The 144,179-nt window shown below is 41.2% G+C and overlaps 2 protein-coding genes and 1 long non-coding RNA gene across 5 annotated transcripts; 1 reads left to right on the top strand and 2 right to left on the bottom strand.

The window, feature by feature from the left end:
- Positions 1-44,650: 44,650 nt before the first annotated feature.
- On the bottom strand, positions 44,651-82,358 carry MYBL1 (MYB proto-oncogene like 1). 3 transcript variants are annotated; one of them, XM_040995784.1, is made up of 16 exons: positions 82,270-82,289; positions 73,493-73,598; positions 73,109-73,180; positions 68,219-68,311; positions 66,719-66,939; positions 64,808-64,979; positions 61,868-61,942; positions 61,364-61,468; positions 57,781-58,014; positions 54,918-55,286; positions 53,010-53,152; positions 52,468-52,582; positions 48,401-48,517; positions 48,209-48,313; positions 47,630-47,809; positions 44,651-45,833 (listed from the first exon to the last, which is right to left on the bottom strand). In XM_040995784.1, the coding sequence occupies exons 1-16, from the start codon at positions 82,287-82,289 to the stop codon at positions 45,705-45,707; spliced, it is 2,256 nt and encodes a 751-aa protein (XP_040851718.1). In that variant the 3' UTR covers positions 44,651-45,704. The 3 variants fall into 3 exon arrangements, with proteins under 3 accessions (XP_040851718.1, XP_040851727.1, XP_040851736.1); XM_040995793.1 differs by lacking the exon at positions 47,630-47,809 and having other exon boundaries at positions 45,644-45,833; positions 82,270-82,358; XM_040995802.1 differs by lacking the exon at positions 47,630-47,809 and having other exon boundaries at positions 45,644-45,833; positions 57,781-58,011; positions 82,270-82,358.
- Positions 82,359-99,283: 16,925 nt separating this feature from the next.
- On the bottom strand, positions 99,284-129,639 carry VCPIP1 (valosin containing protein interacting protein 1). The gene is made up of 3 exons (XM_040994845.1): positions 126,667-129,639; positions 113,141-113,227; positions 99,284-102,362 (listed from the first exon to the last, which is right to left on the bottom strand). Exons 1-3 carry the CDS (start codon positions 129,374-129,376, stop codon positions 101,521-101,523), a joined length of 3,639 nt encoding a protein of 1,212 aa, XP_040850779.1. The 5' UTR covers positions 129,377-129,639; the 3' UTR covers positions 99,284-101,520.
- A 183-nt stretch (positions 129,640-129,822) lies between these two features.
- Positions 129,823-142,161, top strand: LOC121165852. Its single transcript, XR_005885329.1, has 2 exons — positions 129,823-130,132; positions 141,941-142,161. It is a non-coding gene; the product is annotated as an uncharacterized LOC121165852 (long non-coding RNA).
- Positions 142,162-144,179: the final 2,018 nt, after the last annotated feature.

Raw genomic sequence — 144,179 nt, 5'->3', positions numbered from 1 at the left:
AAATAATAATGAAACAGTGCTAAGACACAACTGGCTTACGTCAGGATGGCTGTACCAGAGTCGAAATGTCCCAGTATCTCCACACTGCTAATAATGGCCAGTGCCAGGAGCTCCTGAAGTACTCTGCACAACACTGGCCCTGGGACTCAGCTCCTCTATCGGGATTCTGCCTAAGCTCTCTGTGGGCCAGTGACCATGGGCAATGCTTGGCACAGCGGTGGAGGTGTGGGGGCAGGAGGGCCCTGCATCAAGGCTAGCACTTGTCCTTGATGATCACTTGCCCATGCTCTGTCAGTTGTGAACATTGAAACTGTGCCCCCGGGACAATGCTTTGGATGTGTGTGTCTAGTGAGTTCAAAACTGAACTGCATAAATGTAGGCAAAGGTGGAGTTACTGATGTGGCCTAGTAGGTAAAATTACCACCTACAATGCCAGCATACCATATGGGTACCAGTTCAAGCCCCAGTTGCTCTACTTCAGTGGGCCCAATGTGCCTGGGAGAAGCAGCAGCAGATGGCCCAAGCATTTGGGCCCCTGTAACCACATGGGAGACCTGATGAAACTCCTGGCTCCTGGCTTTGACCTGATGCATCCCTAACCATGGCAGCCTTCTGGAGAGTGAACCAGCAGATGGAAGAGTTCTCTGTCACTCCCTTACTCTCTGTGACTCTGACTTTCAAATAAATCAATAAACCTTAAAACAAAAAGGTGGGCTAAGATATAAGAGAATAATACTTTCAACCATCAACAGCCATTTGTATGTTAGAGTAAGTGAACACAGTTTTTCTCAGGGAACATGAAAAGAGCCCATGGTGGCACAGTAATGCTGGAGGGATGCTGAGGGAAGGAGGTGTTAGGAGCCCAGGTGGGGACAACTTCAGGTCACCTCGTCCTATACTCGCTGCAGCCCTACTGATCTGCTGCTGGCATTTTAATGACTTCATTTCAAAGTGCAGTCCTCCCTAAATGCAAAAATAACTCCTTGAAGAAGCAAGAAAATGTCACTGTCCCACTCCCCACCACCCAAGGTGGTTCCACAGGTTTCCATTCAGCAACCTAGTAACCGTGGATATACCCTGGATGGTGCAGGTGGCAAGGATGGCAGGACACCTGCTAACCTTGAGCCCCACACTTGGGGGTAGCGTTTCCTTAGTTGAGCTGCTTGAGTTATTTTCAGCCTCTAATTTCCCTCATCTGTGAAACAAGAATTCAATTACCTGCCCGGTCAACCTCACAGTGTAATGAAAGATCAGAAGCAAGCTAGTGCCAACAAGGCCTTGTAACTTGTGAATGGCTCTTTGAACATATGGTGGGATGATAATCTGCTCTATTCAGAAAGGGGTAGAGCTGGGCGTGGGGAGAAGTGACTCAGGCAGCTCAGGATGGGCGTGAGGGCTGCAGAGCCAGGCAAAGACTGAAAATAGAACCCTTTGCAGAATCCCAGGACCACACCCCAGAGCAGCAGGCAGGCAGGGGCTGCAGGCTGGCAGAGTCCCCTGCTACCTGCTCCCCGATATGTGTGGCATGTGGGGCCAGTACATGCAGCCCGAGGTGGCCACATGTCCTGCCAGGTCAGAGCTGGCCCATGACTCATAGCTCATCAGAACTTCAGGGTGTTGACCATTCTTTTGAATTCAACCAACTTTTTCCACAGTTCTGCCTGCTTGCTGCCAACTGCTGCCTTTGGCCTGTTGCCTGCATTTCTACCAGCAAAATTAGTCCTCAAATAAAACCTACAGAGCACATTGGTTCTAGGGACCACAGGCCCTGGTTGCTGGTGGAGCTGACACCCAGCCCTTCCATTCCGAGGCAGGTGACAAGGCCTAGTACCCACAGGATGGAAGCCCTTCCAAGGGCCAGGGGCCTGGCGGCAAGCTGACCTGTCAGCAAGCTGGCCTGTCTGGATGTAGCTAGGCAAAGAGTCGATGTTTCACAAACAAACGCTCTTCCAGAGCATTCTTGTTGCTGGCTCGTGCCAAGGAAAGCAAGGTCATCGCTCCAGGAACAATGACCTCACTGGGAAAGCAGGCTCCCCAGGCTCACACACACAAACCCCACAGCCCCACATACCCTGGGAGACCCAGTGTGTCATGAAAAATCCCCACTGGGCACTGCCCTGCAGGAGCAGGTGGTCAATGTGGCAGAGACTGGGGACTGGGACAGAGCTGTCTCCAAAAACCCCCACCTCCAGGGTGAGGAGTGAGTGGAGGGACTTTTCAGTCTTAGGGTCCTGCCCTCTTGCCACCACATAAAGAAACCAAAACAAAGCCAAAGCAGTATGTGTTCTTTCCCACCGTCCCAGGTCCCCCTGCCAAGGCTCTTGTGTGAGTAAGGCTGCCTCACAGCTACTAGGATCTGGGTGCTGTTGCAAAAATGTTCAGCTGGCTCCTGTTTCATTGCCCCATCTGCTACTTGTTCCTCTGCGGGATGTGGTAAGGACAGGGGAGAAGGAGACAGGAAGTTGGCAGCAGGGATAGGCATTCCTGTTGATATTCTGGCTCTTTATTCCCTGCTCTTCCGGTTTCATGGGGATCAGTGCAGAAAGCCACCCCAGTGTCTGAAAATGGGGAGACACACCACAGGTACCCTGGCTTCTGGACTGGGGGCAGGCGCACCTGCAGCAACCCAGGTTTATGCGAGGGTTCCTTGAGCCCTCAAGCTGATCCCTCACTTCTGCTAGACCCTCCAGTGAGGAGGTGGCAGACTCCCTCATGTAAAAACAAATGCAGCCACATTCACCAGAGCAGGTCTTTATTGTTTACACGAGCCCAACATTGCTAAAAGTGTATTCAATGCTGAAACTGCCTTGCAGTCCTGCAAACAAGGCCAGGAGATGACGCTTCCATTTGCCCTTGTGCTTTGCGGAATCTTAGAGAGCTAACAAGCTTGCCCAGTGGTTCCAGGCCAGCACAGGACTCAGACATTTGGGCTGTGGAGCCCACAGAACATACATGTCCAATTTGCACACTGCCATGAGGGACCCCCCTGGCAACAAATGCGACGTGTCCTGGCACACAAAGACAACACTATCTGCTTATCCCTAGGGGCAGCTCCTCAGAGGAGCAACACTGACTCAAAAGTTTCAAAGGCTGTGCTCTCACCAGTGACTATATACAATTACATAAAACTATGCACAAGGTACTTTAAGTGCTAATGGAAAATGGAATTAAAAGATGAGTTTTTGTTAGTGCAAAAAACTTTTTTGAAGTCTACACATCATGTTTTCACACTATGTATCTTCTCTAAACTCTTCGAAGTCCCCTCTCTTTTCAAGATTTGTTTATTTATTTGAAATTCAGAGTTGCAGAGGGAGAGATAATCCATGTGCTAGTTTACTTCCTGGTTGGACACAATGGCCAGGGTGGACCAAGCCAAAGCCAGGAGCCATGAGCTTCATCCAGTTCTCCCACATGGGTGACAGCGGTGCAACTACGGGGATGGAAGAGGAATGGGAAATGTAGCAGCCAGGACTCAAACCAGTGCCCATATAGGCTGTCTGCTTTGCAGGAGGAGGCTTAAGTCACTACATCATGATGTAGGCCCCTGAAGACCTCTTACACCTACTCACAGATTCCTCTTTCTTTTTCCTTTTACTTTCTGAACTGGGTCCTAAATTCCAGCCTTGGCCACAGCCAAATAAAGAATAGAGCTGGGATAATTGGAGCAACTCAAGTGTGTATGCCAGGTGGATAAGGAGTCATGGGGCATCCGTGCTGGTTTCGTGATGGACCAGGCCTGCTGGAGTCACAAGGTGGATATCCTTGTAGGTGAGGCACCAGGGATACTCCTAGGCTTTGTACAAATGTTGGCATTATTCCTTTTGACCCATTCCACTTACTATTGAAACAGGTGAGTGAGGTATGCATTGTCTCTCAGTAAAAAATATCAAGTAACATCTGGAAAAAAAAAATAAGCAGTCTCTTGCCTTGCTCTTTGATTCCAGACCCTCCCCCACTTCCGTCATTAAGGTAGAATGATCATGGACTACACATAAGTAAGCAATTCGACTTTTTAAAAGATTTTTCTTTTATCTGAAAAGTAGTATTATAGAAAGAGAAGGAGAGACTCACAGAAAGAGATCTTCTATCCACTGGTTCACTCCCCCAAAGGCCTGCAGCTGGGGCTGCCTGAAGCCAGGAACCAGGAGCCTCTGGGTCTCTCCATGTAGGTGCAGGAACCCAAGCACTTGAGCCATCATTTGTTGCTTTCCCAGGCCTTTTGAAAGAAATTGGAGCAGCCACAATTCAAACCAGCAGTGGCCCCTGCAATTAACTTTTTTTTTTATTGGAAAATCAGATATATAGAGAGGAGGAAGATCTTCCACCCAACGACTCACTCCCCAAGTGGGCACAATGGCCGGTGCTGCCAAGATCCAAAACCAGGAGCCAGGAGCCTCTTCCAGGTCTCCCACACGGGTGCAGGGTCCCAAGGCTTTGGGTCATCCTCGAATGCTTTCCCAGGCCACAAGCAGGGAGCTGGATGGAAAGCAGAGCTGCCAGGATTAGAACCAGCACCCATGTGGGATCCCAGCACGTGCAAGGTGAAGACTTTAGCCACTAGGCTATTGTGCCAAGCCCTGGCAATTAACTTCTAAGTGGTGTGGTAGTGGCAGCGGGAAGTTCTTGGCACTGTATTTTCAATTTCTCTGAAAATCTGGGATTACCTCAATGTTGTTCTCTGCTTTAAATTGACAAAAAATGGACTTTCAAACACAAGCCTTCCAAGGAACATTCCTCTTAGGTTGTAGACCACCAGGACACATCTCCTGCCCTGTGTTCTCACAAGCACTAAAGCGAATGTTTTTGAAAAATTTGGTCACATCCCAACCAGAGGACCTGCAAAGACAGGCCCCCTGAGCTCCCAGGAGTGTTGAACTCCCCAGATCCATCCTCAGCTTCACCTTGGAGAAGGTGACATGGGGCACAGAGCCAAGGACTGCTGGGTCCCTTAACCTAAACCCTCATTGCCCAGCATCGGTCCATCACCCCCAGACAAGCAATTGGCTGCAGCCTTTATGGATTCTGATGGAAAACTTGCTCTAAAGGGGAAATAATCCTGTGCCCTGGGTTCCCGCTCCACAAGACAAGGGCTTTTCTGGTGTACTTAATATGGAGAAACAGGGGACAGGGTGCTGAGAGAGGGGCGAGAAAGCTGTGTCCCCAGCCTGGAAATGTCCAGGCTCCCAGAGTGGTTCCCTCCACAGTCTGCAGCATGAAGAAAACGCCTACCTGCTCTTGAGTCTGTTTTCCTTGGTGGGTGGGTGGGTGGTGGTTACTGGATTCAAGACAAAGGGAACCGACACGATCCTCATTTCTAATGACCTGACAACCACAGGTCACTGTCCCTGGCCACATCAGATTCCCATCCAGAGGGAGGAAATGCTGCTTATGGCTCTAGGGAGGAGGAGAAGACAGGCTTCCTGCCAACCCATTACTCACCAGGTGAGTTTGTTGCATAATACAAGTAGTTCAGTTGTCATTCCAGTGGCCAGGGCAACAGCACAAACAGTGTGCAGCCATCCAGGTCAATGCCCCTGGCTCCCTCTCACAAAATTCCCCAGGGCATGTGTCCTGGAAGGGGGCAGGACCCAGGTGGCATCTGGACATGAGGACTTTCTCCAGCCTGGGCACTCACTTAACTCTGCCTAGAACCGCAGAGTACAGCACTAATTCCCACCCCTGTGAGTCCCTCAGTGTTGGTACATGGCAAAAGAAGAGACCTGGGATGGATTGACAAGGATCACAGGAACACACCCTCCTCTTCAATGTGACTCTGTTTTAAAAGGCAAACCCTGACTTCTCTACAAGAAAACAAAAAACAAAAGCAGCGCTAGGAGACACAGAATTTAACAGCGTGTACACAACTGAACTTGGGACAAGAGAAAGAGGAGGTTGAGACATGCATGAAAAGACATGAGCTGGGAATTATGGGGTAGGAATTTGAGATAGAATTTGGAAAGAAAAGGAGAGAACAGAAGGAGATTAATGGAGCTTGTAGTCAAAAAGCAGAAGAATTTCAGACAGGATAAATTCACTCTTCAGCAAGCAGTGTTGGACACCGAGAAACCAGAAGAGAAATATTCTTGGTTCTGGACACTAAAACAGTCTACTGGAAGATACCAACATAAACAAATGGGGAAACCATGTGACTTGCATTGGGCATTATCCTTCTCTAAGGGAAAAAAAAAAAAAAGGAGAGAATACCTGCCTGGGAGCATCAGGAATATTTTAGTTGGGTATTATAAGACGAATAAAAATTTTGCCAAGAAAACAAAGAGCCAGGACTCCAAGCATTCTAAGAATAAGTAAGTTAGAAAGGAAGCAGCAGCACTGTGCTATAGCAGATTAAGCTGCCTCTTGGTTCACCTGCATCCAATCCAAGTGCCTGAGATGAAGTCCCATCTCCACTTCTGATCCAGCTTCCTAGCAACGTGTTGTCTTGGTGGCGGAAAGTGATAACTCAAGAACTGAGGTCCTTGCCACCCGTATGAGAAGTCTGGTTTCAGCTTGGCCCAGCCCCAGCTACAATGAGCATTTGATGAGTGAATTAGTAGATGGAATCTCTCTGGGGTGTGTGTATATGTGTGTGTGTGCTGCTTTCTCTCTCCCCTCCCTTCTCCTTTGCTTTTCAAATAAATTAAATAAATAAATAAACTTTAAAAGAAACAGAAAGGGCTTGAGAAAAAGTACCAAGCAACCATTTCAGAGAGATTTCTCTTACTGTATGAACAGGCAGAAGTCCTGTGCAAGATGTCTGACCCTTTGACAAATGGATAAGAGAACAGAAAACCAAAGGGCTTTAACTCAAGGAGAGGCGAAAGAGAGCGAGAGAGCAGAATGGTTTTGGTTGTACTTTGCCTACAGGCTCCCATCTCAAATTACTCGTCTATAAAAGGGGGATAATCTCTTCTCTGTAGAGTACAAATGTACATCTGGTTGCTGTATCTTCCATGGTCTGGGGAGAAGGAAAACTGGAAAGTTATTGATTCAGGAACATAAACTTTTCATGCTACAAGATAAACAGGCTCTAAAGATTTGTTGTACAACCGTAAGAAAACACTTAATACTTAAAACTCTTAATACTTGAGTCTTAAAAATAATTCAGGGAGCAGACATTCATCCTAGTGGTTAAGCCTCTGGTTAGGATGGCTAGATACCATATTGGAATGCCTGAGTTTAATTCCTGGCTCCAGCACCTGACTCCACTTCTAGTCATGCAGCTGGGAGACGTGGCTTTTGTTCCTGGTTTTGGCTTTGACCCTGTCTTCACACACAGCTGACGTCTCCCCAGGTCCAGTTCCCACTGCTGATTCTTTGCTCATGACCCGGATGGACATGCAGAATTCGGCAATGTTGGAAGACATACTGGCTGCCTCAGCAGGTGTTGAAATCCAGGGTTAGGCAGTTGTGGGAATGCTTTGTCTCCCCTACCAAACTGTCATTCATTAGAGGCCAAGTGTGTGTCAGGTTCTGCTGTGAGCAAGTACCCCTGGGGATCTCCCAATAAGTGTTTTCAGGGAATATAGAAACATAGAAAGAAGGATCACTATTGTGTAGCATTTTAGTTGCCCTTGCAATGCCAGCATCCAATATCAGAGCATCTGTTCTAACCCAGGCTGCTCCCAGCTAGTGTGCCTGGGGAGTAGTAGATGATGATTCAGGTGCTTGGGCCCCTACATCCATGTGGGAGAACTGGATAGAATTCCAGACTCCTGGTTTCACCCTGAGCCATCCCTGGTAATTGTGGCCATTTAGGATGTGAACTAACAGCAGATGGAAGATTCTCTCTCTCACTGTCTTACCATTTGTTCTTCTCTTGGCTCCAACTCATCATTATACATCAAGCCCTCCTCTTTCTTTGCATTGTAGCCAAAGACAATTACAGAAGTTCCTATCTCCCTTACACTTATGCTATTGTAAGGCTATGTCCATGAGGAAGCTTTGTAAGTCATGGTCCTCCCATCTCCTAGAGCAGGTGGGGAGTGAACCAAGAAACAGAAGATCTCTCATTCTTAAATTTAAAAAAAATTTTTAAAGCACGATAGCTAACATTTATATACACTGTAGCTCACTCTTGGACAAATTCGGCATCTGTTGTAAATTGGGGCCTGAGCCTCTCCAGCCAAAGTGACCTCTTATTTTACCCAATAAAGGGCTCAAATCCCTGCTGGCAGGAGGACCAGGCCTTGTCTAATAGGAGGAACCGGGTAACAGTCTGTCAATCCATTAGTGTGTTGTCACTCAGGATCCAGGAACTTCTTCCGGGTATCCCACACGGGTGCAGGGTCCCAAGGCTTTGGGCCATCTTCAACTGCTTTCCCAGGCCACAAACAGAGAGCTGGATGGGAAGTGCAGCTACCAGGATTAGAATCGGCGCCCATATGGGATCCCAGCACATTCAAGGCAAGGACTTTAGACACTAGGCTATTGTGCCGCCGGGCCCGAGACAGACCCCTTTTAAAGGAAAAACAAAATACTTGTTTCTCTGGAATTGAATCGTTTAATTTAATATATATATATAGATATAAAGTTAAGTTAGAAATAAGCTTTTGAAAAGAAAATATGGACAACACTTAAAGACCAACAAAACCCTGGGTCCAGCACAATGGCTCAATTGGATAATCCTCCTTCAAGTTCTGTCATCTCATACAGGTCCCAGTTCATGGCCCAAGTGCTGTACTTTCCATCCAGCTTCCGGCTTATGGCTTAGGACAGCAGTAAGGGATGGCCCAAAGCCTTGGGACCCTGAGCCCACATGAGAGACCCAGAAGAATCTACTGGCACCTGGCTTTGGATCAGCTCAGCTCTACCCATTACAGCCATTTGAGGAATGAACAAGCAGACGGAAAATCTTTCTCTCTGTCTCTCTGTCTCTCCCCCTCTCTGTAGATCTGCCTTTCCAATTAAAATAAATGAGGATTTTTTTTAAAAAAGACCAACAAAACTTAAATTACACCATGTATCACTTATTAAGAACTGCTATTTATCCCCAGCTGCAAGCAACTGCCTTGGTTGCTTTGTACCTAGGCAAGTGTACTGCTGGGAGAAAAGCAGTCAATAGTTGGTAGGCATTCTCAGACTAGTTAATGCCAAATCTGTGTCAGCTATACCAGTGTGCCAGCAGAGTTGCATCTTCTTTTTTTGCATATGGTTTTTACTACTATTTTTTTAAGTTATATGGAGAAGAATCCGGGGCCCATGCCAGGGTGGGATGGGAGTAGGGAGGAGGGTTGCTGTAGATTGTCCAAAGGGGCTTTGGAGGGCAGTGGGAGTACTTTACAAGTATGAAATGATTTCTTGGGGCTCCCAAGGACTTGATGCACTTGCAGATATACAAGGGAGTTGAGATGAGTAGTTTAGAGAGGGGATATTGGAGGGCATGTCTGGATCAGACCAGTGTACCCACCCATATGGGAGACCTAGGCTGGGCTGGTAGCATCACCTGCCATCTGCTAATGCACACAAAACTAGGGCTAGGGGACCTTCCTGGCAGGGCTAGCCCACAGTACCCACCAGTTAATGTTTGGACAGGAAGGGGCCATGCAAGGCTGGGCCATGGTACCAACCAGTACACAAGAGAATCCAGTCTGGGGGCAGATTCTGTAGGACATTTTTGGGCTCACCCTGTGAAGCTGCAGTACCCACTGATTTGCACAAGACCTGGAGGTAATGACAGGTGGAGCTAGGAGTGACCACAGAACTCTCTGACACTCACAGGACCTGGGATTGCATACAGGCTGGGCTGGCACAGGCATAGGTGGACTATGCCCTGGCAGGAGCTTAGTACTCACCTGCATGAGTAAGATCCAAGTTTGGGAGTGAGCCTCATGGGGGAACTCGGAAACTCCCCTACTAGGCCTCAGCTCTCACTGTGAGCATGAGAGCTAGGTCTGGGGTGGGACAGGCAGAGGTAGTGAGGGGCTGGGCTGGGCTGGGCTGGGCCAAACCTTAACACTCACAGGCACACACAGAAGGCAGAAAGGGGTGTGGACCTTGCTGGATTAGGTTACTTAACTGGTCAGTTCACATGAGAGCCAAGGATGAAAGCTGAACAGGGCTAGGCCACAGCACTCACCAGCAGTAAAAAATGAGTCTGAGGCTTGGTGGGGGCTGTAACACCTGCTGGTAAGAGCCAGAATGGATACAGGCCAATTGGGCAGGTTCACAGTTCCTACCAGTGAATGCCAGGATTGGAGGCCGGACTACACCTGTCGGCATACGTGTGGGCCAGTTCTAGGGACAGGCTGGTCTGGGCCACAGCATTTGTTGACAAGTGAGAGAGCCAGGATGGGGTGCAGGCCATGCCAGGTTGGGCCACAACACCCACTAATTCACATAAGGGCAGGGAGCTGACCAAACTGGATGAAGCTGCAGCACCTCCCAGCATAAGCTGGGGTTGGGGAAAGGCCAGGTGGTGCCAGGCTGCAGCAACCACTGGTGAATGCTGAGGTGGATTAGCCATGCCAGACTGGGATGAAACCCCCACCAGCACACACAAAATTTGTGGCTTGGGGTTAGCCTGGTAGGGAAACTTCAGAGACTCCCCTGCTAAGCCACTATTCCCATTGGTGAGTGTGAGAGTTGCAACTTGGAGCCAACTGGGCTGGACAGGGCAATTATATCAGACAGTCTGCATATGAGCTAAGTTTATGAGAAGACTGGGTTAGACTAGACCACTGCATCTTCTGGCAAGAGCCAGAATAAGTGCAGATCATCTGGGGTTTGCTGCAGCATCCACTAGCAAATGCCGGGACTGGGTGCAAGTCATGTAGCCTGGACTACAATACCTATTCACAAGTGCAATATCCAGGGCTGGGAGTGGGCCTAGTATGAGAACTGTGGGTGCTCCTCTACTGGACTTCAGCCCCTTTTGATGAACACGAGAGTCAAGGCTGGACAAGCACCCATCAGCATATCTGTATGTTCAGTCTAGGGAGTGGACCTAGTATGAGAACTGTGAGCACACCTCTGCTGGACTTCAGCTCCTATTGATGAACATGAAAGCCAAGGCTGGATAAGGCAACAATACCCATCAGCATATCTGTATGCTCGGTCTAGGGATAGATCAGGCTGAGCTAAACCACAGCACCCATGGGTGTCACAAGAACCAGATGGGATGCAGGACACACTAGACCATACTGCTACACATTCTGGCACATGCAGAAACAGGGGCTGGTGGTGAACCTCCCTGTCCCTAACAGCTGTTAGGGTCCATTCTTCTAGGGGAAGGAATGTGAGGAGTCAGACAGGATGATAGGCAGTTAGGGTCTTAATTGTCTTTGTAAAATACAAATCCTGCTTTTCCCCATTTCTTGCCCTTCTAACTTCCCCCTAACTTCATCTCTCAGTCCTACTTTAGAAAACAGAGAAGGGGGATTTGTAGGACAATTTATTGGATATCTGTTTGAGGACAATTGATTGCATATACAAAACAAAGAGAGATACTCCCAGGCAAGGGTAAGGAAATAATGGATGGGTTCTATAGACAAGTTTATGGGAACTCCCATAATCTCAAGTCAACTCCCTGTTGAAATGTAAACTCCTCAAAGCCTCCTGCCTTGTCCTGTGATCCTCAGTCTGAAAAAGCTGGATGCCACTAATAAACATTGGCTATTGACCATAGTGCACCCATATAATTATCAGCTCTGTGCACCAAGTTTATCACTGCCAGACAGCGAACAATGACTCATACCCACACACTGTGTTGTGGGATGTAGACATTTCAAGTAATGTCTTGACCGCTGAATCAAGTGTTGACCCCACAGGTCACTTTTTTTTAAAAGATTTATTTTTATTATTATTTTTTTATTGGAAAGGCAAATACACAGAGAGGAGAGACAGAGAGGAAGATCTTCCGTCCGATGATTCACTCCCCAAGTGAGCGCAATGGGCCGATACTATGCCAATCCGAAGCCAGGAGCCTCTTCCGGGTCTCCCACGTGGGTGCAGGGTCCCAAAGCTTTGGGCCGTCCTCGACTGCTTTCCCGGGCCACAGGCAGGGAGCTGGAAGGGAAGCGGGGCTGCCGGGACTAGAACCGGCGCCCACATGGGATCCCGGGCGTGCAAGATGAGGACCTCAACCACTGCGCCACCACGCCGGGCCCACATGTCACTTTCATGTGCCAAGTTGACCTATGTTGCAGAATCTAACTCACTTCACATGTGCTTTCTGAACTGCACATGCCTTCTGAACATGTGCAGGACACATGCACACATGCAATCCTCCCATTGAGTTCTCGCCAAGTACCAGCAACTCTCCATTAACCCAGCCATGGTCTTATCATCTGTTCTTCTCTTGACTCCAACTCATCATCTACACATCAAGCCCTCCTCCTTCTTTCCATTGTAGCCAAGGACAATTACAGAAGTTCTTATCCTTCTGGCACTTTTGCCATTGTAAATACCAAAAACATCTTGACACTGAAAAGACTACAGCTTCAGGTAAAAAGTGATTTATGCAAACAATCCAGAAGATATTAGATTATCACAGGTTAAAGAAAGGTTCTCACTGCTGCCTCTACAGATCTCCAGTCTGAGAAACGTTAGTTTGCAAGGTCGGCTAATATCCAGAGAAAATAAACTCAGGTGGAGAACCAAGTTTAAGAAACCTCAATGTTCAATTGTTCAATTTCTCCCTTGCTTTTGTTGGCATGTGGCAATATGTTCCTGTGTGCAATTCGGGTTCCAGTTACTGCAATTTGTTAAAAAGCTACAGCCACTAAAACTCTCTGGCCCTTCATTCATTGAATACTTTGATTATTTATATATGATTTTAATCTAAATGCAGCCAGAGAGCTGGTTTACCACAAATGCTTCTTGTGCTACTAATGAAACCACCACATTGACATCAGTTGCTTGGAATTGAAAATGAGCAAAATTAATTTAGAAGAAAAAACATTTGATCAAAATGAATAGCCCAGCTTTACTGACTGACATGTAAGCTCACCCCTTGCAACTTGTTCGTATTTCTGCCTAGCTCCCCTTGAATCGCAATGAAGTTTTGAAGGAGGCGCCCATCTTCTGCATTTCCTGGTCAGCATTGTCCCTATGGCCCTCTCACTGCAGACAATAAATGTTTGTAAATATGAAGTTATGTTCTGTTATCAACTTTTTGAAATCCCAGTAATCTGACCTCCAATTTGGCATTAAACATGGAATTTTCTCTTATCTAATATTTATTTTCATTATAATGAAACTATGCCATTACCAGTTCATTATCATGACACTTCTGAGATTCCAACAAAGGATAAGCCACACCCCTTATGAATATTCAATGAACCCCCACCCCCAATACCACTCTATACCTCCAGTTCATATAAAGGGATGACCCTAAACCTTGCTAGGTGCAAGGCTCTCTTCTCTCTCAGGCAGACCTATCACTCTTTGGGTACCTGCTTTCATTTTGCATGCCTATGAATCTTGCTTCTCTGTTGATTTCATCCTCAAATCCCTTATTTTGTCAGAGACAAGAATATGTACTCAGCCACCCCACAACAAAACCACACTGAATTGTTTTCTTGCAGTTCAAAGCAAAAAAAATCAGGCTCACTGAGCCAAAGCCAAGGTATTGGCCACAGTGGTTGCCTTAGGAGGCTCAGGGGGGAGAATCTGGCTCCTTGTGTTATGGAGCTTTTGCAGTTCCCTTGTATTACATGGCATATTACAGGAGCTGAGCTGAGGCCAAAGCCAGGAGTCAGGAACTCAATCCAGGTCACCCACAGGGGTGGCAACAGCCCATGCCCCTGACCATGATCTGTTGTCTTTCCAGGCATGTCAGTAACAAGCCACGTGGGAGGCAGAACTGCTGGGACTCCCATGTGGGATACAAGCATCATAGACAATGACCTAAGGCACTGTAACACAGCACTGGACCCAAGTTCTTCAAGTTAGTCACAACTGCAGATTTTTGTCATGTAATGTAACACATGACAAATGAACAAAGACCCTGATGTTAATATAAAATATGTTAAGAAAATTATTAAAAATATACTTCAGTATTTTCTAGGTAGCCTGTTGCTAAGAAAAAGGACTATGTTGGGTCTCCAAAACTCCTCCCCTTCATCTCTCTGCCTCTTGTAAAGAGTGAGAAATAATTTGGCAGAGATACAATCAGAAGAAACTTAGAAAAAGCTGAAGTATTTGCACACCTGTCATTCACTGAAAATTGCAGCACTTGGATGCTGCCTCTCCACGAGCAAAACCTGAGGTCTCGGGATGCAGACTGGCATGATTCAAGTGTGTGCCCACAAAAGCAGACTGCCACCAGGACAGCAGGATCCCTCCTAAGGCACACAGTCAGCCCTCAGCCACCGTGCTCTTGTTGGGCTTTCCTCTGGCCTGCAACCTGGCCTGGTCTTGGTTTCTCACCTTACTGGTGTTCAGGGGAAATAGCAGGGAGGTGAGATTCAAGGACTTCATAAAATCAGCTGAAAAAAATTAGAGTTGTGTGTTTTTCTCCCATGTGTTTTTAAGACTTCTTTGTAAAGGTTGTATCACATATACTTGCAGCAAAACCATAGTAACGTCAACAAGCCATTCTCCCCACCTGCCCCTCGCCTTAATGAGATGCCAGTACGTCCTTGCTCCAAGAAGAAGACAGAGGCAGCCACAGTGAGAAGGACCCCTGGAACCACAGAGCACCGCAGAGGTCAGCAGAACAGGCAGGGGTGATGCAATCCCTACCGTATGTGCTAGCTCTTCTTGCTCCTTTCTTTCCTTCCTTGCTTCCATTCCTTTATTATTATTATTATTATTATTATTATTATTATTATTATTATTTTCCTTTTTAAGAAGTAGAACCCACCCACTGGTTCACTCCCCAAATGTTCATAACAGTCGGGGAGGAGGGAGAGCAGGGATAAGGACTGAAGCTAACAGCCAGGAACTTAGTCCAGGTCTCCCATATAGGTGGCAAAGGCCCAGTTGCTTCAGCCATTGCCTGCTGTCTTCCAAGAGTTATAGTAGCAGAAGCTAGAGTCAGGAGCCTGAGTTGGGTCTCCAACCCAGATCCTCCACTAGAGAATACAGGAGTCCTAACTACTCTCTTAACTCCGAGTATATAACTATGTATCACATTTTACACAGGTCAGAGGTTCTCTGATGCAACAGAGCAAACTCAAGCATTCCCATGCCCTGAAGAAACTCAAAATTTCTGAATTACCAAAATTGATGTCTGAAATTAGCATAGGTTAGAGTGGGATAGGAAAAGGGGAAAAAAAGCCTAAGAGATTCATAAGCTAGTGATCCAGCTGGCCTCAAATCCACAGTGAGTTTTGCTCAATATCATTTCACCCTCACTTTTATTTACTTGCTTGTTTCATCCATTTGAAAGGCAGAGAGATAGAAAGCAGAACTCTTCTTTCCGCTACTTAACTCCCCACAGGCCCGTAATGGCTGAGCCAAGCCAGAGCCAGGAACCAGGGACTCACTCCAGGTCCCCCAGGTGGCTGGCATGGATATGGCTACTAGAGCCATCACCTGCTTCCCAGAAGTTACACGAAGATGCTGGACACTTTTTTACCACCCTAATGTCACATTGATGCCTTTGTTACATGTTCGTTAACCTCATGTGGATGAAGGTTCACTATCCTTTTTTTCTCTTCTCCCCATGGTGGACTGTACTCAAGGGAATACATCATGGAAATGTAGCAGAAATTAATGCGTTCAAAGGTGGAAACAGAGAGAAGTCAGTCCTCATGCATGCACTACAAGGATGGACTCACAACGAAATGACTGACAATCTCCTACATTGAAGGGAGACACCGCAGCGGCAGCATGATGTATCAGAATACAGCCAGTGGGGTAGCTGGGACAGCAGAGGCCCATGGGATCCTGTTGAAAAGAGGCTCCAGGAAAGAAAAGGTGGAGGGCCTCTCACCCGGAGTGTGCTCTTACCCCCAGTGAGTCCTTGGATGTGCTTTTGTGCTTCCCTGATATATGGCAAACATCTGTGCTTAGTTAGCCGATTATCCTAGATAAAATGTGCTGCTTATCAATATCTCACACCAATGGTGCTTTGACCCTGGAGCCCTGTTAGCACTCCTGGAACGCCTTGCTTACACACATGTGATGCAAATTATATATCAAACCTGATCATTGTAACCTATGTGTGAGCTGAACTATATTTGAAGTGTTGCTTTGAGGAATGTAAATAAACTGGAACCCTGGAAATAAACTTGTCAGTTGCCTAAGAGAACACTGCTCCCCCCCACATTTGTTTTCAGTCATATCTCTTCCCCAGAAACCCACAAGATGGACTTGTAAAAACTCACAAACAATACCCATTGTAAGACTAAGGGGAGAACAGAAGGGGAGGGAACTTAGAGAGGGAAAAGAGAGACCCCAGTGCCAAATAAACTGTATCAAAAAACAATGAATAATAATAATAACAATAATACAAATATAGGTGGAATCAAGATGGCAGAATAGGATAAGGACCCATTTAAACAGATTGAGAAATATTAGCCAGTGTGAAGCAGAGAGGGCACATTCCAGGAAATAAAAAAGGACAGAATAACAGCAGAGGGGAACCTGAGACTGACAGACACAGGAAAGTAGCGGACACAGTGGTGTGGTGTTAACAGTGACTGATACCCCAGGGGCATTCAGTGAGTGGTAGTCTGAACTGCACCAGCAACAAGGTGAGAAGGGAAGTTTACCAGGAGCTCAGGAGGTGAACCCAGACAAAGAATTATCCATCTGGTGGTCTGTTTGATTTAACCAGGAGCAGAGACAGAGAGGCAGGACCAAGACAAGCAGTGCAGGAACAGGGTGGATTTTATAGTCTAGTCTGCCTGCTAGAGCCATATCAGGCATTTGTTTAAGGAGGCAAGGGCTATGGGACAGGACTGAGCATGCACTGAACTGGGAATGAACTCATTTCTGGCTCAGCAAACTGCAACAACATGGCATCCTACAAGTTCCACCCAAAACAGGTCTGGGTAGCCCTCAGACCTGACGGCCAGCAGATCAAAACTCTAGTAGTGGCACATCAGGTGCCATTTTGTACAGCGTGGTAAAGGTGTTACAGCTACAGGAGACAACAGTGAGCTGTGCATGTGCTGAGCTGTGAGCGAACTCACTGAGCTCAGTGCATTGCATTGGTCCCACATGGAAAATAATACCTACTTTGGCATCAAGCAGGTCAAAATATGTCCATGTGTGTGGGGAGCGGTGCACCAGGAGCTGACCCTACACGTATGAGGGGCCGCAAGATGGCAGCTGGCTGAGAGCAAGGAGGCGGGATTTGTCCCGCCAGTAGGTAAACAAGAAGTCACAGGAATAGGCTAGTGCCCCCACTATGATTATGCCATTGCTACCGGCCTATCAGGTAGCACCCAGTGGACCCACAGGGAGAAGTGATTGGTGGAGAACTGTATATAAGCAGCCCGCTTTTGGCAATAAACTTTTTCGTTCGCCTGCTTTCCGGTTGTCTCTCGCTTTTTGTTCGCTCGTTCGTTTGTGTGTGTGTTCGTGTTTCGTTCGGTGTGTGTGCCGGTTGCGGTGGCGGTCCCTGTTTTTCCAGGCCCTAGAGAGTTCCTCGTCATTTTAGTGTTGCTGCAGGATGGCAGCACGTGTGACCCCCAGACCTAACAGCAGACAGGTTCCAACAAGATCAGCACCAGGGCCCGGCGCAGTGGCGCAAGTGGTTAAAGGTCCTCACCTTGCACGCCCGGGATCCCATATGGGCGCCGGTTCTAATCCCGGCAGCCCCGCTTCCCTTCCACCTCCCTGCCTGTGGCCCGGGAAAGCAGTCGGACGGCCCAAAGCTTTGGGAACCTGCACCCGCGTGGGAGACCCGGAAGAGGCTCCTGGCTCCTGGCTTCGGATCAGCATAGGATCGGCCGTTGCGCTCACTTGGGGAGTGAATCATCGGATGGAAGATCTTCCTCTCTGTCTCTCCTCTCTGTATATCCGCCTTTCCAATAAAAAATAATAAAAATAAATCTTTAAATAAAAAAAAAAAAAGATCAGCACCACCAACAACCTAGCTATAGAGGACACCTGGTGTCTCATAATCCTGGGACCTGCTCCAACCGGAAGTCGGAGAAACGTTGTATAAACAACAGTGCAGCCTCAGCACAGGCTTATAGGAGGTGGAGACTGGTGAGCCAGGAGCTGGGGCTACAAAGATCATGGTGGAAATCTAACATAAGAACCCAGACCTGGAACTCACTAGAGGGAGTGGCACAAGTGACTGCAAACAAAGAGCCATGTACCAACTACAATAAGTAAAATCGGATTGTAGACCTGTGGGTGACACAGTTTAGAAACCTGCCCCAAGGAGAAGAATCTGCTAATCAGAAGTATAATGACCGAGAGCAAAAGGAGAGATAAAGGCACAATGAATATTACTGAAGACTCCCCTGCAAAGGAGCAAAAGCCTTTGCCAACTTCAGAGTTAACTGAGGAAAACATCTAGAAAATGGGGGATACAGAATTCAAAACACTTGTTATGAATCTTCTTATCAACAATGAAAAGCACCTAATACAGGAGTTCAAGAAATTAAGGAATATGTCACACAGGAAATGAATCAAATGAAAGCTGATATGTTAGAAATGAAGAATACAGTGGAGCAAATTAAAAGTACAGTCGGGAGTCTCCAAAATAGAATGAAGGAGGCAAAAAAAAGAATATCAAAATAGAAAATATTTCTTGTCATCAAGAGGAAACAAACAAAAAGGTGGAAGCAGAGCTGGGTCAAGCTAAAAAAGTATTCAAGAATTGAAAGACACCATTAAAAGGCTAAATATAAGAGTTATTGGAGTCCCTGATGTTGCAGAAAGAGAAGGTAGGTATAATATTGTGTTTAATGAAAAAAAAAGGGGAATTTTTCCTAATCTTGAAAAATAATTGGGAAACAAGATCCAGGAGGGGCACATAACTCCCAACAGGCTTGGCCAAAAGCGATCTTCACCAAGACACATGATAATAATCAAGCTCTTTTCAGTCGAACATAAGGAAAAGATCCTTAAGTGGGCACAAGAGAAAAAATCAACTGAAATATAAAAAATGCCAATTAAACTCACAGGAGATTTCTCACAAGAAGCTCTATAGGCAAGAAGAGAATGCAGCAATATATTTCAGATTCTAAAAGCAAAAATTGTTGGCCCAGGATAACATACCCAGCAAAAATTTTCTTTGTCTTTGAAAAGGAAATAAAATCTTCCACAGTCAAGAAAATTTAAAAGAATATGCCTCTTCCAAACCTGCCCTACAAATGATACTTAAGATGTTCTCTTGACAGCGAAAAGGAATAGCACCTACCAAAACCAAAAGCAAATGCAAAGAACATCCCAGTAAAATAACAGAAGACTACTAAATCAATGAACAACACATTGATTAAATGACAGAACAAAATTACCACCTATTTGCATTAACCCTGAACGTAAACAGCTTAAACTCATCAATCAAGTGTCATAGACTAGTTGACTAAATTAAAAAACAAAACCCATCTATTTGTTGCCTACAGGAGACACATTTCACCAACAAAGATCAGTGGAAATTGTATCTCATGGATTTTGATTTTTTTTTTTGTTAGTTTCATCTCTTCAAAACACTTTCTTCTGATTAAACTCTTCCATGACTCATAGATCATGTAGCAGCATCATTTTCTTCAAGAAGCTTCTTGATATTTTTTTTCCATTTCCTCAGCGACACATTAGTCATTCAGTAGCATGTTATTTAACTTCCTGGTTTGGCTAATTTTTTTTTCTTCCTGTTTTTGATTTTGCTTTTGGATTTTCATAAGGAGATGTATAGCAATTGTGTAATGGAGACTATTATATCTAGCAGCATGTAACTTAGCTTCATGACATTGTAAATTTCTATTTTTCTTCCTATTCTTGATTTTGTATTATAGCTTTTCACTTAAGGAGATGTACAGTAACTGTGTAATGGAGACTATCATATCCAGATGTGAGAATACAATGCAGTATGCATCTCTCCTTCCAGACAAAGATGGACTCCCCATGAAACTGTTTACCATATCTTGACACTAGAATGCTGGACTTTGCCATTGTCAATGCCCACAATGATGGACATATGACTGTGTATGGGGAACTGTACTATGGTAATGATATAGGGGAACTCAGTGAGAAGGGAGTGAATTGGGGAGGAGATAAGGTAAATCCCAGGGTCTATTGAACTGTATCATAAAATGATAATAAAAAGAAGTAAAAAAGAAGTAAAATATGAAAAAAATACAAAGCTACATGGTCAGATATGAGACGTGAGCCTCCCAGTAGGCTTTGCCACCTTGCAATGGCAACCCCCGCATTTACTTCTTTTTCCCCAAGGTTGATTTTTTTTCTGGAGGAAGAAATAAAATGCAAAAGGATGCATCATTTAACTATTTAGGCCCATCATTGAATATTTGCTTACAGTTTATGTTCATCTATTTCTAGAATTGCATAAAAACTTCAATGCTTGTCAAGGACTCAAGGGGAGATGAATGCTGTTGCCTCCTGCAAATATGTGTGAGCAGTTGCCATAGGCTCAACTTTTGTTGCCACAAACACATACTCTCATGTAGTTCTCCCAGCAAACTCATTTCCTAAAAGAAATCAGAGCTCAGAGTGGCTCATTGGTTTGCTCACATACACACGGATTCGAAATACTTCCATGTCTGCTTTGATACTGGATTAATGCACTAACCCCAGCTAACCTGGAGCACATGACAAGCAGCTGTAAAATTACTTTTCTTTAAAATTTCTATTACAGGTAACAGGTCATAGAAAACTTAAAGAAAAGTACTTTAGATAAAAATATTTACACGTAATGGCTACATGAGTAATAATGCTTCTTGAATGAGGAAATAATTTGGCTACTTGTGGTTTGGAATGATTGGCCTCACCCTCAGTGACATACCTACCATGTCAGTGAGCTCACTGGGCCTTCCACTTGAATCAAATGAGTATAGCAGGGACTGAAAAAAGGGGAAATTCCATGAATCATCTGAAATCTTGCTTCAGGAATGAATGACTCAGCTCCTAAGCACAGTCTCCCTGCTCAACTTGTCATGCTGTGTGAGAAGGCCCAGGCATCAGTGCACACTTTACAGGACTTAGCTTCCAGAGCATCCACTTCTAACAAATGCATATATTTTCAGCACAAAATCTGCAGACCAGAACAAAACTTTAGAATACTCTGTAGCACATAGACTAGCTTCTCTGATCACCAGCATCCTTGCCTGTAATATGAATATAATGACACCTACTGAATAGGGAAGTTCTGTGACAGGGGCACATCATGGGTGGTAAATGAATGGGAATTCCTTTCAGATGGCTAAGAGAGAGAAGCACTGTAATGAACAGTTGCCACAAAGGGGCTTTCCTGTTCACTTCCTTTCTTCAACAGCCATGGCTTGAGTGCCACTGGGTCCTGAAGACACGGAGAAAACAGGTGGGATGGACAGGTGATGCTCTGCAAGAGAGCTGACTCATTCTACTTGGGCAGCAGGAGGACCCAGGGGAAACTTGGACTGGATAAGAGCAATTTCTACATGGACTAGAAATGAGGTATTGTAGGTAAAGAAGCTAGCAAATACAAAACACAGGCCTGAGAATGTGTTCGTTATCCAGAAAATGGTTCACTCAACAGAGGCAGAGTATATGGTGGAAAGAAGAATGGAAAACAAAGCTGGGAAAGAAGATAGGTCGGTCCTGGAATGTCATCCTGTGGGAGATCGCCCCTGGATCTCTGCCTGCCCAACCCATGTGGGAGGCTGCAGGCACATGACACACTGTGTCTTCAAAGGTGACCCCTGACGGGAGTCTCGGCTAAACCAAAACCCCAAGATGGCCTGTTCATTGGGCATGCAGCAAGAGTACTGGGCTGTACCCAAGTCTCTCTTTTCTGCCTCTTTAACTGGCTGTACTGGCACTTCCTTGGTAAACTCTAGGAAGTCAAATGTTACACATTCATCCTGCTTTTCAATAAGTGACAAGTTTGGCATGAAACACAGCTTCCTGCGCTTCCTGACCTTTAACTTCATGGAAGGGTCCAGAGAGATAGACATATCTGTTAGCCAGTCACAATGTTGTTGTTGAGTGGAAGCACTGTTGAGACCACAATCTGCCTGCCCCCTTCTCCTACCCTATTTAAGCTTGTGACTCCCCTCAAATGAATGGACATTTTTTCACTACCACTTTGTCTCCAGAGTTTCTACTGCAGAAGAGCACTGTCACCTCGCTCCTCGGTGGTCTTGTGGTCTGCTAGACAGAAGACCCCCGAGATATGCCAATCATCTGGTTTTTACCTCTTTGGCCATGGGGAGTCACAGGATGCTCACCAAAAGCATGGGGAGGGGGAGCACAGGAAGGAGGGACGACTTTGAAAAGACGTCCTGCAGCAACTCTGTGAATTACTTGACTAATGGTGAAAAACAGAGACATTTTTCAGAAAGACTCACAGCTAAGTAGTCCATGGATTCTATAATTAGCACCTGAGAAATTGCAAGGATTACGGTAATACGGTAATACATTCCCAGCAGTACATAAGCCTAAATCCTTGTATGCAGTGACTGCATATGCTAAGGGTATACTCCTCCAGTGACACATACCAAAGGGTGACTAAGAGTTGGGCATCTGATAAAAGGCCGTTGGATCCAGTTCAAAGAGGCCCTTCCCCCAGGTCAGGAGGCTAGCTCTTGAGGGAAGAAAAGAAACTTCCATGCTTTCTTTCCCAAGACTCAGTTCCAGAGCTTAAGGGAACAGCCACATGCTGAGATAAAGACTTGTGATTTTACTTTATCCATTAATTCACTCATTTATTCACCATTTAACAATCATTTGTGAGGACCTACTCTCTCTTAGAAGGATGAATGTTGCAACAGAAAATACAGTGATATAAGATTCGGTGACCTAGAAGAATATAGTTACTGCATACAACTTCAAAATGATCTATGCATCTTGACTTCTCAAGGAGTACCCCATAGAACCAGAGTGAAAGTACATATGGGAGTCAGAAATGCACACTTGAGGGTATAGACAATGGCAGACAGTTCAGCATTCTAGTGTCAAGATATATTTAACAGTTTCATTGGGAGTCCATCTTTTATTCAGGAGTAGAGATACATACTGCAATGTATCTTCACTTCTCGGTATGCTGTCTCCATTACACAGTTCCTCTAGGTGACTATATGTATATACATCTTTATCTATATGTCTGTCGATCTTATCTTTAGCATGAAGGTTGCCTTATACCTACAATGTCATGATACACTTAACAAAATGGACTTATAACTATTGTTGAAGCACTATACTATTGCAATAATATAGGGGAAAACAGTGGGGAGGGGGTTTGATGGGGTGGAAAGGGAAACCTATGGAACTGTATCATGAAAAATAAAAAGAAAAAAGAAATGTACACTTGCTGTACTGGCATTGCATGTTAATCCTCCACCTGCAGTATCAGCATCCCCCATGTGCAGCAGTTAGAGTCCTGGCTGCTCCACTTCTGATCCAGCTCCTTGTTTATAGCCTGGAAAAGCAGTGGAGAATGCCCCAAAAATTTGGGCCACTGCTTCCACATGGAAGGCCCAGAAGAAGTTCCTGGCTCCTGGCTTCGAATTAGCCCAGCCCAGCCCTGGCTGTCATGACCTTTTGGAAAGTGATTCAGCAGAAGGAAGATCTCTCCCTATGCCTGTCTCTGCCCTCTGTAACTCTGACTTTTAAGTTAAAAAATCAATCGGTCAATTTTAAAAAGAAAATAAAATAATGCACACTTGCAGACTACAAATGCAGACTTGCATTTTCATAAAATTCTCTGGTATTATGTATGCAAATTCAAGTTTGAGAAGTTTAGAGCCCACCGGGCCCTCAGGTTTGCTTTAAATATAGTCTTCAAAAAACAAGTAAACAATAGACAGAAAATGATCAAGTTAAATCTCTCATTTATGAGATTAGTCTAACCACAACATAATCTTTCAAAATGAGTGCTTTTTTTTTTTAATGCATCTTGTATTTCCAACTCTTCCATTATTCCATCTGAGGTAGATGCAGGTGTGGGGCTCAGAGGAGAAAAGAGAAGGGAGTGGGAGGTTGACAGGGCTGGCAAGTTACCAGCAGGTTCCATTCTAGAAAATAAAGCCTGAGGGCTTTGAGGTGGCCATGAGTCCTCACCCCTGAATCTCTATCTCCTCCCAGCCTTGCAGCTGTTCTCTTAAACACTGTTCTCTCAGCTCCCATGCCTGTATCTTTGTACCAGCTTGATTTTTTCCCCTGTTGTTTAAGAAACACTTGCTAAGTAACTCCTAAGTGCACTGCATTAACTAAAAGATCCCAAGCATAAGGTGTGGTCTGTGATGTATAGAAATCATCAAGAGAATAAGTAAAAAGAAAACAGTATCAAAAAATAAAAACCAGGCCTGATGTGGTAGCATAACAGCTAGGGTCTTCACCTTGCACATGCTGGGATCCCATATGAGAGCCGATTCTAATCCTTGCAGCCCGCTTCCCATCCAGCTCCCTGCTTGTGACTTGGGAAAGCAGTCAAGGATGGCCCAAGGCTTTGGGACCCTGTACCCACGTGGGAGACCCAGAAGCTCCTGGCTCCTGGCTTAGGATCAGCTCAGCTCTTGCCATTGTGGCTGCTTGGGGAGTGAATCATGGGATGGAGGATCTTTTCTCTCTTTCTCTCCTCCTCTCTGTATATCTGACTTTCCAAAAAAATTAAAAAATAAATAATAAATCTTAAAAAGAAAGATAAAATTCTGAGATATTGCAAAAATCCTGACTCAAGAGGTTCAGGAAGGTTTCATGAAGGTAGCAAAACAGCTGAGCCCTAAATGGTCATAAGACTGTGAAGCAGTTGATATGGACTTTGGGCACTTTAAAAAAGGATGTCCTAGCCCACAAGAAGGATGGAGATGAGAGGCAGACAGTTAATGTAGTGGTCAGCATGCCAGTAAAGACACTGCCTCGGCTACTGGTTGATGCACATCTTGGGAAACTGGCAGTGATGGCTCACGTAGCTGGGCTCCTGGGTTGCATTTCCCTTTTCTTTCTTTCTTTTTTTTTTTTCAAATGTACTTTTAGTTTATTTATTTGAAAGGCAGAATTACTGAGAGACAGAGAGAAATCTTCCATCCTCTGGTTCACACAGACAGATGGCCATAGTAGCCAGTGCTGAACCACACAGAAGCCAGGAATTTCATCTGGGTTTCCCCTATGGATGCAGAGGCAGAAACACTTGCGTCATCTGCTGCTGCTTTCCCAAGCACATTGGCACGAAGCTGGATTGAAAGAGGAGTAGCCAAGCCAGGACTTGAACCGGTATTTAAATCGGAAGCTTCTCAGGTCTTCTGGGACCAGACTAGTACATGTGAAATCTCTGCCACTCTCTCTCAAATAAATATTTCCTTTTTAGTTTTTTGTAAAAATGGAGGTAGGAAGGTTACAGTAGAACATAAGAAGGTAGGAAGGTTTCTCTGAGATAAAAGAATCTGAAGAATGTAAGAAAACAAACTAGTTTAGAAGGATCGGGGTTGGAGCAAGGATGACCCAAAATGTCCCAGAGTTTACCAAAGATTTCTTATAATGAACACGTAATCCTTGTACATTTTATGGAGTACAGTGCAATATTTCACACTTGCATGCAGTATAATTCAATCAAATCAATTAGCTTTTCTGTTTCTTTATCTTGCGTTATGTTTGGAGTCTACCAGCTCCTCCTACGCTGTATTGTTTTTTTCTTTTTAATGATATAGTTCTGTAGGCTCTGGGATTTCCCTTATATGCTCCTCAGATTCCCTCCTCCACCACGAAGTTCCCTTATATTATTACAATAGTATAGTCCTTCATAAGCAGTTATAAACCCATCATTCTGCTACTTAAATGTATCCTGGCAGTGCAGGTACGGACAATGGCAGACAGTGCAGCATCCTATTGTCAATATATATTTAGCAGTTTCATTGAGAGTCCATCTTTGATTTGGAAGTAGGGATACATGTGGAACACATATTGTTGTATACCGTAGTCACCCCATTGAGCTTTTATTCCTCCTGTGTAACTTTACTTACCTTGGTAACTATAACCAAGCCCTCCTCCACCCTTCTCTCCTTATCTTTCTTGATCTCTAGTGATCACAAGTTTGGAACAAAGATTTGTGAGCTGGGAAGTGGAATGACTTCTGGGCTGTGACATTTTTGTAGAGCAGGTGCTATTTGCAGGAGAAAGATCGGATAGGAGTGGCCAAAAATGACCAGACTCTTCAATGACATAAGACAGGTATGATCCTCTTCTTTCATGTACATACAGGCCCTACCCTCATACTCCCACCTATAGATGCTCAATATCTCAAGTTGTGCCAGAACTGAGGTTGAGTCCAGTCCAGCTGAGACCCTTTCTGAGGGTGCAGAAGTGTCCAGGTTCTAAAGAAGACAGCCATAGACCACAGGGTGTGTTTTGATGGTAAGTAGTAAAGTCACTGAGTTGTATCAAAGCCCAACGTTGTTGTCCCTCTTCCTGGGCACGCTCATCATTGGAAGGAAACCTCACTTAGCAGGAATCTCCCTTCACAAGTTCTGTTTCTGAGTACCTGCTGTTCTCAGAAACATTCAGTTCCCTTTTTCTGTGACTCTGACTCTCCTGATCAATTTGCTGCTGCTTCTCCTTCTTCTTTTCTTCTTTTTCATGTTAGAGTCATGTAACATGGGAACTGGATGAAAGCATTGAGCCATTTTGCCAGCTCCTTTAAGGGGGAGGCGGAACTCGTCAAGCTGCAGTTGACCAAACCAAGAGTTGAGACTTGCATAGTGTATGAACACTGGAGGAGGGTCTGTGGCATCATCCCCCCTTGGAAGTCACCCTCCACCTCAGCCAGCACCCCAAGACTGCTGTACTCCCAGGAAAGGCTGACTCCAACCTCGGGTCACCTGGGGAGAGACTTCATAAGAGATGCCACAGTAGCAGACTCCCCACCAGCAAACCCCAGCCTGGACATCCCCTGTCTGTCCTACCTACCATCCAGTACTCTGAGAACCTAGGCAGAACCTTAATGCAACAGAATTCTGCACTATCTAGAAGGGAATTCTAAGTTAAGAAAATGCAACTTATTCTGCTTGGCCTAGACCACAGTACCAAGAGATTGATGTGAGATCGCTTCCCTGCTGGGAGCTAAGTGAGACACGCTCAGTGTTTTCCTGTGGAGATGAGAAGCTCTTCTCTTCTGCAACCCCCACGGAGAACCACGCAGTGTGGGATGCAAAGCCCTTTCTGGTGCATAATTCATTCAGCCTCATCGCTATTCACCAAGGCAGTTAGGACTCCTCCTTACCATGTCAACTAGTCCTAAACTGTCTTCATCATCACACCTCTAGGAGAAAAGTGAATGCAGGCTCCTTGAGGCTTCAGAGCACGTGTACACACTAGAAGTCTGGTAGAGCTCTCCTTTTGATTTGGGTTTCCTATAAACACCTGTACTTTAGGTATAGCTTCAGGACTTCCATTTCCAGAACAGAGTTGGCCAACCTGAAGGCAGAGCCTTACTTTTTTTTTTAAGAGCCTTACTTTTTAAAAATATATTTACTTTTAAGTACATCTTGAGAAAGAGACGAGAGAGAGAGAGATCTTCCATCTGCTGCCTCACTCCCCAGATGGCTGCAACAGCCAGAGCTGAGCTGATCTGAAGTCAGGAGCCAACAGATTCTTTCTGGTCTTCCATGTGGGTGTAGGGCCCAAGGCCTTGATCCATCCTCAGTTGCTTTCCCAAGTCATAAACAGGAAGCTAGAACAGAGGTGGAACAGCTGGGATACAAACCAGTGCCGGTATGGGATGTCTGGGCCACAACATTAGCCTATCATATCACCTTGCTGGCCCCTGAGCCATGCTTTTTTGTCTGAAATGACACCATTGCCCCGTGCTATTGTTGTCACCTTCACTGATGCTGGCACAGTCTACACAGATTGTCCCCCTTCACCCTGACCCTGTTTATGTGTATACCTCTCTCTGAACTACAATAAACAGAGAAGAAATAGGCAAATGGCCCAGAGGTTAGGATGCTGATTAAGACACCTTTGTCCTATACAGGTACTAGTTCAAATTCTAGCTGCTTTGCTTCCAATCTAACTTCCTATTATAGAGCCTGGGAAAGCAATAGAAAATGGTCAAAGTGCTTGGACCCCAGCACCCATTTGGGACACCTGGAAGAAGCTCCTGGCTCCCAGCTTAGGACTGGCCCGACTGTGGTTGTAGTGGCCATTTGCGGACTGAACCAGCAGATGGAAGATATCTCTCGTTCTCTGCACCTCCTCTCACTTTTTGAAATAAAAATAATAATAATAATAAATCTTTTTTTTCTTTTTTTTTAAAGATTTATTTTTATTATTTTTTTTTTATTGGAAAGGCGGATATACAGAGAGGAGAGACAGAGAGGAAGATCTTCTGTCCGATGATTCACTCCCCAAGTGAGCGCAACGGTCGATGCTATGCCAATCCGAAGCCAGGAGCCTCTTCTGGGTCTCCCACGCGGGTGCAGGGTCCCAAAGCTTTGGGCCATCTTCGACTGCTTTCCCAGGCCACAGGCAGGGAGCTGGAAGGGAAGCGGGGCTGCCGGGATTAGAACCGGCACCCATATGGGATCCCGGGGCGTGCAAGGTGAGGACCTCAACCACTGCGCCACCGCGCCGGGCCCAATAATAATAAATCTTAAAAAAAAAAAAAAAAAAAAAAAAAACAACTTTGTCCCACACAAGATTGTCTGGATTCAAGTCTTGGCTCCACTTCCTATTCCTACATTCTTGCTGGACACACCCTGAGAGGCAGCAGATCAAGTACTTGAGTCCCTGCCGCCCACTTGGAGACCCGAACTGACTTACCAACTCCCAGCTTTGGCCTAGCCCAGCCCTGATTATTGGGGGTGTTTGTGAACTTAATACATATGGGATTTCTCTATCTCCTTCTCTGACCCTCAAATAATAACAACAAACCACCAGACACAGATCGCCACTATATTATACAGTATGGGATTCTTACAAGTGTAGCACTAGGTGGGAAGGCAGGATCCCAGTAGGTAGCTGGGGGCAATGTCAGTGTCCTTCATGTCCCCTGAAGATGTCTGTCCTGGACACACCCTACAGTACTAAATACAGACCCTTCCCAGCTCTCAAGGACCCAAGACAGTCCACACCTGAAGGTCATAGCCGGCAGCCACCCATTCTTGGGGAAGCAGTAAGGTGTGTTGATGATTCCCACTGGGTTACCATAGCAGATACCCTGAGGCCTTCTGGAAAGAACTCCCAGAGTTCAGTGGAGCAGAAGTTCAGACACTAGATGGGGCTTGCACTCACTCTGCTCTCATGCCCACAGGGTAGTCAACAGAATACTGTAGAAACAAGGTTGAAGCTACTACCTTGCCAGATCTGGAGAGAGGACCACCCCAGGAGGCCGAAGTCATCGGGCTTGTGACTCCAAATAGACCTCTGTCCCTCCATGCATATAGCCCCGAGATTGACCCCTGACCCTAGCTCCCACTTGGCCAGGAGCAGGTGTCCTCAGGAGAGGACCAGGCGGATTGCTGCCCATCTGCATGTGGCCGCAACCTGGCGCCTCTGCATTCCGAGTTCTCCCAGCAGCGGCCCCGGGGCCAGCCGCGCTCACTGGAGCGCAAACATCGCTCTGGTCGCGGCCCCCAAAGACCAGATGGAAACTCCTCCTCGTTTGTTGGCCCAGATCCCACAGCCCAGCCCTGGGACGCCTTCTCCCAGGAGGGCAGAGCCCAGTTCGGAGCCGCAACCCCGCCCCCGCTCACACACAAAACCGGGAAAGACATCATTTGTCCCATGGGTTGTCACAGAAAAAAAAAGTTCTTTCTCTCTTTCTCTCTCTCTCTCTCTCTCTCTCTCTCTCAAAAATTTGTTTTCTCTTCCCGCCAAAACGTCCCCAGCTGCAGCGGCGGCGGCTGCAGGTCCCGGGGGAGCAGCCATCTGACCCGCGGGGCCGTCCCTAATTGCGCCCCATCTGGCGTCTGGCGCGCACAAAGGGCCGCCCGCTGCGCGTTTGTGCCCCGGAGCCTACGCCACGCGTCCGGAGCAGGCGCCATGCCTGGTCACTCAGACCCCGCGCGACCTGCCGGGCAGACCCAGCGGCTCTTGGAGCTGGGGAGTCCCCTGCCCTGCGCGGGGCTGGCACCATCACGTCCTACCAGCCCGACGAGTGAGGTTGTGGGTGTAGGAGCCCTGGAGCCCCACCTGGCACACGCACCCTTAAGGGGATCAGAGGACAAAGTTGCCAGCGAAATATAGGCAGTGCTCACGTTCTGTGTGATAGCGAAAGTTTGGAAACAATTCCAACGATTAAAAAAAGTTTGGGTCCCATTAATTTCACACTGCAAAATGTCCTGTGTGCCATTAATACTGGAGTCCTATGCATGTTAACATCCCAGAATAGCCTCAGACTGCCCAAAATGTAAACAAACAAATAAACAAAAAACAGATTGGGAAAGTCTATGTATATAGCACGGGTCTATTTTATTTTCTGTGTTGTGTGAATGGATGCAAATGAAGCCAACACACCAAGATGTTAGTGATGATTTCTGGGTAGTGAACAGATCCCCCTTTAAAAATATTTCTTTTCAAACTTTTGTTTTGTGGGCTTGTTTCGTTTTGTTGTGTTCTGTTTTGTTTTGAGAGGGTGATAGAAACAGAGACCTGGTATCCACAGAGCTGGCCAGGAATGGGGTAAGGCCATTCCTTAGCCTAGACACTCAGTGCAAATTCCAGCCCCACCTAAGCCATCACCTCTGCCCCCCAGGGCACACTTGAGTGGGAAGGTGAAGTCCAGAGAGAAGGAAGGCATTGACCCCAAGCATTCATTTGAAACAGGACTCACGTTGTAGTCCCAACTGACATCTTAACCATCAGGCCAAATTCCCACCCCTATTTGCCTACTAATGTATTTTCTGATTTCACGTATTTTCTATCATCGAATAATACTTGTATAATAAAATGGAAGACATTTAAAAAGTGAATGCTGGGGACAGGTGTCTTCATTTACACGTAGCTGTTGCTTAAAGCCGTGAACCAGATGAAGTCTCTAGAGGGGACATGTAGGTGAGATCCTGTTGGCACGTTGCTCATTTACTTCTCTCTACAGAGAAAGGGGTTCAGGCAGAGGCTAGGGACTTTACTGTTTAGAAACTGGGCACTGAAGGCAAAGGAGGTAGGGAAGGAAGCTGAAACCAGAAGGTTGATAGGGAAGGAAAGGCCACAGCAGACAGTGGATCAGGGCGAGAGGCGTCAGCTCTGGCACACACCCCCAAGGAGTCAGAGAAAAAGGAAAGACCACAAACGGGCACTGGTTTGGTAATCAGAGGGAAGTGGAGGAAGTGGAGTTTGGCCATGCAGGGTCACAGAGAGGGGGAAGGTTTGGAAGGGGTTTATTCAACGTGCTGACAGATATCTTCCTCTCTGTATCTCCTTCTCTCTGTATATCTGTCTTTCCAATAAAAATAAAATATGTGTTGCATCTGCTACTTCAAGTCAGTTAAATGCACTTGAATACCAACCACTAGTGTGAACTGCCCACCCTGGTCCTGGTCACTGATTAAGACCAGAGGATACAAGGGAAGTCCGAGGGCACAGGGCGTAGCTCTCCAGGAGGAGGGGAGCAGGGCCAGGCCCAAGGCATAACGCTCACATGGGACGAGAGCCTTGTTCCCTCTCTTCCATGACCCCAGCCTCTTTTTTGCTTCTTCAAATTTCTTCTTTGTTCAACTTTTCATTTTGACCTGATTTCACTGTCAGAGCAAAGTCACAAGAATAATGCCAGAAAAATTCTGAGGCGTCTCACACCGAGCGGGTTCACTGATGACTACTGTGTTAGGCATGTTTGCTGCTGTTCTCTCTCCTGCTCATCTGCAGATTCACATACAAACACACGCATGTGTGTACACACACACACACACAAAAGGTCCTGGGAGGACACAGCAAGAACGTGGCTGCTCCTTGCAAGCTGAGAAGAAGGCCCTCACCAGAAACCGAATCTGCACAATTTAATCTTGAACTTCTTGCCCTCCAGCACTATATGAAAATCAAATGTCGGTTGTATATCCCCCAAGCCCACTGTATTTCGCTAAAGTAGCCCAAGCAGATTTATACATTAACGGTCCCAGTAATGTCTGTCGTAGCAAATTTTTTCTGCCCCAGCATTTGCTCTTCCCCAGAGAAACTGTCATATGTTTTTGATAGACATTAAACATATATCTGTCCATCACCCTGAAGATGATTTAAGAATTCTACATCTTCGCTTTCTCCTTACACTGCTGTGATTGCTAGAGCACACAGGGTTTGGCTCAGGGAGGTACTGATTGAATAGGAATATGTCTTAGCTGTTCATCTTATTATGTCTTGGAACCAGCAGTCACCCAGCAAACCATCAGTGAACCATGTCTCACCTATTATCAAGATAAACTTTCCATTTCTTTGATAGTAATAAGACACATGCACATCATAGTCACACATACACTCTAGTTTTTTTTAAAGTAATTATTTGATTACACTCAGGGACATAATAGTTCCCAATCTGCTTTAGGATAAAAGTTCAACTTCTCAGTAAGATTTGTACAGCTCTGTCAGATCTGGCCCCCATGTGGATTTTTCCAAGACTTGAAGCCAGACACTTCACCCAGATCTCCCACATAGATGTCAGGAACCCAAGTACTTGAGTCATTATCTGGTGTTTCCCAGGGTATACATTAGCAGGAAGCTGGATCAGAAGCAAGGATGGGACTTGATCCCAGGGTACTTGATATGGAATATGTATATTCCAAATATTGGCTTAACATGCTGCACCACAACACATTCCCTTCAAACATTGTTGCATATATTCATGTTTACATTTATTCCAAATATATTTACTGAGCAACAGCTAAAAAGGATATTCATGGCAATGCATATTATGGAAAAACTGTACAAGGAGCGCAAAAAGATTTTTGTACCAAATTAAGCTTATCTTTTAACTTGAGGTATCTCAAGTACCCACATGTACGCCTGGAACCATACTACAGGCTTGAATTGCAGTAGTGAATGAGACGTTTCCTGTTGTTTTCATCAATTCTCGCCTCTGCCACCTAGGCATCTGCTCTGAGGGTCCGAGGCAGATTTCTGTTTACAATGGCTTGTTTCCCAAAGTCATGACCAGTAGTTTGTCACTGGCCACAAAAATGTCTCACTTTTTTAAGCAGTCTCGGAGTTGATAGACTTGTCATGCTGGTTCAGAGGTTGGTAACAGACATGCCAGTTCTCATTTTATAAAAGAGGAGACCAAACTTCAGAGAGGGAGGGCGAGTTCACCAACCTAGGCTGGTGTAAAGCAAGGCTGAGGATCCTGGCCCACTTCCAGGACCCTTTTCTCATCGTATCACCCGTTTACAAACAAACAAAACCAGATGTGGAGAAAGGATAAGTGATATTAGCTCTTTATAAAAGAAAGAAGATAGTTCAGCACAATGAATGTCAAGGATTTGCTATAAAATAATGCAATATTTTTAAGCTTGGAAATAATCCCGACCTTACTCTTCTATTAGAATAATATGTCAGGTGTCATCTCAAGAGGAAATAAGCTGTTTGCCAGAAACTTTTTTGAATTTAAAAATTCAACAGTTGATTACATGCCCATGTTTCATAAACACTTAAAACTTGAACAACTGGCATGATGTGTTCAAACTAGTAAAAATTTTAAATGCAGGAAATTATTTCCAGTTTTTTATCTTACACTACTAAAATAATGTAACATTTCACAAATTTTCAGAGAAAATAAAAACTCATTAATTTGCAAATGTTAGCATAACTCTTAGCTTAAAGATATTTTTCAGTCTTTTAAAACTATGTATTAAATATATTATAGTAATTTAAAAATTACATTATAGCAATTATAATTCTCATACCCTAGCTCTGTGTTTCTCACTTTATGTCCCATTTGCAGTTTTTCTGGGTTTCTACATTATTTGAAAATGGGACAGACCTTGAAATCTAATTAAACCCTAGCTGTACAACTTATTATCTACATGAAAAAGCTGATGATGTGGTTTTTTCCTAATTATTTTTAAAATTTATTTATTTATTTATTTATTTATTTATTAAAAGATCAGAGTTACAGAGAGAGAAGATGGAAAAAGAGACCTCCATCAATTAACTCACTCCCTTAATGACCCCAATAACTGAGGGGGAGCCATCTAAGGCCAGGAACTTGGCCCTCCATATGGGTCTCCTCTGCTTTCCCAGGCACATAAGCATGGAGCTGGATTGGAAGTGGTGCAGCCAGGGCTCGAACTAATGCTCAACATGGGATGCTTATGTCTTACTGTGTCACATGGCCAGCTCAAATTGTGAAAAAATAAAATGGGGGGTGGTCCTATGTTAAGAATTAAAAATTAGGTATGGAATTAACAACTTTTGGAATGAGAAAGGAAATAACCACACATTTCTGGAGATGCAGAAATTTCTGTCTCTTCTTCTGAATCTCTTCAAACAATCTGCCAGAAGTGATTTGATAGAAATGCTTTCTAATGGCAATCCAGTTTCCCCTCCAACCCACCACACCAGCGACTATTTGCACTGAGCTGAGATCCAGGCAAGCAGAGCCCTGGCATTTAAACCTCATTCTCTTTACGATAAACCCACTTCTGATCTTGGGCAAGCCAAAAACACTTATGAGGTCTTCAGTTTGGTCACCTCCAAGAGCTAATCATTTTATCTATCTAGAGAGGGGAACATGTCAATGAAACTGTGCAAAGCAACCAGTGGAAAAAATAGAATGAAAAGATGAATTTACTTTGATGCAAAAATAAATTATATCCAAGCATAATTATTTCCTACAAACTTTTTCAGAGTTTCTTGCATACATTGCCTTTAAAGTTGCTTGCTAGAAAAGGAACTGATCTTTTCATTCCATACTCTCAGCATTTTTTCAACAATCTACACCTTCTCTTAGGCCACTTTTCATGGATATTTGGATTCATTTATTTTGTAAACAGCTTCGTCCAGCAATTTATAACTAAGATAAGAATGAAGAGAAGCAGCACTTCTTGATGTTTTTCTCTTGATTCTTCCTCTGGATTATTTCTTCTGATGACAGTGCTTAATAAAATCTGATTATTTAATTAATGTGTGTGTGAGAGACAGGGAGAGAAAGAGAGATTTGAGTGCATTCAGGCAACTAGAAAAGAGATTAGAGGATCCAAGTACTTCAACGGCTCTGGTTCGAGCAGACGGGCCATTCATAACTCTATGGTTTTTAATTTGCAGCCATCTCCAATGAATTTCCTGCCCAAACTGGTCTGCTTCTGGAACAAAAGCTGGAGATGGAAGGCTTTTCACGCCCCAGTGGAAGTGCACATTGCTCAGGGCTGGCCGATCTGGTGGCCTGCAGTCATCAGAGGCACTCCTTGACCTCCATGATTTGGCTTTTTACAAATCACTGCTTAACGTTTTTTCTTTACTCCACTGGGACCCTGCCTATCTCATAAGAAACCCACAAAAGGTTTCTATTAACTATTTCCTGTTGCTACCTCCTCACCGAGAATGTCATCCTCTCCTGCCATTATCTTTTTTGCAAACACTAGGAGAAGCCTCACAGGGAGTGCTGAAAGTTGTCTCACAGTTATTTTACAGTTGATCACACAGGTGCATCCACCAGCTTTTACTGGACATCCTAAACACCTCTGAGAAGTGAGGTGCTAATAGCTCAACAGGTAAATAGTATCAATGTGTCTCATTGCACTCTGAATAATGCACCTTGCCTTACTCCTGCCTTTGTGAAGAAAGCACTCTTACAACCATAGTTTCTGCAGCTTCGGTATGGAGTTCGTCTGACTTTATAACAAAGAAGGAACCAACGCAGCTGCCACGGAGTGGAGTGTAGAGGAGAACCGGAAATGAGACCTCAGGCTTCTCCCCTAAGCAGGTCTGGGACCAGCAGATAGGACAGTGGGTAACTCATAATCTTGACCTTCTGGAGAGAGGAGACAAGTTACCAAGTTAATGCTAAAGAGTGGGTGAAGTATAGCCTGTGCTTCCAAGATTTCTCTGATTTTTATAGTTCTCTTATATATTCATATATACATACATATATGTATATAAACACATATACATAAATATATGCATGCATAATACATACATACATAGCTCAATTGGCTAATCCTCTTCCTGCAACTGCCAGCATCTTATATTGGCACTGGTTCATTTCCCAGATACTCCACTACCCATTCAGCTTTCTGTTTGTGGCATGGAAAAGCAGTGACGGAAGGCCCAAAACCTTTGGGATTCTGGACTCGTTTGGGAGACCTAGAAGAAGCTCCTGGATCCTGATTCTGGATCGACTCAACTCTGGCCATTGAGGCCCTTTGGGCAGGGACCCAGCAGATGGAAGATCTCTGTCTCTCCTCTCTGTAAATCTGCCTTTCCAATAAAAACAAATAATTCTTTTTAAATAAAGGAAATATAAAAAGAGTATGTTTAAAACATCTTGATAACATTGAATATGTATATACACATGTATAAATACATTTCCTTAAATCCTAAAAGTGAATGATGAGTAGTAACCATATATCTTGTCACAGATGGAATTGAGCTCAACTTTTAAATCAAATGTATAAACGTAGGGGTGGGCATTTGATGCAGTAGTTAAGCCACTGCTTGCAACCCATATTCCATGATGAGAGGGCCTGGGTTAGACCCTGGGTCTGCTTTCAGCTCTAGTTTTCTGGTAGAGCTGAGCTCAGGAAGGCAGCAGGTCAGTGGTTCAAGCACTTGTGTCTCTGTCACCGAGATGTGAGACCTGGCTGAAGGTCTGGGTCCTGATTTTAGCCAGGCCTAACAGACATTGCAGGCATTAGGGAAGTGAACCAACAGATTTATGTCTTTCTGGCCTTGCAAAATGAATAATACATACATTTTTTAAATTTACAAAAGTAAAAAGATGTATACCTGCTACGGCTTATGATTCCACCTCCCTTAAGATAACGTGGCCCGGGCCCGGCGCGGTGGCCCAAGTGGTTAAGGTCCTCGCCTTGCACGCCCGGGATCCCATATGGGCGCCGGTTCTATCCCGGCAGCCCCGCTTCCCTTCCAGCTCCCTGCCTGTGGCCCAGGAAAGCAGTGGAGGACAGCCCAAAGCCTTGGGACCCTGCACCCGCGTGGAAGACCCAGAAGAGGCTCCTGGCTTCAGATTGGCATAGTATCAGCCGTTGCGCTCACTTGGGGAGTGAATCATCGGACGGAAGATCTTCCTCTCTGTCTCTCCTCTCTGTGTATCTGCCTTTCCAATAAAAAAATAATAAAATTAAATCTTTAAAAAAAAAAAAGATAACGTGGCCCATCTATTTACCTTGGCCCATGGCATGAGGGCTTGGGCCATCCTTCACTGCCTTCCCAGGGCATAAGCAGAGTGCCGAATTGGAACTGGAACAGCCCGGATATGAATCAGTGCCCGTATAGGATGCCAGCACTACCAGGTAAAGGACTGACCTCCTATCCACCAAAAGAGCCCCTCCAGATCTTAAAATTTGGCTTTTATCGTTTTCAAACACTAGGCTGAAGTGATGAGATCATTTTCCCTTTGCTAACATCAAGGTAGCTTTATGAATAGCGATTCCTATTTAAGAGAAAGTGTCCATTCCAGAGTCTGGGGAGAATGCTACCCCTATAACACACATGGATGTACATTTACTAGAAAAAAAAAAATAAATGGCAAATAAATCTTTTCCCAGGGTTGGCGCTGTGGCATAGCAGGTAAAGCCGCCACCTGTAATGCCATCATCACATGTGGGCACCAGTTTGAGTTCTAGCTATCCAGTTCCCTACTTATGGCCTGGAAAAGCAATGGGAAATGGCCTAGTATTTGAGCCCCTAGACCCATGTGGAAGACCTGGATTAAACTCCAGTTCCTGACTTGCATCTATCTGTGGAGTGAACCAGGGAATAGAAGTGCGCGTGTGCTCTCTCCCTCCATTCTTCCTGTCTTCTCCCCAGCTCAACCTGTCTTTCCCTCTCTGTAACTCTGATTTCCAGAATAAATGAATAAATGTTTAAAAACCAGAAAGAAGCCTTTTTCCATGCTTAAAAAGGTCAGAAATAAATAAAAGGCATTTGATATGAAACCATCTTATACAGGGCTATTTGGTTAGCATTTTCAATTAACTGATTTCTGAATACTATCTAATATGTTGTATTTACTTCATTTTTTACCAATTTATCCTGCCAAAATTGCAGCAATGCATAATGCTAGCATGACTAAACAATGTAAACAATGACTAAGCAATGTTAATGACTAAACATGGCTAAATGACAACTCTGTTAACGATGAGTCTGAACCCCCAGAACCTATGAACCTATCACCTTACACAGGAAACTGCTTCACAGGGGCTGGTGTGGTGCAGCACATAAGCCACTGCTTACGGTGCTGGCATCCCTTTTTGCTTGAATTCTGACTGCTCTGCTCCCAATCTAGCTGCTTGCTAATGTGTCTGCGGAGGCAGTGAATGATGGTTCAAGTACTTGGGATCCTGCCACTTACAAGGGAAACCAAGATGGAATTTCCAGGTCCTGGTTTCAGCTTGGCCCAGACTGGCAATTGCAATCATTAGGGAAGTGAATCAGCAGATGGAAAATTCTCTCTCTCTCTCTCTCTCTCTCTCTCTCTCTCTATGCCTTTCAAATAACGCATTGTGTTCACTCTTACCATGATGTCTTACAGTACAATAGTCCAAAAAGTCAAAAACAAACAACAACAACAAAACCCACCAAACAAAACTTGAAATGGCCAAAGGTATGTAATTTCAGTTACTGGGTAAATTCTTTAAAAATAATGTGATAGGGGCTGGCAAGCTGGTGTAGCAGGCTAATACTGCACCTGCAGCACCAGCATCCCATATGGGCACTGACTTTTTTGTTCTGGTTGTTCCATTTCCAATCCAGCTCCCTGCTAATGGCCTGGAATAGCAGTGGAGGACAGTCCAAAGCCTTGGGTCTCTCCACCCATGTGAGAGACCTGGAAGCAGCTCCTGCTTCTGACTTCAGATGGGTTCAGCTCCCACCACTGCAGCCATGTGGGGAGTGAACCAGCAGATGGAAGGTCTTCCTCTTTCCCTGTCTCTCCTTCTTTCTGCAACTCTGCCTTTCAAATAAAAAACACATAAAGAATGTCAGTCTCCTTTACAGCAAGTCTATAGATTTTTCCCTAGATAATTTCACTTCTAGACTGGTTGAATTCTTGTCATCCACTTGGTTCTGACTCGGTATTCTATCATTTCTGTTCAAGGGATATCAGTTTATTTTATTCAAGCCACTGTGACATGTTATTTTTGATCACAGAAATTTGAAGAAAGATACTAGCTTTCTATAAAATGAGAAATTACTGCACTACACTAGACTGTATTAATTTCCTATTGCTGTTACAACAATGACTATAAACTTAGTGGCTTAATACAACACAAGTTTATTATCTTGCAGCCTGGAACTCAAAAGTTTGAAATGAGTTTCCATGGGCTACAATCAAGGTCAGCAGGCCTGCACACCTTACGGAGGTCTGAGGCAGAATCCATTTTCTGGCATTTTCTAATTTCTAGAGGTCACCCACTTCTCTTGATTTATTTCATCTACTGCCATTTCCAAAGCCAGTAATGTCTGATGAACCTCTCTAATGATACAGCCCTGGGTCATTAATATTTTTTTTTTCTGGAGTCCACTCTCTTATGCCTGTCTTTTAAAGATCTCTGGGATTACATTAGCCCCACTCAGCCAATTCAAAATGAATCAATTCTTGGTTTGGCAATTTAGTATGTGAGCCCAGTTCAGCCCGTAAGCCAGCAGTGATGGTTCAAGTAACCGGGTCTGTCATCAGGCGGTAGACCTTGATTGCTTTCTAGCTCTTGGGACTTCAAGTGGTTGCATATTTGAATCAGGGGAGAGCTCACGTTGATTTACAAAAAAGTAATTTTTGAATTAGTTGTATTACTGTTTACCTTAGATGATTTAATGATGTGAGCATTAAATGAGACAATGAATGTAAAACGTTATCACAGTAGCTGGCAAACGGTTAAGACTTTTAGTCCATGAACTTCCTAGATGGTGCAAGAAACCACTAAACAACCTAACCCAGTCAATTCTGCATACAACCATGAGGGAGAGGAGGAAGTTACACTATTTAGGCAGAGTACTAATACTCCTCTATTCACAATGAACATCCAAGCATTCAACAGGGAATTCGCCTGCTTGATCCATCTCACTTCTGGCCATAGGAGAATAAATACTATTCCTCCACCCTTCTAGAATGTCAACTTTCTTAAGGAGAGGGTTATAGGTTATTCACCTTAGTATTCCCAGTAGCTAGCAAAGGGTTTAAATAAATGCTAACCGCATTAGGGCTTGTGTCAGAATCTCTTAAAACCTTTGAGCTATGGCTGGCAATATTAACAGTAGTTAAAAATGAAACAAGTGAATCCCCCGCCTTCTCTCTCTCTGCTGGCCAGGAAAATTCAATCAAATCTAGTACATTGTGTACTTGGAACCTGAATAAGCACACCAGCTCTGAGAATTTCAGAAACAAGAGAAGTACATTTCACTACTTCAAACACTGTTTACTCAAAGTCAACAGCCTTTAATGTACTTGAGCCAAGATGCTAAAAAAAATTTCAAAACACTCTTCTAGACACATTAGCCACACGTAATTCTTTTTCAAGTGTATTTTCTCTTGGCTTTCTGCTAACAAATTAGACATAGCTTTGACTATATATATATTTATTTTTTAAAAGATAGGAGAAGGAATGTTCCAATGAACTTCACTTGGTTCCATTTATATCTAAATATAATAAATTTTCACCTCTCAGAGTACATCAAGAAGTACATCTTTGCCTACTATCACTTTTTACATTAAAAATTAATGGTCTGCACGGGGAATTGGAGTGCCTTCGGAGGCTGAGAACTTTGAGGTCACCCACCTCCATTTGGATCTCCCACATGGGATGGAAGAGGCCCATACCCTGCCTTGCAGGATCCAAGGTCATTCATCAGAACAACAACCAGGAGCACTGAGCAGTCCACAGAAACAGAACAGTAAACTTCCTTCGGGACTAGGGAGAGGAGCTTTCTCTGGTTCTTGCCTGGTGCCGACTTTGGGTCCCCACCCTCTCTCATAATGACCATCAGGATCGATCCACAAACCCCTCAAAACAAACTAACAAATAAACAACAACAAAAAACTAGAATAGATAGAGAACAGCAAGGAAAGCTTAGAAACAGGAAACGGGCAGTGAGGATGCACTTATAACTCACTGGGTGGGACATGAAGATTGGTTGCTCCTCACTAGGGTATTGGAGATTTCTCTGCACACCCCCCCAAAACAGTTCACCTAAACTGTTGACATATGTCTTGTTAGAGTTATAGAGTTAGACTACCCAAAAAACAGCCAGGTTCTGCAAAATAATGCTTCAACGCTATAAACTGCTAAATACTAAAATTAAAATAGACATGAGACAGCTGAATAGTAATCTATAGCCATGCTAAGGTGTATAGAACCTAGTTGTATATAAACTAATAATTGTAATGTCAATGTATAAGTCATAGGATGTGGTTCACAACTTGCACTTTCTCTCTTTCTCAACATTCTGGTTACACAATACCATGTCAACTAATTCCATTACGTTATAAAATGTTACTGATGTAATGTCGGGGCTTTTAATTGATTGGGATGATACTCTTTCGGCTGTACCTTCAGACCAGAGATGGTCTCCCCAAGAAACCGTTGAACTTATCTGGACAATAAGATGCTGGTCTCTATGTTTTGTAGATGCTTGCAAGGAAAGAATCTCAACTGAATTTGAACTGCAGTAATGCAACAAGAATCCACCAAGGGGGGGCAGGTTTTGGGAAGGGGAGGGGAGGGGGGAATCCCAGAGCCTATAAAACTGTGTCACATAATGCAATGCAATCAATTAAAAAAGAGAGAGAAAGAAAAAAAAATTAATGGTCTGCTTAGCTGGCAGACCTTTCCCTCTATTACTAGTTAAGCAGAGAAATTACATGTTTATAAAATGAGCATATGATTTTTAAGTAACAGGCTTTTTTGCTGTAAAACTAGTTTACATTAAGAATTTCACATTTATATAATTTTCAGTTAATATTCTAGTAGTCATAACTGCTTTTAAAAACTTAGTTTAATGCTTGCTTCAGCAGCACATATCCTAAAATTCAATTTAACATTTAGTGAGATTTTTCTAAATATCATGCTACAGAAATGTCAGTGTTATAACAGTAATTCTTACGTCTCAGAAATACAGAGTCTGGCACAAAGGTTTTATGGAAGCCTAGACAGCCAGGAAGTGGTTTACAGACCTATGCCGAGGACTGAATCAGATTTTGAGAGTTCAGGTAAACAAAGACAAGCAGGCACTCGGAATTTTACAAACCCAGAAAACATGGAAACAGAGGCACACACACATACATGTTCTTGAAAGATCCAAGTCACCAGCATGCTTGACAAGTGTGGAAAGGCTGGGCAGATCCAGAAGAGGAAGTGAAGGAGAATTATTACTTACAGGAGGATTTCCATGAGAAATGTGTTTAGATGTGTTTTACATTTGTTCTCTCCTGTTCACATTAAAGAAAACATGCCTAGTCCTCTTAGTTTTATTTCACACCATTCACTAAGGAGCCGGCAATGCAGTTTCACACATAAATCTTACAAACCTTACAAACCTGAGATAAGCTTTCCATTGAGTGGAAGCTCACTTTTAATGAGTTAACAATTTCAACAAATATCTAAGCCTTGAAGGTTGATGGTAGAATCTGGCTGACAAAGCATTCAAGAAGGTGATGTCAGACTGCAGGGACCACGGGCCTTTCCCACATGAGACTCCAATACCACTGCAGTTTCTTGCTATCTCTATACGGTGGGGATCAGAGCAAAAGTCCAATGATTCAAGAAACAATGGACTTCCACAGGTTGAAAATTTACAATACATTTCAGTGTTGGAGGGGAAAAGGGTTGCTCAGCAGGTTAATGAAGAAAAGGCAATAGTTAGAGGCAAAATCAAAGGAAGCACAGATTCAAGTTGTGAAAAAGGAATCTGCTTTAGAGATGTTACATTCAAGATGTCAACAGAGCAATCGTATGGAAGCATCTAAAAAGCAGTTCAAAATCTGGTTTCAAATGAGGTTCAGTAAACAATTCACACTGTGGTAACAGACCAAGACTCCTACACAAGCAATTTGAAAGGAAAAAAAAAAAAAGCTTAAGAACAGAATGTGTGATCAATTCCTAAGGCTTTAATTCTACAAAACACAAAACAAAAGAGCAATAATCGATACCAAGTCAGCTTGTACACAGATGCTTTATTTTGGATATCAATATATGTCCACATTATATGCAAGATTTTCATACAATGGAGAGTTTTTCATACATGAAAAAGCTCAACTCAGTCATGGTAACTGCTGTATTAATGTGAACACCTTACAACAAAATGCAGTATTATAAATGTGTAGTCAGTTTCCATGCAAGTAAGGCTGCTACATGTCTATCTGGCACCTTTATAACAGACTGAAAGCAATTCAAATGAATACCAACAGAAAAAGATGACTTTAAGATGCCTGATATATTTAAGATTAATATTTTTATGAAAAGCAACAAAACATTTAACTGGAGGATTCAACCAATACCAACTCAAACATGCAATATATTCAGTAAGTATAGTCTTATCTATAATATAATACCATTTGGGATAATTTAATGCTGAAGCAAAATTATGCTTTAAAAAAATATAGCTCTTCCAAGATTTTTGACTTTGGTGGAAAATATGTACATCTAAATAGGTTAAAGTGAATTTTCTGTAAAAGAGAAGTTCATTAATCAGAAAGCAATCAACATACTTAACAAGAACGCTAAGAAGATTCATATTGGGTTTCTCTGTTTGCTGTCAACAAGGCATAATCTTAGTACCATACATTTTCTTCACTTCTCACTACAAATATGTAAAAACCAACGAGTGTATTTATTTAAGTAGTTTAAAATCCTTTTAGGTCTACTTTTGAAGAGCTAGGCAAAGCATTACAATGTTTAAGTATTTCCATTTCTATCAATATAAACATAAATCAGCAAATACTGAGCTGTTTTTGTTTCATCTTTAGGCTTAGTAATATTTTGGTTATTTCTAAGAATTTGTTGGTAATGGTTGACTCCACTCAGTTAACTTGAGAACTTGCCATCATTTGCTTTCTATCTTTTCACACAGTGCAAGTGGTGGTCGCTCTTTCCTTCTCTCATAGCAGCAAGCCGACTCTGCTATTTTCTATAGCAGCATACTTCAGGAGTGGAGAGGGAGAGAGTGCATCAATTATAAATAATTCAAACTACAGTGTACAATTCTATTTACCTGCCAGTGTTTAAATTGACAGCACACCATTATAATGTCTCCAAAAATTACATAAAATCTCTATCACAAAAGCAAATAAAGACATTCTTTCAAGAAGTAAAATAAGTGCAAACACCTAAAACAGGCAACTGAAGCACTGTTGTAACCTGTAGAGAAACACAAAACATTTATAAAAGGACAAAATAGTTTTATAAATAAACAATAATGTTCTCTACTTCTGAAATATTGAGTAAATACAATAAATTTCTAAGTATAGACTGTTTTTAGGGACCAAGGTACCATATTATTTTTAAACAAAATGCAAAAATTCCAAACACATATACAAATCACCAGATTAATTTATATGACCCCCCAATATAATTTAAAAAGAAAATATTAAATTATTATTTAGTACATTTTTAGAACTATTTTATAACCAACATGATTTAAAGGGTATAGTGCAATATTTAGGTAGATGTGACATACAGTATAGATATTGTATTCTTTGCAGCTTTGAACTTATTACTGTTTCACATTTAAAAGTCAAATTTGTTCTTCACCATGTTAGCTGTAATGACAGGAAACAACATTGGCTTCTAGACACCCTGTATACATATAAATATCTACATTTAAGCTTTAAAATGAAAATAAATTATAAAACCAGACCTTTTTTTTCAATTTACAAAGTTCTCCTGCTCCTACAAACTGTACAATACATTCAACAAAACTCTCAGCTCTTCTGAGATTCATGAAGAAAATACTGACTCTTTACTAACAAGGAAAAACCTTTCTCAATGCTTTCTGTTTTAGTACTATGCTCAAATAAATACACTTAATACTGTAGTTAATTTTATTGTTTCTGAAAAATATCAAAAATTAGTAGTGCAACTTTCTATCCTTTGAATTCCATTCCACTGTGTTTCTTTGTTAATGGTGATACAAGTAAATCAGCACATATTCAAAAGTACTTCATAAAACTGTGCTTTCCATACACAGTCTAATTTCAGAGAACCTAGGGACCCATATCTACCTGTAACAAAACTGCAGCATCAAGAATAGCAGTACAGATCTTGTGAAGAAAAGATGTGAGAATTTACTTGGCAAATAACCATGAACATTTATTATTTTCCCATCTTGTTTTTTAAAAACAATTTTTTAAATCCCATCTCTTAAAAATAAACAATGAAATTACCTGTCCCTTACTTAGTGGCAGTAGCTTTTTCCTGCCTAATATGAAAAAAAGATGCAAACCATTTCAGGATGTATTAAAACATTAAAAACAATTGAGGAAATTTCCATTGCAACCTAATTTAGTTTAGAATACAGTAAGGAAGGGGTATTTTGTTCTGTTTCAGTAACAATTACAGTATTAGAGCTCGTGAAGTGCTGCTGGTAGTCATGTAAGTACTCAGATATCTTCTTGCTTGCTCAGTCATGATAAGCTGGTCTTCCGTCTTCCCATACACCACCGTTTCCCATTCACAATTTGACTAGGAAGGAAATATTAATAGTGACATAAAAACTACTAAATTTACCATTCATATTACTTCATGATTAGATTTTTAAGTTATTTTAACTGACTGGGTATTTTATAAGTAACTATATTTAGATGTTTTGATAATGGCACTGTGTTTCTTTTTAAATGCTATATATATTTTAAAGTACATACTAAAATATTTATGATCTCTTCCCTCCCCCCTACTTTATTTGAAAAACAGAAATAAAAAGACACAAAGACAGAATTCTTCCATTTGCTGAGTCACTCCTCAAATGCCTGCAATAGCTTGTGATAGGCCAGGCTGAAACCAAGAGCTTAGAGCTCAATTTGGGACCCCCATGAGTGTCAGGAGCACAAATTCTTAATCCATCATCTGCTGCCTCCTGGGTGCACCCTGGAAGAAAACTAGAATCAGAAATGGATGTGGGACTCAAACCAAGTCCCTCTGATAAGGAGTGCTGGTATAACAAGTGACATCTTAACTTTTATGCCAAATGCCTGCTTTATAACCAACTGCTTTGAACTCAACGTTTAAAGTGGCTTTATGGTTCACAAGCCTATGGAGAGAGCTTAAAAGTTTTGTCTCCAACTCCCCACAAATAATATCAGTCCCACTTCATTTGAACAGAAATGTTTTTATTGCTTCACAAAAGATTTTAAAGGATGTAATGCCAAAAACTGAATCAAGAATGGATGCTTCATGTTCTTACAAATAGGAAAAGACGTTCCTTACACAAGTAAACTTTATATGCTTGCTTTCTTCCCTTATTATATGATGACTATATGACAGTTATGATCTGATAAATAAAGAAACTTTGGCAAAGTGCTGTCAATTAAACACTTGGAACTCAAATAAGTTTAAATGAATTTAAAGACTGTGCCATGTGGCTCTTTGAAAGCAGCGGATCAATACAGGTAACTGACTGCCAATGACATTTTCAAGGATGTTTAAATGTCAGGAATATTAGCCACAAAGAAGCAACTTCGCTCTTCAAGGAGCTCTAAAATTCCCTGGGATGCACTAAAGATAAGGCAGCCAAAGTTTGTCCAGCCTTCACTTGAAACTACATACTACCTACAAAGCAACGAATAAAAGGACTTTGTTTTACAACTTTTCATCCAAAAAGTTTCCTGGAAATTCTCATTTAACAAAATCATTCTCAAACTGTTTCAAGCATTTTTCCTTTTGAAAAGCAATTAGGACTCTATACATCAGTAATAGCAGAAAGAGATGTCAAGAGTACACTTAGGAATCCTCCGTTTAAACAAAAAATAGCAGGGCAGATATTTGGTGTCAAAGTTATTAATCCTGAGATACCCAGAGCCCGTGTCACAGTGCGTGGATTTAAGCCCCAGCTCCAGCTAACATCTCCATGGAAACTAGCAAGTGGTGACTCAAGGACTTGGGTCCCTGCCACCCCTACAGGAGGACTGAGTTCAAGGCTCCTGGCTTTGAGTTGGCCCAACCCTAGCCAGTATTTGGGAGTGAATCAGCGCAAAGAAGATCTCTCTCTGTCATTTTTGTCTGTCTTTCAAATAAATAAAATCATTTAAAAAGAAAATTGTGCTTAAGAAATTACCAAGAGTCTAACTATAATTCAATTATTGTTTATATGTGCCCTTAATGAATGAGTCTCTCAAACCCATGAGTGACAAAACAATGGTGAATGTTAGTTACTGCTATAGTTAATGAATTTAAAAGAAAAAAAGTATAATTTGTGATCAGTAGGTCTGAAATGATCACAGAATAAGCAACAAAAATCACTAAAGAAATTTATAAATCCATACCTGAAGATTCTTTTCCAATTTGACAACTTTGGAAGTGTTAGGGTTGGGTTTCTTTTTATTAAGTGTATATGTTTTGTTGGTTGAATTTATGTCTTGTTTTTCAGGAGTCAAGTTGCACCTATTGTCATGTATTTCCAATAATGGTATCATTAATAAAGATGTTGAAAATATATTTTCTGACTAAGAGAAAAAACAAAGAGGAAAATAAAATAACTAATTCAAAAATGGAGAAAAGCAGAGGTACTACTGAGTAAGTAGTAATGGAAGGCCTATTCATTTCCCTCCAAGGAGCACCTGGATCCTATAAAACCTCTAGCGATATAATAAAATTAAATATTTTGAGAATGAACAAAAGATACATACTGAAATTTAAAGTGCCGTGAACAACATATGTATACCTCTCTGACAACATATGTATACCTCTCAAAACAAAACATAAAAAAAGACAAAGTAAGCCGAAGGATTTCTACAATTAATAAATTTTTTCTGAATTATGTAGAATATCAATGAAAACTTTCCCATGATACAAGCATCACTAAGACTTAAAATGACAATTTTAAAACAGAATTCTTTACAAACCTGCGTGTCTGAAACATCTTCGGTCAGTAGCTGAATGCCTGGTTCTTCTTTTTCCCAATTATCTAAGACGAGGGATTTTCTGACTTTCTTCACAGAAGCAGGAGGCTGGAACGAACAGTTTACACAGAAACATTATGGCAAAGTTGCTTGGACTCAGGAAGACCTTTGTGAACAATAATTCTGTATGATTACCTCCTGCCTGCAGCCCTTGTAAGCAGGCTCGTCTTCCTCTTTGAGGAATATGTCCGTTCCAGTTTCTTCCTTTAAAACTTCCCGAATATCTTCTTCCAAGAAGGCAAGTGGCTGCGACTAAATTGTTTTTAGAAGGATTTAAAAAAATCATTTCTAGTAATTCCTTATTCTCCTTACATATAAAAAAAATACATCTCTTATATTTTCCCTATATTGGCTTACTTTTCTTCTAGTCTGTATGGCTACTAATTGACCCATATTTTTTTAAAGATTTATTTTTATTGGAAAGTCAAATTTACAGAGAAAAGGGGAGACACAGAGAAAGATCTTCCCTCCTCTGGTTCACTCCCCAAGTGGCTGCAACAGTCAAGGCTGAGCTGATCTGAAGCCAGGAGCTTCTTCTGGGTCTCCCACATGAGTGCCTAGGTAAACGACTTAAGTAAGCCATTCTCTGCTGCTTTCCCAGGGTACAAGCAGGAAACTGGATGGGAAGTGGAGCAGCTGGGATACAAACTGGCATCCATATGAGATCCCGGCAGTTGCAAGGTGAGGATTTGGCCACTGAGCTATCATGCTGGGTTCTTAACTCGTGTTTTAAGGCAAAAATAATATTGCACATTTTTAAGCACACAATGAAGTGTGACAACTTCTTTATAATAGGCAAGCAAACAAAAATCTTCATTTTGGGGCCCGGAGCGATAGCCTAACAGCTAAAGTCCTTACCTTGCAAATGCTGGGATGCCATATTGTTGCCGGTTCTAATCCTAGAAGCCTCGCTCCCCATCCAGCTCCCTGCTTGTGGCCGGGAAAGCAGTCAAGGATAGCCCAAAGCCTTGGGACCCTGCACTTACATGGGAGATCTGGAGGAGGCTCTGGGCTCCTGGGTTCAAACTGGCTCAGCTCCAGCTGCTTGGAGAGTGAATTAATGAACAGAAGATCTTCCTACCTCTCCTCCTCTCTGTATATCTGACTTTTCAATAAAAATAAAATATTTTTTAATCTTCATTTTGAAGAACTTATTACACCCCCTTGCTTCAATCAGAACCTTCAGAACTAAAAAGAAGATTATTTTCCAAAAATCTAATATAACAACAGGAAAAATAGGAAGTGTAGAACAAATTGGCAGCACACTAGCACTCATCATTTTGTTATCACATCGTATGTAATTATTAGCCAATATGTTTCTCTTATCACTAAGATTACGAAGTACTTAAGGGCAATGATCATGTCTTTTTCATCTTTGTACATCTACCCTTAAGTACAAATTAAATCTTTGAAACACAGTTTTCAAAAATAAAACATGTGTGTTTGCATTGTGGGAGACCCAGAAGAGGTTCCTGGCTTTGGATTGGCTCAGCTCCAGCCATTGTGGCCCTTTGCAGAGTGAAACAGCAAACAGAAGATCTTCCTCTCTGTCTCTTCTCCTCTCTGTAATATCTGACTTTCCATTAAAAATAAAATAAATCTGTATAAAAGATATTTATTTTTATTAGAAAGGCAGGTCAGACTTTGCGGAGTGACAAAGATCTTCCATCCGCTGACTCATTCCCCAAATGGCCTCAACAACCAGAGCTGAGCTGATCCAAAGCCAGGAGCCAGGAGCTTATGGGTCTCCCACATGGGTGCAGGGTCCCAAGACTTTGGGCCATCTTCTACTGCTTTCCCAGGCCACAAACGAGGAGCTGGAAGGGAAGTGGAGCAGCCAGGACCCAAACTGGTGCCCATATGGCATGCCAGAGTTTGCAAGGTAAGGATTTAGACACTGAGCCTTTGCATCAGGCACTGACTGGATGTTCTTAAAAAGCAATCTAAGGACTGGCACCATGGCTCAACAGGCTAATCCTCTACCTGCAGTGTCAGTATCCCATATGGGTACTGGTTCGAACCGGCTCAGCTTGTGTTGTGCACTTATTGGTCAAATCATGCTTATACACACACACACACACACACACACACACACACACACACACACACACACAGGGAGGGAGGAGAGTAAAGAGGGAAAATAAATGCGTTCCCATCAACTATTTCACTCTCTCAAATCTTCAAATGGCCAGGGGTGTGCCACTGAAGTTGGGAGCTGGGAACTCAATTCACAGCTTCGACACGGGTGCAGGAATCCAAATATCTGAGCCATCACTACTGTCTCCCAGGGCCTGCACTAACAGGAAGCTGAAGTCAGAAGCTAGAGCCACATGCTACACCCAAGAATTCCAACATGAGACACAGGTGTGTTAATAGCTAAACCAAGCACCTGTCCCACTACAGAACTTTTACATGCCTTCAAATCATTGTTAATATGCCTAATTGCAAATTTGCCTCTATGAAGGTAAAACCCATACAAGATAATTTCAACATTACACCCTGAAAGTCTAGCATAGTACCAAGTAGCTGCTAGGCTCACAATTAATACTCTCCAAAATAATGATTAACTTAAAATGAATGTCAAACACTGGGATAGGTCAGTTAAACCAATTAATGTAAGTTCATACAATTGAAACTTATGCAAATGTATTATAGAATACATGCACTATTAACTGTAAAATTTAAAATACAGGTTATAAACAGTACGTAAATTATGATCTTGGGGCTGCCATGGTGATGTAATGGGTTAAGTCACTGCTTGTAAAGCTGGCCTTGCCAACGGGCACCACTCCAAGTTCCAGCTGTTCCACTTCCAATCCAGCTTCCTGTTAATACACCTGGGAAAAGCAGTAAAAGATGGCCCAAGTCCTTGAGACCCGACAGCCACATGGGAGACCCAGAAGGAGATTCTGTCTAGTTTTCGCCTGGCCCAGCCTCATTTGTTTTGTCGCCATTTTAGGAAGTGACCGAGTGGATAAAACATTTGTCTCCCTGGCATACTCTCTCTCTGGTTCTTTTTATAACTGTCTTTCAAATGAATAAAATAAATCCTAAGGAAAAAAACCAGCATAATCTTACATTTATTAAGTATATATGTATAAATTTAAAATCTAGATAGCTCTAGAGGGAACATGAGTGTTTATAAGTAACAAGATTTGTTGAAGCCCATTACACATTTTAAAAAGAATTTCCGGAAAAAAAGAAAACAGTAGACCATCTGAGTGTGTGACATGCTTTTAATGGGAAATTGATTAAGCAAGGTAAGCAAGAATTTAATTTACTAATTAATTTACCCAAAAGCTGTCTTGTCAAAAATCTGTCGTCTAGAATTCCAAGCTTTTTCTGAGGTATTTCAAAGGTAATAATATGCATAATAACACAGATAACCAGACCACTTGCCAGCTCTATTAATTCACGTACTAAACATGTTCTATCTGAAATCCAAGACAAGTCCCTACATTATAATCATCTCTTTCAGCTTCCCATTAATAACAAGGACTGTGCTTTTGTGATCTCTGCATAAAGGAAACAGCCTCAAAGAGATACCCTGATCAATCAGTTTCCTAAATGTTTGTGTGAAATGCTCAGGTATATCAAAATAATTTTATTTGGGCTTGATATGATGGGCCAATTGGCTAATCCTCCCTTTGCATGTGCCAGCATTCCATATGGGTGCCAGTTCATCTCCTGGCTACTCCACTTCCCTTCCAGCTCCTCGTTTGTGGCCTGGGAAAGCAATAGAGGATGGCTCAAAGCCTTAGAACCCCACACCTGTGTGGGAGACCCAGAAGAAACTTCTGGCTCCTGGCTTCGGATCGGTTCAGCTCCAGCCACTGTGGCTATTTTCAGAGTGAACCAGTGGATAAAAGATCTTTCTGTCTTTCCTTCTCTCTGTAAATCTCCTTTTCCAATAAAATATTTAAACTGCTACTAAATCTACTAAAATGTGGGTATTAGTAGTAAGAAAAAGATTCTACTAACACTAGATTTTCTTTCTTTAGATAATCTGTACAAAGTAATAATTCAAAATATGTAAAACAAAGATTTATTTACACATTAGGGAATAAGATTATAACACAAATTAAAACTTATAAATAAGTTTCAGTGCATATATATTTAAATATTAAAATCAAAATGATAAAAAAATCACAATTTGCTCTATTAAAACTAAGAAAATTCTTGAAAACAAACAATATACATACCACAACTTTAAGAGGTCCATATTTTTTCTCCTGAGCAGCAAGCGCATTCTTAAAAGGAGTAGGAGTTCTTGGTGTGGTACCCAATATAGATCTTCTAATAGTAGGTGTTCTAAACCTATCATTTAGATATTTAGAGATTTGCATTATAGCCACAATTTGATTCCATACAAGTAAAGCAAAGCCATGGTAAACACATAATCAAGTTTTCCTGTATATTCACATGCTTTATTTAAACACCGTAGAGACAATTTTAAGTCATTCTTATTCCAGTTGATCATCTTAAATTTTAAAAAAGGACTAATATATAAAAATAAACCTAATGTAAAAACATTGTTTTGCTTGAAATCAAAGTGTTATACTACATTTAGGTGACCTTAAGTACCTTAGGAATAAAATATAATGTTTTGAACATTTTAAAAACAATTCTAAGTGTTACAGATATAGGGATTTTTGACACATGCCATTTATATGGACAAAAATCTAAATTATTACCGACATTATGTTTTTCATCTTGTCATCATCACTATTTAGCATCTACCTACCCAACGTTTTCTTTTTGGTCTTTGGGAGTTGTTTCCTTTTGAAGAGGAGTTGTAATGAGAAATTTTTGTCCACAAATAGGAGTTGATGTAAATGAAGGATTTTCTATATTAAGTTGTTCATTTCCAGGACAAGTGTTGAAAAACTAAAAAAAGAAGAGAGTTTGTTAGTTCTAGAATGTCAAGATCTCTATACAAATTTTAAACTGACAAAAATTTCAAATTGTTCTCTCATTCATCTTAGGAAAATGCTACAAATAATATTACATACACTTCCACTTCATGAAAATTAAGCTCCATGAAGGCAGAAATTCTGTTTTGCTCATTACTACCTCCTCAGCTCTTGGCACAGTATTTAGCACATAATAACACCCAAGAAACAATCAATTAACAGATATTAAAGACCATTTCTATAGATCCATATATTATCAAACAGGAATCTACAGAAACCTTAAAAAGTTCATATGTCAACTGCCACAATTTTGTACAACAGTATAACAGAAAAACACGTGATTTTTAGCTTTACTTCTAATAAATTATTTTAAGTGCCCTTTTTTAAAAGCACCATAAATTCAGAACATAATCCAACTACTTTGCTGATAAGGAACAGTTGCCTCACAAATCTGTCTATCTATAACACATCACAGAACATTTAAGCAGCCAAAATTGATACCATAAGAGTCCATTTTCTAAACCACACAAGTCACTCAGTGGGTCTTAACACAAATCCAATTGTGAAATAAGAATTTACTTGTAGTTGATAAACACAAGCAATGATATCAGAATTTGGGACTGTAAGACTACTTCCAACTGGAACAAATCCTAATTTCATTATTTGTGTCTCTTGATATCTCAACTTTAAGAGTAGTAATCAAACCCCCTTCTACAGGATAAAATTCAAGTTATTTGCTATAGGATACAAGTACCTTAGAATCTAAACTGCAATAAAAGGTGCATGCATGTTACTGTAGTAACAGAACACTGCTCGTGTGCTCAACCCTGCCTCATCTTTTCCAGAATGTTCTCTGAGGGCAGGGAGGGCATGGATGTACTAATCACACTGAAATTTATGTCAACAGTATCCCCTGAAGCCAGGTGACTCGTATGTCTTCCAGGTTCAAAACATACCATCAGTAATAGTCCAGCATTTTCAAGCCTATTTTAGCGTTAGCCTCCTTTCTTCCTTCTATAAAGCTTTTTAAACTTTGTCAAAACACTTTTAGAAAAATCCAGCTCTATCTCTTACTGTGATCTTGGACAAGCTGTCCAACTTCAGAATTTCATTTCACCTAACTGCTAAAGTTTCTTCAAAAAGGATTAACTGAGATGTCATAAGAAGAGCACTTGGTGCATAGCCTGGAACATGGCAAGTGTTCAATAAAAACCTGCCCTAATCTAAACTTCTGCTGCCTAGGGATGTTACCAGAGGAGAAAGCAGGTTGTCGACAGGGCTAGAAAACCTGCTAACTTTCTTCCAAGGAACGTTAAGCAGGTAAAACCAACAGGTAAGCTAAAATCTAAACTACTTTGAACACATAAGGTCTTCCTTATATCCTATCAGGTATATCTTATGAACAGTCAGAAAACTGGACATCAATCTCAACTCATTAGATAACTTTGAGCAAATCATTTTTATCTTTCTGGGCTTGTTTTCTGATAAATTATCAAAACATGACATTATATGATAAAGAAAACATTTTTTGGGTTCTGAAAATGATAGGACACTGTAATGACTCTCTTTGTGAGGCATTTCATAAATACGCTCTCATGTGTGCACATTCCAATATAGATTGAAATATGTTATCTACTGCTATGTGTTAGGAAAACAACCCACTGCTAGCCAGAATACTAAAGACCTAATTTAACCCAGCTTATCAACATTTAGAAATACACATAAAACAACAATACTACCTGTGAAGGTGAAAATGGTAGTGTTTTCACTGGTGTGTGTTTTAGTGCTATATTACCACCATCACTGAACGAGCCATCACCAAGTTCACTGCCTGGGGACTGACCCACTCGCATTCTTTTCTTCTTTCTGAGGATGGTTGGTGGAGTGCTAAACTTGGCCACATTTGGAGATGTCAAAGGAACAGCCTCATTGTCTCCACCATTACAATTGGTTTTTTTCCCTTCAAGTACAAGACTGACATTAAATTGACATTCCATGGCTCCTTCGTTATGTTGAATTCGCATTAGTTTAACTGGAGTGGACTTGACAGGAGAAGCAGCAGCATCGGAAAGATCAAAACTGGTAACATCACTCCATGCTACAGGATCCTGCAATAAATTAAATTCTGAACTAAATCAAATTCTGAACATAGGATGATGATCTGCACAGCTCATAACTCATTTTTAATCAGCAGAAACAGGTTTTTCTTGGACATTCTTTTAAAAGAAAGATCATTTAAGTGATACAGATTATGGTTTCTTCTTTAAGATTTGCTTATTTATTTGAAAGAGAGATGAGACCAAAAAAAAAAGTAGAGACTGATCAATTGATCTTTCATTGGTTGGTTCACTCTCCAAATGGCTGTAACAGCAGGGCTGGAGCAGCTAAAGCCAGGAACCAGAAACTCCATTCAGTCTCCCACATAGGTGACAGGGGCCCAAGGCCCTGGGTCAACTTTCATTGCCTTCCCAGGTACATTAGCAGGAGGTTGGATAGAAGGAAAACAAACCAGCACTCTGCTATGGCATGCCATAGCATCACAGGGCGACCTAGAGTTCAATTTGAACACTCCAGAATATTTCACTTAACTCAGTAGATGAAGTTTAAAGTATTTCATTTTGAAGAAAACATTATTCTAAGTCATAAAAAAACGTAATCCATCAGGGTGTGCTGTTAGTTCAGTGCTTAAGACACTTATATTCACTAGTAGAGTGTGTGGGTTTGAGCCATGGCTGCCTCCAGCTTCCTGCTAATAACTCCCGGGGAGGCAGCATCTCATGGCTAAAGTCCTAGAGTCCCTAACATGCATGCAGGAGACTCTACCTACTCAGATGGCCAAGTAGCTGGGCCACACAGAGAACTCAGGTGGAGTTACTAGGTCCAGTTTCAGGCTGCTCAGCCCATGCTGCTGAAGGCATTTTGGGAGCGAATTAGGGACCAGAAGATCTCTCTGTTCTTTCCCATTGCCATTCTGTCTTTCAAATAAACAAAATATTTTTTAATTGGTGATATATTTTGATCCAGAAATTCAATCCAACCCAAGGACATATCAGGATTTTGTACCAAAAAAAAAAATTTATATAAGTACATTGTTATTGATAATACCAATAAATTAGATATCACCTAAAATGTCCAATAACAGAATAATGGGTATATTTTCTTGCAACGTGTGATAACATATTAAGTCATTATAAAAGTCTAAGACACAGAAACACAGATACATCTCAAAACAGATTTTTAAAAATCTACAAGCGGTAACACAGGGGTGTACCTTTGCGGTTAAGTGTGTGCATATGTATATATGTGTGCATGCCTGTGTTTTCTATGTACAGAAAACAGATTGAAAGGAATATATCAAATTACTAACTCTGGAAACTTAAATTTATTTTCCTATTTCTTATTTATTTGAAAACTTCTGTATGCTTGCCCGCTTTCCAAATGCCCACAGTGACCCAGATCACAGGCAAAAGACAGGAATCAGAAAGATAACCAAGGACTCCAATGCAGGTAGCAAGGAATCAACCACTTGAGCCATCAGTACTGCCTGCCGGAGTCTGTATTAACAGGAATCTACATTCAGCAGCCAGAACCAGGACCAAATCCAGCTACCCCAAGGTGGGGCATGGACATCGCAGTTGGGTGAAATGCCCACCACTATGAGGAACTGTAATTTTCATCTTTATCATTTTCTCTAATCTCCAGCTTTCTCTAATGTACAACTTGTATACCCATAATTAAAAGTGAATTGTTTGATCTTTAGAAATTCTATACAAGGTGCTGGCACCATGGTGTGATCAGCTAAGCCTCCACCTGTTGCACTGCCACACCATTTGTGCACCGGTTCACCAGCCACACCGGTGTGGATGCTCCATTTCCAATCCAGCTCCCTGCTTATAGCCTGGGAGGCAGCAGAGGATGGTTCAAGTACTTGGGCTCCTGATTTCAGATCAGCCCAGATCCAGGCAGTGTAGTCATTTGGGAAATGAATCAATGGATAGAAGATTTCTCTCTGTCTGTCCTTCTCTCTGTAACTCTCTTTTTCAAATAAAAATAAATCTTTAAATAAAATAAAATATTCTATACAAAGTGCATATTCGGGAGACATTTAAACTTTTTTCTTTAATAAGAAGCAATTCCAAATAGAATAAAATTAAGCCTGGCATACAATAACTAATGTTTGACATGAAACTGGTCAATGTCCCTTAAACTCAATTTCAGAGCAGAAAAACACACAATTAAATTAAATCTCGCATGTTACGCCCAGTGTGATAGCATAGCAGCTGAAGTCCTAGCCTTGAATATGCCAGGATCCCATATGAACACGGTTCTAATTTTGGCAGGCCCACTTCCCATCAAGCTCCCTACTTGTGATCCGGGAGGGCAGTCGAGGACAGCCCAAAGCCTTGGGACCCCGCACCCACATGGGAGACCTAGAGGAAGCTCTGGGCTCCTGGCTTCAGATTGGCGCAGCTCCAGCTGTTGTGGTCTCTTGGGCAGTGAACCATCGGATAAAATATCTTCTTCTCTGTCTCTCCCACTGCCTTTCCAATAAAAATACATACATCTTAAAAAAAAAAAGAATCTCACATTTTTCCAACTTACAGATTCAATAAGTTCTAGAGTCTCTGCAAATTCCGGGATGGTCTGTAGAGAGGACAGCACAGCATTCGCCTCTACGGCCAGGAACTTCGTGGGTGAATTCTGCTGAGCAGATACAGTCTGATTTTCATCCATACTATAAAACTCACTAGTGTGATCCTCAAGGCTGTTTAGAGTATTAGACATGCTATCATCCATGAGGAAACTACCAGACCAGTTAGAAAAGTTTCCAGGCTGCTAAAAGTACAAAAGAAATTTGAGTATTATTTCTTTTTCTCAAAGCAGGCATAAATTCAAATTTTAAATGAATTTTCTCTGGACTAGCACATCATTTCAGCTAAAAATGTAGTGGCAAACATTATCTTTCTTCAGAAATTGTATAAATTTTTTCATAACATTTTTTTAATGATTACATTTTCACCCATAAAATTATGGTGAGGTAAAATAAACATTTATGTGTAAAGTCCAAACTCCTAGAATTTAGCCTTTTTTTCTCTCTCTTTTTAAAATTGGTCTCCTGACACTTTCATTCACACTCTTTGCTCCCGGTGAACACGCAGCTGCAGTACCTGTGACTCTTGGTAAAGTCTTCTTAGTTAACCTGCAGTGCCTTTGTATGTCTTATAGTAGAACACTTCCTAACCTATCCAGAAGGGAAACTCCTATTTTTCACTTAAGATGCAGCTGAAATATTCACAAGTTCTCCATTTGCTTATTTAATTGTCTCTAGTCCATTCACAACATTGTCCTAATCACCTATTTTGCTAGTATTTATTCTCACCTGTCTTGCAAGACTGAGCCCTAATAGGATTTCCTCCAGGAACCCTTCCCTGACTACCTGAGTCTGAATTAAGCACCTCTCCTATGTCATCCTATAAAACTTCATGACTTACTTTATCATTTTACACCCTGTTTCTTGTTTGTGTTCCCATTGTAGAACAAATCTTCTGAAATCAGGTACTATGCCATTTTTCTTTATTTTTTAACATCAGACAATTTACCTATTTTGCAAGCCTAGCTTCCTACTGCCTTACAATAAAAAATAAGAGATATGGAAGGGTCATGAATGAGAAACAAAATGTAAACTCTCCAACAGAGTCTCCCAGGATGATTAAATTTTCGATAATTGCAGTTTCTCAAAACGAGAACCACCAGCTATTTAAATAACTGAAACATGGAGGAACCTAAGGAACCAAATTTTAAAATGTATTAAAGATTAAATCTGGTTAATAGCAATATTATACAGAGTACACATTGCCTGGTCCATAGGAAGGTCCAATAATAATATCCATTACTATTAAAAATTAAAATTACTGGAATGTCTTAGAGATACACAGTAACTAATGTCTGGTTTCAAGTTACTTAAGGTGAAAAAACATTGTTGACCAAGTTCCATCTGTTTTAAAGGTTCCTAAAAATAAAATAAGTTGAAATAATTTTGTTTGATTAGCACAGTCATCTCCTGAATTAACAATCATTTCTAGGAAATAGCTTCCAAACCACATGCCTTTCAAATGAGTTTCTAGGTACAAAAAAAAAAGGCAAAACATAAAATTACTAGGTAGGCCAAATGGAAAAACCATCAAATTGTAATTATATTTACAGACCATAATCTGAATTTTTCAACATTCCACCTACTCCAAAAGTTAGTAAGGGGAATACCAAGAACATTTTTTTTTAATAAAACCTCTACAAGAGTGGCACATAATGAACATTCAGAAAAATTGTGGTCATTATTAACATGTAAATGGAGTCTATTCTATTAGTTATAGCAACTTCCTTCTAGAATTCAGAATATTTTACTCAACCAGATCTTTATGAGAATAAAGTTTAGACAGCAGGTTCTAAACTGAAATTAATAACATTTCTTCCTTCTTAATACAATGCTAATTCTTTCAGGTAGCTACATTCTTCCTCTTAAAATTAAAAAATGAGATGATTATTTTAAAAATCCAAAATAAGGACAGACATTTGCTGTTGTGCTTAAGTGCCCACATCCCATATTAGAGTGCCCAGATTCAAGTTTAACTCTGCTCTGAATTCCAGTTTCCCACTAATGTGCCCCTGGGAGACAGCAAGTGATGGCTCAGGTAGGTGGCTTCAGACTGAGTCCCAGGCTATGGATCTGCTGGGGAGTAGCTTGGTAGACTGGAATTAGCAGTCTCTCTGTCTGCCTCTCAAACAAATACACAGTTTTTTTTTAATTTAATTCAAAATGTCTTAAACATTATATAATCACTTACAAATATTGACTCTCTAAATGTTACTATTTGTGGCTTAACAAAGCCAGTATTAACTTCAAGTTCTTCCTCTTTGCCCTTGATTTTTGTAGTTTCAAAACAAGTATTGTTTATCCTATAGCATGCCTCACCCATTAAAAACCAATAAACATCATTTTTACTAATATCCCCTAAAATAATAATCATGTAATAATATTACCTCTTCAGGATCTCAGGTTATTTTATTTCACTAAGTATGTCTGAGCTCCCAGTCACACTCATTTTGTTATCCTCCCATTTAACTCCCCAAACTGAAAAAATCCTTTTCTAAACATTTTTAAAGGCTCAACATATTTTTAATTCATCATTTAAATATAAATTTTCCAAATTACAAAATTATCATTTTTTCTTTTAATCCATTGAACCTGGTTAATTCTTCAAGAATGATTAAAATCTATCCTAATTTAGTTATCCTAGTTAATCTTATCAACCAAATCTCATCCACTAGTTTTCATACCTGAAAACCAAAAGCAATTATCCCATACAAAACATCCTCTTTTGATAGAATTCTAGAGACCAGAAAATGTACATGTTCCCTTTTCATATACTCTTTACACAATTACATTATAATTTACTGAATTCCTATTCTAAACAAGAAAAAAATTTTAGAGAATAGAAATATTTTGGAACTCATAAATTTGTGTATCTATTAAATTCTTTTATTTCTAGCTTTTTAACTTTAGATTTCATTTTATTTATCTGAAAGTCAGACTGACAGGGAAAGACAGAGAGAGAAAGAGCTCTTTCATCCATGACCACACGGCAAGGGGTGAACCAGACCAAAGCCAGGAACCTGGCTCTCCCATGTGGGTGACAGGGACCCAAGCATTGGGCCATTTTCCACTGGTTTCCTGGGAGCATGAGCAGGGAACTGGATCAGAAATGGAGTAGCCAGGTCTAAAATTGGCAGTTGGCTATGGAATACCAGCGTTAGAGATGGTGACTTAATTCACTGTACCACAACGCTAGTCCCCAGCTTGACTTTTTCCATTTAATGCCATGATTACACGGAAGGCCTTAGGCAAACCAAGCTTAATGTAAACCATACAAAATTTTTACAAATATCAAATATTTTACCTTAAATCTGCTTCACATATATAATCTAGAGAACATCCCAATATAGACTATTATAAAGAGAAGCATATAAAAAAAATATAACTTCTAAGTTAAAAAGTTTGAAAACACTGATTATACCTTATAAAAATCTGAAAAATACCACCTATTTGCTTCAAGTTGATGAAAACTATGCAATCATACATATAAAAGATTCTAACAATAAAGACTAAGCACATAAGCTTATTTCTTACTGTTGGAATTCGCTTTCTTCTAACTTCATTCTCAGCTGACATAAGAAGCAACTCAAGTTCCTTTATTTTCTTTTCTTTATCTGGATCTTCATCAACAAATGGCTGCTGAAACAAGTTAAATAAAAGAAAAACAGGGCATTTACCTAATTGTATTAGTGTTATGGTTTTTAACTTACGATACTCATTTTCTCTAATAAATATTAATGCTATTAAATTCTAAATACTCAGTATTACAATCACAGTGGTATCTAAAAAGACGGCAGTGAATATTTTTAATTTAGTAAAAAAAGGTCTGGGAAAATTTGTATACCATTTTAAAAACATATTGTATTACCTATATCACTTAAAAAGTTTACATCTGGAGTATTTTTGCCTATTCAATCTTAGTAGTTACATTTTATTCAATTTAGCAAAAACATACTCATTCAAAGAGGTATTATAAAGCTTTAGAAAACATATTTAGAATCATATTCCTTCTTTTTTTTTATTACAAACAAAAATTACCTGAATAAAGGCAGAAGTTGTCTGAACATGTTCTACACAATTGCCTTCAGGTGACACATACTGATAACTGGGAATCTACAAAGTAAAACACTATACTTTATATGCAATAGTACATAAACTGTAAAATTTGAAGCAAATAACAAATCTTTTGATAAAATATCTACAACAAAAGCCTAGAAGGATCTCCATTAATTTTTAAAATTAATACATATAATGGTTTATCTAATAATTAAACGTTTCTAAAATCCACTAAAAATTGTAAATAAACAAGAGACTTTCAACTTCTAGATGAAATATAAAAATTACCTAGTCTAGGTTATCAGTCTATTATCTACACCTTCTACCAAAAATCTTTTAAAATCTATTACACTGTTTATTCTGTCTCCTGGACAAAATGAAGGAATTGTACACTTTTCAATTAAAGACAAGATGAAATAACTGTATTCCTATCATTAAAGGAAGAAAATAGTCTATACAAAGTACTCACAAGGATGGAAACTAATTTTTTCTGTATTTTTTGTTGTTTTTAAGATTTATTTATTTGAAAGACACTGTTTCAGAGAGGAAAAAACAGAGAGCTCTTCCATCCATGGGTTCACTCCCCAAATGGCTACAATGACTTATCTCCTATTTTTACCTTTGTCAATCTCTAAAAATGAAAGAAACAAAAACAGACATTTTCTATTAATTGGGGTTTTTTAAATAAAAATGAATAGAATCCATTGTGTCCTTATAATAAACACTTTAATAATAGGGTAAATATCAATCTGGGTTTTTTTTAGGACATTTGTAGTAAGAATTTTGAGTCCCGGCACAGTAGCCTACTGGCTAAATTCCTCGTCCTGCATGCACTAGGATCCTATATGGGCATCGATTCTAATCCCAGCAGCCCTGCTTCCCATTCAGCTCCCTATTTGTGATCTGGGAGGGCAGTCAATGATAGCCCAGAGCCTTGGGACTCTGCACCTGCATGGGAGATCCAGAAGAAGCTCCTGGCTCCTGGCTTTGGATTGGCTTAGCTTTGGCCGTTGCAGTCACTTGGGGAGTGAATCATCAGAAGAAAGATCTTCCTCTCTGTATATCTGACTTTGCAGTTAAAAACAAAAGTTTAAAGAAATGAATTTTGAAGCTGCCTGTAAACTGGAATGAAACAAGAATATAAAAGAATACATACATATTTTTTAAAGAGTTATTTATTTGTCTTAGAAAGGCAGGTATAAAGAGAGGAGGAGAAATAAGAGGAAGATCTTTTGTCCACTGATTTGCTCCCCAAGCGACCACAACAACCAGAGCTGCACCGATGTGAAGCCAGGAGCCAGGAGCCTCTTCCTCCAGGTCTCCCATGCAAGTGTAGGGTCCCAAGGCTTTGGGTCGTTCTCGACTGCTTTCCCAGGCCACAAACAGGGAGCTGAATGGGAAGCAGGGCTGCCAGGATTAGAACCTGTGCCCACATGGATCTCAGTACATGCAAGGTGAGGACTTTTGCCGCCAGGTTATTGTGCCAGGCCCAAGAATATATATATTTTTAAAAAAACCTATTAAATGGTGGAAACATTGGAGAAGACATTTAAAATTTTTTGTTTATAATTTTATTTACTTGCGAGTCAAAGAGAAACAGCAGACATCTCCCATACACTAGTTCACTCCTGTTTCAGTGAACCCAAAGCAGCCAGGGCAGGTCCAGGCTGAAGTCAGGTGATGAGAACTCACTCAAGCATCCTCATGTGGGAGGCAGGATCCAACTGCTTGAGCCATCACTTGCTGGCACCTCCTAGGACAGTCACATCCCATCTGAGGTGAGTTTCCTGCTAATGCACATTCGGGGAAGGGACAACAGGTAATGACTTAAGTACCTGAGTCCTTCTCACCTGTGTAAGAGATCCAGACTGAATTCCTGGCATCGGCTTGCCCCAGCCCAGCTGAACCAGTGGGTGGCACTTCTCTGTCTGCCTCTTTCCTTCTTATCTCTCCAATTAGACAAAAAAATTAAATGACATGACAGACAAGTCGTTAGGAAAATGTAAAACAAACTTCATACAAATTGATTAATTCCAGGTAAGTAAGATAATGCACTGTAAGCAGCCACAATATATGCTGCTCCATTTGGAGATTGGATAATCTTCACTTCAATGAATTTGTCCAAATAAAGACTAAAATCATCAAAGTTGAAAATCATTAAGAGTAATCAGTGGGGCTGGTGCGATAGCTCAACAAGCTAAACCTCTACCTGCAAGGGCCAGGGTTCCATGTGGGTGTTGGCTCATGTCCCAACTGCTCCACTGATCCAACTCCCTGCTTGTGGCCCAGGGGCGGGGGCAGTGAAGGATGGCCCAAGTCTTTGGGACCCTGCACCTACATGGGAGTCCCGGGGAGGCTCCTGGCTCCTGGCTTTGGATCAGCTCCAGCCATTGCAGCCACTTGGGGAGTGAACCAGCAGATAGATGTAAGATCTCTGTCTCTCTTTCTCTGTAAAATCTGCCTTTCCAATAAAAATAAATCCTTAAAAAATTATTTACCACTGTCCAAGAAATGACTTGAATGATTTGTAGCTATTATCTCCTTTAAACTATTTTATATATACATACTTCTTACAGGGAAGCAAAATATTATAACTATACCAAAAAATGCTTAATGAAAAATTATAATGGATATTAAAGTACATGACCATCAACTCTGAACCATAAACAAACATTCAAAGAATTAGCTTATTAAGAAATGTACATACTTTCCTAATGTAAAAATTACATCTAAAAAAAGAAACACTTTAATGAACTTGTTCCCAAAACACTCATCTAAGTTAGGACATTTTATTTCAGTTTAGAAACCTAAATGGTTATACTCCCTTAATATTTATTATATTTGTCCTATTAAGAAATCAAACATCTTCCTAAACGTAACTACAGAAAAATTTTAAATAATAAAAGTATTAAAAATATGTGCCTGAACAGGTATGTAAAACTGATTCTGGGTTTGCAAATGGTCCATAGCCGCACAAGGTTTGTGTTGAAGCTTAGCTGATCGTTCTGATTTTATTCCATCTTGTAAGTAGCCCTCCTGTTCCACTTTTCTTCGCATAGTAGAATTCCAATGATTTTTGATAGAATTATCAGTCCTAGGAAATTAAAGCGTATAATTTAGAAAAAGAACAAAATGACTCTATAAATTTTAATACTGTATTGCTTATACAAATGTAAAAGCAAATTGTCATAACTATTAAAATATTATTTTTTAATTCTAAAGATAAGCTGTATGCTCATGTAACAGGAGTTTTTTTTTTTTTTAACAACAAAGATACTGTAGTGAATAGGGCAAATAAACACCACGCTTTCATGGAGGTTACATTTTCATTGGAAATGTGTCAGCATGGAAGAACTGAGAAAAAAATAAATAAAATATCAGCATAATGTAGAAATAAACCAGAGTAAGAAAAGTGGTAACGTATCATTTTATTTGGTTGTCTAGGAAGACTTCTGTGAAGTGACATTGAAGCTATAACCTGAGAGACGAGATGAATCTGTCATGTAAGAATTGAGGGGTAAAGAAACATTCCATCTGAAAACGTTCATCTCACAGAAGCTGAGAGTAGACAGGCTGTTCCCAAACACAGTAATAAAATACAGTTAGGACAAAGAAACTCTGGTGTTCAGTTCCACAGTACTGACTATAGTTACTAAACCGTATTTTGAAAGGATTTTGAAAGATTTAACACAAAAATATAGAAATGTGTGAAAACAGATATTTGAACATTACAGGTATCAGAACATAACATGGTACTCCATAAACAGGTAAAATTATAGATCAATTAGAATTAGAAGTAAAATCAAAAGAAATTCTAGGAGGGAACAGCAAAGGTAAAGATACTAACCTTGAAACCAAGTCATGAAAGCAAACCACAAATTACAGAATCACAGTATCCTTCCTTTTTGCCTAAAGTTTTCTTTATAAAAATGTAAATATTTAATCTAGTACTTTAAAATTCTATCTTCCATAAACTATTCAAAGATTTACTGAAAAGCTACTTTATGTTACAGCACTACAATGTAAGACTGACAACCTCAGAAGTTCCTAGATCAAGGCTTAGTAACTTGGTTAAAAAAACTTAACACTATTCCTTAATTTCCTTATCTGTAAATTAAAGACATCAATAAGTGTCCTGCATACTTCCAAAGTATTTAATAATTAATTAAGAATATATGAAAAGGCACTTTATAGACCGTGAAGTACTATACAGATAGACATGACAGCCCACAAAACTATTACATACCAGCTGAGTGCAGTGAAATTCCCCCAAGGTGGCTGGTCTACTAAAGACTATTAGGTAACATCTGAACCATAATGATGCAGAGCACATGAGGATACTTCAAAAGGTTCGTGGAAAATGAAACTGAAAGATGTCTATTCCGATGTAAAATGAGTTTTTGAGGGGCACATCTCCTGTCACAGTGCCTGGGATTGAATACCACTTCCTATCCTAATCTAGCTTCCTGATAAAGCATTCTGAGTAGTAGGTGATGACTCAAGTGGTTGAGTTCCAGCTATATATAAATGGGAGAAATGAATGGAATTCCAGAATCCTGTCTGTCAGCCCAGCCCAGCCCTGACTGCTGCAGGCATTTGCAGAGTAAACTAGCCCATGGAGGACATTCTGTCTCTGTCTTTTATTAAAGAAATGAAAATAAACATTAATTTTTTAAAAATCCATGCAATGTGTGACAAATGATCCAAAGGAGTTACGCTGTCTAAATTTTTATTAGAAATAAAACTCATGGAGTAGTTGCAGATATATTTAATAGTAACGTAACCAAGGTCATACTTAAGTACAGAAAAATGTATATACATTGTTATAAGCACCTTCCAGGAAGTAGTTTGGCAATTTCTGCCCAACGATTTCCCAACCGCTTATGTGCTTCGTAGATGATCCTGTCCTCCTCCTCTGTCCAGGACGACTTCTTCACCTCAGGATTCAGGTGATTATGCCACCGTTCTCTACACTGCTTGCCTATTCTTCCTTTTAAATGCTTCGCAATTAAGGACCATCTTTTTGGTCCATATTTCTGAACTAATTCAATAACCTAGGAAATTTAAAAATAAAGTTGAAAAAAAACCATTACCTAAAAAGAATTTAAAAACATAACTCAAGAACACCACTTGAAACAAATGCATTAAATCCAAGCCACCCCACAATTTAGGAAACATAATTGTGCTAAGACATAAAAGCCTTCTGCATTTACCAAGCTCAAGAGTTGATTCTGAACCCCTAAGCTAATTACAGTGACTTGTAAATTAAGTCACTTTCATAAACAATTACTTTGAAACGACTGTAAAAATGTTGAGATTTATATATTTTCTAATCTTATACCTTAAAAAAGGTAGGGGGAAAGAAATAATTCAGAAAATTATTTCAACAATTCGGAAGCAGGAAGACACCACAGTTACTAGCTTTTGATTCCTTCCTTTCTCTGAAAAAAAAATTAGAATTTACACATTCCTTTTCCCCCATATTCCAAGTTTGTTTTTTTAATTTAAATGTTTTTAATTAGTTATTACATGTCCACTTTACCTCACTACCCTATCAAATATCATGTCATAAACATTTTATATTGGTGGGAAAATTAAATTTAGGACACATTGAAATTTTCACAATATGCTTTCATTTACTATCCTTAAAGAACAAAATTTCAAATTTTTAAGCAAGATCACATATTTTAACATTTATCAGTGTCCATCAGGGTTGAACCTAGTAAAGTAACTTTTTCATTATCTTTCTGGATACTCTGATTTCCCAACTACATTAGCAACTTTCATTACTCAAGGGTAAGAACTAAAAAGCAATTCCTAGTGGAGGACAGAAATTTTTCTATTTTCTCCAACTTTTATATCACAAATAATTATGTTAATTTATTAATCACAAACCTGTTGGAAACATGAAACATGTCTGTCTAACTGTGGGACTCATCAGAATCAAGAGGAAAAGTTTAAACCTGATTTTATGGATCAACACACTACATGTAAACACAGAATTAAAATCTGTTTATAAAGCATGAGTTCAGTTTTTAATAAAAACCCACCCTAAGTATTCCTAAATTAAGTTCCACACAAATGATTAGGCTTACAGCAAGTGACTGCCCTTTGGCAAACCAAACTCCCAGAAAGAAGCGGTTACATATATTAGACTGCATTTGATTAATTCAAACAACACTATATTCCAACACATTTGTCATTCTATTCTTACATAAGCAACAGAAAACACAATCAAGGTATTTTTGGCATATATTTCATGTGTTACTATAATATATTAGGGAAGAATAAAACTTAGTTCACCTATATAGTTAAAGAATATGAATGTGTTACCCTCTGATCTTCTTCTTTAGTCCAAGGACCCTTTATCAATTCTGGATTTAAAACTTTCTGCCATCGATGTTGGCACTGAAAATCTGAACGATTCTGAAAGAATTTAGATGATTTCATTATTGAAACAACTGCTTTCCAGAAAGCAAGTAAGTCTAAACTTAGGTTATATAATCTCAAGGACAAAGTCTTTAAGAAACATGCAATAGATAATTTCCATGGCTATGTCCCAATTCTATTTTCTTTCATTAAAGTAATAATGGAGGGGAGGAAGGAACAAAGGTGTTTGGTGTAGTAGTTAAGCTGCCATATGGGATGCCCACATCCTGTACGAAGGTTCAAGTCCCAGCTCTGCTTCCAATTCCAGCTTCCCACTATTGCACACCCAGAGAGGCTCTGTGATGACTCGAGTATATAGATAACAGAACTTTTCAGATTATGTTAAGATATAAAAACACAGGTAACATTGTTTCTGAAAGTCAATATTGCAATTAAAATTTGAACATGTTACATAACCATTCAAAGTGTATTAAGGAGCAAGTAAAAATTTATGTGAAAAGTTTTGTAAAATTATAAGACCACACACTAGTAGTATGGTGAACAATAAGCACAATTTCTAAAAATCAAAACACTTTAAAGTACTAGCATTAGATACTAAATTTTTAAACAAAATTGCTTAATACTTTATGGTTATCTACCAAAATATTTCAATATATTTAATTTCCTTCAAAATGTTTACATGTATGGCAACAAATCTACAAAGCCCTATTCGTGCTTCATATTTTTGTTTTAGATTGGTAATTTTAGGTTCTTAAATAAAAACATCACAGGTTGAATATCACTTATCTGAAGCGTTTCAGATCAGAAATGTTTCTGATTTGGGAGTTTAATATTTCTACATAGATAATAAGATATTTTGGGTAAGGGACTCCAATATAACCATAAAGTTCATTTATATTTCATACACAACTTACACATATAGTCTGAAGGTATTTTATACAATACTTTTTACTACACACGTATTTTAACTATGACCTGTGTGTCATATGAGGTCAGAGGTGGAATTTTGTGCTACTCAAAAATTTGCAAAATTTTCAGATTAGAGATGCAATTTCAAGCTTTCAGCAATCAACTACAGCTGAATCAGAAAACCAGAGGTGTTTTGAAGAAGGAAAGCAAAAATCTAAAACATATAGGCATTACTTTGAAAAAATAGATGATTAAATATAATACCCTAAATTATACATTAAAAAAATACAATTTTCTTATTCAGGCAAGTGATGTACTGCTGAGAGAAAAGCAGCCAATAGCTGGTAGGCTCTCTGGGCCTGGTTAATTCCAAGTTTGTGTTGATTATACCAGTGTGCCAGCATAGTTGCCTACTCTTTTGTTTTAAGATATGTGGGGAAAGCAGGAATGTTGGGCTGAGATACATCACCCCAGCTCCTAGGCGGGGAGGCCTACAGGTTGGCTGGAGAAGGGAGTCTGGGGACATACTGGAACAGGACATGTTTGATAGGGGAGGAATGACTTCTGGGGTCTTCCACAGACTGGGCTACTGCACATGCAGGGAGGCAAAAAGAGTTGAAACAGTGGTTTGGAGGGGGGGAGGGCAGGGGAAACAGAGGTCAGACCAAGGTACCCATCCAAAGGGGAGCCATGGGCTGGATTAAATAACACCACCTGCTGCCCCACAAACACGGGGTTGAAAGGCATGTCTGGCCAGGCCAGGCTGCAGTGCCCACCTGAGTGTTGGAGGAGGAGGTGAGTCATGTCAGGCTTGGCTACAGCACACACCAAAACAGGAGAGAACCCGATCTAGGGGCAGATACTACAGCGGACTTGTAGATTCACCTCTGTGGGACTGTAGCACCTGCTGATTTGCACAGAGAGCTCAGATGGCAATGGGCTGACCCAGGCTGAACCACGGAGCTCATCCGACAGGAACCCACCTGGCACTGCTTGTTATTGTCTATCTGATGGCAGACAATACCAAGCAGGGCCACAGCACCTGCCAGTACATGTAGTATCTGGGCCTTGGAGTGAGCCTGATAGGGGAACCTGGAGAACACCCCTGTGGGCTACAGGTCCCAGTAGGGAGCACAATAACTGGGGCTGAGGGCAGGCTAGGCCAGGCAGGGCTGCAGCACATCTCAGCATTTGTGTGGGCCAAGTCTGGGGTCAGGCTGGGCTGGGCCAGGCCACAGCACCTGCTAGCATGCACAAGGGCTAGGATAGGATGTGGACCATGCCACATTGAACTAGCAATATCTGCCAACAAGAGTTGAGACTGTGTTAATCCAGAAGTGGGAGTGGCCTGGGAGGGAAAAAGTGGGCTCCTCCCTCTTGGGTTACCACCCCCCACAGAAGGGCATGAAAACTAGGGCAGGGGCTGGGGTGGCTTGAGAGATACCCAACAACATCTGTGAAGGCTGGATAGTTGAGCTGGTTAGATGGAACAAGCTTTTAATACCCACTGACATGTATGAGCAGAAGGGGATGTGGGACAGACTGGACTAGTCTGCCACATACACTGGCAAACCAGGGTAGGGGGCGGGCCTGGTGGGGTTGTTGTGGGTCGCTCTGACTAGGCTGCAGCCCACATCGATTTGTGTGAGGGCTTTGTATGTGCTGGGCAGAACCAGGCTGGACTGCGACACCCTTTGGTTCCAGTGGAAGACAGGGATGGTAACAGAGCCAACCCAGCAATTACAACCACCAGCTGATTCAGCAATGGACTGTGCAGGGACCTGTGCTTGCTAGTACACACAAGAATCTGGTCTGGGAACACCTCAGACAAAGTTTCTTTGGGGATCCCCCCAATCAAAATGCTGGACTCAGAACCCTAACCATCAAAAGACAGAAGACAGAACAAGTCAACCAACCACCTCAGCTATATGTTGGCAGTGAAATACTGGACAAACGGAGACTCTATGATGGACTATGTCAATCACTGGATTCTTCAATGACCTCATCGTGATTGGAGTGGTGAGAGTGGCAGCAATTCAGAACTGTTGAACTATCAAAACCACTTGAGCAAGAATCTTGGAGCATGACCCACATCTGGGACCTGAGGTGGGTGGGAGACTGGGTGGGGCTTCTCCCTTAAAATCCCCTTTTACATCAGATATATTAACGAAACAAAACAAAAAGAAGAAAAAAAAAGAGTGAACCAGCAAATTCAAGAATCTCTCTCTCTTTCTCTCCCCCAATCTCTGCTTTTTCTCCCTCCCTTTTTCTCTGTAGCCCTGAATTTCAAATAAATAAATAATGTTAAAAAGAATCTTAAACATAAAAAATATTTAAAAAAAAAAAAGAGTTGAGACTGAGTGTGAGCCACGCTAGGCTGGGTTGAAGTGTCCACTAGCACACTCAAGATTCAGGGCTGGGAACAGGCCTGGTAAGAAAACTCTGTGGACTCCCCTGCTAGGCTGCAGCTTCCACTGGTGAGTGTGAGAGTTGGGGGTCAGCCAGGCTGAGCAAGGCTGTAGCACCTGCTGGCATGTTTGTGGGCAGGGTCTGGGGGTAGGGTGGGCTGAGGTAAGCTGCAGCACCCATGGGTATGCATGAGAACCAGAAAGGATGCAGGACACATCACAGCACAAGTGAAAATCAGGGCTATGAGAAGGCCTGGTTGTGATTATTCAGAGTCGCCCCGACTAAGCTGCAGTACCCTGGTGTGCACTGAGGTGGACTGAGGTGGACTAGGCCACAGCACCTATCAGTTCACATGAGAGATGAGGCCTGGGGCAGAACTGACCAGGCAGCAACATCCACTGGTACATATCACTTCCTGGTGCAGGTTACTGACCAAACCTGACCCTGCACCAACTGATGTACACATGAGTCAAGTCTGAAGGCATCCTAGGCAAGGCTTCTTGGGGGACTCCCTAACTAATAGCTGCACTCAAACCCTGACCACAAGGAAAATCATAACAGATGTGGTGCAATCTTAAGAGCCTCCCCAGCTGCTGATGTCTTTGCAGTGGAAAGCATGCCCAGTTGCACATGTTGAACATGACAGCCAGATCATCTAGATCAGCAGAGGACACCAAGTGCCTCATCAGAGGACGGAATGCAGAACAGGTTGGACCATTCTCCTGGTGAAGCTAGCACCATGTTCCTGAGTTTGGTGATGTACCAAAGTGGACTTTGTCAGGCAACAGACCTTGGACAGACTTTCTCAACTCTGATGCAACAGTCTCAGAACTATCAAACCCACAAAATAACACTCTGAGAACATTCTTCCCCACATCATAGTTTCTAAGCCTTCATCAAAGGTGCTGATGTAGTTTGACAGCAAGGGCTTTCCCTTTTCTCCACTGCAGTCACAGGAGGAAAAAAAAATGAAACATTTGTCCCATCCACATTCCTCCATACTTCCACCCTCCCCACCTTAACCAGAGACCCCCTAAAATATGTAGAAAATATTCTAAAATAAAATAAGAGTAAAACAAAGAAATACAATTTTCTGAAACAATGTTTACAGGGGGTCATGACAATAGAGAAATTCATACTGGGAGAAGGGGTGTGTGTGTGTGTGTGTGTGTGTGTGTGTGTGTGTCTGTGTGTGTGTGTGTGTCTGTGTGTCTGGGTGTTCCAAAAAGGCAGTAGCTGTATAAAGAAATTTTCTACCTACTGGTTTACTTTTTAAATGCTCTCAACAGCCAGGGTTGGATCAGGTTAAACTCAGTAGCTAGGAACCGGACCCAGATCTCCCAGGCAGATTACATCACTCGATGCCTCCCAGGGTACATACACTAGCAGGAAGTGAGGATTGGGAGAAGAGCCAGGCTTGAGTGTAGGGACCCCAATACAGGATGTGGATGTCCTAAGCAGTGTCTTGACCAGTATGCCAAACACCTGCCTCTAGAACTGTAGTATTTCACTTACTTGAAGGTGGCTAGCAATTAGAGTCCAATCATCTGTTCCATGCTGTTCAACCAATTTCTTTAACTTATCATCCTATTAAAACAGATATGAAAATTAGAAAACTCGTCCTCACCTTTTCCCTCTACCACTGAATACACAGAATCTTCCAATTCTATCAAGTTTTTCTGGTGACCATTTTTAGAGTGACTGAAGTCACTGTGAATTGCTCAATGCACTATATTGTTTTATCAGTAGCAAAATTAACCCATATTCACATCTCAGTTCGAAGAAATATGTAAGTTATTTGCTGAAAAAAACTTTTCTCCCATTTTTAAGTATATTTCATAACTGCAATAATATTAATAAGTGTAAGTATGGAATTAGTCAATTCTGTCAGGTAATTACCTCATCTCTTGTCCATTTTACTCTGTTCCAGAGTTTCTTCAATCCTTTCTGCTGTGGTACTTCATAATCATGATCAACGTATTGAAGGTCATCATCCTCATCCTCACTATCAAAAAAACCCACAATGCTTAAATGAAAATTTGTGATTTAAATTTGCGAATTCAATCACTGAACCTGTGTGCACTTATGACTGAAGAAGTCATTCAGACTTAAAAAACATACACATTTCAACAAGAATATTCAAATTACAAAAATAAATACATCTAAAACAATAAGGGGAAGCTGCAGTTCTACTAACATCAAAAATATGCCAAAGGGTCCAAATCGTACCTTCATATGTCATGCCAACAAGTTAGACCTTTACATTTTACTTGACCTTTATTCTAAAGACTTAAAACACTTTAAGCAATTCAGCAAATGGCAAATATCTAGTGTTTTAGAAAAACCAATGGCTGGAGTGTGGTGAAACAAAAGAAGGAACACCAATGGATAATCTCAACAGTAATTCTAAAAATCACTAGCATGTAACATAATAGTAAATAAATACATAAATAAAATATAGACTATAATCAGTAAAAAGATAGAACAAGTGAAGTAATCCATTAGTAATACCAAAAACAAAAGCCACTTATCTAAAAATCATGTTGATTTATAAGATCAAAGTATAGTACATGATTCCTATTTTAATATACAGAATAATTAAGTGGAAGAATACTGAAACAATTTTTTTGTTTTTCATTTACTTTCTTATTTGAGAGAGGGAAAGAGAAAACGACAAGCAATGCCTTCAACGGCCAAGACTGGGAACCAGGCACTCAACCCAGGTCTCCCTAGGTGGGAAGGAATCAATTGAATCATCTCTGTCAACTTCCTGAGTCTGCAGTGGCAGGAAGCTGGAAGCGGGTGTGGAGCTGAGTCTCGAGCCTGAGCACTCTGACATGGGATGTGGGCATCCCTCCCATCATCTAGGGGCAGCAGATGATGGCCCAAGTACATGGGCTCATGTCACCATGTGGGACACCCAGATAGCACTCTTGCCCTGGCCAAGTCACAGCTGTTCCACGCATTTGGGGAGTGAAACAACTTAGGGAAAATCCGTTTCTCTACCTTTCAAATAATCTTTTCCTTACAAATAAAAAATCAAAACTAGACACAGAAGGATTTTGCAACTAGTGGATTTGAGGGACACAGAATAAGTAGGAATCAAGAATGACTCCAAAATGTGGGTGCATAAATAGAGCTATTCATTCAGGAAAGAAGTCAAAGAAGAGCTGGAACTCTGGGAAGGAGAATGACGGAGGCAGTAAGCACAGCTTTGGACTGTTTTCAAGGCATCTGAGATACATGCAGGTAAGTATGTCTAGAAGAACACTTTCAATCTTCTAGTAGTCATCTTTTTCAAAAGACAGAAATAGAGCAGGCACTTGGCACAGAGGTTTAAATCACCACTTGAAACACCCACATCCCATTTTACAATGTCTGGCTCTGGTACAGCTTCTTATTAATGTCCATCCCAAGAGGCGACAGAGGATAGCCTAAGCACTTAGATCCTAAAATCCACATGGGAAGCCCAGATGTAGTTCCAGACTTCAAATAACTCATCTCTGGCTACTGTGGGCATCTGGGGACTGAATTAGTAGAGAAATATCTCTGTCTATTCTGAGTCATTCAAATAAAATAAAGATAAAAATTTTAAAACAGAAATGGCTAAGATTAATTTTAATACTACTATCTAATCATCATATAAAGAAATTCATTTCAACATGTACTCAACATAAACCTTTATAAATAAAATATTTTGTTTTTTGCCTACTTCAAAATCTGTGAATTTTATAGTTACTGTACATCACAATTTAGCCATGATTCCAGAGCCCAGCTACCACCTGTGGCTGGCTAGCAGCTCTCGTGCTGAGTGATACACAGCAGATACAGATGGCATCTGGGCATCTTGAGTATCTGCTTAGACATAAGGTCTAGGGCAGAAAAACAGTTGTGACATTCACCACCCTACAAAACTGAAATTGTAACATGACACATGGTGCATGTCTGGTACAGGATGCCAGTACGGCACACAGTAGTTTAACTTGCTGTGCTGCAAAGTTGTTCAAAGTTTGGTGCTTAGGCACCAAAAAGTAACTTCTTGCCCAGTCATACCAAAATGACATAGCTAACCTCCAAAGTCCACTACTTAATCCATAGAGTACAATATACCGGAAAAATAGGGGAGGGCAGCAGAAAGCTACAAGATAACAAAGACAAACCTCAGGTGTATTTTAAGACTAAAGCAAAGTTCCAGTTCTAACTATTCACTTTGTAACCTTACAGTGCAGCTTTGAGGATATAATTAAATGAGAAAATGTAGAACACTTCATACAGCAGTTGGTTAGAAAGATTACACAGAATCAATTTTATGTACACAGGCTGGTCATCTAACAGTAATGAAAGTTACTGCCTTGCCACATTCAACTCTTTCACAATATTCATTATGATTTTCAACAGCAAAAGTTTGAAGATTTAATTTTATTGGAATACAGTTAACACATGAGTAATTTCTTTTTTTAAAAAAAAATTATTTTGTTTTTATTGGAAAGTCAGATATACAGAGAGGAGGACAGAGAGGAAGATCTTCCATCTGACGATTCATTCCCCAAGAGTGCGCAATGGCTGATGCTACGCCGGTCCAAAGCCAGGAGCCTCTCCCACGCGGCTTTGGGCCGTCCTCCACTGCTTTCCCAGGCCACAGGCAGGGAGCTGGATGGGAAGTGGGGCTGCCGGAATTAGAACCGGCTCCCATATGGGATCCTGGACGTGCAAGGTGAGGACCTTAACCACTGCACCATCGTGCCGGGACCCACATGAGTAATTTCTAACACCAATACAACCTATATAATGTAATCAATAATATTGTAAAGTGAAGGCTGAGATTTAGTATATTCTGTCTACATCCTTTGCAGGAACCATGATTTTTTCCTTTTCAATTGAATTTCCAGATAAGTTATACAGAACCATGATATTTGTCTGCTTGTTTAGTTCAATCAACTTCCATATTCCTGTGTTCTCGCTGAAACAAATGTCTATATGTAACAACAATCTGCCGCTCTTACCCCTCCCTCTCCCTACACTTGCTTCATTCAATTATGCTGGGGGAGGGAGGGACAAAGTTAAACAGCTGTGAGCCCAGCGCGACAGCAAAGTGGTTAAAGTCCTCCCCTTGCACGCGCCGGGATCCTGTATGGTCGCTGATTCTAATCCCAGCAGTTCCACTTTCCATCCAGCTCCCTGCTTGTGGCCTGGAAAGCAGTTGAGGATGGCCCAAAGCCTTGAGAACCTGCACCTACATGGGAGACCCGGAAGAGCTCCTGGCTCCTGGCTTCGGATTGGCTCAGCTCCAGCCGTTGTGGTCACTTGGGGAGTGAACCATCATATGGAAGATCTTCCTGTCTCTCCTCCTCTCAGTATATCTGTCTTTTCAATAAAAACAAATAAATCTTTAAAAAAAAAAAAAGAAAAAGAAAATAACTGTTATTTATAGCCATATTCAGCTACCAGAAATGTCACCTGACAGGGTCACTGAGCTGCTTCAGCATCTAATGACTTAACATATTTCTAAGAAAATCCACTAACTCAAGCAAAACACCTTCCTTCTTCTTAATGCATACTGTATTTGCCAATCTTCCCAGCCAGCTAGTGAGCATAGGAACCATGCCTATCATGTACATTTCTTGGGATCAAGCACAGCAATCAACACCCAAATACGTGCAAAATCGACGAACAATTTTTGCTACTCTCCCACATCTTCCAGATGCTCTGTATTTAAAAAATCACCTTACTCCCTCCCAGCCTACTCAGAAATGCCACTTTTCTCAATGCAGGTGGTCTCAAAGCAGCTGAGAGGAGGGGGGAGCCAAAAAAAAAAAAAAGACATCTAAGAGAAAAACATTCCCGTTTTTTAAAAATCCAAATGAACCTAAAGGGGTGAAATTCTGACAAGCAGTACCTATTGGAATAATCATGAAATAATTTTCAATACATAAGTGACCCTCTAAGAATCAATATGATACTGCTAACCTTTTCTAGAAATTCTCCAAGAAACAGTATCGTTTCCTGACACCCCAAATAGTCTTCAGACATGCTGAGCACAAAACAGAATCAAGCACAACACAGGAACACAAATGTCTCACAAGTTTGAACATTGTACGCTCCATATGGCTCTCGGTTTCAGACAGTAACAGAACTCATCCCACGTTGAGGCAGCTGGTTTCTGAAGGCATGCGCGTGAGGCAGTACTACACTAGAATTCTTACAATCATCTACCACTGAGATTTTCCTAGAGTTTACCTATCTATGTACTTCTTAGTTTTGGTATCAAGTTGTTTACATTGTATTTATTATACACACACACACACATATATATGAAGTAACTGCATAAAGGTTATATAATTTTCAAATGTGGTAGAAAAAGATTCTAGAATCGCATCAATAACATTAGCTAAAATAGAAAATGCCTAAGGATGCGTATAATTTGTCAAGAAAAAAAGAGATAGGCTACAATCCCATCACACCCTCAGTAGTACTGTACTTTCTTGTTTTAAAAGATTTATTTTTATCGCGAAGTCAGACATACAGAGAGGAGAAGAGAGAAAGATCTTCCATCCCCAACTGACCACAACAGCCAGTGCTGCATCCATCCAAAGCCAGGAGCCAGGAGCTTCCTCCAGGTCTCCCACACCGGTGCAGGGTCCCAAGGCTTTGGGCCATCCTCTACTCCTTTTCTAGGCCACAAGCAGGGAGCTGAATGGGAAGTGAGGCTGCCGGGATTAGAACCGGCGGCCATACGGGATCCTGGCGCTTTCAAGGGGAGGACTTTAGCTGCTAGGCCACTGCGCCAGGCCCAGTACTGTACTTTCATCACTTAATAACAGGGAAGTACTGCACTCATGAGTGGTTGGACACCATCAAAAGAGGTCATTTTTTTCTCCCCCTTTTCTATCATCTTTCAGCATTGCTGCATCATAGGAATCAACAATGATAATATGTAACAATTCAACAAAAATTATTTTTATGTAGTATAAAAATGAGCCATTTCCAAATAGTGAAATGACTTTCCCAGAAAGGAATTTGGTCTTTGTCCAGTCTGGTACTTGGTTTCCAGAATGACTCTGTTACTTTTCATTGTAAGCCAAAGAACATATTTATTCTACAAATTCTTAATATACAACTAATTCATATAATCAAATAGAAACAGTTTTGTAGACTCCGAATGAAAAACTAGCTGAAGTAATTATGAAGTAGCAAAGGAAGCACAAAAATAAACAAAAAGATTAGACCAGGAAAGCCGTCAAAAGTAACTTTGCATTGGGGTATAAACTAACAGGATGTGATTGTCATGATGCAACCCATGAATTAATAGACAAAACTATTCACACTTGATATTAAAATAAACATTTAGGAGAAATCCCACTTTAAAGGATTTAAACTATATCACCCAAAATCAGTAAAACAAAGGAAGTCAAAGAAAAATTTTATTTTTTTTAATCTGTTTTTATTTGAAAAGAGAAAAAAATACTGTCTTAGAGAAACATCAATGGTTCTATAATATTTACTCTAGCAATATTACTTTAAATTGGTCACATTTTTAAATCACAAACTGCTTCAAGTCCAAATCTCTGTCACAATCAAAAACTACATCTTTATTATGATTACTTAAGAAGTATTACTAATAGTTAAGAAGTGTTTCTATGCTTCTTAAGGACAGGGTAACTGTATACTTAATTTTTTTTAAGAATCATCACATTCAAGGTAGAACAGTTCCCAAGTAGAACTAGTAACGTGAAATCAGGCCACCTAGTGGTCAATACGATGTACTGCATATGTGAATATATTTTCAAATCTGGACTATGAAAACATTATTACAGTAAGACAAAATTGACTTCACATAACCTTTGACCATTGTTAATAGCAACACTGAAATACTAAATTCAATTCTACATAGCCATCCATAAGCAAAAATAATGTGAGTATATTCCTATTTGACTCCAATGATGTATATATATATATTTTTAAATGACAAAAATTATAAAAGATCTTCAAAACAGGATATATATTAAAGATACTAATTACCTTATACTTCATAAAATCCAAATCCTTTATATTAAGAGGTTAAAAAAGGTTGGGACACGGTGTACCTATTTTCCCAAAACATTGCTACTTAATGACAGAGCAGATTAAAAATATTAGTTATTGTTTGTCAGTTTATTTCCACTCCTACTCACTTTTCTGGAAGCACAGTAAAATTGCTTCGTACACACACACACACTCATTTCAGTTTAGTACACTCATACTTCATCTCAAGTATAAATAATCAGTTACAATTTTAAACACTTTCTAGCTTCTAAATGATATTTCTAAAGTTTATTTTGAGGATAGAACTGGACTTTTAAAACCAAAATTATGTATTCATTAATATGCTTAAAAATCAAATACATGTTCATACAGCCCTGTTTTAGTACTGCTTGTAAATCATATTAAAATCCCCAATGGGATCTGAAACTGTTTAAGGTCTCAATACCAAATGAACCTTTTCCTTCATGTAAATCTGGTTGAGACATATTACAACTATCACAAACAAAGATAAAAAAAAAACCAACATCCTTCAGATGTTTTACACTTGAGGTAACACTTAGTGATTTTTTTTCAGATCACAGAAAAAGTATTTTACAGGATTTATGCCTATTCTCTTTATGCAAATCTTTTATAGAGCAAAGTACAGTTTTCACTAAAATATTTAAATCATTGTATAACAGAGATCTCAAAATACAACTTGAAGTGACTGAATTATTGCCTTTCTCTTTTAAAATTCTATTTTAGGTTCACATACATTGATGCCTAGCCAAAATGCAACAGGGACTTTGCCTGATGGATAAATTATATCTGCTTCAAAATATTTCACTTTTTATCGTCTTATACGACACGTTTACATATAAAAGAAATATAACTTATAAGATGAAATTAATTCAAGTATGAAGATCCTAAGAAATAATATTACCAGGTTTAGTAATTTATTCCTATAGCCACTGTATGTACATACCCAGCTTCACCCCACCACCACATTTAATTATTCTAGACTTGACTCTAAACCACTCTGTAATGCACTCCAATTAAACAGCTAACAAGTCAATAGCATAATAAACGTTTAGACCTCAAACTCAATGAAAGAAAATAATTTATCCAGGCAAATTAATCATTAAATCATTTCTCCTTTCTCAGTCTAACGAACAGTCAACAGAGAACAGGTTTCTAACAAACATCAACGTCTAGTCAGAGCTTGAACTAAAAGTTGATGACAGAATTAACCAAGAAACTGTTTCCAATAAGATTATGCTGACTGATAAGGGGTCAATGCTACATTTTATACATGATGGGTTGTCATTAAGTTGACACAGTCACTTGTCATTTTGCCTCATATTCTGCTTTACCGATTTTTTAAAACATATTCTTTCAAAAGTCTGAGCCAGTACATCAGCGACCATAATTACAGGAGCATTAATATGTACTCTGAAGTTGGAGGGTTACTGAGTTCCTTAAGTTCTATGCTGGTGGTTCTCATCCTGTGGACATTGGCCCCCTGCAAAGAAATCTGGTAACATCAGCTCCCTCCCCAAAGATTCTGTCATTAGAGCGCTTCTGTTGAAAACTCTTCTGCAGAAAGCAAATACGCAAGTGTATACATTTGTTCTACTGCAGGTTTTTTTCTACAAGGTAGTTGCTATAAAATAGGAAACTACTTATACTTTACCCTCATTTCTGGAAGAGTCTCTTGCACAACTGATGCTTAATATCTGAAAAGGGTTATAGGATATAATATATCGATGTCGTCACTTTTTAACCTAAGTCCACAATGAATGACTCACTCTTAAATTTCAACTCAAAGAGATCTGCCGCTTTGACACTGCAGGTCTAAGTCAATATTTTTAGAATCTTTTCAGGTTTATTCAAGAATGTTGAATTTTTTTTTTAATCCCAGAGTCTTGACACCTAAGTGCTAAGTGATGACTTCACATAATTGATGAGTAGCTACTGTGGCGACGTATAAGTAAAAAACAAATTGACGCATAAACGCATCTTACACATTTTCCAATAATATGTGCGCCCCAACTGGGTCTTACAGAGTTAAGGACACTTACAGTGTTAAAGCGAAGCAACAACGTTTCTAAGATCAAGCTAGTAACACTGTGATCGCTTCCCAAAGATACTAAACACACGTCCAGAGAGGCGAGAACCCGGGCGTGGTGAATACGGAAAGTATCTCTAAGGTCCTCCCCCCGCTGGATCAGAGGACTTCCCACAACCTTTCAAGGTAGCGAAGTTGGCAGAGGGGTTCCCGCTCGGGTTTCTCAGCGAGTTCCTGTTCGGACAGTACGGTCATTCAGTAAAGAACCTTGAACTGTGTTTTCAAACCCTCCAAGGAGGACACGCTCCCTTTTTTCTGGCGCAGCATCTTCCCTCCCAGCGCGTACGCTTACCTGGGGAGAAGCCTCCCGCCCCCCACAGAGGTGGCGAGGGGCTAAGGGGCCTGGACCTGCGCGCCTCGGCTTGGGGGCTGGAGAACCATCTGCGTCTTCAACCTCCCTGGTCCCTAACTCTCCATGGCGCTCTAACCCCGCGAGGCCCTAGGCACTGGAGAGCTGTCCCCGGGGCTGGGGAGGGCCTGATGGGGGAGGAGAAGACCCTGAGCCGAGCCGGCGCTCTCAGGTCCGAGCGGAAGGGATGTCACCCACCTGCGCGACCTCTTCGCCATCCTTCAGGTACCGCATAGGCGCGGGCTGGGCGGGGACGCAGGTCAGCCTCCTCCAGCCTCCAGCGAATGCTCCTTCTCCCCGCCCCCCCGCCCCCGCGACTCTCTCCCTCGCTCCTTCCCTGAGGCGACCTAGTGCGGAACACAAGTCCCCGGCGAGGGCAGGACGGAGGGACTGAGGGGCGGACCGCGACCCGCCCCCGGCCCGCAACGCTGTGGTCCTAGCCCCGGCCCGGCCCGGTCAGGGATGCCCGGACCATGTCAGGAGGCGCGCCGCCCGGCCTCCGCGCAGCTTCTGGCGCCGCCTGGCTGAGGTGCCGGCGCTGCTCCGCCGCGGGGCGCCGACCCCCGCCCCCTCTCCCCGCAGCGGGCAGCAGCTGCGCAGGGCTCGCAGGCTCCTGCTGCAGGGTTTTGTCCGCACCGCCGAATCTCGCGCGCAGCCTCCCTCCAGAGCCGCCGTTTGAATCTGCGCACGCGGCCCGGCACCTCATTGGCTGAGCAGCCCGCACGCGAGGGGGGCCGGGGCGGGGCGGGGAGAGCGCGCGCGGCCGGGGGGCGGGGCGGCGGGGGCGGGGCCGAAGGATGGGGCGTGGCTCGCGGGAGACGGCGGCCGCGTGTTCGGGGCGTGGCCGGACGCCGGGGAGTGGCTCGCGGGAGACGGCGGCCGCGTGTTCGGGGCGTGGCCGGACACCGGGACGGGGCTCGCGGAGGACGGCAGCTGCGGAGGGCGGGGCCGGGGCGGGGCCGGGCGCCGGGGCGGGGCTCGCGGGAGACAGCGGCCGCGGGTTCGGGGCCGGGGCCGGGGCGGGGCTCGGGGCCGAGCGCGCGCGGGGAGACGCCCGGCCAGGGCCGCGTGGCGCCTACCGGGAGGCCGAGTGCCGGCCCTCAGGCGATTCCCTGGAGCAGGGCGGGCCCGCCGCCCCGGCTGACCCGCCTCCTTCTGGCTCCTAGGGTTTTGTGTATCCCGCCTCGGTCGTTTGGCGCGGCCTTCGGGTGTGACACACCACCGAATCGAATCGTTGACGTTTTCGCAGCGGTAATTTTTATTTTTAGAAGAAAAAAAAATGCGAGCTGATTTGATCCAGGACACCATAGTGAGGGACCATAGTTCCGTGGCAGGAAACTGCATGTCACCTGCTTTCCTCACGAATAAGCACAAGTGTGACTAGTGAAAATAGGAGTGTTTACCTAAAGGGAAATAACGCCTGTGTGCCTATGTCCTCAAAGCGTCGCGCCCTGTCCTTGGGGGAAGAAGATGGGGTGCGGGGCGGGGGGCGCTTGGTCCCCGAGGACAACCCGGGAAGGCACAGGTGGTCTGGGACGGTGGGGCGCGGGAGGCGGTGACCTTCCCCCCGAGAGGCGGGCTTGGGGTGTGCGCCGCGGGAGCTTCAGCTGCTGCAGCCACTAGAGGGTCCGAGCCTGGGAACCAGACGCTGCTCCGTTGTCGTAGCAGTCAAGTAGGTCAACTGCAGTAACGATTAGACACGGTTAAGGATTCGAATTTGCAAGACAGCATGCTCTATTGGATAGAGCCCTGAACCCCATGTCAATGGTGTACCAAACTGACATTTGCTATTTTGAAATTCTCCACATCATCTTTTGCAAATCAGAGATGCAGGTGCAAATCTGAATCAAGAGGAGGTTACCAAAGCGCTACTGTCAAACACGTTTCCATTTTGAGAGTTCCTTTTTTTTTTTAATAGAGCTTGAAAGGTAAAGCAGCTTTTTTCCCTCCAAGTCATACTGGATTGCTAGTCCACTTTAAAAAAAAAAAAATTTAGAAATTAGTTTCCAAGTTTCATTAGATTTCAAAAGTCGTTTGGAATCAGAAGCTTCCTACTTTATTATACTCTCACAAGAAACTGAGCTTCTGTTATATTTTAGGCTACAGTCTTTGTAGGGCTTGTACCATCAGATTGTACGGTAATATTCCGTGTCCCCCAGCCACCTCCCTGGGCTATTTTACATATGGAGCAAAACAGTGCCATAGAAAGATAACATTTCCAAACCATTTAAATCCATTATGAAACAACACACAGGTGAAATTACTGTTTCAGTCCTTTGAACACCCAAGCTTAGATGTAGCAAAATCTAAGATTTTGGACTTTTTAAAAGCAGAACATGGAGATTCTATTTAGAATATATCATGAGCTCTCAAAACTCAAACAGAAGAAAGGCTTTCCAAAATGGTCAAAGGATTTCAAGAGATGTTCCACCAAGGAAGACACAAATGACAGGCGCATGAGCTGGTCCACCTCAATAAATCACTAGAGAAATGCAAATCAAAACCACAGTGACTACTACACGTATCAGAGTGAGAAGGGGAAAGAACCAGCTGTGCAGAAGCTGCTGAAGAAAATGCTGAGCAAAGACAACTTTCACACTTGGCTGACAGGAATGCAAACGGTTCTGTCCGTTTGAAAGATGTTTATAGTGTCTTTTGTAATAAGTAAAGACTGAAAGTATGTAAAGAGACATTCTTTCTCCCTTGTACAGCTCGACCTCAGAGAAGTGATTTTGAGTAGTGTCAGGATTGATGGAACAGACAAACAAGAAGATGCTTAATGGAGAAATGATTTTATTACACTGCACTGTGGCCGTCATCCATGCCTTAGAACATACAGACTTTTATATCCCAGAAAGCCAGGGTGACAAAGCTCTGGTTACAAAGGTCAGGATATGCAAGCTTTTGTTAATAGCTATCTTAGAGGACACTAGCCGTCTGTAGGGTTAGTTTTTTAATGTTAGTTATAGAAATTCAAAATGGAAGAGCAACCTTGCCTTCTTTAATTTACAACTGGAGGGAGATATGAAGGAGAGAGTTGGTTGCTTCAAGATACAAGGTGTTCTTGGCTTGCGACAAACCTCTAGTCCACATACACTCTCAGCTCCTTCAGAATAGTCTGTTAATGTTTATCATTTTTCCACTGAAATGACCATCAAGGTAAAAAAAAGTATTCAGACAAGACCTGGACATTTCTGGGGAAACTCTTTTACCTTTTAAAAAATTCATATGGGGTTTTCTTTCTGCTCCATGATAAATATATTTAAAATTGTATTAAAATAATAAACAGTGCTGTAGTAATTTACCTTTGCTCTAAATCTTTAAGTAAATTGCTTCCTTGGTAAGATACATTATTCAAATGGTGGGACTTACTTCATCCCATCTTCCCACAATGAGAGTCCAAATGCATTCAAAGTGTGGTTATGAAGGTTTTGAGGGCCATATAACACAGACTTTTTTTTTTTCAGTAGAGCTGTAGATACAACCATTTCCTTTTTTTTTTTTTTTAGGAAAAAAAAAAAGCTTATTTTTGTTAAAAAGGCAGATTTATAGAGAGGAGAGACAGAATAATCTTCCTTCCACTGTTTCATTTTCCATATGGCTACAATGGCTTCCTGACCCAAAGCCAGGAGCCAGGAGCTTCTTCCAGGCCTCCCATGTGAGTGCATGGGCCCAAGGCATCAGGTCATCCTCTGTTGCTCTCCCAGGCCACAAGCAGGGAGCTGGATGGGAGTGGGGGCTGTAAGGATACAAACCGGTACCCCTGAAGGATACCTGCACTTGCAGGTGGAAGATTGGACTATTTTTAGTCATCATGCCAACCCTTAATACAACCATTTCCAGAGGGAATTTTTCTAACATATTTACTGCTAGCTCCCCAATCCGCATGTGGTGAGGTAGGCAACTAGTTCAGAGTCAGGAGCTTGGAAGCCATCCCCACCAGCACACAGGTGATCCATCCTGTCACCTGTGATGCTCACCTATCATCACCTGGAATCTCAGAGGAGGTGGTATTGTCTAACCACTCTCCTCACAAGTCCCTAAAAAGGCTCATGACAGGGAAGGGGTAGCTCTTTTGGTCCTGTGCCTGCTTGGCTCTGGCACTCTTGATCCTTGGCCTTCCTAGCACCTGTTTGTTCTCTGGCTTCCCAAGGACAAACTAGGACAGGTAGCCCCTGAGCATGGCCTCTATGCACCTGTATTTCTCACCCTCTGTTTACTGCTTAGGTGGGACAGTAAAGATAGCAATGCTATGATGCTCTGTATTTCTAATTTGTGTTCTATCAAGCATTCCAGGAGAAGTGAGGCCTAGCAGCAGTAGAATGTGGGCAGAGAAGCCAGGGAAAGATGAATGCAGCTTCGTAAGTGTGTCCAGGTTATTCGTTGCATGTCTCTTAGGATAACTTACATTGTTGGGGAAGCTGGGTCTAGGTCTTCAGTGTATCGGATGGACTTCAGGGTAATGACCATTTGTTCAACCTGGGGTTTCGATTGGCAGAATTACTATATGGATTTGTGATTTTCTATTTCTAGTGGGCCCTGTTATCACCAAACTTGGTTGATAAAGACTCCTTAATAAACCCTAGACATGTTTGGCATGATCGTGTTCACACCCTACAACGCCTAGAATAGTGACACACTCAGATGCTCAATAAATACAGTGTTTGTGGAATAAATGAAAGAAAAGGGTGAATAATAAGTAAATGTGCCCACACAAGTAGAGTAAAAGTACATATCAGAATAAATTAGAAATACTTTTTTATGTCTAGTGAAGTGAACATTTTTTTTCTTAATCCTGCCAACAAGATTTTAATAACTCCTTGGTAGTAGTACTGAGAACCGGCATAATCCTTTTGAGAAGCAGTACAGAGCAAAATTCATTAATATATGTATCACCTTTGATGGATGTTATAAAACAGTTCAGCAGATACAAAAAAAAAAAACACTTGAATGTATATTCTACTAGAACTCCAACTAAGAAGCATTTACCTTCTGGTCCCAAATTGTTCACAGGCATAAAGGAATATTTATATAGCTGGAAATAACAATATAAGACTGAGAACATGCTGCTAAACGGTAATTAAATTGTTGGCCTTTCTAGGCATTTTGCATGTGTTTTTATTGGGTCGTACTCACAGCTTCTATTATAACAATTTGAAGAAATAGATAGGTGCTATTGTTTTTGCCCACTTCAAAATGGGAAAATTACAAGCCTGTATTGTGACACGGCAGATGAAGTTGAAGCATTCCATGTCAGAGTTCCTGGTTCAAGTCCCAGCTACTCAATCTTGGACCGAGGTTTCTGCTAATGCTCCTGTGAAACAGCAAATTCTGGCTCAAGCTGCTGAGTCCCACCATGCATCACCCATACCTGGACGGAAGCCGAGTCTCCCGACTGCAGCCTGGCCTAGGCCTGGCTTTGGAGGGCTTTGGGGGAGTAAACCAGCACACAGATTTCTTCTTCTTTGTGCCACTTAGTCACTCAGATCAATTAATTTTTTAAATTTATTTTTATCAGAAAGTCAGATATAAAGAGAGGAGGAGAGACAGACAGGAAAATCATTCATCCAATAGTTCACTCCCCAAGTGACCACAACAGCCAGTGCTGTGCTGATCCGGAGCCAGGAACTTCCTCCAGGTCTCCCACATGGGTGCAGGGTCCCAAAGCTTTGGGCCATCCTTGACTGCTTTCCTAGGCCACAAGCAGGGATCTGGATGGGAAGTGGAGCTGCCGGGATTAGAACTGGCGCCCATATGTGATCCAAGCATGTTCAAGGCAAGGACTTTAGCCACTAGGCCACCACACTGGGCCGAAATGAATTATTTTAATTGATCAAATTGAGCACCAAAATGTTAATTTATCCTAAGGTTTATGGTAACTGAACCAAAATTGGAATGAGAACCCAAGCTGTCAATCACTCCACTACCTGGGCACTCAACTGTAAATAGTGTACATATAGTACAGAAATAGTAAAATATACAAAAAAGAAGCAGCGCGTCCAGCACAGTAACCTACTAGTTAAAGTCCTCACCTTGCACAAGCTGGGAATCCATAAGGGCATTGGTTCTAATCCCAACAACCTAGTTTCCCATCCAACTCCCTGCTGTGGCCCGGGAAAGCAACAGAGGACGGCCCAAAGCCTTGGGACACTGCACCCATGTGGAAGACACGAAGAGCTCCTGGCTTCAGATCAACTCTGCTGCAGCCATTGTGGTCACTTGGGGAGTGAATCATCAGACAGAAGATCTTCCTCTCTGTCTCTCCTCCTCCCTGTGTATCTGACTTTCCAATAAAAATAAGATAAATAATTCTTAAAAAATAGAAAAACTGTATGATGAGCATGATGCCATATATGTGAATAAAAGCCATGTAATGGTATGGGGGCCGGTGCCGTAATCTAGTGGCTAAAAGTCCTTGCCTTGCATGTACCACTGGGATCCCATATGGGTGCAGCTTCTAAACCAAGGGAGCCTGTTTCCCATCCAGCTCACTGCTTGTGGCCTGGGAAAGCAACAGAAGATGGCCCAAAGCCTTGAGACCCTGCACCTACGTGGAAGACCCGGAAGAGGCTCCTGGCTCTTGGCTTCACATCGGCTCGCCTCTGGCCATTGCAGCCACTTGGGGAGTGAATCAGCAGACAGAAAATATTTCTCTTTGTCTCTCCTCCTCTCTGTATATTTGACTTTCCAATACAAATAATAAATAAATCTTTAAAAAAGAAAAGCTATGTGGAAACATGTCTTATTCTACAAAATGGTTTGTGGAATACAGGAACTGTTAACAGTTGACAATGGAGAAAGAAGTGAGATGGGGGCAAAGCAGGCTTCACCTTGTTAGCCTAAATATTAATATATTTGGAATTTAAAAAACATGAATTCCTATTTTTTTTTAATTTAAAAAATGAGTTAAGCTGAACTCCAAAGGTGGCTGCAAATACTAGAAGAAAATAGCAAACATAGGCAATGGTATGTCAAACCTGTCTGGATTGCCAGTGCTAAAAACACAATAATGTGCTTCAACAGAAATAAAAACATCATGTATTATACATTCAATCTGAAAACAAAACTTGGGCTTAGAACTGTAACTTGACTACGGAGGTGTTTGTTCCATCCTCTCTCTTACAACCACCAGTAAGTTTGCTCATCTCCACTCTTCATTTAGGGTGATTTTTTTTTTTAAGATAGAAGGATTTTCTTAAAGCTTGTTTGTTTTGTTTTGTTTGAAAAACAAATTATAGAAAGAGCAGGAAAGACAGAAATTTATCCATCCACTTGTTCTCTCCTCAAATGACCACAATGGCCAGGGCTGACCAGGCTTAGCCAGGAGCCTGGACCTTTACCTTTTTCCCAGGTCTACATGGAGGTAGGGACATAAGCACCTGGGCCATCTTTTGCTTTTCCAGGCACATTAGCAGGGATCTCTCGCTCTCTACCTTCTAAGTCAATAAAAAATAACTTTTGTAAAAAACCAAATCTTTTTTTTTTCTAATAAGTAAGAGCAACCTCAAAAGAAAAAAATTTAAGGGGCAGAACTATTTTAAAATGTATTTCTATCCAATATTCCTTGCTCTGCTCTTTTGTGGTAGGTACAATAATGATTCTCCAAAGATGATTATGCCAAAATCCTCAGAATCTATGAACATATTACCTTGCCTGGCAAAGGTGTCTTGGTGGTGTGATTAAATTATCATCCTGGACTAGCAGGCGAGCCAATGACTCACAGGAGTACTTAAGTGTGGAAGAGGGAAGCAGGAGAGTTGAAAGTTGCAAGATGGTACAGGACTGGCTCTTAACCTAAAGCAGAGACGTCCAGGAACCAAGCAGAAGGCAGACAACCTCAAAGAGCCAGAAAATGCAAAGAAACAAACACTCTGGGGTATCCAGGACTGCTGCTACCACAATCTTTGCCCTTTAATATCTTTTTGGCACTTTTGAACTCCCAAATCTAGGTTTGTATGGAACTAAATTCATGGTGTTTTGGTACAGTAGCAATGGGAAACTAACATGCCCCCTCTGAAACTGCCAACATTTTTGGCCTATAATAATAAGGAATACGCTTTTTCTTCAAAAAGCAATCATTTGTGTAGGTTGAACTATAGCCCTTGTTTATAATAGTGAGCTTCCTGAGGATTTAAAATAAAGGATAGGAAGCAAGGGGGTGGCAAGCATTGCAAGGGTAAGCCTCTACCTGCCACACCAGCATCCTACATCTCAGTACTGGTTCAAGTCCCAGTTGCTCCATTTCCAATGCTCTCCCTGATAATGCAGCTGGAGAAACAGCAGAAGGTGGCCCATGTGGACCTCTGCCACTCACATGGGAAAACCACAAGGAAGGAGTTCCAAGCTCCTAGCTGTGGCCTTACAGCCATTTTGGAGAGTGAATCAGCAACAGATCTCTCTACCTGTCACTGTGCCTTCCAAACACTTTTTTAAATGAAATATAGAGACTAAATTGTGAGAGAGTGTATTTAGGGCATTAAAAACAGAAAACCACAGGTATTGTAGCATAGCAGTAAACCTTCCACCTATAATGCTGGCGATCCTCACTGAGCATGGTTTTTTATCCCAGATGTTCTGCCTCCAACCAGCTTCCTGCTAATGGCCTGGGAGAAACAGCAGATGAGCCAGTGTTTGGGCCCCTGCTATCCACGTGGTAGATTCAGATGGAGCTTATGGGATCTGCCTGGCCCAGCACTTGCCATTGCAGCTGTCTTGGGAGTGAACAAGTTGATGAAGAATCTGTCTCTCTCCCTCTCTCCCTCTGGCTCTCAAAAAAATAGATCTTTTTTTTTTTTTTAAATTTATGTAAAGAAAACCAAATAATTTACCAGCATACCACAAAATCTTTAACACAGGTTTATAACTTGTTGCTGGGGAACATAATATCCACAAGACATGAATTTCCATGCTGCTGTTTGTAAACTCTGAGACTTCTGCACTAATTTCCTCTACAAATTATTCCACCCTTGCCCCCCTTTTTTAAACCTATTTTCTTCTTGCAGAGTAACTGCTGGTACAATTATACTCAGGAAACAATAAAAAGACCATTCTCACAAATTAACTTACAGTGTCTGCCTTGGAAAGCTTCACTTCCAGTTGATACTATATTAAAGAAAGTTGTTTGCATTTTAACGTTTTGGGGTTCTCCTCAGTTGTTTACCACTTTTAGGAGGCTACAAGACTTTCTAAAAAATAATTATGGTTTCAGGAACATATTTTGAAGACCATAAGCCTTAACAGTGTAAAAGCAATGTATAGCTGATAAAAGCCAGGAAGCAGAATGGAAGGATGGGAATATTAGGAATAATAGAAATGACAGTTTTACATACAAGAGTAATGAGATAAGGCCTAAAGCTGACATCTTAACAGATTGAGTATATTAAGTATATTAAGTCTTTAAATAGGTACAAAAGGACTCATCATTCCTAACTGAAAAAACACCAACTAAACATCTTGTTTATATTGAGTAGGTGTTTAACCTAGCAGTTAAGACATGTGTTGTGATGCCCAAGTTCCATATCAGACTGCCTAGGTTCAATGCCCAGCTCTGGCTCCTGATTCCAGCTTCCTGCCAATGTGGACCCTGCCAGGCAGCCAAGATTCCTGTCACTCAAAGGGGAGATCTCGATTGAGTTTTCTGCTCCTGGCTTCAGCCTGATCCAGTCTCTGCTGTGACAGGTATTTGAGGAGTGAGCTATGTAGGGATGTCAATCTCTCTGTCCCTCAAATCAACTCATTTTTTTAAAAAACAGAAATTTTTACCAGAGATAAATGGTTGAGTTAGCAATGGGGGATAACTGTGTGTTTTTTTTTTAAAAAAAATAATTTTGAATGGGTTTAATCATATACATCTGTTACTTTGAAACTAACTATAGAAAGAAAAAAAAAAGAAATGAAAGTAACTATAGGATCTGGTGCGGTAGCCTAGTGGCTAAAGGCCTCGCCTCGCAAGCACCAGGATCCCATATGGGTGCCAGTTCTAATCCTAGCTGTTCCGCTTCCCATCCAGCTCCCTGCTTGTGGCCTAGGAAAGCAGTAGAGGATGGCCCAAGATGTAGGGACCCTGCACCCGTGTGGAAGACCCAGGGGAGTTTCCAGGCTCCTGGCTTCGGATTGGCTCAGCTCTAGCTGTTGTGGTCACTTGGGGAATGAATCATCAGACAGAAGATCTTCCTCTCTGTATATCTGACTTTCAAATAAATCTTTTTTAAAAAAGAACTATTATGGGGCTAGTGCTGTAGCTCAACAGGCTAATCACACAGCTTCCTATACGGGCATCCTGTACAGGGGCCAGTTCGTGTCCTTGCTGCTCTACTTCTGACACAACCCCCTGCTTAGGGTCTCAGAAAGCAGTGGAGAATAGCCCACGTCTTTGGGCCCCTGCACCCCATGTGGTAGACCCAGAAGAGGCTCCTGGCTCCCAACTTTGGATCAACTCAGCTATAGCCATTGCTGCTATTTGGGGGGTGAACCAGTGGATGGAAGATCTTTTCCTCTCTGTTATTGAGAAAAAACAAAACAAACAGGGCCCATCATGATGGCTCAATGGCTAAATCCTCACCATGTATGCGCTGGGATCCCACATGGGCATCAGCTCGTGTCCTAGCTGCTCCACTTCCCATCCAGTTCCCTGCATGTGGCCAGGGAAAGCAGTAGAAGAATGTCCAAAGCCTTGACACCCCACACTCTTTTAATTGACTCAGCTATGGCCACTGCAGCCATTTAGAGAGTGACCCAGCAAATGGAAAATCTGTCTCTCCTTCTCTCCATAAATCTGATATGCCTTTCCAATAAAAGAAATATATTTTTTAAAAAAGAGTAACTTGGGCCCGGCGCGGTGGCACAAGTGGTTAAGTCCTCACCTTGCACGCCCGGGATCCCATATGGGCGCCGGTTCTATCCCAGCAGCCCCGCTTCCCTTCCATCTCCCTGCCTGTGGCCTGGGAAAGCAGTCGAGGACGGCCTAAAGCCTTGGGACCCTGCACCCGCGTGGGAGACCCGGAAGAGGCTCCTGGCTTTGGGCCAGCATAGTATCGGCTGTTGCGCTCACTAGGGGAGTGAATCATCAGACGGAAGATCTTCCTCTCTGTCTCTCCTCTCTGTATATCCGCCTTTCCAAATAAATAAATAAATAAATAAAATTTAAAAAAAGAGTAACTCATATGGAAAAAACTTCAAGGCTACTGCAATGAGAATTTCACAGATTACTTCTTTTTCAGAAATGAGTTTCCTAATTGCTCCACTGTACCAGGTAAATTTAAAATAACATTTTAACATTTACTAAAGAAAGTACTAAATCATCTGCCCTAACATTACATAATGATGGCCTTAAATCCAAAATGCATAATGAAACTTAGGGTAGGCATCTGGTTTCTAGGCACTTGGGCAGCACTACTTAATGAAAACAGGAAGCTGGGTCATGAGCAACTAGAAAAAAAATGGCACCACTAATCTTTCTGTAATCCAGGTAATGTTTAAAGAAAGAATAACTGAGGATTTCTAACCCTTAATGTGATTTTCTTACTTTTTTGCTTCTATTTTTATTATATATCTTTGAGCTTAATTTACATGGGTCATATTCAGAAGTAGAGGTACCTTTGAGTTTCAAAGGATAAGTTTGTGTATCTGAAGTTGGTTTCATAAGCTTAATGCGGATACCCGTTCCCGGGTAGCTTGTTTTTTTTCCCCTTACAATCTCACTTTGCAAGTGTTCTCACTATTTCCTCTCTATTCTCCCAGGACAACATTCCCTTACAGGAAGGGTTGGGGATTATGGTATGGCAAACACAGCATCTCAATTTCGCTTGATGGATTGATCCCACAAGGAAAACATTTTTGGTGTTGCTGACTCTTGCTCATTTGAGTTTTTAAAAAAATATTAATACATTTGGAAGGCAGATGAAGGAATCTTCTATCTGCTGGTTCACTCTTCAAATGGTCTTCAAAACTGGGGCTGGGCCAGGTGGAAGCCAGAAGCCAGGAACTCCATCCTGGGCTCAGATACGGGTGGAAGGGACTCAAGTACTTGGGTACATGACTTCCCCCTTGCAAAGTAGGAAGCTGAATCATAGCAGCTAGGACTTCAGTCAGAGACCCAATATGAGATGCCTATGTTGCAAATTTGATTTTTAAAGATTCTAGCAGCTTAAAGTCTCAGCTCCTGGGAAGCATTAGTTCCTCTTACAGTGTGATCCCATATCATCTGATAGCCTCTCTACATGCACTCTTGATTTAAATGTATCTCTCCTTTACCAAAAACATAACCCTGGTGCAAACAGTAAGTCTTTCTCATGTTTATTCTTTGTGCTCCGGAAAATTTCTGGCACAATGGATTCCACAGGAATGTTTCCTAGGTGAGATGCATGTAGTCCCTGAGCTACCCTGAGAAATATCACTCTCAGAAACCTTCCCTCCAAAGCAGCAAGACTCACTCAGCAAATAACTTTAATTACTCTATGTCCTTGGAATGAAGCAGTTGGACTTTGTATCTAACCAACGTCTCTCCAATCTACCCAGATTAGTCATTAAAGCAACTCTGAAAGCACCTCCAAATTTGGGGAAAGCAAAGAAAGAATCCCAAGATAGGAGGAACTTAGGAGGATTGGTGTTCAGAAAGGGAACTAGGAAGAAGTAAAATTAAAGCCAGGTACTATACACTGAAGCAAGTTCAAATCAGATTGGCATCCCTAAAAACAAGCGAGATTTAACTACAGATGTTTATAAAGACATACATGCCTGCCCAATTCTACCCCCTTACTAAATTATGAATGTAGCATTGAGATTAAGAGCAAAGGCTATTGAAACACCTGGCTTTTAAAATCAGATTTGCCACCTATAAATTTTAGGTTCCACTAGCTAATCTGTGCAAACTCTCTAATCTGTATTACTTCCTAAAAATGAAGAGTTGTTTTGACTGTAAGTTTAACTATTTAAGGGTTTAACCTAATGCCTGAATAAAACGAGAGTGGTCACTAATAGCTATTACGAATGATCCCATCACTGGGTTGTAAGCCTGCAGAAACACACTTTGTCTTTCACAGAAATGTCTCCCCAGTTGCTAGAAAAGGTGTTTGGCTTTGATCATTTGTTTTGACTACGTGAATGCTTTACCTGTGACTAATGCAGCGATTCCATGAATCAAATATAAAATTATTATTTTAGACAGAACTCATATGTATTTCTTCCTATACAAACAGGAATAGCCCCTATGGATTGTCACATGTTTTTCAGCTAAGAATTTTGAGGTATGAGAAATGGACCACAGAAGAAAATAAGTAGACAAATTAAAAACCTCTTTAACTCTCATGTATTATATCCAATTCAGAAAAATCAATGAAAGGCTTGTGATTTTTTTCTATTCTCATTTTTAATGACCAGAAACAATTACTCAGTCAAAATGGCAAGTACTGAGAGGTCTGAAAGAGCCAGTCATGAAAAAAAAAAAAATTCATAATCGAATGTCCTTAGATAGCTTATCTTATTTTGTTCACTCAAGATTTTTAGAGTTCTATTTTGATCATGTGACCAATAGCATGCATATCTGGACCAGAAGCCTAAGTTTGGGACAATTGCAGCTACAATACATGCAAAGGTAATTATGAGATTACTTCAGGTTCATCTCTCCCCTCGGCACCATCCTTAGCAAGTGAGGCCAGGATGACACTGTCAACTGATTAAAAGGGTAACAATCACTAAACCACAGGCTACAATAGAAACCGAGGCCTTGAAAGGTTTTGGACTTCAGCAGTGCCACAGAACAAACTCAATTCTCCAGAGCCTAAGGGCTGCATGTGGTCTGAAAGCCCTGCACCTCAACGATCCACCTTTCAGGTCATGAATCATACACCAGAAATGAAAATGTTTTAGGTGCGCCCCTCATGTGATGATTTATCCCATCATGGCAATTGAATTGCACATTCCTTTAAAACTATGTAACAGCACGGGTTAGGGTTATAACAGCACAGGTTAGGGTGTCACCATGTCAGGCACCACTTTCATCTTAATCTTCACAACACAGTAAGTGGTAAGCTAGAAAATGAGCCATTAAGGGCTATAAATTACCGAATGAAACCTACAAAATGTGTACTAAGTATATATGTAAAAGTAGATTTATCTTCAAGTAGATGTAAGTTGAGTGTTGTCAAGCTGTACATGTGTAATTTAGTTGTATTTGATGTATTTCCCTTCATCTCATTTCATCAATGTTTAAAAAATTTATTTGAAAGATAGAGTAACAGAGAAAGAGATCATCATCCATTCACTGACTGACTTACTCTGCAAATGGTTCCAACGGCTAGGTCAAAGCCAGGAGTCTTTAACCGTCCCCCATGTGGGTGGTAGGAGCCCAGATATTTGGACCAGTTTCTGTTGCTTCCCCAGGCACATTTGCAGGGAGCAGGACTGAAGTGGAGCAGCTGGGACTGAAACCAGTTCTGATGAGAGAGGCTATCATTATAGAAAGCAGCTTAACTCACTGCACAACTCCACCAGCATCTTTTGTACGGCTCCAAAACACCACATTCTCTGGCTAACAGAACACTCATTTGTTAATATTCACTATGCATTAGATGATCCAATTATGCAATATGGCTAAAGAAATTTTGCTTACTCTTTTGTAAATCAGCCCATTTCAGCTAGCACTGAAATCTTTAAGGAGATTTATTATTGTCCCTGTATAATAATCCACTTGAGGAAGTCTTTCAAACTTTATTACACTAAGAATCTCTATAAAACTGAGCTGTATGTTCACACACTGTAATATTAAGGTATAATTTCAGGAAACTAAAGAATAAAATACTGCTTTAAAAAGTTAATGTGCAGAAATTGCGGGAAGTTTTATTATTCATAGGAAAGAAAATTTCAAATACTGTACAGTGAGCTGTGCTATAGGGACACTATACACTGTTAAAATACACTATTATATTCATCATTTAAATATAATATATAATCACAAAATCAGAAAATGATGGCTAACAGGCAGTGCCTTAAAGATGATTTAACATCTATACTATTTTATTAAGCAGTGAAGTACTTGCTACTTAACTCTTTCTAAATGCTTACACTATAACTGTTTATTTTTACATACTTTAAATTGCACTTTCCTCCAAAAAGTAGACTGTCTAGTTCTTGGCACTAATTTTTACAAATTGACTTTAAATTCAAGCAAACCTGAAAATACTGAAAACCTTTTCAGTCTTTTATTGCTCTACCACAGGCATAAAGGCTCAGGAAGGATTTCTGCATTGTAAAGAAAAATAGGCAATACTTTATATTGAGATACTAAGTAATTGATACAAGCAGAAAACAGCAACTAAAACTTTTTTTTTTACTAGTTTCCTTTTGTTTTACAAGAGAATAATCATTATATTATTATACTACAAAAGCATGTAGACTTCATAATTTAAAAATTTAAATGTCAGATATACAATGGCATTTTTCTCCAATAATTCACAATTTTTACAATTTCTGGTATTTGGGGACAAATATTAAAATTTCCACGATCATTAAATATGAACTGAAAACATCCAGCATCTTGAAGAATCAAGAACAGCAGAACTTGTAATTAATTTTATTACTTACATTGGTGACATATCTCCCTTTTGCTATTTTATTTCTTAAATATACATTTTACCTATTTTTCATGTAAATAGTTCTGGTTTGAAAATTTCTTAAATGAACTGTGAAGAGCCTTGAGGTTGTACAATTTTGCTAAACCTTTTGCTAATCTTGATAACGTTGAACTGTAGGATGCCTACCCATGTTACTTCAAAAATGTATCTAAACCTGTTTTGCTTTCATGGATATCTTAAGATGGACCTGCTTTGAGAACCAGATAACTCAAATTCTGCACTGAAGCATTTTTAGTATAAACCAACTGAATTACTGTTGATAAAATGAGGACAAAATTGTACTGATACTGAAACATTCCATGATACTGTCACTATATTGATCAATTATGTAATTACCGACAGAAGTTACATGTTTACCTTCTACCTAAAAGTTACTTGTGAGGCCTAAATATTTAGCAGGCAGTATTAGGAGGTAACTACGTAAAACAATACTGTCATCATTTTTACACGTAGCAGCTAACATGTGGTTTGTCAATCTCTTAAAAACCTGTCCTTAGAAGTATGTGAGTTGCTAGCAAGTGAATTCCCTGAGGTAAAAAGACTATATGCAAAGGTCACTGCACATCTCCGAAGAAGGGAAACATATCAGAACAGGGACCAAGAATCACAGATGCACTTCAAATCGATATCTTAATTGCAAGCAGCAGCCTTGATTATAAAAAACAAACTAAAAGTCATCTAGAAAGAAGCAAATTTTAGTCAATTGCATTTGCTACATTTTTCATGCGTTGGTCCTAACATTTTCCAACAAATATGTGAAAGATAGTAAAAGGGGAGAAGCTAGACTACATAGGCTTGTTCCTTAGTTCCTGAGTAATCATTCCCCTGGAGTTAATGTTATTCTCTTAATATTTGGCAGCATCTTGTCTTTCTCAATTTCAACTAGTTTTTCATTACTAGTATTTTGGATATACACCACTTTCAACTCTACCTAGGCTTTGGGTCATCAATTTAAACTTAGCGTGATTAACTACAGAACAAATTACTGCAGAAAAAAACTCAAAACTGTATTTCAATGTTCAACAGGACACTACAGTGCAAAAATAAATCATCAAGTCATAGTTACACTAGCAACTAGGGCTAAAAATTTTTTGGACACCTAGATGTGGCAATGTCATAAATAATAATTCTATAGTGATGCATTTGATTATAACCATATGGAAGGGCATAAAAACTGAGAGAGGGAAAGGGCATATAGCCAAGCAGGTAAGACACCAATTCAGATGCCAGCGTCTTGTGTAAGTTATCTAGATTCAGTTTCTGACTCTAGTTCTGACTCCAGCCTCCCACTCACTGCACATCCTGGGCCATCACTGCTGCTCCCCTTGCAGGAGACCTGGATTGCACTCTTGGCTCTTGGCTTCCACCAAGCCCAGCCTTGGCCATAGCAGCTATGTGGGGCAGTCAATTAGCAGACAGAAATCTGCCTCTGTTTCTCAAATACATAGAAAAGAGGGGGAAAAAAGGTTTGAAAAAACTGTTTGAAAACTTGTCATGATGATATGCCCACTTCACAAAAAAAAAAAATTAACTACTCCCCACCAGATTTCCACCTTGTTTAAAATAATTTCAAGAAATTCTTATCAGTTCTCAGAATCAAGCCTTTTATTCTTTATCAAAGGGAGAATCCAAACTGTTACTGTATTATCCATACCTGACTTCTAGAGACTATCCCTGTGGCCACAGAAACCAGTAAGTACTATCAGAAAGAAAGCCCATCTTCTAATGTTCACAAGTTCACATTCTAACTTATACTAAATTGAAGTATTTAATTGGGAGATAAAATTTACTTCTTGATACTTTTACTTGAATCCTGTAAGATTTGTCAGTTATTAACTAAACATACCAAGCCACAGGTGAAGAAAGTATTTGTTAGAGATGATTATATAATTGGGAAGCAGTTCATTTTTTTGCTCATTAAATATTGTTTTATCATATTTAAGTCCAAAAAAAAAAAAGGGAAAGAAAAAAGAAAAAACATTCCAATGGCTGAAATGGCCAAAAATCATAGTGGTTAGTGAACGGATATTCTTAATGCACAGAAGCTAGCTATATTAAGTGACAAATATTATTTGGTAGCTGCATCTCTTACCTTAGGCAAAACTAGTGCACAATGTAGAGATTCTAAATTTTCCTGCTATTTAGATACACAGATATTTAAAACTAAATTTCTAAATAGAAGAATGGAAACAAAATATTATAAAAGAAAGCGTGGCAAAAGCTATTTGGAATAATATATGTATATATCTTGCTCAGATGCTTTTGTAAAATGTCTGGATTCTCCAATCTTTCCTTTATTAAAAATGAAGTAGTTTGTTTAATATGAAGATACAGTTACAGATACTTTCATAGAAAGAAGCAAAACCTCTCTTATCTGAAACATGTTTATATCCTGTCTATATCCCTTATAAATCAACAGATAAAGATTTTTAAACACCTGATACACTTTCCTTTAGAACTGCAAGCACTTGTGCATCTGTTACATGTGCAAACAGAGACGGCCAGGCTTTGAATGCTCTAGGTAAGAGACTGTATTAACATACATCTTGTCTTTCATCCACTCAAATTCAACTTAATTTCGGCAAACAGTGGAGGAAGATGGGTTGAAATGTACAATTCAGAATACAGATTTGCAGAATAGGATAAAATAGTGCAATACCAATCTGATTGAACACTCTTTTCTTCAAGGAATAATGCATGAAAGCTGCTTCTCAAGGACACTGGCACTAAAGATTTGCTGAAATACACTATCAAGCAAACGCTGTTAGTCAGGTTATGATGCAGGAAAATACGCATCCAAATCCAAGTGAAGCAAACAAAGAATACCTTTTGGACTCTACTAAAGAAAGGAAACATTTTTGGCTCAAAGACACTTAGCATATACAGGCTTAAATACCATTGATCAAAACTGTAAAACAGTGTAACTTATCCATAAAGATAAATTCTTATTATATTTATTCTCTGTGAATCTGACAAACTCTGAAAATTAGAGATTAACTACTGCTACCATTATTTCTTTAATTTTCTACCACAATTTGCAATCCACTTTTCTGCAAGATTAAAAAAAAAAAAAAATTAGGTGATTCTTGACTAGGCCAGGACTCAACAACTAATGGTAACATATTATCAACAACAGAGCACACTACTGGTTGTGTTGGCTCAGACAGCAACATAACTGAATCACACTGACTATCATTCTAGAATAGACATTTTTCTTCAACTTTGCTCAAATCAGCAAATTGTATCGTTACACTCCATTTTCAAGATATTTTTTGCTAAGAATACTTATACCTGTGAATGTGTTCACATCCATGGAAATGTCAGAATCTGTTTAATGAAGCATTTTCTGTACTTTAAGATATAATTTAGTTCAACCGTCAGATTTACCTAAATCTTTTGACACATTAATAAATTTAGGAATGGTTATCTTGACAACATCAACATTAGCAAAATCTCACTTCCTCCCTGTTCTGGCCTTTTCAGAAATGAAGCAAATTCAGTAAGAGAATTTTCATGTTTGAAACATTAAAACTTTCATGGAATTAAAATGACAAAGAACTTCCAATTAACTACATACATCTATGGAGGAAACTCATCTCAGCAGATCTAATAACTAGCTTACAGGAACTCAGAGCCAGCCTGGGCAGCAGAATATTAAAAGCTATTGCCAATCACACACTGCTATCATGCACTGAATAACAAGATATAATCTCTGAATTACATACATACAAGATTTTTAATGACTAATCAAGTTATGTGGCCCAGCCAACAAATATTACATATTCACAATAAACACTGCCTTTATCAGCCTCTAACTAAATCAAGAGTGATCCATTGGCTCAGTTGTGTTAGCCATCTCGGCATCTTGACTATCCATCTCTTCAGGTTCTTCCACAGAATTTCCCTTTTGTGCTTCTGACCTTGTGGCAAGCTCTGTTCCCAATGTATCTGCCACACAGCTTTCAGTTGTTTCTGTATTCAAATTTTCAGTGCCACCAGTTAAAGAACAAGACTCAGTCATGCCAGTCTGAAGATTCCCAGAACTCCCAACTTCTTTTTGAGGAAGGTCAGATGGTAACTGCTCTGTACTTTGATCTCGTAAGTGTTTGTCCATTGAAGCCTGGATAGAAGAAACCATTTCCTGCAATTTTTTTCGCTGGGCCTCAACCACTTCAGGATCCAGCTTCCTGCCATCTCTGGTTGTGACTACCCCGGGTGCCATTCGAACCAGCTCACTGCTACCAGAAACAGACGTGAATGCAGGAGGCTCTGTTTTGGTGGCACTAGGACTAAAGTCTGTCCCTGTGTTATGCTTTATTTCTCTAGCTCTTGGATCAAGGTGTGGGCTACTGGATGCAGTTCCTAGAGAATGCCCTTTCCCCTGAAAGGCAGTTACATTATGAAGTTGTTCAGATTTCTTTTTCACTACGCCACCACTACCTAGTTTTAACAGCCCATGAGAGGGACTTGATTCTCTGCTTCTTGTAGTAGCTTCGGCTCGAACCTGACTTACAGCCTCTTTAACTAAATCTTCAACATCAGGGCCAATGGGGAAATGTCCTGCAGCATCCACACACAGCTCCAGTCTATCTTCAGAAGCGTTATAGACAAAGGTTTTGCCAGGTAGATGTGGGAAAGTACAATGTTTGCCATCAGCCATACCTAAAGGAAAAAATAATTAATATATTAAAATCTTCCTTATGGTATTAAACTAAAAATACAGTAAAGATAATTATACTTGAAATACAATTTTATATACTACCTTATAGATAATAACTTCAAAGTTTTTATTATAAAAAATTTACTGAATTATAAAAAATCATTACCATAGATTTTAAAGTAGCTCCCCCAGGCATCTATCTATCTTTCTTTAAAAAAAAAAACAAACAAAATTCCATATTATAATAGCACAGTCAGAAAAGGGGCTTGCAACAAACAGCCAAGCTATAAAAAAAACACAATAAGGACTGTTGTGGCAAAGTGGTTTAAATTGCTGCCAGTGATGTCAGTATCCAGCACGAACTGTTTCCAGTAAGGCTGCTTTACTTCACTCCAGCTCCTATTAATGTTTTTGAGAAAGCACTGGAAGTACTTGGGCCCCTGCCAGAAACCAGCAGACAAATGACAGCTCCTGGCTCCTGGCTTCAGCTTGACCCAAGCACTGGCTGATGAGGCCATGTGGACAGTGAGCTAGCAGACAGAAGACTTCTCACTCTGACTTCCTCTTTCCCTTCTGTCTTCCCTCCCTCTCTTTCCCTTTATACTTCTGCCTTTCAATCAATCAATACATCCTTTAAAAAGTGCAATGTAAACTAAGGACCCAAAACACACTTTTTATCTGCTAACATTCCAATTATAATTTTGAACAATTTCAACGGCAGGTAAATGTCAATAAAAATCCAAGTAGTGGCCCAGTGTGGTGGCCTAAAATCCTCTCCTTGAACATGACAGGATCCTATCTGGGCGCTGATTCTAATCCCAGCAGCCCTGCTTCCCATCCAGCTCCCTGCTTGTAACCTGGAGACCCTACACCTGCGTGGGAGACCCAGAAGAGCTCCTGGGTCCTGGCTTCAGATCGGCTCATCTCTGGCCATTGCGGTCACTTGGGAGGTGAATCATCAGATGGAAAACCTTCCTGTGTGTTTCTTCTTCTCTCTATATATCTGATTTTGCAATAAAAAAAATCCAGCTAGAATTTCCTCAACACATTTTCAGTAGAGATGGTTGAGAAAAAAAAGAAATTAAAGGGAGAAATAGTGTTAAATAGCACCTTTTCAGGTACACCTTGCAGTCAGTTCACTGCCTACCAATTTCCTTTCTCAGAGATATGTAAATGATAATTCAGCAAACAAAAATAGAATTTTATAAGGCTAGGGATGCTCAAAGTTTAAAAAAAATCTGTTTGAATAAATAAAATGACTGGGCCTTACAATGTGCCAGAAACTAAAGCAAACTGTAAAGGTTCAAAAATAAAATATAATAATTCTTAGAAGACCCTATATACAGGTAATTACAAATATAACAGCCTACCTTTAAATATGGCTTGATTACTTTATGTCTGAATTATTTTAGGATTAAATGAAAAAATATTCAAAGCACATACCAACTTGCCTAAGATTTAAATCAGACAGTAAATATGTTTTAATTTTTCTAATAATTGAAGAAAGGTTTTATAACTATTCCAAGGCTGCTATTAGGACATGCCTCCTTGGTTGTCCCTGGAAAGCAGGTTCCACAGACGCTCATCAAAGTATCATTCACAATGAAATATTGAGAATAATTTAAACTTTCAGCAAGAGAAAGTAAGCTATGACCTATCAACCTGATGGAATATTTTTTACCTCCTCTAATATAATTTATATAGGCCTTTGAATTTTAAGAATCAAGTTACATTACAACTCTTGTGTCACATACCAATAATTCTACCACTTATACTCCAAAAACACGTATCTTACAGCACAGCACAATTGCTCAATTGGCTAATCCTCCACTTCCAAATGCCGGGATCCCAAGTGGGCACTGGTTCACGTCCTGGCTGTTCCACTTCCCATCCAGCTCCAGGCTTGTAGCCTGGGAAAAGCAGAAGGATGGCCCAAAGCCTTGGGACCCTGCACACACACAGAGGACCTGCAAGAAAGTTCTGGCTCCTGGTTTTGGACTGGCTCAACTCTGCCCATTGCAGCCATCTGGGGCATGAATGAGCAGATGGAAGATCTTTCTTTTCTCTGTAAATGTGCCTTTCCAATAAAGATAAATCTTTTTTTTTAAATGTATTTTTATCATTTATGACTACATCTTTCCTTGTATCATAAAACCAGAATCTATCCAACCAAGACTCCATCAGCAGAACAATAGATGAATTCTGTTAAATTGATACAATAAATTAATATGCAGCAGTGAAATGAACTATAATTGAACCCATCAACATGCATGAAACTGAAAAATCTGCACAAAAGCAGCAAGTCAGGCAAGAATTTATGGAACATAAATATATTTTATAAAGTTTAAACACAAAGCTGAACATTATGTGACTAAAGGATATCTTCCCAAGTATTAAAGCTGCCATTTATCATGGCCTTTACCTCAGTATGCAGACCTGCAGAAAAACTTACTGCATTTTAATTTATACATTAATTTAAAACACTATTCCACATACAGAAAATAGGAATTCTAAAATTCAGCTTAGTTATAACAGGCAGTATTTCTAACAAAATGTAGATAAAGTCACCTACTGCATACAGTAGATTTTAATGAAAACAACTATATTGTACTGTTACTGAAAGGTACAAAGGATGAGTGGGACTTGATGTCTTGATTCTCTGACCAAACAATAATAATGATTTACTACATGAATCTATGGTAAAAATAGAACAACCTACCACAAATATGACAGGAAATTGTATTTTATGAGGTAAAACAACTTCTGGGGACAAATCATTTCAAATGTTGGTATACTAGCCCAAAGAAAGCAAATAATGTTGTCAATAATTGTAAAAACATGCACTAAGTACTTACTAAGTACCAGCGCCTTTGTTAATGGATGTATGCACATCACAATTATCCTGAAATTACTGAACATTTTACAAATAAAGAAACTGTGACTAAGATGTGCAACAGTGGAGTAAGAGCGCCTGAATGTGGTATCAAAATGCTCTAACTTCAGAGATCTAAACCATCTCCAAATACATGTTGATAATAATCTCACCTAACCTTCTTTTAAAACATTTGATTGATACAAGCACGTGAGTTATATTCATATAATTCATTCACTTTAATTGTATGACGCAGCACTTTGTAGTAGAGTTGTGCACTACACTTCTAGGAAGTTTTCATCACCTCAAGGGAAACCCTAAACCTTAGTGTTCTTTCCCATTTCTTCCTTTCTCATCCCTCACCCTTTCAAACTACCAACGTATTCTTTTTTAATATTAAATTTTTTTCTTTTATCTATTCCAAAGGCAGAGTGAGAGAGAGAAAATCCATCTGCTGGTTCACTCCCTAACTGGTTGCGATGACTGGGATTGGGAATTCAGGGAACAGCAGCTCCTTCTAGATCTCCCACACGGGTGCAGGAGCACAAGCTTTTGGGTCATCCTTCACTGCTTTGTCAGATGCATTAGCCAGAACCTGGATAGCAAGTAGAGCAGTAGGACTTGAACCAGTGCCCATATGAGATATCAGTGTTGCAAGAGGCAGCTTAAGCACGGAACAGACCCCATTTTCTATCTCTTTGGTTATACACATTTTAGACATCTCATTATGTGATCTTTCAAGAGTGGCATAATGTTCTCGTGGTTTATCATGATGTACTATGTACCAGCTCTTTGCTCCTTTTCCTTGCCCAATAATATTCCATCATGTGGTTATACCACATTTTCTTTACTCAGTAATCAACTGACTGGACAGGTAAGTTGTTTCCATTATTAAATTATTATGCATAATGCTGATGTTATGTTTTCCTTCCTTTTTGATATATCTTTAAGCATGAAATTGTGGGGTCATATAGTAGCATTTTGAGGATGAATCAGACTATTTTTCCCAATGACTGAGTCATTTTACATTCCCAACAGTTTATACGAGGATTTCAGTTTCTCTACATCCTTGCTAACAAGTTGTCATTTTAATTACAACCATGTTAGCAGGTATAAAGTACTATCTTATAGTTTGGTTTGCATTTTCCTAATGACTAAAAATGTTGAGCATCTTTTCAGCTGCTTATTGATAATTTATATATGTTCTCTTGAGAAATGCCTATTCACATCCTTCAAACAGTTTTTAATTGGGTTTTGCTTTTTAAAAGATTTATTTATTTTTATTGGAAAGTTAGGTATACAAAGAGAAACAGTGAGAAAGATCTTCCATCCGCTGGTTTACTCTCCAAGTGGTCACAATGGCCAGAGCTTAGCTGATCTGAATCTAGGAGCCAGGAGCTTCCTCTGGGTCTCCCACACGGGTGCAGGGTCCCAAGGCTTTGGGCCGTCCTCGACTGCTTTCCCAGGCCACAAGCAGGAGCTAGAAGAGAAGTGGAGTAGCTGGGATATGAACAAGTGCGCATGTGGGATCACGAAGATGCTAGGGAAGGACTTTAGTCACTAGGCTACTGAGGCAGGGGTAGGGAGCTATGCTTTTTAAGTCAGAAGAGTTCTCTGAAAATCCCAGATAAAAATCCTTTACTGAATACGTGGTTTGTGAAAAATTTTCCATTTGGTGGGGTTTTTTAACTTTCTTCTTTCTTTTGCAGCACAAACGTTTTATTACTATTTCTCTACTGTTTTCTTTTGTTGCCTGTTCTAACATAAACCAAGATCAAGATTTATGCCTATATTCTTCTAAGAGTTTTTTTCAGCTCTTCCACTTGGGTTTTTTTTTTTTTTTATCTATTTTGAGTTAATTTTGCTTATGGTAGGAGGAAGAGGTCAAACTTCATTCTTTTAAAAGACATGTGACTGGGTTCCGTATGATCGGCTAAAGTCCTCGCCTTGTACGTGTCAAGATCCCATACTGGTGCAGGTTCTAATTTTGGCAGACCCACTTCTCATCCAGCTCGCTGCTTGTGGCATAGGAAAGCAGTCAAGATGGCCCAAAGCTTTGGGACACTACAGCTGTGTGGGAGACCATGAGGAAGCTCCTGGCTCCTGGCTTCATCTCGGCTCATCTCTGGCCAACTGCAGCCACTTTGGGAGTGAATCAGTGGGTGGAGGATCTTTCTCTTGGTCTCTCCTCCTCTCTGTATGTAGAATAAATAAATCTAAAAAAAAAAGGCATTTGATTGTCTCAGTACCATTTGTGACTAGTTTTTTCTCCCACAGGTTATTCTCAAGCACCATAGCTAATATTAAAAAAGTTATTCCAGGGACCAGTTCCATGGCATAGTAGGCTATCTCCCTGACTGTGGTGTTCCCCTTCTCATCCAGCTCACTGCTTATGGTCTGGGAAAACAGCAGATGATGGCTCAGGTCCTTGACCCTGTGGAAGACCTGGAGGACGCTCCAGGCTCCTGAGCTTGGATAAGCCCATTCCGGCAACTGCAGTCATTTGGGGATTGAACTAGCAGATAGAAGATCTCTACCTCATCTACTCTCTAAATCTTCTTTGTAAATAAAATGAAAAGAAAAGAAAAAGTCCTAAGGGAAGTTATTTCCAGTTGCACAGAAGATAGTGTACATTTGTCCAAATTATTAATATCCCATAATCAATTTTAAATAAACATTAACATTTAAAAACCATCAAATTGGAATCAAAATAGTTCAGAAAGTGAAAGATAAAAAGTTTAAAAGGAATTTTTAATATTATGCTTAGAAATTTGTATTTTCAAATGGCTATACTGGAAAATATGAATTTATAATCAATAATAAACTTCTACTTTAAAAAAAACAGAAGAATAAAAAATAGAAATAAATAAAACTGAAATTAAAAATATAACAGGGAACAATCTTTGAATCCAAAAGCCGTTTCTTAGAAAAGATCAATAAAATTGATAAACCATTAGTCACAATAGACAGAAAGGAAAAATGGGTGTGGGAGGCACAAATTGCCAATAACAGAAATGAAAGAGCTAAAAGCACTGAAAGGGAAAGAAAAGAATATTACAAGTAACTTTATGCCAAAAAATTTGCTAATTTGGCTGACAGGGACAGATTTTTCGAAAGATAAAACAAACTTAGCAAGAGACAACCTTTATTAACTGTATTACAGAAATTAAATCCAACATCAAAAACTTTTCAATAAAGGAAACCTCAAATGCAGATGAATACACTGATGAATATTATAAAACGGCTAGCAGCAGAAAATAACAGGAAGAAACACATCCAAACTCTGTTTTATGAAGCCAACATTACCCTGATGACATAATCATTACAAGAAAACTGCAGGCCATTATCTTCATAAACATATTCACAAAAATGACTCAACAAGGAGAAACCAGCATGCAAAACTGGTCAACATTTAAAAATACAAAAACTATACGGAATATCTTGATAGAAGTAGGAAAAGGGCACTGCACAAAATCACATTACTGACTATACAAATTCTTAGCAAATCTTAGAATGTAATGGCTTTAAACTCACCTAGGAAACATTTGAAAAACCTATGTTGAATACATTCCCCCAAGGTAAGCAACAAGGCAAAAAATTCCCACTCTCACCACTCCTATTCAACATTGAAGTGAAAATGAAAAAACAAAAAAAACCCACAAAAACATAAAGGCATATAAAACTTTAGGGAAGAATAAAACTTTTATTTGTAAAACATATGATGACCTACATAACTATTCCCGAATAATCAACCTAGATTTGTTGCCTGCTAGAACCAAAATTTAAGTTTAGAAAGGTCAGAGGGTACAAGGTCAATGTATAAAAATTGATTTTATTCTGTACACTAGTGACAAACAATAAGAAACTGGAATTTTGAAAAAACTTTGTATGATAGCATCTGAAAGATGGCAAAATTAGATACAAACTTAATACAGTAAAACAAGATCCGAGTGTTGAAAATTAAAGTTCTGATGATAGAAATGTAAAACTTAAACAAAAATTGCAACGTTTTCATCAATCAAAAGACTCAATGCCATCAAGAAATCAACTATCATCAACTTGATCAACATATTTAATGTAATCAAACAAAAGCTCCACCAGATGTCTTTGTAAGGACATTAACAAGATGGTTCTGAAATTCACATGGGTAAACAAAAAGTCTAAAATACTCAATATAATTTTGGAAAAGAATAAAGACAGAAGATTGACATGAATTCTGATTTCAAGAATTACTAAAAGATGAAATAATCAAGATATAGGACTGTCCAAAGGAGAAACATGTAGAACAACATAAAAACAGATTTTAGAACTAGAAAAAGAACCTACCAAGGTATATTCTGCATAGCTCAATCATTTTGAGTGTATAATTCACAATCAATTGATTTCTGACAAAAGTATCAAAGTTTTTGAAGTATCAAACTAATTCAACAGATCAAGTACAGCCTTTTCAACAAATGGTGCTGGAACTGAATATCCATACATAGAAGAGTCCATTTTAACCCACCACTGTACAGCATATTAAACCATGAACATGAAATGTATCATACAATTCAATATAAAACCTAAAACTATAAAGCTTCTAGGAAGGGAAAAAAATTTTTTTGACCCTGGATTAGGCAAATATTTCTAAGGAGACAAAAAACATGAACCATCAAAAAAAAAGTTACATTGGACTACACCAAAACTTTAGAAAGCTCTACAAAATACAAGTTATTAACTGAGAAAAATATTTGCAAAATTTCTATTTGATAAACAATAGCATATATATAAACAAGTTTCCAAACTCACAACATTTAAAAGAATCAAGCCAATTTTAAAATAGATAACAACAAAAAAATACAAAATAAATACACACAGATGGTCAACATTACTGGTTGTCTGGGAAATGGAAATTAAAACCACTGTGAGATGGCGTTATAACCTTTCAATGCTTTTTAGAAACAAAAACTGATACTATCAAATGCTTTCAAGGACACAAAACAACTGGAACTATCAGACAGCACTAGCAGTAACATAAAATTATAAAATGGTTTAGGAGTTTCTTATAAAGAAAAATAACCGATATTTTATAACAGAATATCATATGAACTTTATAAATCTTACAAAAACTGGATGACCCAACAGTTCCACTCCTATATATTTACCAAGGAAAAGTAAAGACATATGTCCACACACAAAGACCCATACACAAATGTCTGTGATGGATTTATTCAAACAGCTAAAAACTGAAAATGGACAATGTTCTTTAATTAGACATGGATCATTCTTAAAATGTGAGAAATCTATACAAAAGAATCTATTCTGCACTAATAAAAGGGGAAATTCCCAATAGGATTAAAAAGGTAAATAAACTGCAAAATTATATCAATACCAAAACAGGCAATTTTTTTTCTGTAGAATAACATGGTAAATATTTTAGGTTTTGTAGACCATATGGTCTCTGTCATTAACTATTCTACTCTATCACTACAATCTGAAAGCGGCCAAAAACAATAAATAAACAATAAAACTTGATAAACAACAAGCAACAGATCTGATGAGGCCCACAGGCCTCAGTTTGCTGACTCCAGTCCTTGACCAAAGAAGCCAGAGACAAAAGGTTATACTATATGATTCCATTTATGTGGCACTATGAAAGAGGCAAATATAGACAGATTCTGTGGAAATACAATCTTTTAACTTCCTATTCATTGCACTCTTCTTTTAGAGGATAATGAAGCCTTTGACTATAACACTAATTAAAAACATGTTATCTGAAAAATAACCAAAACACACACAAACACAGAAACAGAAAAGTGGCTGCCATGGTCTGGGAGGAAGTGCCTAAGGAGAATGATTACCAAGGGGAACAAGGAAAGTTTTTGGAGTGATGAATTTTTAAAGACATGTATTTGGGGGCCCGGCGCGATGGCACAGTGGCGCAGTGGTTAAGTCCTCACATTGTACGCCTGGGATCCCATATGGGCGCCAGTTCTACTCCCAGCAGCCCCACTTCCCATCCAGCTCCCTGCCTGTGGCCTGGGAAAGCAGTCGAGGACGGCCCAAAGCTTTGGGACCCTGCACCAGCATGGAAGACCTGAAAGAGGCTCGTGGCTTCGGATTGGTTCAGCTCCAGCCGCTGCGGCCGCCTGGGGAGTGAATCATCGGATGGAAGATCTTCCTCTCTTTCTCTCCTCTCTGTATATCCACCTTTCCAGTAAAAATAAAATAAATCCTTTAAAAAAAGAAAGATAGATATTTGGAAGGTAGAGTGTCAAGAGAGAGACAGATCTTCCATGCACTGCTTCACTTCCCAATGGCTGCAACAACCAGAGCTGCGTAAGGGTCAAGTTAGGAGCCAGAATTGCACCTGGGTTACCACACATGTGCTGGTCCAAGCAAATCAGGAAACGGAATTGGAAGTACAGTTGCCAGGATGTGAATTAGCACTCTGATGCAGAATGTCGTCATCCTAACAAAAGGCTGGATCGTGCTGCACCACTACACCTTTTCCCGAGACCACCATAAAACAGCTCAGTTGATTCCCTTCCCCGCCCCAGCCCTCTCCATCCTAACTGAAGGGCCACATGGATCTGCAACCATTACAATAAATATTAAAACCAGGGGAAAAAGCACAGTTGTGTAAAGGATGGAGATGTACTGATAATTGTTAAAACTGAATGGTGGGAAATGGGGGTTAGTTACACTACTCTTGCCATCCAAGTACATAACTGAGTATTTCTGTAACAGCCAAATTGAGTGAGTGCTTTTGCTTTGGTTTTGTTTTTATTGTAAAATCAGATCTGAAGAGAGAAGGAGAGACAGAAAGATCTTCCATCTGCTGGTTCTCTCCCAAATGGCCACAACACTGGAGCTGAGCCAAATCAAAGCCAGGAGCCTCTTCCAAGTCTCTCTCACAGGTGCAGGGTCCCAAGGTAATAGGCCATCCTCTGCTGTTTCCCAAGCCACAAGCAGGGAGCTAGATTGAAGTGGAGTAGCCAGAACACAAACCAGATCCATACGGGATGCCAGCACTTGGAGGTGGAAGATTAGTCAGTTGAGCTAATGTGCTGGACCCTGAGTGTTTTTAAAAGTTTTATTTGTTTTTAAAGGGAGAAAGACAGACACTGGCTCACTCTTCAAATGCCCTTAACAACCAACGCCGAGCTAGGTCCTGAACTCCATCAGTCTGCCATATGAATGGCAAGGACCCAATAACTGAACCATCATCGGCTGCCTACCAAGGTGTACATTAGCAGGAAGCTGGATGGGAAGCAGAGACAAGATTTCAACCAATCGCTCTAGTAAGGCATGTGGGTATCCCAAGTGGCATTTAGCCACTCTATAAAATGCCTTCCCAACATGGTCCCTTTAAGAAGAAAAAAAAAGTCTGTGATAGAGATAAAAATCACAAAATACAGATTGTTCAACTTAAAGAATCAACCAAGATAGGAGAGATAATGAGGTGAGTCAGAGTGGTAGGTAAGCGGGGGGGGGGGGCAGATTAATTGTATCAAATCTCTAAATAGACATATGGCACTACAGAACCTGGCAACTTCTCCCTTAAGGTCCATATCTTAAGATTTTAAAACTCTGAAGACAGTTACTTACACACAAGTAAATTTATCTTTATGAATAATGCACACAATGTAAAACAAGTTATTTCCTAAATACACCAAAGTAATGAAATTTATACTGAGCTGAGCAAAAACCAATAAAACTCTGATCTAGTTCTGGAAAAGTGACTAATTTTATCACCAAATCTTCTCCTAATTTCAAAATTTGTCTTTGATCAATTTTAATCAGGCAGATAGAACATAAACCCAATTTCGGCTTTCAAAATATTTTTAAGAATACTACCTGAACTTTCTAAATCTTACAGTTAGTTGAAAACTGTTATCTAAGAATAAAATCAGAAATCAACAATACCCATGGTTTTCTTCATAATGTTGTAGAAGACACCACCTGGCTGAAACATGTGTGGAAGTCCTTTCGCATAGGACCATATATCTTCTCCTGCAAAACACAAACAGATACAGTATTAACAACAAAGTGTTGCAACCAGGGCTGCTTTAATGTGGGTTATCCTAGAAGAGAGAATGCAATGTATAACTCCCAAATAAGCGAAACTTCCTAGTAGAGTGTAGAGAGGCACAGGAAAGTGGCACACTAGAAAACACTCAGAAAACCTGAAAGTAGCAGCCAGTCCAAGTGGTGTAATGGAACAGTGTAGCCCCAATGTTTCAAGACACTGTGGCTTTTCAAGACAACCCAGAAAATCAAATTTTTAATATGAATTCTCTCTCTTTTTTAATTTGTAGAACTCCTTTAAAAGTGTCTTTAAGCCAACACCATCCTAGAACAATGCAGACTACTCAAATAACATCCTAATTACATTCTTCCCTTCTTCAAGGTCCCTGGGATGAAATCAACAGACCACTGCTATCCCCTGGCAGTGATGGGACCTGGCAGCAAAGAGGGGTACAACATGTCCCCTCAACACATGCGGGCACAGGAGGGACAGTGGGGTCTTTTCCCTAATCCACCGCCTTCCCCTCCCCGGCTGCATCTCTTCATCTCCCACCCTGAGACCTGTAGGCGTCTGCAATCCCTTCACCTATGTAACACTAAAAAATAATTTAAATTAAAAAAAATGAAAATAACTTTTTAAAACTGCATGACTAATACTGGGCATATTATACTAAATATGTCTGAAGACTCAACTGAGTTTAAAGAAAACTGTTTGCAAATCATGGTCACAACAGAAAAGATTGTAAAAAGCGATTTTTGAAAGTAGAATATAAAATTATATCTTTAGTGCGTGGTATGGTAGCTTAGCGGCTAAAGTCTTTGCCTTGCGTATCCCGGGATCCCATGTTCATGTCCTGGCTACTCCACTTCCCATCTAGCTCCCTACTTGTATTCTGGGAAAGCAGCAAAGGATGGCCCAAAGCCTTTGTACCTTGCACCTGCATGGGGGGTCTGGAAGAGGCTCCTGGCTTCAGAAAGGCTCAGCTTTAGCCATTTCGACCATCTGGGAGAGAACCAGCACATGGAAGATCTTTCTGTCTCTCCTTTCTCCAAATCTGATTTTCCAACCAGAATAAATAAATCTTTCAAAGTAAGATAAGAAAGTATAAACAAGAAAAAAAAATCTTCCCTTTTATGTTGAAAACCAAGTAAAAGTTAAACAGAATGGGGCTAGGCTGAACATTAAGTAAGTGATGCAAAAAAATAAAAAAGTAATTCATGCTCTCTTTTTTCTTTTTAACTTTAAAAACATACAGAAGAAAAATTATTTGCTGCAGAAATTCAGAATAACCCCTAAAGAAGACCATAAGACATGCACAAACCACTATTTCACAAAAATTTATCAAAAATCTCATTTGACAGTGCCTTTCTTAATATGAAGCTGCCCAGAAAAAATAATCAGTGTTGAAAAGGTCAAGGAATGAAAGAACATAAAAGTTACTTTGGGATTGTAAGATATGGTTGTTTTTAATGTGCCTCTATACTTCCACTATTTTCTATTCTATTAACCTTATGTTTCACTTTTTATACTCAGAAAATTTCTTAATTTGTATAAAGAAAGATTCACTTTTGTCTTTCTAGAATATCACATGGCAATGACTGATGACACTGATTAATTACTTGGTACCTGAAATCCCACCAAGACTCTCCCTTGCCATAATCACAAACAGAGATATGAATTAATGTTGCAGTTCGTTAAACTTATTTTCAGAGTAAGTTAAAAGTATACAAATTTGGGCCCAGTGCAGCAGCCTAGCAGCTAAAGTCCTCGCCTTGCATGTGCCGGTATCCCATGTGGGCACTGGTTCTAATCCCGGCAGCCCCACTTCCCATCCAGCTTCCTGCTTGTGGCCTGGGAAAGCAGTCAAGGATGGTCCAAAGCCTTGGGACCCTGCACCCATGTGGGAGACCCAGAAGCTCCTGGCTTCTGGCTTCAGATCGGCTCATCCCCAGCCATTGCGGCCGCTTGGGGAGTGAATCAATGGATGGAAAATTTTTCCCTCTGTCTCTCTTCCTCTCTGTGTATCTGACTATTCAGTAAAAATAAATAAATCTTAAAAAAAAAAAGTATACAGATTTGAAAAGCCTACCACTTGAAGTTTCAAATACCCAAAGCATTTATTTATATACATACTTTGCTTAATAATGATGCAGTGTACCCAAATGGTTATATTTAAGGGTTGACAAACAGAAGTTGTTTTTTTTCCCTAAGATTTATTTTATTTTAATTGGACAGTCAGATATACAGAGAGGAGGAGATACAGAGAGAAAGATCTTCTGTCTGATGACTCACTCCCCAAGTGAGCGCAATGGCCAGTGCCATGCTGATCCGAAGCCAGAATCCAGGAACTTCTTCCAGGTCTCCCACTCGGGTGCAAAGTCCCAAGGCTTTGGGCCGTCCTCCACTGCTTTCCCAGGCCACAAGCAGGGAGCTAGATGGGAAGTGGGGCTGCCGGGATTAGAACCTGCACCCATATGGGATCCTGGCACATGCAAGGTGAGGACTTTAGCCGCTAAGCTAAGCCACTAGGCCCAACACACAGAAGTTTAATTAAAAATCTTCATTATTCACAAAGTCTCCAAATATAGAAATATAATAAATCCTGGTAAAAGCTCTGCCTACTTAATATCATTAAACTTCAACTGGATAAATATTTTCTATAGTAATAGTCTTTCATTTCGTTGTTATTATATGTTATGCTTTAGGTACTTATTTCCCTAAATGTCCTAGGATACCACTTTATGCAACTCTTATTAAAAATAGCATGTTAGCATTTAACTCCTTGTGTAAGAATCTGAACAGTTGCCAAAATGCTAAACGTCTCAGAAATGACCACATATACACTAGTAAGAAAAATACTTATTAGTGTCTTTCGTTATTTCACCATTCCTTACTGCAGTGTTACTCAACCTTGTTTTCATCATCACCGGCTAGGGAGTGTTCTTGTTTGCTGTTTGCGCAGAATGACAGAGTCAGAGAATTGAAACTTTCCATGTGCTGGCTCACCCCCCAGATGGCTGCAACAGCCACGGCTGGGTGAGGCTCAAGTCCGAAGGCAGGAACTACATCGGGCCTCCCACAGAAATGATGAGTAGCTGAGCCGTCACTTTGCTGCTCCCGAGGTGCAGGAGCAGGGAGCTGCATTAGAAGCAGAGCAGCTGTGACTCAAACTGGCACACTGAGATGTGGCCATCCGTTCAGATTATTCTATTGCACCACGAAGCCTGCTCCAATAAGGAGCATTTTTAGACATTCTTTAACCTGCCTCATCTTCCCTTATGTTTGTTTTTTGCTATTGCTTTTTTAAAGATTTGTTTACTTTTATTGGAAAGGCAGATTACAGAGAGAAGGAGAGACAAATCTTTTATCCACTGGTTTACTCCCCAATGGTTACAATTCCCACTTCTGTGAGGGTCCCAAGGCATTGGGCCATCCTCTGCTGCTTTCCCAGGCTGGAAGCAGGGAGCTGGATCGGAAATGGAGCAGCCAGGTTTGGAGGTGGAGGATTAGCCAGTTGAGCCAACGTGCTGGCACCCTTCCCTGATCACTGAATTTCTGATAAACTGTATTATCTTTTTTGTGCACTAAACCTATTGTAGAACTTTAAGATTTATTTGGAGGCTGGCATCCCATATGGGCACCAGTATCACATATGGGCATTGGTTCAAGCTCCACTTCTGATCCAGTTCCCTGTTAACAGCCTAAGAAAGGCAGCAAAAGATGGCCCAAGACCTTGGGTCCCTGCCACCCACAAGGGAGATGTGGAGGAATCTACTGGCTCCCATCTTCAACCTGGCCCACCCCAAATGTGAAATCTGGGGAGTGAATCAGTGGGTGGAAGATCTCTCTCTCTCTCTCTCTATCTCTCCCCATCTCTCTGTAACTTTGAAGTAAATAAATACATTTTTAAAAAGATTTTTAAAAAGATTTTTGAAGATTTATTTATTTGAAAGCAAAAAAAAAGCGAGACAGGCAAAGAGGTGTCTTCCTTTCACTGGTTCACTCCCCAAATAGCCAGAGCAGCTGGGACAGAATCAGGCGGAAGCCAAGAGCCCAGAACTCCAGCCAGCCCTCCCACAGGGATGGCAGGAAAGGGCCCTTGTACTTGGGCCATCCTCTCCTGTTTTTCCAGGCACATCATCAGCAGGAGATAGAAGAGCAGCAGATACTGGAACCAGTATTCCCACATAGGAAGCCGGTGATATCACAAGTGGTGGCTTAATCACTGAACTACAATATTGTTCACTACTGGTCTCCTACAAACCACGAGGACATGATCATTAGGACTCCACTGCAAAGATCTCACCCCAATGGACCACCAACTGAACACACTGTAATGAGACTAAGTTCCTGCCCTCAGAGTGCCATTAACACAAGACTTCAGGGAATAAACTGAGATTTAAACCATAGAAGGGAAGGAAAGTTAAAAAAAAATCTGATTCTACTTAATGTGTATAAGGCATACAACAGATGGAGCCATGAATGGACATTTCTCCCTCTCTGTCACTCTACCTTTCAATCAATCAATCAATCTCTAAGAGAGGCACATGCCACACAGATACCAAGTATGTCCCGACTCTTGACACGTGATGGATGCCCTGTGGATTCTGCCAGCAAAAACACCATCACCAGAGGCCAAACCAGTTAGGCCCACCCAGTCAGACTGTGAGCCTCTGGAACTATGAGCCAAATAAAATGCTTTTCTTTATAGTAAATTAGCCTGTTTGGGGTATTTTGTTAGAATAATGAAAAACTGACACACTTTCCTCCAAACCAATTTCCACTTCCTGTAGGGCAGTATGGTCCCACTGCTTTATTGCCTTACGGAAAGGACAAATACTCTCTAAGCCTTGATTATCTACCTAGCTAAGTACAGTACTTTGCAGAGCTTTGTCACTCATCAAAACTAAGTCAAAAGACAAGGAAACAAACCAAAAGAGCTTAAATAACTCTCGGAAGATCACATAGCTAGCAAGTAGCACGCAATCCTGTTTATCTTTCCAAAGCTTATACTCTTTCCTATATTCAACTTCTACTAGAGATTAAATTGCTACACAGAGGGCCCGGCACAGTAGCCTAGTGGCTAAATCCTTGCCTTGCATGCACCACTGGGATCCCACATGGGCGCTGGTTTGTATTCCAACTGCTCCACTTCCCATCCAGCTCCCTGCTTGTGGCCTGAGAAAGCAGTTGAGGACGGCCCAAAGCCTTGGGACCCTGCCCCCTTATGGGAGACCAGGGAGAAGCTCCTGGCTTCAGATTGGCTCAGCTCTGGCCATAGTGTCCACTTGGGGAGTGAACCAGCAAACGAAGATCTTTCTATTTCTCCTTCTCTGTCAGTCTGACTTTCCAATAAAAATAAATACATCTTTAAAAAATTATTATGGACATTTGTGGCACCATCAGTGGCTTTGAGAAAAAAAAGTTATTTCCTTTAGTATATAAATACGTCTGCTGAAGTCATTTTCACTGGCAGCAGCAACAAGAAAAGGGGCTGGTGATCAGTAAGCAGCAGTGAGGACACGCACAAGCCCCTACCAGTCTAACTTGCTCTCCTATGTGTTCTTCTCCATCCTCCCTGCTACTATCTGATTCAAGCTTCATTCCTGGCTGGATTATTGTCACCTCAGAGATTTCACTCAGGCACTGTACTCCCCAAATCCTTCCTCCTATAGCCTTCAGAGTTAAAATCTTTCATGGTTTTCTAAAGTCACGTGGATCCATGTAGCAAAACTTGAGATGCATTTTCATGGCATACAAGACACTGTTAACGACTGCTCCTTGCCTGCCTCTCCCACCCTACATCATACCTTAACTTGATTTTTACAAAACAACAGCACCAAACTGCTCTATTTCCCTAAAGGCTTCTTGAATATACTTTGGAATTCAGTTCAGTCACGGACTTCCTGTAGTATTCTTTGGAGTGGTGGTCAGGTAGTATCCTTCTTTGATGTACCTCTGTATGTGAGTACCACAGCCCCCCAGCAGGTTGCAAGCTAATGTGGCTCACTTTTTGGTTTCCCCTTCTACACTCTAGGTTTTCAGATTCAGAAAAAGGTCAGTGGCCCCTCTGACTTCCTAGTCATATGGGCTAGCACAGTGCTTAACAGAGCAGCATTCTTAATCACGGCTGAATGAATATATAGAGTATTATAAATGAAGTTTCCTGTTTAAAACAGTGCCTGAAAGTAATACAAAAAGAACTTAACTGAAATAGCATGATAACATTCTTCAATGTTCTATAACATGAGGACTTAAAAAAGTTCATGAAAAACAGAATTAAAAGTGAGTTTATTCTGATACAAAAAATTCCAAGTGCAGTATGTGTATTATAAAAGAAACTATGCATGGATTTCAAAAGTTTTTGTATCAAATAAGACACGCCTTTAATGTCAGTTTCCATAATTTTTTTTAAAAGTATCATCATATATTTTTTTCCTCAAGACTCTGATAAAAACAGAATCATAGAAAAAACAATGGAAAGAATTGTTTTTCTGCCATATCATTAGAAAGCAAATTCTGAGAATGGAATAATCTAGCAAAGCTTCTAGTACACACTACATTAATTTATATTTTTGTTAGTCTCCAATTTTACTTTGTAATTCAACTCCTTAAAAAGGTTTATTTATAAATTTAAAAGGTAGAGTTAAAGACCATGAGCGGAGGAGAAGGGGAAAAATGTTCCATTTACAGGTTCATTCCCACATATCCAGCACAGCTGGGCCAAGTCAAAATTAGGAGCGAGGAACTGCCCCTAGTTCTCCCACTTGGGTGGCAGGGGTCAACCACTTAGTCCCCCTCTTCTGCATCCCAAATGTACTGGCAGAGAGGAGGATCAGACTGGGGCAGCTGGGACTTGAACTGGAAACCACATGGGCTGTTTACATTATAGGCAGTGGCTTCACCCAATGGGACACAACACTGGTCCCTATAATTCAACTTTTTTTTCATGGTTCATCAGTAAAATATTTATCTCCAAAATACTATATTTGTATTTAAATATAGAAAAATCTGTTATTACCACCATAAAAACCTTTGTTCACACCTTGTTTTCCACAAATCTTTTTTCCTCATGCTCTTCAATTCTCCTATATGAACAGGGGTTATAAATGGCAATGGTATCAGAGTCTTCCTTTTGGTATAGCCTATTTATAGGAAGTAACTTTTAATCATTAAATATGAACCACTTGAAGGAAATAATTTTTCTACTGAAATTAAAGTGAATTTAAAAAGTCATCATTCCAATTTTCTAACTTTAAATATGAAAAAGGCTATTTGAAGTTTTTACAGTGCAATTTATAGAGGGCATGAGTGAGCAAGTTTAAAACTAACACTTACATGGCATATATCTTTAAAACCTCAAAAGAAATACTTAAATCCAACCTGGAATGCACTTATCTATGGCCATAATATAACCTGAAAATGTTTTAAGCAAAATCCCCATTTTTTTTTTTTCAAAATAATCTGAATAAGTTTCCAACTCAAAGGAGCAACATGGGACTGTCTCTACCAGGGAAAATCATGGTAGCACTGATTTCCTGCAGGAATGCCAGCTCTCTACCCTTCCTGTGCACTCTCCTACCTGAAACTTTCCTACTCTGTCAACAACAGCATGGTTCGTAAGAAAAGGACACCTGCTTCTTAGCCATTCAGCAATACAGCTTTCAGTGTCACCATCAGGATTCAACTATGTATTTATCGTCATACATGTACAGCACACCTAAATTATGTATAAATTTGTACACACATACACACTTACATGGTTTGAATGGATATATTCCAATTTATTAATAGTTATTTTTCTCTAAGGAGTGCCAATGTTTAGAACTGCCTCATTTCACTTTATACTTATTTTAATTTTTTGAATTTTAAAAATGCTACCCTGATATTTAAATATTAAGAAAATAGATATCCATGTACTAAGTACAGAACAGAATAACTTAACCTTCAAAGTATGATTATATAAAATTACCACTTACAACATTCATATTTATCTTGATACATCTGTCCATTAGTTTTTGACTTTATAACTGTTCCTTTGTTATAAATATGCTATATAAAATTAACAAAAAAGCTACAATGGCATATAACTAATAATAATGTGCCTAAGTTCTCCTTACATTTCAACTGTCCCTCGTCTAACATTTTAAGAAAAAAAAAAAGTAAGCCAAGATGCAAATAACAATATTCAGACCCAATATCATCTAAAAAATAAGAATCTAAGTTCTAAATGTGATTCTGGAAATTTTCATGGCATTTTAAATAGCAAAACATACTATAAAATTACAAAGCACTAGGTTATTTAAAAGTTATTTATTTTTATTCATTTGACAGACTGAAAGAGAGCATTCACATCTGCTGGCTCCCTTCTCCAACACCCAACAGCCGGGGTAGTGCCAAGCCACAAGCACATAACTCAATCCAGGTTTCCCACCTGGGTGACAGGGACTCAACTAGGTGCACCATCATCTATTGCTTCCTAGTGGATGCAAAATGGGATCTGGGCATCTTAACCACTAAGCTAAATGCCCATCTTTATTTTTAAAATATTAATTAAAAAGCCATATAGTTGGCAGCACAACACTGTGGCAGAGGGTAAACCACTACTTCGACATCCACAATCCCCATCAGGACGCAGGATTGAGCCTCGGCTCCCGTGTTTCTGATCCAGCTTCCTGCCAGTGCAGCAGACGACAGGGAGTCATCTTGCCACTTGCTACTCATGCGGGAGACCAAGGTACTTGGGTTAACCCTAGCCCAGTCTGGGCTGTTAAGGACACTCGGGTAGTAATTTTTTTTACATTTCTTAAGTTATCTCAGGAAAACATACATCAAAATCAAACACAACTGTCAATTCTGAGACAGGCTTTTAACCTTTGTGAAATAACTACTACTTAGCTCCAAACAAACAGACAAACAAACAAACAAAAACCCGTTTTTCATCTAAAGCTATCTTTACCTCTTAAAAAATCTAGAAACCTAATTAAATACACTGCTAAGAAAAAATAAACTAGCATAGTATTTTTAGTGGATAACATCTTATAAAAGAAAATTCACACATAACTAGTCAACAAGTTTTAGCAACACCAGTTATCTAAAAACAATATAAATAATACATACTTTATAAATACATGAATACTACAAAATACCAAAAAATACTAGATAAATAATAAAGATGACAGTCTGCAAAAAATAAGGCCAGACACCCCCAGCTGGGGCCGATACCATGGTGTAGCAAGCTAAGCCTCTACCCACAATGTCAGCATCTGGCCGCTGGTCTGAGTCCCAGCGACGTCCACTTCTGATCCAGCTCCCTGCTAATGGCCTGGGAAGGCAATGCCCACAAAGACCTGAAAGCAGCTCCTGGTTCTGGCCAAGGTCAGCTCCACCTGTTGTGGCTTTTTGGGGAGTGAACCAACAGATGGAAATGTCTCTCTCCCTCTCTTTCTGCTTATCTCTAATTCTCTCTCTATAACTCTTTCAAGTAAAAATAAAATCTTAAAAAAAAAAAAAAGACACAAAACCTCCAGTGGTCTGGATAAAATAGGCAGAAATTTACTGAATATTATGGTAGAACACTCCTATTCCATGTTACACCTTCATAAGATCCAAAGTGACTTGTTTCTTAAATGATCTGTACTAAGCAAAGATTTATGCACTTGCTGTTGTTGATGTAAATAACATAAATTCTACTTAATATATATTTTACTTTTAAAAAGAAGCATATCCTTGGCTATCACAGTCTATTGAAAGATGATACACAATTTTCATGCACACATACAACACACACCAACCTCAACCAACTGAGAAACTCCTAAAATACTATGTTGATCATATTTTGGGGCTTGATAATTTTTACTTGCTTTTTTAGAAAAGCCAGCAGGAAATCTATTGATTAAAACTGTTAAAAGCATGGAATTCCCTCAGTGGAGAACCTACAGACAAGTCCATTAAGGCAAGGAGTGGCTCCAATTCATTCATCTCTGTACCCCCACAAGTTTCCAGCTCAGAGCATAGGTTCAGTTTTGCTGAAATAATCTACATCCATTCCTTGAACAAGCATTAGTTATCAACAATGTGCCAGACTCTGAAGTAGGTGATAAGGTATTCATTAGTGAATAAAATAGGCATTACTTTAGAATAAGGAAGGAAGGCAAACACAAAAGTTAAACCAGCAAATAAAATTAGAATTTGTGATGGATGCTGTGAGTTAAGTGAACAGGGCACAATGACAGGCAGAACCTAGGCAGACTGGCCAGCACAGATCTCTCAAACCCTTCAAACGCAGTAGTTAAGCCTGAATTTAAACATCTGCTTTTTAAAACAACCTTAAATTCAATAAACTATTTTCTAATCATAGTAGTTCAAATTTGCTATTTCATAAAGTAATTTCTATACTTTGAAATTTGCAATATTTAAAGAGCCTTACCATTTTTCAATCTTGTCCAACTGAATATCAATAGTTCGTTAGGCTTTTCACACTACATATATATATATCCTAAATTAATATTATATATAATGCATACATATCCCAATTGATATCCCAAATTGATGATATTTAAATACTCCAAAGTGATATTTATAAATATCGCAACTAATATCCCAAATTGATATGTATATGTACATATATATCTCCCAAATTTATACTTGCACAAACATACAGCTTTTTATGGATAATACCAATGACAGGATTCAGTTACATTTACAAGAGAATTAGAGGGAGAAAATTAATGTTCATACAAGGATTACTACAAGCTATACACTATCTTTTTACTTTAAAGCAGAAAATCAAGTGCCACACTTCAATATTTTTTTTAAAACTTCAAATTTTATGCTGATTCTACTGTTAGCAGGAATTGGTTATGTGGACAGTAATATAAATGCTGAAAATGAAAATGGGAGTCATCAGAACACCAAGATACTACTGTCCTGAACTCACTGCAATCCATTTAATCTTGCTGTCCGATACACAAGTCCAAGGTTCTCAAATCAAACTCCAAAAGTGAGTATATGCAATGCACACGAGAGCACAGCAGGGAGCTCCAGGCCACTGGCCTCAGCCTGGCCAAGGCCTGCCTGCTGCCGCCATTCGGGGAGTGAAGCAGCAAACAGAACATACTGATTTCTAACTCTGCCATTCAAACAAAACAAATCTTAAGACATATAACTCAGAATTATATTTTACTGATTTTCATTATGAAATATTATCATACTAGTCAGATTCATAAACTACTTATTAATCTGCAATGAAGAACAGTCTTCAAAAGTGAACATTTTGCTTATTTGTACTCTCACTTGTACACCAAAATTTGTGATTTTGTGTTGTGGTGGAGTGTGGTAAACTTCCACTGGAAATGCCCACTAACCACATCAGAGGGCTGGCTTTGAGTTCCAGTTACTTGGCGCTTTTCTTCCATCTTCCTGCTAATGTGCCATGGAGACAGACATGCCAAGATTAGGGCCCAAGTACTTGGTTTGCTTCTACCAGTGAAGTTCCGTCTCCTGGCTTATGTCTGTCTAAGCCCTGGCTGTTGTAGGCATTTAAGGAATGAACCAGCACATGGCAGATATTCTCCCAGACCCCTCCTCATCCTCTTATCCTTCTGTCATTCTATTCTGCCTTTCAAGCAAAATAATCTGTATTAAAAAAGGAAAGAAAAAAAAAAAAAGAAAAAGATAGAAACCTTATGACAGGCAAGCAAAATGAGTGATAATGTTTAAGGAACCAGAAAAAGTGACAGGGATCTTTTACCCATGACATGCACAGGGCTGATCCTGTCCCCCAACAGAAATTATCTTTCTAGTTACCATAATTTTCCTGAACTCAGAAGATGAATCTTTTTAGTTTGTAGACAATGTATCAACACTGCCAAATTCTCCTTTGAGTCTTCCTCAATGATCAGTGCTGACCATCCACTCCATTTCTGCAGCTACAGCCTTTTTCCTGACACATCAACGTCATCTATTTAGTCCAATCAAAATGTCTTAACTGTCCAATACCTGTTGGGTAATATTACAGGTGGTGAGCAAATAACAACAGAAAAAAATACAAGCTATTCCCTCAAGTTCATCTTCTGTTGAGGAAGAGCTTCTCTTTCCTGCTTTTGCCTGGGAAATTCCAGGCTTTCAAATGCCTTTTTGACTATATTTGATTTTATCCATTCTGTGAGAATATTCTTTAATTCTTACAATTCTAGGAATACTGTTCCTCTGACCTGAAACACAAACTACAGGCAGTACTTGATATAAAGGAAGAAGCACTTAGAGCTACTGAAAATTTAAGTAGCTTATCTGAAATCACTCTTAAGTGTGGAGCTAATACTAAAAGTTTTTCTAACTTCAAAGATCACACAATCTTTCCTCTATTCCATGCAGACATAAATAGTATAGTTTCTAACATATTCCTTCATAAAATTAGTACATTTGCCTAACATTTAACAACAGCAATATCAAGCTACAAACTTGTGCAGGGTTTTATTTATTAGGCTCTAGACTTAGCAAGCCAGAAATAAAAATTTTTACTTAGGTCAATTCACTGCTCTTCAGAACAATCCGAAAACACAAAACACAGATGCCTTTTCTCACAGAAAGCTCTCTAATCTCAGCAAAAATAAAGCTCTTTAAAAATCTAACGTATTTAAATTTTACTTCACTTCTAAGACTTAGTAAGACATACTAACAGTGATTTAAAGACAAAGACTAAGCAAACACAGGTAATATAAAAACTTGGACAATATTCCAGATCCTCTAAAGCCCTAAATTACATATCTGGCTGATAACATGCTTCCCTTAAACTTATGCTAACCTATAAAACAGAAATATTTCTTAACCATATTATTATCTGTTTTTCATGAGCTTTATTTAGTTTATTAATATCAGTAGAAACATTCACTGAGCAAAGAAATTACTTAAACACAAACTTCAGTGTACAAATAAAAAAAATGTGATGAATTGAGAAAGAGAGCAGAAGAGGAGAGACTACTAACTGGGAACACAATGAGAATAAAAACACAGAAACTGCAACTCATCCAACAGGAAGTCCTGAAGTCACATGACACAGGAAAACAAATTTTAAAAATAAAAGAGAAAAGGGCAAAGTGGCAATCAATGCTCAATAAAGTTTAGACCAAAAAAAACCCCAAAAACTGAAGGGGTTATAAATAGCCTACAAGCCTGTGTTTACAATGAAAAATTTCTAAGAAAAATTTTAAAAATTCAGTGACAGATGGACTACTTTCACTTTCTAGTTATGTTTTCCTAATACTTACTCAACAATACACATACTGATAGCTCCTCCTCTCAAAATAATTTTCTAATATATACAGTCAAATATTAGCAACAACCAGTTTCCCAATAACAGCACAAAACCAGTGTTATCCTCACAATGAAGTCAATATAAATCATCTAGTTAAGTTGATCTTACCCATCAACGTTGCTAAAAGACACAAGGAGTACATCTCTTTGTCAGCTTGCTCCTGAAGTTCCTTAGACAGCTTACCAGTCGCAGCAATCTCGTCGTGTTTCACAGTGTGGGCTGAGTGGGCTGCAGCAGGCTGGCCACCTTCTGCTTTACTTTTCAGAATCTCTATTGTGATTCTGTCACCATGCTGTAAGGGAACTGGCTCCTTTTCCATTCCTGCCTGTGGTGGCATTAACTCTTTAGGAGGAAAACCATACCGAATACACTGCAAATAGGGAGGAATGTTGAATTCTCTGGCTATACTTTCCTGGAGTTCAAAAAAGGTCGTTGAAGATTTAAGCGTAACCATGGACTGCCGGCCATCGTTTGTTGTTATTCGGATCTTCTTCTCCTTGGAAGTTGTAGGTGAGTAAGGAGCCTTGGTGGGGGTGGCAGGTGCAGAGGACGGACCATCACGAATGGCACTGGGAGAAACAGTCCTGGGATGCCCTTTTTGTTCTTGTTTTAACTTCTCTGTTTTCCGTTTCTGCATTGCAGAAGCCTGTTCTGTAATATTCTGCTGAATAGTTCTTTCAGTTTTACTCATGTTTAACTCCTCTTTGTGTAAAGTCTTTGTCTTCTGCCCGGTAAGGATAATCTTCGTAGGGAGCTGAGACTCCGATTCTTGTGCCTGTGCATCCCCGATTCTATGGGCGTGAGCACCATCTATGTTTACAGGAGTATAATCATCAGGATTCTTTTTGGCAGTCTGATGCAAGATAGTATGGACAACTTTCTGAACTAGGATTTCACTCCCAAATTCACCGGGAAAGTGCTTGGTAACAAGTTTCATTGCAACATCATAAACATTACTGTTCAAAGATGGATCACTTTCATACTGGAACCAATACACCGTTTCTCTGACCACTCTTCCACCCCACTCCAAAGTGATAGGAAAAGCTTCCGGTAGATTGTCATACTCTTTACCGTCCCAAAAGTGCTTGAATCCACAACCACATTTGCCACCAGCAGACTTATTATTAGTTCTGTCTCCATCCAAATACACAATAGACCCATCTCCTCTGACCCTACGCACAGACGCGCCATGGCACCAATGACAAGCTGTTAGATTACTCAATCCATAGTCTGGTACCAGAACATCTTTCACTGTATCGTAGGAGCACACCAAATTGTTTAAGGGAAAGCTGTAATTTTTGTCAGGCCTCAGCTGCCCATGAGTACCTTTTGCCAGGTTATACAATTTCCCTCCTGGAGCCAACCACTCCGGAGGAACATGAAGTTCGGAAAGGGCACCACACATCAAACATTTGTGAAGGCGATTATCCATGACTGCTTTTTTAGCAGCTGCTGTAACTTCTTCAGGCTGCACTCCTATCACCCCAGTCCTTCTGTAGAAATACTGGTGGACATCAGCAACCAAACTAGGATGGATACCATGTTTGTCCATAAAGACCTCTTCCATAGCAGCAACAAGTCTAAGTAAGTACTTGTCTTGCAAACTTCTGTCTCCTCCAATCACACAGCCACCATCATCCTCAAGTTTGATGTACTTTTTGATAAGGTCCTGAGGCACGCCCCATGCTTTAGGAAGCAAATTCATTGGAAGTTTGGGCAAAGCAGCCCCCTTTATGCCTACCAAGGGGATATAATGGTTTCTACCGGAACTACTCCACGCAATACAGATTGGTTTGTTCAAGTGACCGTCTCTCCCAGTACACTTCTCTGCAGGGATGAGTCCAGGCAGAAAAGTGGCTGAATAATCGCCAGAGCTTCTCATCCCGCTGAGGGAATCTAACAGGATAATAGGACGATGTAGCACATTGGCAAGCCCAAATATGTGGATGTTCCTCAGACCCAAGGGAACGCCTTCAGGTGGCACAAACAGAGGGTCACACTCATTGATAATGTCCTCCCACTCAGCGGCATCAATGAAGTCATGGAACAGTGCTTGGTATCGGGCCAGGTGCTGCTGAAAGTGCTGCTTCAGATTCTCTCTCAAGGCATGCCAGAAAAGCTCCCGGCCTACCAGGGCCCGAGACACGGCGTGCACCAGGCAGTGCCCATCCCCGTCCACATGCACTGGAATGAGGCACTCCTGACTCTTATTGGCTCGCTTGATGTCCTCGAGGGTGTCGTGCAAATACAGAAGGCTTCCAGAGCGGTCCTTGCCATAGCCCACCGTGTTGACATGTTCTGGTTCGATGAGGAAGGCGCGATCGCCCAGCAAAGCACAGTCGAACAGTTCCCCCTGGTTCATGTCCCGCAGAAGCTTGGCCCGGCCTGTCTGTTTGTCCATGCCATAGCGAGCTAAGATGGGCGACAACAACTTGCAGTGGTAGTTGGAAAGGCCCATCACCTTGACCAGTTCCGTGTTCTTCCTGGGGACCCCCGTCACCCCGAGCAGCGCGTTCCGCAGCAGGTTGTGCAGCACCACGTCCGGGTCGGTGACCTCCTCCACCCCCAGCAGCTGTTGCTGCTCGTGCCGCTGTCCGCACTCGGTACACTCGATGCTGACAGAACCGGAGGCCGGGAAGAAGAGACGCGCCTGGCACTTGGGGTCCGGGCAGCTCCCGGAGAGGATTCTCCGATCTCTCCGCTTCGAGAGCCCCCCCGGAGCTATGGACGCCGCCGACGCCAGAGACGACGGAGTCTGTGGGGCCTCGGGGGGTGGCGGCGGCGGCGGCAGCGGAGGCGGCGGCGGCGGCTGGGACATAGCTCTCGGCCGGCGAGTCTCGCTCCGCGTCCCAGGCGACCCTCACAGGCTCATAGCCCGGACCCCCACCAGCCCGACTCGGGTCTGGTCCAGGCCCAGGACGGATCACTTTCCTTTTCCTACCAGCTCCTTCTCCTCCTCCTCAGCGAAGGCGGAAGCGCCGGACGTTGTTTCTCTTCTTACTTCTCCACAGCAGTAGCCGTTGCCCCGAACGTAACGGCCACCACCCCACCCCGCACTCACACTCACTCACTCTCGCTCTCTCTCCCTCAGACACACAGACATACACGCCCTCACAGAGAGTGCGCAAGCGCGGCTTCCGCTCTGCCCTCTGGGAAGTAGAGTCTTTTAGCCGCTCTCCTGACCACCGAACGCTAAGAATTTAGGTCCCCAGGAAACTACAAATACCGTGCGACCTAGCGGCTTAGCGCCTGCGAAGAGGAGGAAAAGGAAACCTAAGAAACGGGAGGGCAAGAGAGGAAGATGGTGATTTTGCATTGCCTCTCGGGATTTGTAGTTGTAACTAACTCTCCTATGGCGTCTTGCCCACTGTGCGGTCCAGGCAAATGACTCCGACAGACCACATTTCCAAGGATGCCCTGCGGTGCGTCCAGCTACGCTGCTGTCTTAGGCGGAGGGAAGATGTAGGCAAGCTTGGGAAAAATAAGAATTAAGGGAGTGGGAGTCGCAGCGGAGGGTCTGAAGTTCACGGCGGCCTGAAGGGGAGGGGCAGTGGAAAAGCGCTCAGTAAAGAAGGTACGGTAAATAAATAAATGTCCAGGGAGAGGGCGGTCGGGAAAGTTGGATGAAGTGGCCTAGTCCAAACCGGAGGACTTAAAGAAGGGGAAAGAATGGATTCTCGAGGTGTTTTGTGAGGACCTTTTTCTGTTCCACGTCTGCATTCTCATTCCTACGGGTGCGTGGAGCCAGCGAGGCGCCCGAGCCCAATTCTCGGCCTCTGCCCCCCGCCCTGTGGAGTCACTGGGGCGCCATTTGGTTTCTGGTTTCCTGTGTATCTGCAAGTCGCCGTACAAATGGTAATACCTTGACTGTGCGTCGAAGTTTCTGTATGCATGTAGATATGTATGCATTAAGCGTTTTAACTAAACAGACCTTCATTTGCTCCTTAAAAATTGTCACATGAGGATATTAATTTAACGGCAGGTATTAGTTAAACTCTGAACTAATGTCTGGCACAGCATTAATATGCTCAATAGCATTTAATTTTCATAATGACCATCTCCAAAAACTGATCCAGAAAAAAAAAATGACCCATTCGAGTTCACACAGCCAATAAGTGACTGGATGGGCTTTCAGACCTCAGTCTGAACGCATTCTGCAGGCATGGGAATAGACAGGCAGAATGACGTAGAATTAGTAGCTGTCACTTAATTACTGCTGCTTTATAATCCACGTCATGTGTTCACATGTAGTTGATCCTTCCACAGTTCAGGAATACCTTTTCCGGGTGTTGTTAACATCATTTAGAATTAAAGAAATGGAGAATAGAAGGAATTATATGAGTTGTTCAAGATGAAGGCCTCTGTGAATGAGCCCGTTCTCAATTACTGTTTACATGACTTCAGTATAGCTATTAGGCCCTGACGTTTTGCTGGGCTTCAGGATAGGCAGCCACCATTATTTCATTATTTGCCTGTTGTAAAATAATTCCCTCAAAAAATCTTGAAACATTGGCACAAAATAGAGACACCAGTACAATTCATGAATAATTTCTTACATAGCTGACAAGAAAACTGTCTGCCTCAATAGGTTTATTTATTTATTTTTTTTAGTAAGTAGAATTTGATATTTTCAAGTGGGCTACATTGGATAGACACTCATGAAGGTTGTTGGTACTGACTTGCGTCTAATAATTGTCTGTAGTTTCCTTCAAAAGAAGTGCTTAAAAGACAACTCCTTCCAGTGGTGTTTTCTCGCCAATTTTATTCATTGCAAGAAGTGTTACTTCCATAATGTACCTTCGTTACAATGTAAATAATGTTACATATCTTGAAGGGAATATTCACCAATGAAATTTTTCTCAAAAATTAATTCGCACAAGGAAACAGTCTTTATTCAGACAGTAAGAGAATAGTAGCAGCCTGGAAGAACTGATTGTAATTGAATGTTTGTAATTTGGGAAATATATGCCCTTTAAGTGTAAGTTATCTTCTGCTGTGACTGAGCATTTACACCCGAGTGAAACTTTACTTCCCAAGACTTGAATGATGAAAATGTATGAGCACTTGAAATGACAGTAGTCTACAGTTCCAGTTCTGCCATGCACTTTGAGGTCTTAACATTAGTAAGATTTTTCCTTCAGGTGAAATACATGAATGGAGAAGCACGTTTATTAAATTGCATTTGAATATGTCATTTTTGAATCCCACCTTGACAAAGTAGCCACTTCTCACCCCAGTTAAGAAATGGAGAGTTTTTCTCTGGCTTGCCAAGGATAGTGAGTTTCATTGGTCAGGGTTTCATTTTCCTATGTGGCATCAGGTCGAGTTAGAACATTCTTTCCAAAACTGGGTTTTATATTTAAACTCATTTCTTGCTGTATTTTTCATAGTCTTAAGAACTATCCTTTTGGGCCCAGCACAGTAGCCTAGTGGTTAAAGTCCTCCCTTTGCATGCACCCAGGATTTCATATGGGTGCCAATACATATTCCGGCTGTTCCACTTCCCTTCCAGCTCCCTGCTTGTGGCCTAGGGAATCAGTAGAACACGTCCCAAAGCCTTGGGATCCTGCACCCATTTGGGAGACCTGAAAGAAGCTCCTGGCACCTGGCTTTGGATCAGCTCAGCTCTAATTGCTGTGGACACTAGGGGAGTGAGCCAGCTGACAGAAGATCTTTCTCTCTCCTTTTCTCTACAAATCTGCCTTCCCAACAAAAATAAATAAATATTTTAAAAAGTATCCTTCTGAGAAAAAAACAAATATGCCTGAATAAAACCTAGTTCATGTGAGAATAGTTAAGTTTCCAAGCAGTTGTATAATTGAATTAGATCATTTACTTTGAAAGTCATTAATTTAAAGTCTGCAGGTACAGAATTCATAAAGAAAATGAACATAAAGGGCAGTGATATTAAGCATGGTAAATTCAATATGTGAGTTAATATTTTATTGGCACTTAGAAGGGAAGAAAACGCACCAAGTAAGAGAAAAATTTTTTCAAGGCAGAGGTATTCACTTTTTTTTATTGTAGCCCTGGGAGTGCAGGAATCCTCTAACCCTTAGCTCCATAGATCCTTGTGTTTCCTGCTTCTCCCTACTTGAGATGAACTTAATTACCTAATTAGCTTTCTTTTTTATTAGTATTATTTTTTATTTGCCTGCTACCAAGAGGTGACCTCCACTTGCTGGTTCACACATTGAATGCCCTGGAGCGCTGAGCCTGGGTCAGCCAGGCAGGACCCAGGAGGTAGGACATAGTCCAGGTGTCCCAGGTGCGGGGAAGGAACCCAGTTAATCAGAACTAGATATTTTACTTTCAACTCTGCTTGCTGAGTGGGAAACTGGGAACTTAGAACCTGGAATGAAACTAGGCATTTTCTTGTGGACGATGAGTATCTAAACCATTAGGTTAAATGCCTGCACCCTAATTAACCCACACGATTTTTGTGGGATAATCTTACTGTCTCAGTTTTCCAGACGGGAAAAATGAGCAGTGCACCTACTGTTTTCTTTTTTCTTATTTTATTTTTGTTGTTGTTTACATAGTGGACAGGAATGCAAGCCACTGAGGACCACTGACTAGGGTGGGGAGGGTTAAAGCATGGGAGAAGGTGGATGGACAAATGCTTAATGCTTCCAATTTTCCTTTTCTTTCCCTTTCTCTTGTATGGGGTTTGGGGAGGCATGGGTAGGTGAGGGACGGGAAGGGAACTGCTCCCAGCTGTGTCCCTACTGTTAGCTGTTCTGATACCAACCGCTTCCACCATCCCAGCACCTCTAATATCTGAACAGCAAAACAAAGTTGAAACAGAAACTCATTATTTTCATCACTTCTAGTATGAAACTTCTAGACTTCCTGTATTGCTTTTAACAAACATGGTAAATGTAAAAGCATAAGTCATTCACTTTTAACAACAGTGCACAACCATCAATGCCTCATTTTGTTTTAATATGAGTGAGGGGATCATGATTTTGGAGCTGGTTACAAGCCAGCTCATACATACATACTTGCCTACATAAAATGTCCATCTATACTAAGAGTCGACTGTTGTGCTCTGAATCCCTGCCACATGCAATCAGACCGTCTCAAGCTTTGGTTAAAGTCTGTGCTGGGCTTGGATGAGACTGGAAACTGAAGTAGGAACTAAAGGGAGGCAGAAAGCCAACTGTGTCCCAGGGTAGCCAAGTGCTTATCAAAAGAGAAGGCTAAAGTAAATTGTTTATAAGTAAGGCATATGAACGCCTGGGATCCCATATGGGCGCCGGTTCTATCCCGGCAGCCCCGCTTCCCTTCCAGCTCCCTGCTTGTGGCCCAGGAAAGCAGTCGAGGACGGCCCAAAGCTTTGGGTCCCTGCACCCGCGTGGGAGACCCGGAAGAGGCTCCTGGCTTCGGACCGGAATAGTATCGGCCGTTGCGCTCACTTGGGGAGTGATCATTGGATGGAAGATCTTCCTCTCTGTCTCTCCTCTCTGTATATCCACCTTTCCAATGAGAAAATAATAATAATAATAAAAATAAATCTTTTTAAAAAAAAGTAAGGCATATGATTAATAGAAAATGCACAGCAAGTACTACAAACACTATGAAATATTTGTTGAGGATTTATTGTAGAGCAGATGTTTTTAAATACGTTACTCTGATCTTCCAACACTCCGTGAGTAGGACCCATGCATGGCACAGCAGTGTCAGCATGTTGCGTGGCACACCCACGTTAGGATGAGAGATCCTAGCTTTGAATCTCCACTCAACTCCTGATCCAGTTTCCTGCTCATCGCACCCTGAGAGGCAGCAGTGATGGCCAAGAAACTGGAGCAGCCGGGCGGAGTCCTAGGCCCCTGGCTCCCTGGCCCAGCCCCAGCCAGTGTGGGTATTTGGAAAGTGAAACGGCAGGTAGATGGAAGATCTCTGAATCAGTTTTCTGTCTTAGTCTCACCTGCTCCTTAAAAATAAATTTAAAATTATCACTCCTGAGATATCCGATTGTCCTTCCAATACGAGTAAGATTTAACTCTAGGAAGCTGCCGTTTTTATCGCTGCCTGGCCGACTGGGCTCAGGATCAAGGTTTTCCTTGTTGAGCACTCAGTCTCCCACAGTCAAAGAGCTGCCGATTGATTAGAGAGAACACTCAAGAAGTCAGTGCGAACTCATGGCCAGCAGCCACATTTGGTTTGGGTGTTTTTTCACTGGGCTACTGTGACTTCACTTTTTTAAATGTCGCTGTGTTCCGGCAGGCCAGCACTTCACTCCTTCAGGTCTCACACTAAGCTCTCTAGAGACAAACTACTTACCCGGCCTTGAAACCCTCCATATGGTCTGTATCAGGCCTTAGCTGGAGAAGGCCGGAGCTATGCTCTAGAGGCGCGTGCAGAAGGATGTTCAAAAGTGGAAGGAAAACTTTGTGAGCAAGAGTTGCAAAGCAAAGTGGGCAAGAAAGATGAGCAGTATTTGTCATTACCAAAAAATGAGAGGGTTCCAGAACAGACTGCATGATAGGCCTTCACACAGCAGCTCTCGAACTTTAGTCAGCATCAGAATCAAATGTAGGGCTTGCTAAAGCAGACTGCTGGGCTACACCCCAGAACAGGCATGTCTGGGTAGAGCCAGAGAATTCACATTTCTAGCAAGTTCCTTGGTTGCTGATGATGTTGGTCCAAGCAGCAGAGTTTGAGAATCACTGCTTTCCAGGCTATAGGCCTTCTGGGGAAGATCCTGATACTATTTCCTTATAGAATATATATAAAAATAAACTAAATGGAAAATTGAAATGATGAGTTAGCAGTTGGAGATTGCAGTTTGTTAACTCTTTTAAGGGACCATTCAAGGGTTTTGCTGTATATATAGCATGTACTTTTTAAAGAATCCGAAATTATAATAGTAGCTATTAATATCTTTCACACCTGCTTGCAACCTTTCTTTGCTTCGGGGTCTGTTTCGTTGGTCCTTGGATTATACTTGCCAGGCAGGTGCTATGATCATTCCTATTCTGCAGATGAGAAGACTGAGCGATAAGACTAAGATTTTTGAGATTTAATTTTTCATAAAACAAAATTGTGCCTTAAGGGGCTGGCTCATTGGTTCCACAGGCTAGTCTTCAACCTCCAAGCATGATATCTCATGTGCCTATTGGTTCATGTCCCAGCTGCTCCACTTCCAATCCAGCTCCCTGCTTGTGACCTGGGATAGCAGTCGAGGACGACCCAAAGACATGGAACCCTGGGAGACCCAGAAGAAGGTCCTGGCTCCTGGCTTTGGATCAGCTCAGCCCTGGCTGTTTGGGCCACTTGGGGAATGAATGTCTCTCCTTCTCTCAATAAATCTGCTTTCTGATAGAAATAAGTAAATTTTTAAAATTGTGCCTTAGAAATTGATCTAAGGAAATCACTACTTAAAGAAAACGGGACACATTTTTAATTGAGTGACTTAGGAAGAATTCCCTTGTAGTAAAAATCTCTGCAGTCAACAGTGGGTGCTCCCCCACCTTCAGCTTCCTGCTCTAAGTAGGGAACAGAACTCTTTACTAATTACTTAGTGATTAAGGTAATAACCACAGAGAGCAAGCTGCCTAAAGCTAGCTTGGTGTTCTGGCTGCTGGGCTACCTACTGTGGAAAGTCAAATTCCACAGGGTCAAAGGAACTGTCTGCATGGATGAACTATGCTCTGCCTGTGCTGGCAGCCACAAGTCACATGAGGCCATCAAGCATTTAGAATGTGCCTCCTGCAACTGAAGATTGTTAGTTTCATTTTAGTAGAATTTAGCCACTAGACCAGTGATGACCATATTTGGTAGCATACATCTAGATCCTTTAAGTCCACACTGAAAAATAGTGAATCTTGGGGCTGGCATTGTACTACAGTGGGTTAAGCCACCTGCAACACTCGTACCCCAAATGAGCTCAGTTTCAGGTCCCAGCTGCTCCATTTCTGATCTCACTCCCTGCTAGTGTGCCTGAGAAGGCAGCAGAAGATAGCCCAGGTGCTCTGGGCCCTTCCAACCACACAGGTGACCCAAATGGAGTTCTGGCTCCTGACTCCATCCTGACTCAGTCCCAGCTATTGCAGCCATTTGAATAGTGAAATAGTGGACAGAAGACCTCTTTCTCACTTTGTCTCACTCCCTCTCTGTCACTCTGCCTTTCAAATAAATAAATAAAATGTAATTTTTTTTTTTAATTAGTGTGTCTCAAAATCCCAGTTAAGTCTCTGGCTCTGGTGTGATTGGGAAGATGGGCAGTGGCTGCCAAGGGCAAAGGTAATTTTGTGGAATGATAGGAATTCTTTTTACCTTGCCTATGATAACAGTGATGTGGATTTTTACATTTGCCCAAACTCCTGAGGCTGTTTTTCTTTGTTTGTTTGTTTGTTTGTTTTTTAAGATTTATTTGTTTCAGGGCCCTGTGTCGTGGCCTAGCAGCTGAAGTCCTCACCTTGAACGCACCAGGATCCCATATGGGCACCAGTTCTAATCCTGACAGCCCTGATTCCAATCCAGCTCCCTGCTTCTGGCCTGGGAAAGCAGTGGAGGACGGCCCAAAGCCTTGGGACCTTGCACCCACATGGGAGACCTGGAGGAGGTTCCAGGCTCCTGGCTTCGGATTGGCTCAGCTCAGGGCATTGCAGTCACTTGGGGAGTGAATCATCAGACAGAAGATATTTCTCTCTGTCTCTCCTCCTCTGTATATATATATATACATATATATATATACATATATGTATATATATATATAAATCTGACTTTGCAATAAAAATAAATAAATATTTAAAAAATTTATTTGTTTGAAAGGCAGTTACAGAGGGGGAGGGACAGAGAGATTCTAGCCACTGGTTCATTCTCCTAGTGGCGACAGCAATCAAGGCTATACTAAGCTAAAGCTGAAAACCTGGAGCCACATTCAAGTCTCCCACGTGAGTAGCAGGGGCCCAAATACTAGGGCCATCTTCTGCCTTTCCAGGCACATTAGCAAGGAGCTGGATGGGAAGTGGAGCAGCCAACACTTGAACCATGTCCAGGAAATGCAGTGCTGCAGAGAAGAGAATTAGCCAATTGAGGCATTGCACTGACCCCACAAAGTTGATTTTTTAAAAAAAGATTTATTTAGTTATATTGGAAAGTCAAATATACAGAGAGGAAGATCTTCCATCTGTTGATTCACTCTCCAAGTGGCTGAAACAGCATGAGCTGAGCTAATCCAATGCCAGGAGCCCGGAGCCTCTTCTGGGTCTCTCACACAGGTGCAGGGTCCCAAGGCTTTGGGCTGTCCTCAACTGCCTTCCCAGGCCAAGGCAGGAAGTTGAATGGGAAGTAGGGCCACTTGGATTAGAACCTAAACCCATAGGGGATCCCAGTGTGTGCAAGGTGAGGACTTTAGCCACTAGGCTACTGTGCTGGGCCCACAAAATTGATTTTTAAAAGTAAAATTTAGGGCCCAGCGTGATAATGTAGTGGTTAAGGTCCTTGCCTTGCACACCCCAGGATCCCATATGGTCGCCGGTTCTAATCCCGGCAGCCCTGCTTCCCATCCAGCTCTCTGCTTGTGGCCTGGGAAAGCAGTCAAGGACAGCCCAAAGACTTGGGACCCTGCACCCGCGTGGGAGACATGGAGGAAGTTCCAGGCTCCTGGCTTTGGATTGGTTCAGCACCGGCTGTTGCAGTCAGTTGGAGAGTGAATCAGCAGTTGAAAGATCTTCCTCTCTGTCTCTCCTGCTCTCTATATATCTGACTTTCCAATAAAAATAAATCTTCTTTTTTTAAAAAAAGTAAAATTTAAAAGTTCCAGAGTTTAGAGTCCGATCTCATTGTGTCTGAAGCATGTCTCTTGAAACAGTGATTTCTGAGGACCGACAAAGTCAGTGTACACGACCCTGTGTGGCTGGCCCCTGTGTGGCTGGCCCCTGTGTGGCTAGCCCTGTGTGGCTGGCCCCTGTGTGGCTGACCCTGTGTGGTTGGCCCCTGTGTGGTTGGCCCCTGTGTGGCTGGCCCTGTGTGGCTGGCCCCTGTGTGGCTGGCCCCTGTGTGGTTGGCCCCTGGCGGCACTGGTCTCATTTTCTGCTCGTGTACTCTAGCCATCCTGGCCTGCTTCTGGGTCTTCAGATACTCCAAGTGCATTCCTGTCTCAGAACCTGTGAACCTAATCCGCTTGCAGAATTCTTCCCGGATAGAATTCAAGGTATATCTGCTCAGGTTTCAGCTCCAAATGTGTTTCCTAAAAAGCCACTTGAATACCTTTCTACCTTCCCTATACCACTCGTTTTCTTTATAACCCCAGCCATTATTTGAAATTATAGAATTTACTGGTCTATTGTCCTGTTTTCCGACTGGACTATGAGTAAGGCTGTTCCAAAGGGTAGGTGGTGTGCTGGTTGTTGGGTGCCCTGTGCCAGGCACATGGCAGCCTCAGTAGATGCTGTTGAATGAATGAATGACTGCCACCTGTGGCAGTGTGTCTCAGCTTAAGAGCCAAAGATATCCCAGTAGAACCCACCAATTCTCTGCTGCCAGAGTCTAAAAACTTTTTGTATTTCTTTAAATAATTAATATTTATGACTTTTCCAGATAGGCATCGTAAAAGATGATGTTTTGAGTGCTTGAGTTTGCTTGAGTTTAACCTTATGTTTGTATCAGTTGAAGGCCAAAGGACATAGTGACAGTGTATGGGGCAGAGTTTCCTGGCCATTTTATAGAGAGAAGTGCTAGAGTTAAGTCCTAACATGCCACATACAGTGTGTCCTACACAGGGATAACAGTGAGCTGTCAGTACTGCAAATGTACCCATGTATCTATCTGTATATTTAGGTTTACAAAACCTTTGTACTGTAAGTATAATAATAAGTATACAGTGAAGAACTGTATTTTGGTTCCCAATAATAATTAGCCACTATGTTAAATTCAGATATCAAAGAAGCAAAAATATTAACCTTATTTTAAAAATGATTAATATAGCTTTACAGAGTACTTAAGTGGTACTCAAATAAAATTGGTGTTTCTGGATTTTGAAACACCAGAACTTTCATTAAAATATGATATTTGGGGTGGGCATTTGCCAGGATGGTGCAGATGGCACCCACATCCCGAGTTGGAGTTCTGGCTCTGCTTGCTGCTTGTGCTCCTGCTGGGAGGCAGCAGGTGGTGGTGGCTCAGTGGATGCTGAGCTGGAGCTCTCAGCTGCAGGCTTTGGCTTGGCCCGGTCCCGGGGGTCGTGGGCCTTTGGAGAATGAACCAGCAAATGGAAACTCTGCATCTCTGCCATTCAAATAAATATATGTTTAATAAAAAATAAAATATGAACATCTGATTATCTGGAATAATCAGATATTATTTACATTGGCATTTAAACAGACACTTAGACCAGACGTTGAATCTTAATGCTCATAAACGTAATGTTTTTCAGTTTTAACGTTAATTTTTAAATGGAGACTAAATCACCCTTGTTACCTGGGCAGGGAATGCTTGTCGCTGCATCGGTATTACCTTTTCCTCCTTTTCTTCTTTTCCTTTTCTCTATGTTCTGAAACTGAAGGGTGGTCTTAGGGTGAAGCAAAATTTAATCATCTTCTTGAAAAATGAAACTCTGGTATCTTTCTTTTAGTAACAATGAAATGTTTATGGAGAGTCTGAGACCTCTCAGGAATCTTTCTCTCTCTGTCCCCTAAAAGGAGCTGTTCAGTTCCTTTCCTGCCTGCAACATGAAATGTAAACAAAGAGTGCCTGGTGGGGTTTCTGTATGCATACTTGCAGAAGACATGTTATGACAGACGAGAGAAGATGTGTAAGTCATTTCATATTTCAAGATAAAAGTACATCGTGATGGCGATAAGTCAGACTTTAGTCCAAGGCCATCTGCAAGCTGGAGGTTTGTGTTTCAGAGGGCAGCAGTTGAGTGTGGACCTTGTGAGAGCGTCAGCGCTGGTGGCACAGGCCGCTCAGGACAGTGGCTCCGAGTGAGTGCTAGTAAAGCAGTAAGCCAGTGGACAGCAGTGACTCTTCCCCAGACACCTCCCACACAACCTTGCCCTGTGCAAGCACTGATTCCACAGAGCCTGGCATTTAGCACGAGGTGTGCCAAAAGATCTTTTTTAATTTTTTTTTTATTTATGTAAAGATTTATTTTGTTTTTATTGGAAAGTCAGATATACAGAGAGGAAGATCTTCCAACTGCTGATTCACTCCCCAAGAGGCTGCAACTGCCAGACCTGAGCCAATCTGAAGCCAGGAGCCTGGAACCTCTTCTTGGCCTCCCACATGGGTACAGGGTCCCAAGGCTTTGGCTGTCCTTGATTGCTTTCCCAGGATGCCATCAGGGAGCTGGATGGGAAGTAGGGCTGCTGGGATTAGAACTGGTGCCCATACGGGATCCTGGTGCATTCAGGGTGAGAACTTTTAGCCGCTAGGCCACTGTGCTGGGCCCTGTGCCAAAAAATCTTAAGGTAACAGAGGGAAGAGTGGTGTAGTAGAATGTGCCCTGAGGTTGTTTTATTCATTTTCTATTGTAGAACTTTTCAGAGCCTTTCTGTGCTAATGACGTTGTGACTTTCCAGAAAGCAGCATTTAAGGCTCCAGGATGTCTAAGAGAGGAAGGGTTTAGGCCAAGAGTCTGCTTGGAACATGAGCCCCTGGGACATGTGTTCTGTTACGTGTGCTTATCTTGCACTTTATTTGAATGTGCATTTTGGTGATGTGAAGATGCTGATATGGGACTGACAGTGCCTTGAGCCACCTTCGGCCCTATGACACAGCACTCCTATACCGCTTTGGCAGTGAGCACTTTTGAACCTGAATCAAAGACACACACTTCTTGAAAAACCAATACAAATAGTGCCTTTTATTATAGCTTCTGCCTTTGTCAGCTTGCTTGGAAAGGTCCTCACCTTGGGTGACATTCAACCTAATGAAGAAATTGCTGCTGAATATGCCTGCATCTCCCAGTGGAGTGCCTGGGTTTGATCCCTGCTCCAGCTCTTTACCCCAGCTTCCCACTAATGTGGACCCTGAGGCTCTGGAGGTGGTTCACAAGAGTGGACTCCTGCCACTTACATGGGACACCCCAGCTGCAGTGCCAGCCCGGCCTTGACTGCTGTGGGTATTGGGGGAGTGAGCGAGGCAATGGAATCCTGATGGAATCTTTCTGCTCCTCCCCTCCACCCGCAAAAAAAACAAAACAAAACAAAACAAAACAAAAAAACAGTCCTCCTCATCCCCAACATCAGTTAATGTTCGTCCATATTTTCTTAAAATTTATTTATATTTCTCCATTTAATGTTTTATACTAAATGAGATGTGTTTTTGTCTATGTTATAAAGGAGTGATTTCAACTTATTTTATTCTATGTATTACAATTTGCCAGTTATTCCAAAGCTTTGCATTAAAAGTGTTTCTGTTTTGTTTTCAGGTACAGAATCCTTCACATCAAAGCTCATCAGTAAATTCAGTATGTACGATGGATAAATGCAGTTGAAATGTGGAAGAATGAGAGTTATCCTAACCAACTGGCACCTGCTGTCCCCTTCCCACCAGGATGCCCATTGGCGGCTCCACAGGAAAGTTTCTCTTCTCATGAATTATTTGAAATGCTGCCACTGTAATATGCTACATTAAAAAAAAACTTTACCTATTCCAATTTGGTTTTTTTTTTTTTTTTAATTATTGTGTCAACCTCAGGAAGCCTGAGAAAGAACTTTATATAAAAAGAAAGAAGAAATTCACAAGTCTTAATGTGTAAAAAAAATAACATCATGGGTTTTTTTCCCCCTTTGACCTGTAAATTTAGCAGATCGTTAAACTAATGTCTAGTCTTTTATTTTCTTAGATTCTTTTTTAAATTTTATTTTTATTATTGTTTACATAATTGAGAGGGATGTATGCCCATATGGTCCTCCAGTTGGGGTAGGGAAGATTGGGTATGGAGGAAGGTAAGTGGAACAAATGTTTCAGGTTTTTTTGTTTTGTTTTTTTCCTCCTTTGTCTGCAGGAGGAAATGAGAGGAGGCTGCTCCTTACTGTCAAACTATATCAGCACCCATGAATGGGGGGGACAATCATTTGATGACACCTTAGAGATCCTGATGTGGGGAAGAATGTTCTAAGGTTATTGTTGCTTGAACAGTTGTCAACTTCGTTGTACCAGGGCTGAGAAAATGTTTCCAACGTCTCTTGGTTGACGAAGTCCACCTTAGTGCATCGACATACCAAGAAACGTGGTAAAGCTTAGCTAGGAGTATTGTCTAACCTGTTCTGCATTCCATCCAATGACGAGGCAATTTGTCCCTGGCTGGTCTAGATAAGTTGGCTGTCATGTCTCCCATGTGCATCTGGCCATGCTACATGATCTACTACACAGGCATTAGCAACTTAGGAGGCCCAGTCCTAATAAACGCACTCCAAGATCAGCCCACACGTCGTATGATTTTCCCTGTAGCCAGAGTCTGAGATCAGTGGTCTAATCAGAAAGTCCTCCAAGAAACCTTGCCTGGGGTGACCTCAGACTTAACGTCTACCAGCCAGTGCAAGATCGGGTGAAGTCTGTCACCTGCACCAGCCAACACACATACCAGGGGATATAGCTTGGTCAGTTCTGTCTCAGCCCCATCTCTCACACAAACAGATGGGTTCTGTGGCCCAACCCAGCCAGCCGGCCACAGACCCAATTCTCACGCATACCAGTGGGTGCCATCCCTAGTCTTCAAGACTCCCAAGACTTCCCACCAGGCTGGCTCTAGCCCTAGATTTTGCACATGCCAGCCCCTGCTGCAGCCTAGCCCAGCCCAGGCAATAGCCCATCCAGTTCTTGTGCCACCCACAGGCACAGCAGCTGAGCTCAGCCTGCCCCACTCCTAGATCCAGGCCACATTGCCAACAGGTGCCTCTGCCTGACCCATCTCCAGCTCTGGTTCTTGTGCTCACTAGGGATAGGTACATCCTAGAAGGAGAGTGCCCACAATTCTGCCAGGCATGCTCCAAGCCCCAGATCTTCATGCCTGCCAGGGGATACTCCAGTCCAGTCTGACGTGACTTGCATCCTGTCCTGGCACTGCTCCCTGATACGGTGGCCTAGCTTGGCAGGCCTGCACCTATTCTGACTCACATGCACACCAGCGGGTACAGTAGCTTAGCCCAGCCTGACCCACCCCCAAACCAGCTCACCACAATCCCATCTCATGCTGTGGTGGAAGCAGCCCGGCAAGGAGGGGTCCCTGAAGTTCTACCGGGCTCACTCTCAGCCCTGGGTCTTGGTAAAACCAGCAGGTGTGTAGCCCAGCCTGAAATGGCCTGTCCCCAGTCCTGGCATTTGCCAGTAGATGCTATAGCCTGGCTTAGCCTGGCCCAACCCCACTCTCAGCATTCATCAGTGGGTGCAGCAACATAGCACAACCCAGCACAACCTGGCCTACTCCCAGTGGCAGGTGTTGCTGTCCAACCTGGACCAGCTTGCACTCTTTCCTGATTCTCACTCATGCCAGTGTGTATGCTGTGGACTGCCATTGCCTAGCCCACCCCCACACCCAGCTCGCACATGTGCCAACAGATGCTGCAGCCCAGCCTGCTGTAGTGTGCTCCGAGCTCTGACACACTCACCAGTGGCAGCTGTGCCTAGCAGAGGTGTTCCCCAGGTTCTCCTACTAGGCCTGCACC

The sequence above is a fragment of the Ochotona curzoniae genome, unplaced genomic scaffold, assembly GCF_017591425.1.
Source record: "Ochotona curzoniae isolate NIBS_2020 unplaced genomic scaffold, NIBS_Ocur_1.0 contig_1071, whole genome shotgun sequence".
Taxonomy (NCBI): domain Eukaryota; kingdom Metazoa; phylum Chordata; class Mammalia; order Lagomorpha; family Ochotonidae; genus Ochotona; species Ochotona curzoniae.
The sequence above is the reverse complement of the archived record's forward strand: the minus strand, read 5'-3'. Positions and strand labels throughout refer to the sequence as shown.

What these genes read in the sequence shown, in the direction of transcription:
- MYBL1 (XM_040995784.1), bottom strand. Translation starts at nt 82,289, where the DNA reads ATGGCGAAGAGGTCGCGCAG. An exon ending in GACCAAAAAGAAAACGTTGG is followed by an intron (nt 52,583 to 53,009) that starts GTAGGTAGATGC and finishes TCTAAATGATAG; the next exon opens with GTTTAGAACACCTACTATTA. An exon ending in AAGATGTTTCAGACACGCAG is followed by an intron (nt 47,810 to 48,208) that starts GTTTGTAAAGAA and finishes TTTTTCTCTTAG; the next exon opens with TCAGAAAATATATTTTCAAC.
- VCPIP1 (XM_040994845.1), bottom strand. Translation starts at nt 129,376, where the DNA reads ATGTCCCAGCCGCCGCCGCCGCCTCCGCTGCCGCCGCCGCCGCCACCC. An exon ending in TCTTTTAGCAACGTTGATGG is followed by an intron (nt 113,228 to 126,666) that starts GTAAGATCAACT and finishes TGTGTTTTGCAG; the next exon opens with GAGAAGATATATGGTCCTAT. An exon ending in CATTATGAAGAAAACCATGG is followed by an intron (nt 102,363 to 113,140) that starts GTATTGTTGATT and finishes TTTTTCCTTTAG; the next exon opens with GTATGGCTGATGGCAAACAT.